At 49.8% G+C, this 139,621-nt stretch overlaps 6 protein-coding genes and 1 long non-coding RNA gene across 15 annotated transcripts in view; 4 read left to right on the forward strand and 3 right to left on the reverse strand.

Moving 5' to 3' along the window:
• The first annotated feature begins 2,078 nt into the window (after window positions 1–2,078).
• On the forward strand, window positions 2,079–11,123 carry LOC115650646 (pepsin A-like). Its single transcript, XM_030560890.1, has 9 exons — window positions 2,079–2,134; window positions 2,677–2,833; window positions 3,354–3,471; window positions 5,698–5,816; window positions 6,582–6,781; window positions 8,995–9,111; window positions 9,619–9,760; window positions 9,893–9,985; window positions 10,974–11,123. Exons 1-9 carry the CDS (start codon window positions 2,079–2,081, stop codon window positions 11,121–11,123), a joined length of 1,152 nt encoding a protein of 383 aa, XP_030416750.1.
• An 11,223-nt stretch (window positions 11,124–22,346) lies between these two features.
• On the forward strand, window positions 22,347–28,739 carry VPS37C (VPS37C subunit of ESCRT-I). Of its 2 annotated transcripts, none has more exons than XM_030560889.1 (5): window positions 22,347–22,539; window positions 24,908–25,022; window positions 25,122–25,293; window positions 26,186–26,268; window positions 26,549–28,739. In XM_030560889.1, the coding sequence occupies exons 2-5, from the start codon at window positions 24,930–24,932 to the stop codon at window positions 27,281–27,283; spliced, it is 1,083 nt and encodes a 360-aa protein (XP_030416749.1). In that variant the 5' UTR covers window positions 22,347–22,539; window positions 24,908–24,929; the 3' UTR covers window positions 27,284–28,739. The 2 variants fall into 2 exon arrangements, with proteins under 2 accessions (XP_030416749.1, XP_030416748.1); XM_030560888.1 differs by lacking the exon at window positions 22,347–22,539 and adding an exon at window positions 22,559–23,138.
• A 2,262-nt stretch (window positions 28,740–31,001) lies between these two features.
• On the reverse strand, window positions 31,002–57,595 carry CD5 (CD5 molecule). Of its 4 annotated transcripts, none has more exons than XM_030560886.1 (11): window positions 57,444–57,595; window positions 42,202–42,240; window positions 40,088–40,378; window positions 39,630–39,683; window positions 38,121–38,441; window positions 36,424–36,702; window positions 35,524–35,649; window positions 34,442–34,495; window positions 33,107–33,229; window positions 32,557–32,656; window positions 31,002–32,373 (listed from the first exon to the last, which is right to left on the reverse strand). In XM_030560886.1, the coding sequence occupies exons 1-10, from the start codon at window positions 57,493–57,495 to the stop codon at window positions 32,571–32,573; spliced, it is 1,425 nt and encodes a 474-aa protein (XP_030416746.1). In that variant the 5' UTR covers window positions 57,496–57,595; the 3' UTR covers window positions 31,002–32,373; window positions 32,557–32,570. The 4 variants fall into 4 exon arrangements, 3 of the variants coding, with proteins under 3 accessions (XP_030416746.1, XP_030416744.1, XP_030416747.1); XM_030560884.1 differs by having other exon boundaries at window positions 40,088–40,381; XR_004000148.1 differs by lacking the exon at window positions 31,002–32,373 and having other exon boundaries at window positions 32,571–32,656; window positions 35,520–35,649; window positions 40,088–40,381.
• Window positions 57,596–60,723: 3,128 nt separating this feature from the next.
• Window positions 60,724–72,078, forward strand: LOC115650647. Its single transcript, XR_004000149.1, has 3 exons — window positions 60,724–60,851; window positions 70,571–70,641; window positions 71,634–72,078. It is a non-coding gene; the product is annotated as an uncharacterized LOC115650647 (long non-coding RNA).
• A 10,922-nt stretch (window positions 72,079–83,000) lies between these two features.
• Window positions 83,001–110,477, reverse strand: CD6 (CD6 molecule). Of its 4 annotated transcripts, none has more exons than XM_030560894.1 (13): window positions 110,252–110,477; window positions 95,580–95,657; window positions 94,342–94,698; window positions 93,388–93,696; window positions 92,542–92,841; window positions 92,041–92,109; window positions 91,238–91,378; window positions 90,217–90,336; window positions 88,487–88,588; window positions 87,714–87,839; window positions 87,172–87,333; window positions 86,496–86,597; window positions 83,001–85,070 (listed from the first exon to the last, which is right to left on the reverse strand). In XM_030560894.1, the coding sequence occupies exons 1-13, from the start codon at window positions 110,472–110,474 to the stop codon at window positions 84,973–84,975; spliced, it is 2,187 nt and encodes a 728-aa protein (XP_030416754.1). In that variant the 5' UTR covers window positions 110,475–110,477; the 3' UTR covers window positions 83,001–84,972. The 4 variants fall into 4 exon arrangements, with proteins under 4 accessions (XP_030416754.1, XP_030416752.1, XP_030416751.1 ...); XM_030560892.1 differs by having other exon boundaries at window positions 86,496–86,594; window positions 88,487–88,591; XM_030560891.1 differs by having other exon boundaries at window positions 88,487–88,591.
• A 3,633-nt stretch (window positions 110,478–114,110) lies between these two features.
• On the forward strand, window positions 114,111–123,040 carry SLC15A3 (solute carrier family 15 member 3). Its single transcript, XM_030560896.1, has 8 exons — window positions 114,111–114,839; window positions 116,323–116,606; window positions 116,707–116,872; window positions 118,801–118,896; window positions 119,747–119,915; window positions 120,130–120,288; window positions 120,703–120,861; window positions 121,249–123,040. Exons 1-8 carry the CDS (start codon window positions 114,276–114,278, stop codon window positions 121,398–121,400), a joined length of 1,749 nt encoding a protein of 582 aa, XP_030416756.1. The 5' UTR covers window positions 114,111–114,275; the 3' UTR covers window positions 121,401–123,040.
• A 988-nt stretch (window positions 123,041–124,028) lies between these two features.
• The window catches only part of TMEM132A (transmembrane protein 132A), a 16,720-nt gene continuing 1,127 nt past the window's right edge, over window positions 124,029–139,621 (reverse strand). Inside the window, exons 2-11 of one of the 2 annotated variants that reach the window (XM_030560898.1) lie at window positions 134,813–135,027; window positions 134,502–134,720; window positions 133,627–134,024; window positions 133,158–133,307; window positions 132,497–132,689; window positions 132,270–132,413; window positions 131,011–131,216; window positions 129,131–129,410; window positions 128,090–128,281; window positions 124,029–127,598 (exon numbers count right to left, since the gene is read on the reverse strand). In XM_030560898.1, the coding sequence (XP_030416758.1) occupies window positions 126,402–127,598; window positions 128,090–128,281; window positions 129,131–129,410; window positions 131,011–131,216; window positions 132,270–132,413; window positions 132,497–132,689; window positions 133,158–133,307; window positions 133,627–134,024; window positions 134,502–134,720; window positions 134,813–135,027 (3,194 nt within the window). In that variant the 3' untranslated portion in view covers window positions 124,029–126,401. The remainder of the gene's footprint in view (window positions 127,599–128,089; window positions 128,282–129,130; window positions 129,411–131,010; window positions 131,217–132,269; window positions 132,414–132,496; window positions 132,690–133,157; window positions 133,308–133,626; window positions 134,025–134,501; window positions 134,721–134,812; window positions 135,028–139,621) is intronic. The other variant, XM_030560897.1, reaches the window with a different exon arrangement.

Raw genomic sequence — 139,621 nt, forward strand, 5'->3', positions numbered from 1 at the left:
TTCCTAAAACTTGTTCCATGCTGGAGCTTTGTCAGGTTTAACTTCTTGTAATGGAGACATTTTCTGCTGTTTCAGTCAGTGAGCTTATGCATATTCATCAAATATTTAGATCAGGGTATCGAATCACTGGAATAGGATCTCCATGATTTCCAAACCATCAGCCTTAACAGGGCCAGCAGTGGGAAGCGATATGGTACACGCAGCTTCACCCAGACAGCGAGTTGAAGGGAAGAGGCATGAGGGATAGAATTCTCACAGGGAATTCAGCACTGGGGAAAGGTCCCGGACACAAAACCCCAGTATCCCCAGGTCCCTCAATCTGCTTCAGCCCTTACAGGAAGGGTTACCTTGAAAGGTGGGGAAATGAAAGGTGATTGGTTTCTGTGACCCATTTGATCTCTGGCTTATCTACTGAGATAAAGAGGCCCAATTAGTGCCCCTTATGATTAATTTGTCTGGCAATGTGGGCACCTGTCCCACCAGGATCTGGGACTGAGACCTACCCCCACTCTCCACTCATCAGACATAGGGACTCCAAACATCCATCACTTGACTTGGGCTCAGACTAGACCTAGAGGCCTAGAAGTGGAAGGCTCTGTATGCTAATCCTGATGCTCCTGAGTCAAGGGGTTTCCCAGCTTGTGGCCAGATTGGACTGAGGCACAACGAGAAGCAAACAGCTCCCTTTTCTATTCCTGAACTTGTCAGACAGCCACTCACCTTGGTTGTAATGCTTCTTAAAAGGATCTTCATTTCAAGCCAGGAATTCTACCATACGGATTTGCAGGGGTTTATGATTATTAAGCCCTGATTAGTGGGTAGGGGAATGTGGCTCATGATGTGTTTGCTTATCAGGAGCCTGGCAGTACTAAATGGAAAGTAAATGTTGTTGTCTAATCTAATGGGATTCTTACTGTTATTTCAGGTAGAGCAGCTGCTCCTGGTGCATGGCCTGGATCCAACTCCTGTGGATATTCTTCTGCTTGGAACAGGATGGCTGCAGTGTCAGGCCACCCCTCCCATTCAGGCCATTTGGACTTGAACCTATCATCTGTTCCAGGGCCAGGAAATCAGACTCCAGGTTGGGGGTCATCCAGGATCTTCTCCTTTTCTCTCCCCTTAAAGTCTAAGGCATGGTGACCTCGCCCTCCGTGACATCTGCTTCCTTCATGCCCTTCAACAGTGGCCTCCATATCCCACCAATACCTTAGCCCTGCCATTCCAAAGCACAACTTACAATTTGCCCTCAGACACATTGAAGGTAGTCATGTCACACTCATCCACCATTGTGCTATCCACTCACTCCCAAATAAGTAATCACACCCCATCCTTCCCTACCCTCAACTGTCCCTCTAGGAGGTGGATGGCAACCACCAACATATTTCACCCAAGCACTGTCAGGCAACAAAAACTTTGGGTGAGCAAGAACCCTAGAGGTGAAAGGCTCCATATCGAATTCCCGAGTCAGACAGTTGCTCAGACTGTGAGCATGCCCTACACCCTATTTCCCAGTCCACAGACTTTAAATCTTTGTGCTGACCTGGGCTCAGATTCAGACCAAACTACCTAGAGGTGTAAAGCTCCATATCCCAGTTCCTATAAAGAAACCTGTTACTCTTTACATGGCTGTACTTTAACTAGTGTTCAAGGTGAGGAAGGCTCCAGTCCCATTGAGGTACCCTCTCTCACAACATGGGGCCAGACTGGAATGAAGAACCAAGCAGTGAATGTCTCATTATCCCATTGCAATTCTTCTGTGCCTCCTGTCCCATTCTTTAAAATAAACCCACAGGCATTGCTTTTCAAAGCTTAGACATCCCTGAACTCTCACACCTTCCTTCTAAACGATGCCCCATTTTCAGGTCACAGCCAAGTGAAGGTGGAAATCTATGGACTTTGAGTGTTCTCCAAAATTTCATTTAAGGACATTTTGGAGGATCTTATCGGGAAGATTTACATTTCTTATCAGGGCTATTAATGTGATAAGGAAAGCTCTGGATGCTGTGTTTATAAGAAGCAGCAGCCAGGCATTTCTCTACATTCACCACTCACCACTGGCTTGTGTGTCAGAAAACATCATGAAGTGGTTTCTGCTCCTGAGTTTGGTGGCGCTCTCTCAGTGCCGGGTGACCAAGTGAGTATTGGGGGAACACACCACTTTGGGCTGCTGAACTTGGCTTTCTACATAGCAATGTGTGATTATCAAGGGGAGTGTTTGCACCTCTCTCATTCTCTTCTCTACTCTCCATTCATGTATAGGCAGCAGCTAGGAATAACCTCTTAGCTTTGTGTTGTAGCAGAGGAATGAGGTCTTGCAGTTAAGGCACTGGAGTGACATTGGAGAGATCTGGGTTAACTGCATGGTCAACGGAGTCAAGGCAGCTCATAATACTTCCTTTGTCCATCTTGTCTTTTTCCGCTGGGTCATCTCTCTGTCATCTCTAGTACACGTGGGCTGGGATTTTCCAAGGGTCCTATGGGAATGATGTGCCCAACTCCCATTGACTTTCAGTGCACTGGGACCCCAACTCCTTTAAACTCTTTTGATAATCCCTAGGTGTACTAAGGGGCCTCAGTGCAATGTAAAAGCTGGATTGCACAGTATTCCCTGACCAAAAGGTTTGCCTACTGCTTATTTGTTATTGATTGGTCTCTCTCCCCACCTTTGTTGATTAGGGTCTCCCTGAAGAAGGGGAAATCTCTGAGGCAGAACCTTAAGGAACATGGCTTGCTGGAGGATTTCCTGAAGAAAAACCCTTACAACCTGGCCTCCAAGTATTTCCCCAGCCTGGCCAATGATGCTGCCAGTGAGCCCCTAACAAACTACATGGACGTGAGTATGGCAGGAGAGCAGGTCTTGTAGCCTCCCTCTCCTCATCAAAGCTTCCTACTCCTCTGCCAACAGCTGATCTCTCCTCCTCCCAAAAGTGCCCCAACCCCACTCCCTTACCCATGTGCTTTCAACCAAGCTTCCATCTTGCTGCTGCCAAGAACCTGTGCTGGGCCACTCAGCCCTGATTGGATAGGATTAAGAAGAGCACTGGGAACAGCATTCCCAGGGTCTGCTGGCTCCCCCCCTACTCATCGCCCCCCTCACACCCTCATATTTATAGGGATGAGGGCTAAATGACTCTGTGCCTCAGATGTGAGTAGGTGCTAGGAGCCATGCTTGGCAAAGTGATGGCAGAGGAACATCAGGTCAGGCTGAGCCTGTAGTGAGGGCACCATAGCCCAGACCATCAGTTGGTGTAAATCAGCTTGTGTAGCTATAAGGGTTTACACCGGCTACAGATCTAGCCCTTGGATGGCAATGGTTACCTCTCTTCACATCGTTCTTTGTCTTGTTTTGGCAGATCGAGTATTATGGAACCATCTCCATCGGCACTCCAGCCCAGGAGTTCTCCGTCCTCTTCGACACCGGCTCCTCCAACCTGTGGGTGCCCTCCGTGTACTGCTCTAGCACCGCCTGCAGTAGGTCACCTGTAACGCCTCTTGTCTTGGCATTCCAGCTGGGGGATTGATTGAAATCATAGAGATTTACATTAGCAAGGAGGAACCTTAATTGAAATAATTGATTTTACTCTTGCTTTGCATTTGTACTTTTTAGTTATTTTTTCTAAAGGAAGTTGATTCTCGCTGGTTTGTTACCACTACAAACGTTGATTTGCAACAAATATAGCCTTTACTTTATATTGGGTACTTTCTTTAGCTAATCAGAGGATACACTTAGGGTTGCCAACTGTCTAATCACACAAACCCAAACACCCTTGTCCCACCCCTGTCCCTTCCCAAAGGCCTCTCCCCAGTCCCATCCCTTCTTCAAGGCCCTGCCCCACTCACTCCATCCAACCTGCCTCTTTCGCTCACTCTCCCCAACCCTCACTCATTTTCACCGGCTGGGCCAGGGGTTGGGGTGCAGGCTCTGGGCTGGGGCCAAGGGGTTTGGAGTGTGGGAGGGGGCACTGGGCTGAGCCTGGCGCAGGGGATTGAGGTGCAGTAGGGGGTGAGGGTGTGGCCTTTGGGAAGGAGTTGAGTTACAGGATACAGGCTTTGGGATGGAGTTTGGGTGAGGGAGGGGGTTCAGGGCTAGGGATTGGAGTGGAGGAGGGGGTCTGGGCTCTGGGAGGGAGTTTGGTGGTGGGAGGTGGCTCAGGGCTGGGGCAGGGGTTTGAGGTGTAGGGTGCAGGCTTCGTCTGGGAGGCACTTACCTCGAGTGGCTCCAGGTTGGTGGCACTGCAGGGCTAAGGCAGGCTCCCTGCCTGCCCTGGCCCCACGCCACTCCTGGAAGTGGCCAGCCTGGCCCCGGGGGGGAGGGCTCCGTGCACTGCCCTTGCCTGCAGGCACCAACCCCACAGCTCCCATTGGCTGGAGTTCTCGGCCAATGGGAGCTGCGGAGTTGGTGCTGGAGGTTGGGGGAGCACATAGAGACCCCCTGCCCTCCTATCAGGGGCCGCAGAGGCGTGCTGGCTGCCTCTGGGAGCAGCATAGGGCCAGGGAAGGCAGGGAGCCTGCCTTAGCCCTGCTGCGCCACTGCACTTTTAGCAGACTAAAATCTCCTGGATTGACTTCAGTAGCCTCCAGGAGATAGGGCCTGATTCCAGGAGACTCCCAACGAAACAGGAGGGTTGGCAACCCTAGAGACACTATTTCAGTACACATTTATTTACACAATTATATAGCTTAATATACAATTATTCAGAAAAATAAGTTGTACGTTTAATTAGGTTAGAGAATGGTGAGGGATGCATTTCCTATTTACTATGTAATTACTTTTTGATTTGTGTCAAACTCAATTTGGATGGAAATTGGAATTCACTTTAAAATACAAAATCCAGCTTTTTAAAAAAAATTAGTTACAACTCCTTTGAATGGGCTGGATGCATAAGAAAGAAAAATTTATCAAAACATGTTTTGCATTTAAAAATAATGGATTTATGAAAAAAGGAAGTGTTATCTGTAGCTAGTGAATTGAACTGATTCTGATCAGCGTGTTGTTCAAGATTTTAGAACTTGTAGATCTCATCCTCTCGCACCTAGTTTTTACTCAGAGATTGGAAGAGGAAAACAAGCATTCTCACTTTTCAATTTCTAATTTCTTAAGTTGGAATGAACTAGTCTGTGAACTGAACTAGTTAATAAACAGATATAAAGAAAGTATTCTCTCTGCACTTGCAGAAGAGGCTACTGCTGTCAAAAGCTTGTTTAGCACTTGAAGAAATTCTGTTTCCAGATTATGAGAGCATTTAAATTCCACCAGTTCCACTGACTTTCTTTAAAGGCAGAAAACATGCGCTGCTTAGTAGTAAACTTTGTATGTAATTTAAATGATTTTAGTGAATTTTAGTAAGTTTAGACCTTAACATATGATGTCCTAATGTCAAGGTTAATTTTAAACAGGATTTTTTTTTAATCATCTATTTTTATCCATCTCAGAAGCCAGAGAGCAGTAGATCTCCCTCCATTGTCCCTCTATGTACTGCATGGTGTTAGAGAGGAAACAGGCCCTAGTCAGACCAGAAGCTAGATCCACAAAGGCTCTTAGGTGTGGCAATGCTGAGTGCTGCAATGCTTGATTCTTAGGCACCTTGCCCCCACTAAGGAATTCATAGCCTGTTTAGGCACCCAGGCTCTCTATACAACAATTGGGGAGAGTTACAAGTGTCAGTCTGTGACCATCTGACTCTTCTGTACTTGCAGCAAATCACAACAGATTCAACCCATCAGACTCCTCCACCTATGAGGCCACTAATGAGAGTCTCTCCATCGAGTATGGCAGTGGCAGCATGACTGGAATTCTGGCCTATGACACTGTCCGGGTAAATCACAAGAAAGGATCAAGATTAGGAGTTATAATGACAAGACGCATCTGGGAATATAAAGAGGAATTCCATGTGGAGTGAACCGGGAGAGGGAGATAGAGAAAGGGTAGAGAAGAGAGCAGATAAAACCAGAGAAAGAAGTGGGAAACACAGAGCAAGCCAGAGATCATCTGCATTTTTGTATCACGTTCATTTAGATTCTGTTTTCCCCACTTACATGCAGAATGCATCTCATAGGTTGACTCATATTGAAGAGGGTAGGGTGTACAGCACCTCTGCTCCCTACTGTATTGAACAGAGCTGCTCTGCTGTGTGCCATAGGTCCTATAGAGTCAGTGACTATAGGATTTTCGCCTTTGTATGGCAGGGAGGCTTTTAGAGCAGGAGGATCTCAGTTTTCCCTCTGCTTTTGGCATGAAGTGTGGAGTAAGTGTAGCATCCAGAATAGGAACAACCGCTAAATCCTAGGATTGTTAATACATATAATATCCATTGAAACTATTTTCAATGCTGGGGCTTCATTCTGATCTCATGCTCGTAACTCTGCCCACTTCAGCTGAATGACTCCACAAAGAACGAAATCAAAGTCAGACCCATTAGCGTCTATGCATGTAATCCAGTCATTCATAGGCTGTACCCATATGGGGGGAGAACAGAGTTCAGCCTTTGAGAACTCCCCACCCACGAAGTTCCCTCTGGTAGGACTTAGCAGCTTCTCCATGGATGTAGCATATGTCTGATTGTCCCCATCCTTCTGCCAAGGTTGGAGGCATTGTGGACACCAAACAGATGTTTGGCCTGAGTGAAACTGAGCCCGGCACAGCCTTTGAGTACTCTGAATTTGATGGGATCCTGGGTCTGGCCTTCCCAAGCATCTCTGCTTCTGGAGCTACCCCTGTCTTCGACAACATGATGAATGAGGGTTTGGTGTCCCAGGACCTCTTCTCTGTCTACCTGAGCTCGTAAGTCAGGGCTGGAAACAGCCCATCTGTTGCAGTGAGATTCACATTCCTATAGCGCCTCTCACACTGAGTGATCTTTGCAACGTTTGCATCAGAATTCTCCAAAAGCAGCTGTGATGGGTTTGGTCACAGAGACCCCCTTGGGACTGTCACCTGAGGTGCTGAAGTTACCTCTGAGCCTGTTTTCCCTACCAGCTTGGTAATCTAGAACCTCGCCCTGTTGAGTGAGACACGCTAGCCTGCTGCAACACAGACCCAGGTCTGGTAAACGCTCCAGAAGCTGCAGACTTTAACCAAAAACTGTTCAGCAGATCACCTATCTCCAGACACTCAGTTCCCAATGGGATCCAAACCCAAAATAAATCCATTTTACTCTGTACAAAGCTTATACAGGGTAAACTCATACATTGTCCGCCCTCTAGTAACACTGATAGAGAGATATGCACAACCGTTTGCTCCCTCAGGTATTGATCACTTACTCTGGGTTTACTAATAAACAAGAGTGATTTTATTAAGTATAAAAAGTAGGATTTAAGTGGTTCCAAGTAATAACAGACAGAACAAAGTAAGTCACCAAGCAAAATAGAGCAAAAACACACAAGTCTACGTCTAATACATTAAGAAACTGATTACAGGTAAAATCTCACCCTCAGAAATGTTCCAAAAACCTTCTTTCACAGACTAGAATCCTTCCTAGTCTGGGACCAATCCTTTCCACTGGTGCAATCTTCGTTAGTTCCAACAGCCATCTTAGATGGAAACTAGGCGTTACTCATGACTGGAAGCCTCCTTTGTTCCATTCCATCCCCTTTTATAGCTTTGGCAGAAGGCAGGAATCTTTTGTCTCTCTGAGTCCCTACATCTCCTTCTAAATGGAAAAGCCCCAGGTTTAAGATGGATTCCAGTTCCAGGTGACATGGTCACATGTCCTGTGAGACCCTAAACCGGTGGTCTCCAACCTTTTTGGCTGGTGGGTGCCAGCTGAAGGACCTGCAGCGGTGGAACACCTGCCAAAATGCTGCCAAATTTCAGCAGCATTTTGGCGGTGACGCCTCTCGGTGGCGCCGCTTGCCATCGACAAGCGTCATCATCGAGAGGCATCCCCGCCGAAATTCGGGAGCGACGCCTCTCGATGACATCACTTGTTGACGGCAAGGGCGTCAGCAACAGACGTCCCCGCCGAAATGCCGCTGAAATTCGGCGGCATTTCGGCAGGTGCTCTCCCGGGGGCCAGGATGCAGGTACATTAAGATGCCCCCGTGGGTGCTATGGCACCTGTGGGCACCATGTTGGGGACCACTGCCCTAAACCTTCATTCTTCCTGGCCTGGCTCACAGGAAGGCTTGCAAGTAAGCAGAGTCATTTACAACCAATTGTCCTAGTTGATGGGAGTCATCAAGATTCCAAACCACCATTAATGGCCCACACGTTGCATAATTACAATGGGAGCTCAGAGTTATATTTCATATTTCTAGTTTCAGATACAAGAAAGATACATTTATACAAATAGGATGAACGTACTCAGTAAATTATAAGCTTTGTAATGATGCCTTACAAGAGACCTTTTGCATGAAGCATATTCCAATTACATTATATTCACACTAATTAGCATATTTTCATAAAATCATATAGAGTGCAACTTCACACATTCTATGCCAGTGATGTAAGTTTTTGGGATCTGAAATGAACACTACGATCTCTAATGATTACATTAAAGCATCAGGCCCACATCAAGCACTGCCCAATGCCAAGGTAGGTCTTCTGTATTACACTGACTCCAGGGGGAAAAGTTCCCCCAAATGTGTCACCCACATGGTTCCCTCACTTAGCATCTTCTAGCACCAGATGGAATCATTTGCTCAATACTGACTCAGAGGGAAGAGCAGCACCTCCTGAGTAACTGACACTACTGCCTCAAACACCTGGGCCTTTCCTTGAACGTCTCCTATCCAGTTTTAGGGCAGGTTCAATCATGATTAGCTTTTGAAATCTAGCAAGAAATAAGGGAAAGTGATATTGAAGTAGGGGGTGAGACACAGCCCTCATCCAACCATCCTGTCCTTACTCTGCTACTAGATGCTGATGTGCCCAGCTCTGACTTTACCCCAGCACTCTCCAGCTGTGGTCCTTCTCTAACAGCTGGAGCATTTACTATTGTCTTCTTAGCCAACCATTCATGGATCTTCCTTGACTCTCCTTTCTCCTTTCTCCAGTGATGAGCAGAGTGGGAGCTTCGTGATGTTTGGCGGCATCGACTCATCTTACTACTCTGGGAGCCTGAACTGGATCCCTCTTTCTGCTGAGACTTACTGGGAAATCACCATGGACAGGTAACATCCACCCCTTGGCGTTTCCCCTTCATTGTGCCACCTTGAGGAGACAGGCAAAAGGAGATGTGGGGGAAGCTCAAATTACAGAATCTAGACAAGATGAGAGACCCAGGAGTCGGAATCACGCCTTCCTTGGAGCTATAGGAAAGGGGCTCACCCATGAGGAGGTTAGATCAGTGGTTCCCCACCTTGTTCACACCTGGAACTCTCATCTGGCCAGCTCGGCTTAGCAATAAAGGAAAGGACTTGGTGGTCACGACTCCTTGACATCTGTTTGTGACCCCCAGGCTAGATTGGTCACAGTCCCAGAAGGTTGTAGGAGGAGGAGTGATGGGCAAGAGCCAAGGAAGGTTGAGGCTGAAACATCAGGGAAAAGTTCTTGGCAGTTGTAGGAAGTGGGTGGTGAGACAGCTCCACCCTGCAGGCCTCTCACTGCTGGCTAGTGGGCTGAGTGGAAATGAGATTGGGAGTGTTTCTAGGGAGGTTCCCGGACTCTCTCTCTTGCAGCATCACCATTAACGGAGAGACCATCGCTTGCTCTGGTGGCTGCCAGGCTATCATTGACACTGGCACTTCTCTGCTGGCTGGGCCCTCTACTGGCATCTCCAACATTGAGTCCTACATCGGCGCCAGCGATGGCACGGTAAGGGCAGGGATCAGGGATGGACACTTCTAGAGGTGTCTCCTACACATGGATGTGATGCTCCATCTCTCTCATTGGAGACCCTAGTGGCCAAGACATGTCTAACCCTTTCTCCATGTGTTGCCTTCCTCCCTGCAGATCAGTTGCAGTGCCATAAGCAGCCTGCCCAACATCGTCTTCACCATCAACGACATTGAGTTCCCTGTGCCCCCCAGTGCCTACATTCTTGATGTGAGTGTTCTGCTCAGAAAGCCACCTTGGGGCCTCTTAGCGAGGGCTTGTGCCTGAGGCCATCATGCTGAGTGTGCTGGCAATTGCCCCCTGCACAGCTGGCATGAGCCTGCAGGAGCATCACAGAGACACAGCTAACTCTGTCCCCAGTATTAGAGTGGGGAGACAGAGAGCTCTTCCCCCAAAGGAATCCAAGGGGAGGGAAGGCCAAAATCAAGGCAGGCCCACAGTGAAAGTGACATACTGCAAGAGAAGCAAGGCAGCCTGTAGAGATGTCCACCATAGGAGATCACCAGGGCAGGGGCCTTACTGGGCTAGGAGAGAATTAAATGAGCAACTACCCAAGCTGGGAGGTTAGATCAAGAGAGATCACTGCCTCACGTTCTAGGGCCTGGGCATCAGAGCATCAGGAAGGAGTTTTTCTCCCCCATGATAAAAGTTTGCACCCATCTGGGGAGGAACAGGCAAGCTGCTTTACCAGCACACAGCAACACCAGCTGGTAACAGGCAGTGGGGAAGCCCAAATCCACTTATAATCACAGCAGGATTTCTGGTGGCAGAATGCAATTGCTCCCTTTGGAATCTGGCCTGGAGAGAGCACGCTTTGCCTCCTCAAGGGATGTGTCATGAACAGAAGTGGTTAGGACCTTGCTTCGCTTCCCAGTTGAAAGTTTGCACCCCTTAGGCTCAGGCTGAGGCACTGGGGCTGTTCTGAGGCTCAAATTCACAAAGATAGGCCACTGGGAGTTAGATATCTAAATAGCTCCAAACACTGGGGACCAAGTCACCAGTGCCACTCCTTGTGGCCCATAGAGGTCTCCCATCAAAGCCCTGATCCAGCCTAATGCTCCTTAACTTGGGAGCTTTGAGAGCCCAGATGAAGACGGTACAGGCACAGGCACAGGCATGTGCAAGCTCTACAGGATGATAACTCAAGGGATCATTGAAGTTCCTGCCCAATAATTAAGTCCTATTTTCCCTGGTGCAGTACTCTGGCTCTTGTAGCTCTGGCCTTGAAAGCATCGACCTCCCCACCTCCTCTGGAGAGCTCTGGATCCTCGGAGATGTCTTCATCAAACAGTACTACGTTGTCTTTGACAGGGCCAACAACCAGGTGGCCCTGGCCTCTGTGGCATGAACACAGCGCCGTTCCTAGGACACTACCATGGAACACTGACCTTGGAGAGTCTCTGTTTCTCCAGGGCCCCAACTCCACATATCAGTCTAGTAACCCCACCCTACACTCACCCTCTGTCCTGTAATCTTACCCATAGTAGAATAAAGGAATATAAGAGCATTCGAGTGAATTGTTTCTCTTTGATGGGGTGATGACTCAGATTCCACCACTGTGAAGAGGGAGATGTACCTTCTGCCAGCGCCCCTCATTCCTGATGGGGAGCCCCTATTGCTATTCCAGCCTTGCCCCTCCCCATCTCCTTCTGTGCCAACACATCTCATTCCTCATGTGTTTGATTTGTTTACTTCCAACTGTAACTTGTGAAATGGCTTTCTGGCTGTGAGCTATGCAATCAAATCCTAATGCCTTAAGGAGGGTAGTTCTGTTAATTGCTTATCACAGCAGGCCCCATCTATCCCCAGAGGTCTTGCTCTGTAGCCTAATAACCTGAGCTCTGTCCTCCCCTGCAGTTTCCTACTGAGTTATCTGCTCTGTAGCACTCCATCAGAGGGGCCCATAGGATGCTCATTGGCTGCAATGATTCACACCCACTCATTGGATGTGCCTATCCTGCCATCTAGCACCTTGGAGTTGGCAGGGAGCTGCCCTGTTGCCCAGCCGTTGGTGCTGTGCAGTCCCTGTTTTACCCCAAAAATTGGATTTTGGGGCACTTCTAGAATAGCCTATCGCCCCCTTAATCTGTTCTTCCCGAGGTAAAGGTTTCTGGGATAGTTAAGGTAACACTTAAAGGACATGGATACAAACTTTCAATAAAATGAGTGACACAGGCAGTATTCTTTCCCCAAACCCAATCTTTTTTATTAATGTAACTAGTAATCCCTATTGCAATATGATTTAAAATTAAAAATCAGACATGAATCCCCTATTGCAAGTTAAAGATAATTTAAAACACAAGAACATGCAGTTTAAATGATTCTAAGTGATGTGCTCTATTGCAGATGGCCAGTCTGCAATAGATGACTGACAGCAGTTCTTCAAATGTACTTTAAATTTTACATATGTAAACCACAATTAACACATTCATACATCCACATACTAATACTGTTACTCTATCACTATACTAGCTTATGCCATGCTATACAATCTAACAGGTTTATGGTGATTTAACTGTGTTGCCTCTGCCACTGCGGCTGCTTTGGCTGCTTCAACTTTTCTGCCTGGTTGCTTTTCTCCACTCTTCTCCCAACTTTTCTCTCTTACAGATGGTTCTTCCAATTGATCTTCTCTGTTCTATCTGTCTCTACTGTGTCATCATTTTATATGGTGAACAGGAGCTGCTAACAGGGAGTTTTGCAAGGGAGTTCTCCAGGTGAAGGAGGAGCACATACAGCATCTGTGGGGTAAGTGACTGTCTGCAGTGTTTGTGTTTGTGTTTGGGGGTTACTGGCTGTGTGCTGAGCTTGTGTTTGTCAGTCTGTTTGGTTTGTTTGTTTGAAGGACCGTGTGTTGTAGCTGGCAGTTGGAGGCAGAGCTACCAGGAAGGTTTGAAAGCTAGAAGCCTCTGGTAATTGGCTGAGCCTTAACCAGTGGGCAGGGCATTCACTCAGGCCAGGGCTGTATAAAGCTGCGCACAAGCGACCAGGAGCTGCTAACAGGGAGTTTTGCAAGGGAGTTTGGAAGGGGAGTAGGAAGGGAAGGGGGGGTCCCTTGTCGGTCTCATCTGTGACCCATTGGTCCCCTGAACCTATAAACTGAGCCACATCCAAAACCGTTTTGTTTACAGCAGAACAGAGCGGACAGGGAGCTGCAGATGGGAATTTGAGAGAGTTTGACAGAGGGAGGCTTACAATGGTGAGGAGGACCCGCAACACCTGTGCCAGCACTGCTTCTGTCTCCTCCACCTGCGCCTGTAGCCAGACAGAGCACCAAAGCATGGATGCTTTTACCCAGATTCTGGTGTGGGCTTGCAAAGACTGTAATTTGCAATTTCCACTTACTGATATCCAGGCTGGGGGTGGCATCCAATGTGAAAGGTGCCTACTGGTGGAATCTCTCAGGCAGCAGGTGGGAGAGCTACAGGAGGAGGTGGCTAGGCTGAGGAACATCCATATCCATGAGCAATTCCTGGACAGTATCCATGTGGAGACAGCTGACATAGCTGTCCCAGTTCACAGGACTACCGACACACCAGTGGAGGAGGAGATGCCTCAGGGTGTATCTGACACACCAGTGGAGGAGGAGGCTCAGGGTGGACACAGCCAGCTGGTTACTTCTAGCAGCAGGCAGTGCTCCACCGCTGCTGCGAACCCTCCTGCTGTGGTAAAAGATAACCGTTATGCTCTTCTTGATACAGGAGAGAAGGAATCACCCCCAACAGTTAAGGAAGTGAAGCCTCGTACCCATAAGGCTGGGAGGTCTGCTGCCACCACTGATAAGAAAGGTAGGGTAGTGGTGGTTGGAGACTCTCTGCTGAGGGGGACGGAGACACCCATCTGTCGCCCTGACTGTTCATCCCAGGACGTATGCTGCCTGCCAGGGGCCCGTATCTGCGTTCATCCCAGGAGGTATGCTGCCTGCCAGGGGCCCGTATCCGAGATGTTACAGAGGCGTTGTTGAGGATTATCCGGCCTTCTGACTACTACCCCATGCTACTCATCCATGTGGGCACAAATGATACTGCGAGGTGTGACACTGAGCAGATCAAGAGTGACTACAGGGCTCTGGGAGTACGGGTTAAGGAGTTTGGAGCGCAGGTGGTATTCTCTTCGATTCTTCCTGTTGAAGGTAGGGGTCCGGGCAGAGACAGATGCATCGTGGAGGTGAATGCCTGGCTGCGAAGATGGTGTCGCCAGGAGGGCTTTGGCTTCCTCGATCACGGGATGCTATTCGAGGAAGGACTGCTAGGAACAGATGGCGTTCACCTTTCAAAGAGGGGAAAGGCCTTATTTGCGCACAGACTGGCTAACCTAGTAAGGAGGGCTTTAAACTAGGTTCGACGGGGACAGGTGAGCAAAGCCCACAGGTAAGTGGGGAACAAGACCTGGGAGATGGGTTGGAAACAGGAGGGAGCACGGGCTATAATGGCAGAGAGAAAGGAGGGTCAAGGCAAAGCTGGGAGGCAAGATCAAACCAGTATCTTAGATGCCTATATACAAATGCAAGAAGTATGGGTAATAAGCAGGAAGAACTGGAAGTGCTAATAAATAAATACAACTATGACATTATTGGCATTACTGAAACTTGGTGGGATAATACACACGACTGCAATGTTGGTGTGGATGGGTATAGTTTGCTCAGGAAGGATAGACAGGGGAAAAAGGGAGGAGATGTTGCCTTATATATTAAAAATGTACACACTTGGACTGAGGTGGAGATGGACATAGGAGACGGAAGTGTGGAAAGTCTCTGGGTTAGGCTAAAAGGGGTAAAAAACACAGGTGATGTCATGCTGGGAGTCTACTACAGGCCACCTAATCAGGTGGAAGAGGTGGATGAGGCTTTTTTCAAACAACTAACAAAATCATCCAAAGCCCAAGATTTGGTGGTGGTGGGGGACTTCAACTATCCAGATATATGTTGGGAAAATAACACCGCGGGGCACAGACTATCTAATAAGTTCCTGGACTGCATTGCAGACAACTTTTTATTTCAGAAAGTTGAAAAAGCTACTGGGGGGAAGCTGTTCTAGACTTGATTTTAACAAATAGGGAGGAACTTGTTGAGAATTTGAAAGTAGAAGGAAGCTTGGGTGAAAGTGATCATGATATCATAGAATTTGCAATTCTAAGGAAGGGTAGAAGGGAGTACAGCAGAATAGAGACAATGGATTTCAGGAAGGCGGATTTTGGTAAGCTCAGAGAGCTGATAGGCAAGGTCCCATGGGAATTAAGACTGAGGGGAAAAACAACTGAAGAAAGTTGGCAGTTTTTCAAAGGGACACTATTAAGGGCCCAAAAGCAAGTTATTCCGATGGTTAGGAAAGATAGAAAATGTGGCAAAAGACCACCTTGGCTTAACCACGAGATCTTGCGTGTCCTACAAAATAAAAAGGCGTCATATAAAAAATGGAAACTAGGTCAGATTACAAAGGATGAATATAGGCAAATAACACAGGAATGCAGAGGCAAGATTAAAAAAGCAAAGGCACAAAATGAACTCAAACTAGCTATGGGAATAAAGGGAAATAAGAAGACTTTTTATCAATACATTAGAAGCAAGAGGAAGACCAAGGACAGGGTAGGCCCACTGCTCAGTGAGGAGGGGGAAACAGTAACGGGAGACTTGGAAATGGCAGAGATGCTTAATGACTTTGTTTCAGTCTTCACTGAGAAGTCTGAAGGAATGTCTAGTATAGTGAATGCTTACGGAAAGAGGGTAGGTTTAGAAGATAAAATAAAAAAAGAGCAAGTAAAAAATCACTTAGAAAAGTTAGATGCCTGCAAGTCACCAAGGCCTGATGACATGCATCCTAGAATACTCAAGGAGTTAATAGAAGAGGTATCTGAGCCTCTAGCTATATTATCTTTGGGAAATCATGGGAGATGGGGGAGATTCCAGAAGACTGGAAGGGGGCAACTATAGTGCCCATCTATAAAAAGGGAAATAAAAACAACCCAGGAAACTACAGACCAGTTAGTTTAACTTCTGTGCCAGGGAAGATAATGGAGCAGGTAATCAAAGAAATTATCTGCAAATACTTGGAAGGTGGTAAGGTGATAGGGAATAGCCAGCATGGATTTGTAAAGAACAAATCGTGTCAAACTAATCTGATAGCGTTCTTTGATAGGATAACGAGCCTTGTGGATAAGGGAGAAGCGGCGGATGTGATATACCTAGACTTTAGTAAGGCATTTGATACTGTCTCGCATGATATTCTTATAGATAAACTAGGAAAGTACAATTTAGATGGGGCTACTATAAGGTGGGTGCATAACTGGCTGGATAACCGTACTCAGAGAGTAGTTGTTAATGGCTCCCAATCCTGCTGGAAAGGTATAACAAGTGGGGTTCCGCAGGGGTCTGTTTTGGGACCAGTTCTGTTCAATATCTTCATCAACGATTTAGATGTTGGCATAGAAAGTACGCTTATTAAGTTTGCGGACGATACCAAACTGGGAGGGATTGCAACTGCTTTGGAGGACAGGGTCAACATTCAAAACAATCTGGACAAATTGGAGAAATGGTCTGAGGTAAACAGGATGAAGTTCAATAAAGATAAATGCAAAGTGCTCCACCTAGGAAGGAACAATCAGTTTCACACATACAGAATGGGAAGAGACTGTCTAGGAAGGAGTATGGCAGAAAGAGATCTAGGGGTCATAGTAGACCACAAGCTTAATATGAGTCAACAGTGTGATACTTTGCAAAAAAAGCAAACGTGATTCTGGGATGCATTAACAGGTGTGTTGTAAACAAGACACGAGAAGTCATTCTTCCGCTTTACTCTGCGCTGGTTAGGCCTCAACAGGAGTATTGTGTCCAGTTCTGGGCACCGCATTTCAAGAAAGATGTGGAGAAATTGGAGAGGGTCCAGAGAAGAGCAACAAGAATGATTAAAGGTCTTGAGAACATGACCTATGAAGGAAGGCTGAAGGAACTGGGTTTACTTAGTTTGGAAAAGAGAAGACTGAGAGGGGACATGATAGCAGTTTTCAGGTATCTAAAAGGGTGTCATCAGGAGGAGGGAGAAAACTTGTTCACCTTAGCCTCCAATGATAGAACAAGAAGCAATGGGCTTAAACTGCAGCAAGGGAGATTTAGGTTGGACATTAGGAAAAAGTTCCTAACTGTCAGGGTAGTTAAACACTGGAATAGATTGCCTAGGGAAGTTGTGGAATCTCCATCTCTGGAGATATTTAAGAGTAGGTTAGATAAATGTCTATTAGGGATGGTCTAGACAGTATTTGGTCCTGCCATGAGGGCAGGGGACTGGACTCGATGACCTCTCGAGGTCCCTTCCAGTCCTAGAGTCTATGAGTCTATGAGTCTATATTGTACTGTCTGAACTTTCTATATACTTGTTTTAACCTTACAACTTCATTCATTGCTTTTTTTTAACTACACATTCATTGCTGCTTACTGACACTTGTTTACTTCAGAGTTACTAGCTGCTGAGACATATCATGTGATCCTAAGCTTCCAATCATATGTGGTCTACAGCATCCCATTGAGGAGTGAGTTTTGCTTATTCAAAAATGTAGGTCAGAAATACAAAATGTAGTCTGGGGAATTTCTCTGGTATCTGTCACCTGCTCTGATTCGCTTTCGCTGACTGACAGACCAATTAAGGTCTGAGCCAGTGCCTAGTAAAGACTCCCATTGACTCCAGTGGGCTTTGTATCAGGCTGGTCTTTGCAAAGTCAAGTCCATTTTTTGCAACAACATTTCTTTGACCTGGTTACTGGCTATGCCAAAAATAAGTCTGTCTATGATTAGTCCATTAGGTACTTGTCCAAATTCACATGACCATGTGTTATATAATTGTCAGTGGTCTCAGATGGCCCCTTGTTCTTTGCTGAGAAAATGCACCTTTCTCAGTTGACATATTTGTATGAATCACAGTATTCCTAGAATGCCTGATGTGATGTTTCACTCCATAATCTCTTATGAAAATATGCTTATGAGTGTGAATATAATGTAACTGGAATATACTTGTCACACAAGGTCTCTTGTAAGGTATTATTATAAAGATATCTTACAAGATTATAAAGTTTATAATCTACTGAGTATGTTCATCCTATTTGTATATATGTATCATTCTTGTATCTGAAACTAGAAATATGAAATATAACTCTGAGCTCCCATTGTAATTATGCAATGTGTGGGCCATTAATGATGGTTTGGAATCTTGACGGCTCCCATCAACTAGGACAACTGGTTGTAAATGATTCTATTTACTTGCAAGCCTTCCTGTGAGTCAGGCCAGGAAGAATGAAGGCTTGGGGTCTCACAGGACATGTGACCATGTCACCTGATACTGGAATCCATCTTAAACCTAGTGCTTTTCCATTTAGAAGGAGGGGTGGGGACCTAGAGAGACAAGATTCCCGCCTTGTGCCAAAGCTATAAACAGAACAGAACAAAGGAAGCTTCCAGTCATTTGAAAACCCCTAGTTTCCACCTAAAATGGCTGTTGGAATTAACAAAAATCGCACCAGGGAAAGGATTGGGCCCAGACTAGGAAAGAGTCTAGTCTGTGAAAGAAGCTTTTTGGAACATATCTGAGGGGAAGCTTTTACCTGTAATCAGTTTCTTAATGTATTAGGCTTAGACTTGCACATTTTTGCTTTATTTTGCATGGTGACTTACTTTGTTCAGTCTGTTATTACTTAGAACCACTTAAATCCTACTTTTTATACTTAATAAAATCACTCTTGTTTATTAGTAAACCCAGAGTAAGTGATCAATACCTGGGGGAGCAAACAGCTGTGCATATATTTCTATCAGTGTTATAGAGGGTGGACAATGTATGAGTTTATCCTGTATAAGCTTTGTACAGAGTAAAACGGATTTATTTTGGGTTTGGATCCCATTGGGAACTGGGTGTCTAGGAGATAGGTGACCTATTGAGCAGTTTTTGGTTAAAATCTGCAGCTTTGGAGGCGTGGACCAGACCTTGGTTTGTGTTGCAGCAGGCTAGCATGTCTCACTCAACAAGGCAGGGTTCTGGAAGTCCAAGATGGTAGGGAAAATGGGCTCAGAGGTAACTTCAGCATGTTAGGTGACAATTCCAAGGGGAATTCTGTGACCGAACCCATCACACCTGAATAACTTTGTCAACAGTTTACAGTGTCCTTGGCGTTCTCATTTGGGAGATATTCAATGCCACTGGGCCTGCCATGTAGAGGATTTCACCCTTTCTTGTCAACACCCCTTGTTTTCATGAGAATTTGGGAGCACTTTTGTTACTACTGCCCATTTTCTCTTAAAGACAACAGAGTCAGGGGGCTTCATTCACTCCATTTTTGCCAAGGAGTTAACAAGGAGTTAATAGGGATCTAACATAGCGATTGTGGGAAGAGACTGATCTTTATTTCCAGGCTCATCCTATGATCTGCGTTAACCAAGGTTATACATACCATTGTCCCATGGTGGAGGTTGGTATTCAATACCTACAGTGTCTAATGTAATAATTTATTTATATTGCAAGAGCATCTAGATGCACCAGTCATGGATCAGGCTGCCAATCTTCTAGGCACTGTATACCTATCCCCCATCACATCTTTATCTAATTTCACCCCTCTAGTTCTGTGCCTTCTATATCTTTACTCTCCATCTGCATCTCCATGCTCATTGTGCTTATTTTGCCACAGGGCAGTCTCCTTTGCTGTTCTTCTTTGTTACTGACAGGACTGGACTTGGCAGGAACGTGTCTGATAGGAATTCGCTTTACTGAGCAGAGGTATGGAACAAAAATGGGTTAATCAGTGCAAGATGAGCTCTGTATTGGGAAGTCTAGCTTCATAGGGAGCCTTCTTGTTCTGTGGAAGGTCCCAGCATTGCGGGAAGTCATGCAGCTCTGAAGAGACACCAAAGACAAAACCCTTGCATACACTGGGGTTTTGGCTCAATTTCAGCCACCAGTGTAAAACCCTAGTGTAGACAAGCAAAACTGCTATTTGTACTGATGGAGCTGACCCTGGTTTTGAGCAGCTATAGGAGTGGCTGGGCCTGATAGCTGTACCCAGAGCAAATCCCTACACAGACACTGATGTAAAGAAGGGGAGTGAAGAGAGTGATAGGAAAGCACTGACTAGACATGCTATTGTTCAATTGTGCAGTGAGTCAGCTAACTGGGGAAGCAATTATATAGTGAATCAATTATGATCTGCAGTAATAAGACAAGGAATCAATAATGAAACAATTATGCTGGGAGTCCATTAATGAAAGAGTCAATTGTACACCAAATCAATTATGCAGAGGGCAGTCAAGGGAATGGGGACAACAGCCAGCTAGTCGGGAGCTGATACTACCAGGTCTAGACAATCAGGGATTAAGTGATGTCAATAGTCAAGTAAAGTTGTAAAGACATGACTACGACTCTGGTGTTGGTTGGGTGCCCAGTTCCTCCAGCCCAGCAGGAGACAGAGAGAAGATAGCACTGGCATGGTGATGCCTGGAAGAAGTGGTAGCGAGGGCCTACAGGTGTCTCATCAGCAACACCTTCATGACTGGGAGCAAAGGGGAAGGTTGGGAAGGATCTGGATCCCATGAAGGCTAAATCCACCAACTCTCTCCCCGCCTCCCTCCCAAACAAAAAATCCTAGATAAACATTAAATGAGATCTGAATCCCAGGGTCCCTGTTTCCCTCGATAGTTTCTAACCACATCTCCCAAAATCTAGATGAGGAGGTGGGGATGGAGGCAGAGGTATCGTTCCCAGCTCCCTTTGTTTCTGATGAGTAAACAGAAAAGGTCTGGGCCCAAGGGCCTGAAGCCTGTTAGCACTGCTGCTGCGTGATCACATCTGGTACCAAGTGTTTCCCAAATAGCCCCTGCTGGGCTAATCCATGTGCAGAAAATGCCTCGGCAGCAATACTGTCGAGTAGGGGTCCTGGCGGCAGCTTGGTGTTGTGTGTGCTGTGGTTATTTCAGCATGATGGTGCTTGCTCTAGGTGCCACGGCTGTCTTTGGGTTCACGCCTGCCCGCACCAGGCAGGGACTGTCTGGAAACGAATTAACTCTTCCTGTGCCAAAGCTACGCCGCATCCAGGAGTTAACGAAGCAGGGAGTCAGCTGGGGCCTGGGAGGGTTGTGGCATATGCAGGAACCATGGGCAGGGCCTAGTGCTTGGGGGAAGGGAATGGAGGTGTCTCCCTACCAAACATGCTAGGCCCCTCAGCTCCAGAACCCCGGTGCTCTGCGCCAGGGCCGGATTAACCTTTTGTGGGCCTGGCACCAAACATATTTGTGGGCCCCCATGGAGTCAATGGAGTGTGGCACAGAAGGAGTCGGTCCACGGAGCAAGGGGCCAGCCTGGGGCCTAGCATGGGCGGCCCTGCTCCGCCAAGCCCAGTGCAAAGGCACTATTTACAAACCAGCAGTTGCCATATGCACAGTGGCCCACCCAGCCCTGTGCTGCCACCATGCCCCTTCCCCTTAGGGATGGGCCCATGCCAAGCCACAGAGCCCCCCGCCCCTCCAACACTGGAACAGCCCTCTGATTCCCTATGGCCAGAGGGCCCCCCCGACCATGCCACAAATGCACAGTGCCCTGCACAACACACCTGCCCAGCACCCCCTGCTCACAGCCCCACTACAACTGCCTAGCACCCCACATAGAACCCCCATTCCCTAGTGCCCCAGCACACAGATCTTCCCCACCCCATCACAGCCCAGCAACCCCCACCACCCATACCCTCCAGACAACCTCTCCCCCACGCCCTGCCTCTCGGCCACATTCACCAGCCCTGCTGGGAGGTGACTATCTGCTGGGATGAATTGCCAGTGCAGGTCCCGAGGCAGGGAATAGTTCTGACCCCTCGGGAGAGGTGCGATCAGCCAGGCCACGGCCTGCCCCAGCCAGCCACCCTCAGGACCCACTTGCCTGGAGGGGCCCAACCAAGCGGCCCCAATGTCCCCCCCACCCCCAACTGGCTGAGACTGGCCAGGCTTCTGCACCAGTCCCAAGTGCCTCAGCTCCAGTGAAACAGGTGCGGCTCCAAAGGTGGTGGGAAGCAGAGATGGGAGCCCCAGGTGCACTGTTATCTGGCCAGGGGGCAGAGAGAAGCCAGCAGTTGGGGCCAAGGGCTGAAGAGAAGCTAGTGTTGGGTAGAGCCAGCAGCCTGGGGCGGGGGGGGGTCTAAGGATGCAGTCCATGGACCTGGCTCCATGGCGCCACTGGCATAGGGTAACCAGATGTCCTGTTTTTAAAGGGACAGTCCCACTTTTGGGAACTTCTTCTTATATAGGCGCTTATTATCCCCCACGCCCATCTGGTTTTTTCACAGTTGCTGTCTGGCCACCCAGCGCTGACACCATTGTAAACCCAGCACTGGCTCTGCCCCCACACGGCTGATCATGGCAGCTGAGCCCTGGAGGGTTTGGCCTGTTCTGTCCATGGGAGGATTAGCCCAGGTCAGAGCCGGGCCAGACCTAGGAATTACCCTCCCCCCATCCTGGGCACGCGCTCTCGGGGGAGGGGCGCTTAGTGACAGCAGCCTGAGGCCCAGCCCCGCCCCTTCCTGTGGGAGAGCGCTTGGCTGACTCCCGCCCCTCCCCCTCCGCAGCCTCGCTGTGGAACGAAGATGGCGCGCTGCAGAAAGCGCTGAACACCGGGCTAGCTGCGGAGCGTACCATTCTCCCAGGGGCGATCACCTTCTTCCCCCCTACCTCCACAGCAATGGTGAGGCTCACTTCCGGACGAGGACCGGAACCCGGAAGTGTATGGTACTGGAAGCTCCCTGTGTGCTCACAGGTGAGTTGTCTCTGATTATCGGCTCTTTATCGCTTAACCCCTTCCCGGCTAGGTCTCGCGAGAACAGGGGGGATTTGCTCTCTTCTTCCCCTGCTCTCAGCTGGCGACAGGGGCGGGAGGCTTGACGGACTGTGCGCGAGACGATGCGCTGACGTTCCATACGCCCCGCCTTCCTCTCTCGCGCGCCGATCTCTCTCCCCCTCTCCAGGTGGAGTGGCAGGTGCATTAGCCCCCAATGTCCAGCCCAGCGCGTGGTGCCCTTCGCCAGCGGTGGGAGGGGCTGTCTCGGCCCACACCCCACCCTGCTCTCGCACCAACACAGCCGGGACAGTGCCGTCAGGGTGGGTAACTCGGCCCCCGCACAGCCAGAGCGGATGGCTTGCTCCAATGTACCCAGCACTGGCCCTTCCTCATGTGGGTGACTTGCATCAGTGTCCAGTGTAGTCCTCGTGTGGGTGAATTGTGCCCGCACATCCAGCCGCACCCTATGTTCACGACTCACATTATGCTCTGCCGGCCTGGGAGTGGGCTGTACCCAATGGGCCTAACACCAACCTTAAGTGAATGACTCATGCCAACCCTCCTGTTGCTGCTGCCAGGTGAGTGACTTGTGCCATTGCAGCCAGGGCTGCCCCATGCACGTGACTTGCACCAACCCTTCCAGACCCAGCATATGTGGGTGACTTATGCCAACACGCTCAGTGGATCTGACCCCATAGGCCGCCTCATAAGCCACTTGCTTTCACTATTACTAATGAATGGCCCTCATCAGCTGAGAAATAACATTGCTGCTCATCAAACGACTTACTAAATAGGTCCCCCCGCCCCCATCCCCTTCACACTGGGCTTTCCAGGCTTCTGATTTTAGGGCCTCTTCAGCAGAAGCCAGTTCTACCAGTGAACATTCTCTGTTGAAATTATTCTAATATAGGTGTGGCCATGCCATTAGAATTGCTTTTGTTCTCTAGGAGATTATAGATACGCTGAAACGAGGTAGGGTTTCCAGCTGCCCAAGTTCTCACTGCCCTGTTTCATTCATCTTGTGAATGTGGCTCCTGGGACAGATAAGAGCCCGGAGTTTGTTTCTCAGTCTACAGTGTGATGACAAAATTTGCTGATGCACATATGCCTTCTGGTTTCATAACATGATTATTAGATGGGTTTGGTTGTGAGACTGATGCAACATCTCCAGAGGCAGAATCTATGAGATGCTTCACTTGAACCAGGGGCAGAACAGACAGCCGCAGTTACTACTAGGTTAAAATCTGCACTAGTTGTCTCATTGGTCCCTTTTCGCACCTCTGCAGAAATGTACCTCTTTTTTTTTTCCCCGTTTAGTTTTTATTTTGTTCACAGTTACTGTGTATAGCACTTTTCTGACAAAGTATGACCTTAACGTGTAACAAAGCTAAATGGCACAAGACAGCCAGAGCATATATAAATGATGGAAAAGAGTGCTGCAAAGGGTTTATTCCACTGACCTCAGTAGAGTTAATCCTGATTTACAAAGGTGTAAGAGCCCATTGCATGGAAAAGATTAAAGTATTTATTCATAAAGGGAAAAGAAAGGAAAGAGAAATTCAGGTGTGACATAGGCAAGAAGATAAAAACTTATTGTCAGACATAATTTGAAAAGGTAGGGAGATACAGGAAGGCTGTTCCAGGTGTCAGGAGTGCCAGAGTGGAAAGCATTTACATCAGGTGATGTGTAGAGGATTAGCATGAAAATATGCAGGGAAGTGTGTCCAGAGATAGACGATTGGTTTTAAAAACAAAGGGGGATCATATTGAGCATAATCCTGAAATAAATGGCCAGCTAGTGAAGTTGTTTAAGAATTGGGTTGATATAACCACACTATTTGGTATGTCTGAGAAGGTGTTTTTCTCCACTTTTAAATGCCTTTGTCCTGGCATAGTGTATGAATCACCTCCCTCTTTTGTCCCTGAAATGGAAATGCAATGTTGTTGTATCCATGTTTGTCTCAGGATATTAGAGAGACAAGGTAGATGGATAATATCTTTTATTGGACCAACTTCTCTTCATGAGAGTGACAAGCTTTTGAGCTTACCTCTATTGCCAGCAGATGTTGGTCCAAAAAAAGATATTACCTCACTCACCTTGTCTCCCTGAAATGGAAAGACAGTTGCCAAAATCAAAATGGCTAGATCTGCTGTGTTTTCTTTTTCTCTCTGTCCTCAGACTCTCCGTTGTCTGTAGTGTGACAGAATCCTCCCCACCACTGTTGGTTGACATCATTTATCAAAGCCTCTTGTTAAGTCTGTCATGGGATTTATATCTATATATTGTCAATGTGCAGCTTGCTTTGTGAAATCTAGTAGTTGTCCATTTACACTCCTCATCTCTTAGGAATTCACATTCCCCAGTGAAAATGGAGACATTAAGGGACCTATCTGTGAAGGAGCTCCAGGAGCTGCAGGGGAATTCTGAGGAGATCCAGCGTCTGGCACTGGAATCAACAGAGGTAAACATTACCATGCATGCTGCAGGGTGAGGAAAGTGTGTGGATGTAGATAGGAGGTACTGCTCCTCATTGGCTGTGGCTTTTGATCTCCCCTCTCAGGTCCAGGAACTACAGCTGGAAAGGGAGATGGCCTTGGCCACAAACCGAAGCCTGGCAGAGCAGAACCTGGAGTTCCAGACACCGCTGGAAACTGGCCGCACAAACCTTTCCGACAGATACCAGAAGCTGCAGAAGCTGGCAGAACAGTGCCAGGAGCAGAAGGCAAAACTGGGTACATGTCTCCCAAACCACCCACCCTCCCGAGTGCAGTCAGGTCATCTATAACCAGGGCTTCTTCCCCTCCTCCCTCCCGACCCACTTCCTGCCCAGCAGATTGAGGAGCTCCCTTTCCGTACAAGGGGTCTGTATTCTGAATCTGTCTTCTCCAGATTTCAGAGTAGCAGCCAAGTTAGTCTATATCCGCAAAAAGAACAGGAGTACTTGTGGCACCTTAGAGACTAACAAATTTATTTCAGCATGAGCTTTCGTGAGCTACAGCTCACTTCTTCGGATGCATAGAATGGAACACACAGACAGGAGATATTTATACATACAGAGAACATGAAAAGGTGGAAATATGCATACCAGCAGGAACAGTCTAATCAATTGAGATGACTCTTCCTGTTGGTATGCATATTTCCACCTTTTCATGTTCTCTGTATGTATAAATATCTCCTGTCTGTGTGTTCCATTCTATGCATCCGAAGAAGTGAGCTGTAGCTCACGAAAGCTCATGCTGAAATAAATTTGTTAGTCTCTAAGGTGCCACAAGTACTCCTGTCTTCTCCTGGTGTTTGTTCAGACTGACCTGGACAGAATAGAGGTGATGCCCTAGTCAAAAGAGACTGCACAATGTTGGTTTCTCCTTCTGTTTTCTTCCTATATTAAAACTTCCCAAGGCAGCGAAGGTTCCTGTTGTGATTGTGAGGGGTTTAACAGAGTTTTGGTGGCATGGGGCAGGAAGGTGACATAGTTTCTACTTCTTTACACTTTGCTGGGATCATGAGTCAGAGCATAGAGCTTTGGGATAGGTCCGTAATATTGTTTCTGAGAGATCTGGAGACATGGTTATTTTGCCTAGTTTCTGTATGTCACATTTTAGTCATCACATTTTTCCTCCCTAGAGAAATTCTCTGCGGCGATGCAGCCTGGGACCCTGTTAAATCTTCTGCAGGTGGAGGGCCAAAGGATCGAAGAGGAATCTGAGGTGATTCTAACTTTTAAGTCCAAATTGAAATAAAATTGCCATTAGTCAATCTCCCTGAAAACTTGAAATTATCCTCTCCAACCAACACCCTAAATTGGAGATTATCTCCCATTGATTGACACCATTGTCCTAAAGATTGGGATTATCACTCCTTTATGGTTGAGTGGTTTAACTGTTTCCATGTGATCTAGGCCATGTCTGAGAACATGGGGTCTGAGCTGGAGCTGGTAGAGAACATTAGAGGGGGCAGCAGTGGTATCAGTGGTGCCTTGTGTTTCAGACTATGGCCGAGAAGTTCCTGGAGGGCGAAGTGCCACTGGAGATATTTCTTGAGCAGTTTTCCTCCATGAGGAAGTTGTCCCACCTGCGACGGGTCAGAGTGGAAAAGCTCCAGGAGGTACTGAGGAAGTCTGAAGCTTCACAGGAACCAGCCAGTGACTCTCATTTTAACCACCAGCATCCTGCTCCTCACATAACTCCTGGGCCTGCTGATGAGCAGCAGCCACAGCCCTTCCAATCAGGAACACCATCCTTCCCTTTGCCCTATAGTCCAGCCCCAGGCATGCCTGTAGGCCCTACAGCCCATGGAGCTCTCCAACCTGCTCCTTTCTCTGGAGCACCAGTTATAATGGGGCCCCTCACCTCCTCTCAGCCAAGCACCCAACCCACATTTCCCTATAAACCAGCTTCTGGATACCCAGCTGGAGGCTCAACACCAGGATACTCCCAGCCTCAGACAAGAGGCTTATCTTCAGCTCCAGGGTACCTTGGGTCTCCATGCAGAGGTCCACCAGCTGCCTCAGGTAACCCTCAATCCCAGCCCAGAGCTCCATCTGGACTGGGGTACCCCCAGCCTCCATATTTCCCACCAGGAGGTGGAAGACCACAGTGTCCATACCCAACCCAGCCACCGCTACCTAGTTTCCCAATTTCATCCCAGCCTCCGTATCCCCCAGCTTCACATTCTCCCTTTGGATACCCACCACCTCAAGGCCCTGCTTGGCCTGGATACTAGTCAGTACTTCTGGAGAACTTTCTTCATCATCCTCTCCTGTGTCATGGTCTGAGATATCAATCCTTGCTGAGAAATAAGCGAAAGAAGAAAGAGATGCCAGTGTTGTCCTCAGATCCATACATGTATAAGCATTATGTATGATGAGAGGTGTGGTTCTGGCGTCATATACACACTAGCAGCATAAGGTGTAAGACAAAGGGACACCGTAACAGGACATCCGAGGATTGCACTATTTTAGGTTTTGGTTAATGAATAATACCGTGTGATGACTGCCGGCATTCTTCAGTGGCCACTTGTACTGGTTGGTCATTCGAAGCCGTGTTAGAAATACAAATAGTGGGCCAGATTCTCTGCTACTATAAATGGGCAAAACATGCACCAGCTGAGGACCTATGCATGAGATGCCTGTGTGTACATGGATATATACCAAAAGAATTCTAAACACACAGGTTTGTGAGAGATGGAGTGAGAATCTCAAACAATATTTGACCAGAAATGCTCATATTTCTTCCCAGGGAACTCACTTGGAAACTAGATTAGCAGAGTCAGCCAGATTCAGAATCAATGCATAATTTATCTTGTCAGTGTTAATTGACTAGCTAGTATGTTGGGATAGGTCAGTCCTTGATATGCCCCATGTCACTGTAGCATAACTCCAAAACCGGCTTCAGTCCTCCCACTGCCAGCACACTGCAGGGCCAGCGTTTCCTTACCACTACAATTTTACTGCAAAGCAAAGGTCTGTCCAGTGCTGCCACTGTCTATCCACTTCAGCTGTTTCCAGCCTACTCATGGGGAAAGGCCTCTTTAGCACTGGTCCCTTTTAGCTATGAGACAGGCTGTGAGCCCTCCTTTGCAGGATGTGGATTATCACAGAGAAGGCATCAGGGTCATGAAATATCCCTGGGATTCGATATGTGGAATATCAGTTCTGCCATGGAGATAAAATGGGTTGGCGTGATGCTTCTGGAGCTGCTAGCAATTTAGAGGCAAGGCAGCATGTGCCTTGACCTGTAGAAATCTGGGTGACTGAGCCTTATTTGCTGATTGATGGTGGAAACACTACTACTATCCAAACTTTGGTAATGGTTCAATGAAACACTGAGGCATGTAAGGCCTCCTGCAATGCCTCTTCCTTCTCTCTAGTGACCTGCGGTAGGGTTGAAGGTACACTGGATCACGAAGCATCCAGTATCCCTTGCATTACCCCGCCTCTGCCCCTTTCCTCCTATGTTGACCTGAGGAAACAATGGACCCAACAGAGAATGAAGGATTCTGAACATAAATGGTATTTTTGCTTTGCTCTGCACTTACCTACCAAATTCTGTTTGCTTGCCTGTAAGTTATTTATAAAGATAGATGACTAATGGACTAGACCAGGTTGAATGCTTTTGAATTTGGTGGAAACGGGTCCCTATCTGTGATTAATTAGAGTAATAAAACTTGATTAATTGCACACAGGGTTGCAGCTGTGATTGTTTTGGGACATGAAGTGGTGCCTGGTTGAAATTTTGTATTGATTTTGTGTTTTTGCCAACTCAGCATCCTTCCATTGATTTCCCTTTGATCATGTTCATATAATCTTTCCTCTTCTATCTCTTGCTGCCAAATTCTCTATACATCATCCTTCCAGCCTTTCAGTCTGCAACCTACCCTAGGCGCCCATTTATGCAATCCTCTTCTCCAGGGGCCAATTGATCTCATGCTTCAGCATCGTTTCTCCTTTACCTTCCTCTTCTGTGCACTGTAGTTTCTATCCTCCATTTTCCCATCCTGCGCCTCATTCCTTTGTCTCATTCCCTTTCAGTCTTGGTTTAATACTGACCTCCTCAACCCCCATTTCTGCAGCTTTGGGTGTCTCAAAGCTGACCTGAATGGACCCTCTCTCTCAGCTTGAATGAGAGGGTAATTCCCTCTCCATGGTTACACACACCCAGTCACAATTACAAACCCAGAAAAGGCTATTGTCAAAGTTTGTTTATTTTGTTTTTTTTAAAGGGCAGGTCCTGTCATCTCCATATTGTTTGGCCTGTTCCATCTACAGCACCAGCTGAGTAGTTCTTTAGTGCCCAGGATGCATGGTGACCTTCACTGAGAAGCAAATTCTGTGAAAGAGAACTAGTCATTGATCTTCTGGTATTGGTTTTGTAAACTTTTTCTAACTAGTTCCCTAAATTCATGGAAATATAAAAAGCAACAAAGAGTCCTGTGGTACCTTATAGACTAACAGACATATTGGAGCATAAGCTTTCGTGGGTGGATACCCACTTTGTCAGATGTAGTCTGTAAGGTGCCACAGGACTCTTTGTTGCTTTTTACAGATCCAGACTAACACAGCTACCCCTCTGATACATGGAAATATAAATTCTCTGGGTGTTCCCCCTTGCTCACTGTTTCTTTATCTACTGGAAACAGCAACAATAGCACAAACTCCTATGTTTCAAACAGTCTTGCTGCAGATGTAAGGAGTGAGTTTTTTCTTCATTTTGTCTGGGTGAGAAGAGCATAGCTGGGTTTTGTTGTTTATTTCACAAATAACATCATATGCCTGTCTGTGACATAACAGCTGTCTGCTGAGGAGATAATGAAATTACAGGACAGTGAGTTAAAACAAAGAATGGTTGGATTAACTCAGAATCAGATGTGATAATCTGTTTTCACACACATGTTCTTTAGTCATAGGGAAGGAGAAAGAAGCAGAAACCTAGCGTCATAGACTTTAAGGTCAGAAGGGACCATTATGATTGTCTAGTCTGACTTCCTGCAGAACACAGGCCAGATTGGTTTCGTAAATTTTCTGCATGGTGTCACCGTATACTTAATAGCACTATAGTTTGGGGTAGAGTGTGAAGTGTATTTCAGGAGTAGTCTAAGAGAAGGCTCTTAAAAATCTGCAAGTATCTATCTTATTTTTCTAGGAACTTATACTGCATTCATTACAGTTGTCTTTGGATGAGACTGAGTCTCCCTTTTAGATTTAATATATTAAAGTATAATTTTGCTGTGATAAGTGACTACATAAAAATGTTACTGCCTTACTCCACAGGCCTGCTCCCTGTGTGTAGTCAGAGTTGGATCTGTTGATTTCAGTGACAAATAAGGCTTTAGTATTTTTGACTCCTTAGCCCCCACGCAGCTTTGGAAAAGTTATGTAAATTCTCTTCTGAGTCTGGCATCATCAGCACACATGTCAGCCAAGTTCCAGCTGCTGAATCTTTATTATCAGCGTTATGCAAGCCAGTAAGATCCCAGCTTAACTGTCAGATAACAGGCTGAGCTTGTGGCACTTAGTAGAAACATCTTTTCTCATGTCATCTGAGAGAACTGATATGAAATTCACTGTGAGAAATAAGCATGGAGCTTGACCATGCCTTTTTGCCATGTTACTTCAGAACCAGGCTTTAGGAAAATCTTATTAATTTGTTTTACAATAGTGCCTGAATTGTGCTAGGCACTGGAGATGCACCAAGTAAGAGACAGCCTTGGCTCCAGAGGGCTTGCTTCTCTTGTCTATTTATAGAGTATTACCATCCCCATTTTACAGATGGGGAACTGAGGCCTAGAGAGAATAAGTGGCTTGCCCACGTTCACCCAGAGAATTTATGGCAGAACCATGATGAAGCCTAGTCTCCTTTGAACTCCAGTCTAGTGCCTCAGCTCCCCCCTCTCCTTCCGAAGGGTATTGCTCATTCTGTTGTATTGAAAAAAGAAGCATAACTACTATAAAAAAGTTTTATTACAACTGTTATTGCTTATTAAATATGTCATGTTTGTGTTAAACATTAGCTCCTCCCACTCTTATCACACATCCAGCTTGCCTCGATCTTACATATGCCTTCTCTTCACAAACTTAGGCACGCACACCCCCACACATACACACCAGCCCCACTCACATACACATTACCACAGGATATTGTACTCCTGAGGTACTTCAGCCGTCTGCTGAGCCAAACATGCATCATCACAGCTTCCTAAGTGACGTAAGAAGACAGTTTACTCATAATCTTTTCCATGGTACTTATTACCTTGGTATTCGAGCACCTCGCAGATATTAATGAAGTTGACGTTACAATATCCTTGGAAGATAGTGAAGTATTCGACTGATTTAAATTGCAAGAGCAGGCATGGAGACTCTACAGTCCACTCCTCCAGGGACTAAGGCCTGGTATACACTTAAAAATTAGATCAACCTAGCTACATTGCTCAGGGCTGAGAAAAATTTTGCACCCCAGACACCATAATTAGGTTGACCTAACCCCTACTGTAGATGTAGCCAGGTGGATGAAAGAATTCTTCTGTCGACCTAGCTATTGCCTCTCGGAGAGGTGGATTAACTGCATCAATGGAAAAAACCCTTCCATTAATGTTGGAAGGATCTACACTAAAGCTTATGTAGACATATCTTAAGTAAACAAACATCACCACTTCACAGCCCAAATGTAAAACGCAATTCTTACACTTGCTTGCCCTTCAACAACAACAAATCAACTTAAACATGCGCACAAATTTCCTCTGAGTGAGAGGAATGGAGAAGAAATCACAAGCGAGGAATGCTAGATGAATTTGTCATAGGAAGGTGCTCTCATACCATAGTGATGGGCATAATACAAGAACCCGAATAGAATAGAATACAGAGGTTAGTGACCAACATGTAAAAATTAAATCCACTGATCATGGGTGCCCCAAATTTTAGTTGCCTAGCATGAAACATACAAGCCCATTGACTTCAGCTGGAGCTGTGAGTGCTCAGTACGGCTGAAAATTAGGCCCGGTGGGTCTGAAGCTGTGCACCAAAAAATAGAGACCTGCACAATTATGAGTGCTTTTGACATGTTGGGCCTAAGTGACTTGCCAAAGGTCACTGGGGGGAAACAAAGGCAGACATCCTGATTCTCTTTGCCCCTATGCATGGAAAGGGATGTGTAATTTGGGGCTACACTGACTTCCCCATATTATGTCTCTGGCAGTGTGGGAAAAGCCTTTACAGCTGCATGTAGTAACATGGAAATGATTCCAGTGCAGGATTTTCTCAGGTAATTTTTTTTCTTCTCTTCTGTCAGTTTTTCCAGTTGCCAGATTCCCACCTCTGTCTGCAGGGCAAGAAAACAAACCACGTAGAAAATCACTTAACCTCTGCCAGAGTTTGAGAAGCGCAAATACAGCGATTGATTCAGCTCTCCTGTGTCTCCCCTCCCCTCCTTGGGTTTGGTGATGACGTGATTTGGGAATGGCTCAGCCTGGCAATACAGTGCCAAGGTTAGGGAATGGCTTACCTGGGGGAAAGAGGCTAAAGTCGCCGAGCAGAATGCAAGTCATAGTCACTGTCGGAGGAGTTGTCTGGAGGGTTAGAAGACCTGATGGCCCCTTCCAGAGCTGTAAAAGGAAGAAACCATCACTGTCTTCATTACGCAGCTAGAGATCAAGATGCTTATGACCTCTGTGAGGGGTTCCAGGGATGTAGGAATGAATATCAGGTCCTCCAGCCACAGTACCTCTTAAGTCATGCAGAAATCATAAGAGGTAACAACTACATGCATTCACATAAGTGCCTTTCAGCCAGCTATCACAACGGTGGTTATTCCCCCTCATTTACAGATGGGGAAACTGAGGCACAGACAGTTTAACTGATTTGCCTGAAGCTACAGAGTGGAAGAGCCAGAAGAAGAACCTCTATAGAGCAATTCCCACTCTATTCTAGGGAAACACTGTACTCCATCTCTGCAAAGCAGGCTTGACTGTCTCCCTTTCCTGCTATCTTGTTCTTGCCTGTCCGCTTCTTCGTTTGTGCCATTCCTGGTCACTGTACATGGTGCTGTCTCTTACCTGGATAAGCCGAAAGGTAGGAGTTCTTCTTAGGGGTCTGAGAATAGTCGTTGTCCTCACCCTGTGCACCTTGACCTTCCTGACGGGGCCTGAGAGTAACAGTGCTGTTGCGGTGGAATGAAACTAGATGGCAGCACAATGAAGAATTGTTAGTCACTGCATCTTTAAGGTAGAATCGTAGCAATGTAAGAATCTGGTCCAGTCCCCCCATGCAGAGGCAGGACAATGTGTACCTAGACCGTCCCTACTCCCTCTCCTTTTGAGTTGCAGAATTGTCTTATTGTTTAACCAACACATTGAGTCTTCTTTCAACATTTTCCCCCAAAGCCGTGGTTGAAACTCCTCACCCACATTCGCCAACTGCCGGTAGCACCTTCCAAACCCAAACAGGCCAGCGTTTGTGAGTCAGCGGGGCTGAGTAAGAACTGAACCAGTGTGGGAACACGGTGGAAGTGTGTACTGTGCCACTAGAATTGGAGTGTGACTCAACTATCCCATCTGAGTCACTAAAGAATCATTGAGTCAGCATGGGCCCAGGGTGGGATGCTGCACTACGCGAAGTGATAGCAGTGAGTCATGCGTGGTGCTAAGAATTATAGTCCTGCAAGAAGTGATCAATAGGGGGCGTTTTTTCCTTCTGAGCAAGTATGAAACTGGCCACTAGTCTGGTGAGGATGGGGTGTTGTGTTGCTGGAGGTGCTGCCTTTTGGTTGAGGTATAAAGTCCCAGTCCTGACCACTTGTGATCATTAACATCCCCATGTCATTTAAGCTAGGTGATGACATTCTCCCTGCCTAAAACTCCCAGCAGTTTCAATGGGAGAGATTATCCTTCACTGTGCCTCCTTAAAGCTGTTCAATGCTGCTGTGTTCCACCCCAGAGATGGCTGCATCTCAGAGGTGGGTGTACGATCCTTTTCTATACAGTGTTCTGGAATACTTAGTAACATTTCAAGGGCTTGGATAGGATCTTTTGTCCCAGAGTCCTGTCACACATGATGTACCTGAGGCCTCGGCCTTATTTTCCGCTTCAGACACATCTTGTACCTGTGCTGTTTTCTGGCCTTGCGAGCATTCAGACAGTCTGAATGAAGGTGGTGAAATGGTGGGACCAGAGGGAAACCTCAGCACCTGGGGTGGTTGTTGGCTGTAAACCACTTAACCCTCAGGCTGAACAATAGCCATCCTGTTGCTGAGCTGCGGAGCTCAGAGGGCCTGTGTGCCCGAGATCAAACTGACCGCAGCAGCACATCGGATGCTTCAGAGGAAGCTGAAGAGATGAGAGTGTTAGGGGTGACCTGCAGAGACCTGCCTCTGTCTTGTGCTTGCTCCTTACCGTTTTGCTGTAATCCAGTTGGGCCTATCCACTGGCGCTGCTGCTTCTTGGCGTCTGCAAGGAGAGGAAGAGGAAAGTAGGGTGGAGGAGGGAAGAGTGAAGTTAGATGGGCACAGACCTATCTGTCATTTTATACACATCACAGAATCACAGGCACTAGGAGCTGGAGAGCCCCATTAAATCAGCTTGTCCCAGGGTTGTCCCTACAGTGCATTTTCTAGTGCTTTGTCCGTTCGGATTTCACACACAGCTCCAGCAATGGGGGTTTCCTTGGAGACTGTTCCCCATCCTGATTGATCTCACTGTCAGGAGCAGAGTTTTCTGGATGTTCTGCCTTAATTTCCCTTTTGTCTCCTCCTAGCCCCATGAGCCACATCAAATAATCCCTCTGCTTCCTGGCTAAGCACTTGAGGTGCTAGAAATCATTTGGACAAGACAGGGCCTAGCTGATTCTTTGTGTCATTTCCATGTTTAAGCCTCTCAAGAGCCTGTGAAATACACAACACTGGGTGATTCAAGAGGCTTTTCCATTCTGAACACCTTTCTTATTTTGCCTGAATCGTGTGGACTAGACAATTATGGATCCCGAGGAGAGGCATTTGTGGTGTGTTTCAAAGAGTGGGAAAGGGACAGCTCCAAACCCCTCTGCCTTAGGAACTCACCTTCCAAAAACTGCTGTACAAGATCAACAGGAGAAATGTGCATGTCTCTCCTGACTCCTCAAAGGAACAACATATAAAACTCCTTTTGTTTAAGAGCAATGCATCAGCCAATGTAGCTCTGGGATGCCACCGCTCCAGAGGTGATGGAGTGGGAGAGAGGCCGAAGGAAGGAGAGGACATGGGAAGACAGCCAGCAGCAGAGCAGGAGGAAGAGAGAGTGAGACTAGGAGAAAAAGAGGGAGAGAAGAAGATGGGAAATAGACATAGGAGCTAGAGGCACAGTGACTCCCAGATGTGAGAGTGAGATGAGAACTTGCCCCAGACTCCTTGGAGGAGTGAAGCTGAGGGAGTCAGACATGTTATGGTATAAAGGCCAGAGGATCAGTGGTCTCACACTTACAGCAAGAGTTTGTCACATACATTTTTTCTGTAGTTTCTTGTAGGCGGGAGGTCCACAGATAATGATGAGAACTCCAAGGAGGATCAGAGCCAGGAGAATGCTCACAATGGTTCCTGCTCCCACCCCAGGTGGCTTGAAATTCTGGCCTGGGAAAAGGAGCTGCAGTTACTGATTAATTCCCATCTCTCCAGAAAAATGCCTGTGCTTTGGACAGGTTTGACAGTTTAGCCAGCCTCTGGTGATCCCTAGGAGAAGAGTCCCACCCTTAAACCCCAATCCCTCCACTTAGCCTCAAAGACTCAATTATAACCCAAAATCCCCATATCAAGCTGCTCCCAAGCTCACAATCTAGATCGCAAACCTCACTCAACTCACATCTTCTGCCCCCAAACACCACCTTCTACCCAATTTCCAACCCCAGCAATTTGCAAAGGTTGATTGTAGATCAGGCAAATTTTTCTTCCTCCCCATTTCCTTAGTACATCAGTCACATGTGGGTCTTAGCCCCTTTGAACAGGGCTGCCCGGGGGGGGGGAGGAGGGGACAAGTGGGGCAATTTGCCCCAGGCCCTACAGGGGCCCCCACAAGAATATAGTATTCTATAGTGTTGCAACTTTTTTTTTATGGAGGAGGGTCCCAAAATTGCTTTGCCCCAGGCCCTCTGAATCCTCTGGGCAGCCCTGCCTTTGAATGGCTTGTCCATGTAAAAGATTTATGAGTCTGCTACTGCTGCCAGGCTAATGGCATTAGTTCTTTAGCTTAAGAGTAGCAGCTCATGTGAGCTCCAGACATTCTGTGTTCCATCCCCATGGATGACCTAGCCAAAGTGTCATCACCGACCTGTTTCCTGATGTAAAATGGTCCCATCCTGTTAGGGATAAGCACCTCTCTAAAACACAAAAGAACCTGTGTTGGCTTACACGTGATTCTGGTTTTGGAGCAGGTTGCTGTTTTGAAAGTGGAACACTCCTGGAGGGCCTCTTGACTGCAGGACACTCCCCGCGTCTTGGCACCTGGGACTTGGACACTCAAGGAGAGCTTCCCGCACTGCAGCTCTTGGCACACCTGCTCCTCTCTAGATTTCTTCCATGAACTGGAATCGCACAGAATTTCCCATTTCCCCTTATGGAACACCTTCATGACCCCTTCGCAGGGGCTCTGGCTGTCCCCAAGCCCTCGGATCACCCTTGGCTGGAAACCTATGGTGGAGACAAGCAGGGATTGGTGAGACCACATGATGAGTGGATGTCTGAATGACCCAGCTGACTATAGGCAATGTGGACTAGTGGGTAGAACACTAGCCTGAGACTCAGGAAACCTGGATTCTGTTCCCATCCCTGCCACTAACCTCTTGGGTGACTGTGAACAAGGTACTTCACTTCTGTGTCCCCTCCCATCCTTTATCCTGTGCAGTGAGAATGGAAGCTCTTAGGGGTGGGAGCTCTCTCTCATGATGTGTCTATACAGCACCTAGCACAATGGGATCCTGATCTCCAATGAGACCTTCAGGTGCTGCTGTTATACAAAAAATTAATAACAATGGGCCGCCTGATGGGGTTCCAGTGCATTTGATATCTAATGTTGCTAGTTAATAGTGTTTTGTGTGATGTACGTGGCCATGGAAATCACCCCATTCACTGCTGCATTTCACAGCCCGTGGTACTGCACTAAATTCCTATCCATTCCAGTATGTCATGGTCAGTTGGTTAGACCCCAGGCTGGGGTAGCAGGTGCTCCGAGTTCTAATCTTGATTCACTGTGTGATCTGAGGCAAGTCTACGGTTTTGCCTCCTGTAAAATGGGGACAATAATCATGACTCATAGGGAAATTATAAGGGTTAATAATTAATGTGTGAACAGTGCTTTGAAATCATCTACAAGTGGCTAGAGAAGTTCAGAGTATTAGTAAAGCAGTATTGTACTGTATCATATGGGATATTAATTGCACTGTATTGTATCATATGGCCTTGCATTGCATTCGATGCCATCTATGGTACTGTGTTGCAATAGCATTGCATTGCCATGTGTTGTGCTGCAGAGTATTTATATTATATTTGCATTGTATTGCATTTTAACCTATAGCATTGCATTTGTACAGTGTTGCGTTGCATTGGTTTGCACTGTTCTCACCCCAAGAGTATGAAAATTCTCAGGGTCAGAAGTAGTTGTTACTAGAAATAAACTCAGTAATAATTTTGACTGACAGTTGGCATTTCTGAGGCTAATGCAGAGGATGCCGTTGTGCGGAAAAGTGATGCCAATCTTGACACTTTTAGATTTGCAGACTAAGGGATGAGGGAGGAAAAGAAGAGCTGAGGGTCAAAATAGCTGGTAGTTCCAGGCAGCAGAGGCCAGCAGGAGGCGTGGAGATAGAAGAGAGCGGGATATTTCTGAGGAGTTTCCTTGCTATTCTAGAAATGTTATATCACAATCTGACACTAGGTTTATGGCCATGCAGGCTGCCAATGGAGTGAGTCCCCTCTGCCCACCTCGTGCAACAACTGGGCTGCTGGGATGGATTGGCCTCTTTAGAGTGCACAGGAGTAAAGATGAAACGCGGTAGGAGAGGAAAGCGAAAAGGAACTTGATGTGGCTGTCCTAAGATGGACTCGCTCACCGGAACAGATGACATAGGCTGGGGGGTTGTTCTGAGAGTTCCTGGTTCTCTTGAAACAGTCTGGGATAGAGTCAGAGTCACTTCCACATGATGAGTCCATCTCCCAGTGGACAGGTAGATGCCTACTTTCATTTTTCATGAAGAAAGACCACTCCTTCTGGTCTAAGGCATCACCACAGCCCACCTTCAGGCAAACCCAGTGGGCCAGCTTTATCTTGTTTTCAGGACTTGACTGGACTGTTCCCGAGTGGCCTCCCATGTAGAGCTCCACAAACCCTGAGCAGTGGAATCTCCCATCTACCAGCTGCAACCTGGGAGGGCCTGGGAGAAGGACAAAGAGAAGGGGATTGTTACATACAGTGACACCATCTCTACCCCATGGTACATAACTTACCAACATTGCTTGCGATAAAGGCCCTGGGATGCCTTTCTGTTGCTTTTTTTAGTCACATTAACCAGGGGAATATTTTGGTGTTTTCTCTCCCTAGTCATTTGATAGGCGTACTCTGGTAGAGTCCAGCTGTGGGTAATTGTTAGGGGATAGCTCGGGCCCAGTGGGTAAGTGAAATCCCACTGGGGGCATGTACCTGCATTGATAGCACATCCCCCCCCACCCCCTTCCTTGTTCCAGCTTCTCATCTACACCTGACACAATGGGAACAGCTGTTGGGGGTGTTTTCCAGCCCACATCTGCTCAGCCCTAGGGGGCTGCTGTGACCCTGTGGGGTAGTTCAGTTCCTGAGCAGAGATTTCATCAGTAATTGAAATTAAATCACCCAAATGCCCATTACATTGAAAAGGTAATGGAACTATCTATCATCACCATACAGATCTATCTGTGTAATAATCAGAGTAACATAGGATTTGTCATATGAGATCTAATTACTACTCCCTTTCCTGCTTTACTATAAAGGCCATTGGCCCATTTTGTCTCATATCTCACCCCCTGCCCATGCCATACTAGATTAGACCCTTGATCCATGGAGTTCAGTATCCAGCCTCCTGCTGCACCAGTTCAGGCAGCTGTGCACCTAGTCCAGTACTGTGTTTCCACTAACAGCCTGTACCTGATGCTTCAAAGACAGGTGAAACCCCCATAATCCATCTTGCCCAATGTGCAGTGCTGTTCATTGGGGTGGGAAAGGGGAATTATATTCCAGCCCCAGGAGGGATCTGTTTATGCCCCTGAAGCATGAGATATAATTGCCACGTTTTAGCTGGCCTCCCTACAAATGTTATTATCCATCATAAGATCATCTAGCTCTCTTAAAAACCCATACACAGATGGCCTTCTGCAGCAGTGAGTTCCACAGGTAGATGTCTCACTGTGCAAAGAAGCATTTGCTTTGATTTTCTAGATGTTAATTTCAACAAAGGACTCCTTTCATTTCTTGCATCATCTCTGCTAATGATCACCTATAACTATGGTAACTTGCAACCATTTCTATCAGAAGAGTGAATGTGGATCTGAATGGATTTGGTGAACCTGGATGTGCAAAGTTTCCTTACCAGTGGGTTCTGGTGTAGTTGTTGGTGGTGGCGCAGTGGTGGTTTTTTCCGGTTCTGAAATGATAAGGATTTCCAAAATGTTTTAGTAGGGTGCAGACCCAGCCCCAGGAAAAAGTCCTAAGCGAGGCAGTCAGGAAGGGTGTTATGTTCACTGAATAGACACAGAAAGAAATTAAATAAAAAAGATAAATTCCCTTGCTGGAAGGTTGCAGTGTAATTCTACTTTATTTCTTAGAATTCAGAACAGTAGTACATGAAAACTCAAAAACAGACAGCGAGAACACAGGCTACTCCCTAAGGCAGGGAGACACAACTCACCCACCTTGCTTTAAGCTGGCTCTTTCCTGCCTGACTCCGACTGCAAGCAGGACCAAGAACATCTGTTCCCCTGCTCTAAGTGGTAGCTTGTAATTCCAATACAGTCCTCAATACACCACAAAGGGGAAGATGAGACCTACCTTTGCAAACCACGGTGATATCCCGCGTGCAATTGGATTTGTCCCAGCGGCAGTTCCTCAGGGTAGTCCCATTCCCCTGGCAGTTCGTAATCATCCTTTCCATGAATTTCTGCTCTGAGTCTAGTCTGAGAACCTCATAGGAGGGGGAGCCACAGCCTAGCTCTGCACAGACTATTTTTGTCATCTTCTGGTTCCAACCACTGCTACAAACTCTTGCCCAGCTGCCCTTATGTTTAACCTCCAGCAGGCCCGAACATCTGCAGCCAGAGCCTGTGAGTCTCATGCCCCACACTGCTGAGAAAGTAAAACAGCATGTTAGAAAGAAGAGCAGTGTTTAGGAAATCTCTCCTCTCTGTCCTCTTGTGCCTATCTCCCTCTCTTTAGCTTTGTCTTCTCTGCCACAAAAAAGTGTGTGTTTTGTGGCAGGATAACTAGTACATGTTAGCTCCCCTGCTGTACAATTCCAGTGGAGACAGGGCACTGTAGTTTTTAAATATGCAAGACTGACTGAAGGTGAGCAAATAATTGATTTTTCAGTCTGTGGTCTGAACTGAAACATTCAGGAAAAAAATCAGTTTGGTTTGAACTGAAACCAAATTTTGCTGTTTTTTCTTGCTGAAACGAAACAGCAACAAATCTTTTCAGGTCATTTGAAACATTTTGTTTGACCCTAAATGACATTTCTTTTAGTTTTTGTTTCATTTCAGGTTAAACTAAATGTTTCATTCGATCCCAAATGATTTTTTTTTAATTTTCCTTTTTGAGTGTTTTTCACCCTTTGTTTTAGCTAAACTTTGAAATGCAACAAGGTGGGGGAGGTAATATCTTTTCTTGGACCATCTTCTGTTGGTGAGAGAGAGAGAGAAGCTTTTGAGCTTACATAGACCTTCAGACTTGAAGAAGAGCTCTGTGTGAGCTCGAATGCTTGTCTCTTTCACCAACACAAGTGGATCCAATAAAAGCTATTACCTCCCCCACCTTGTATCTCTAATATCCTGGAACCAACACGGCTACAACACCACCGTAAACCATTTGAAATGAAACATAATTTTGAAATGACTAAAATGGACTTTTTTCAAAAAAAAAATCATTTTTTCCAGACAACGCTATTTACCAAATGTGACCCAATTGTGTGAATAGTTCTGGTGCCTCGAAAAATGCACTTTTCTGCAAATTGACTATTCACAAAAAAAAAAAAGAAATTCACGGAGCTCTAGTGCTGACCTGAGTCTTGTAAAAGCTACAGGTGCCTTGTCCCGACTAGGATTTTACAGTAGTCTAGTGAATACATGTTAATTATCCCCATATAAACCCCGACCTTTTCTGCACTGAAGTCAGCCTTCAGCTCACTCTGTCTCCTGTTAGTTCCCTTTGCTCCAGTGCTGTCTGAAACGTCAGCAGGTGTTTTGCGAAGCAGAGCAGGAAGGAAATGGTGCTCGTTCGTTTGTGTGACTCTCAGATGTGTAGAAGTGTGTGTGTGTGTGTGTGTGTTTCTGTGTGTGTAGACACACTAGCATGCATGGGGAGACAGTCTGCCTGGCTAGCTGGTCTATACTAGAGCAATGTTGCCGATGCTGTTGCAGCTCCATGATGTTAAAACACTGGGAGCCTTGGGATAGATGGGCTGCCAGGTGGATTAGCCTGGGGCTGATCAGCGATAGAAGACATGTTGCTAAAAGCCCTGTGGCAGTTAGCAGTATGTCTTCATTCAAGCTACCAACATCGCTGGCCTCAGTGAAGCTGTTTGCAATGATGGGAAATTTTTGGAAAACTTCCCTTCTGTAGCTGAGGCTTCTGTGCCCCTGAGGTGTTTAGGGTAAGTATAGTCATCGGAGCCCAGGTTCCTTCACTCAATCCTCCTGCAAAGATTTCTCAGGGTCTGAGGTGTCCCAGGGCTACGAGGGGGTAGCTGTGCCTGGTTGGCTAACCCTTGCTGCAATGACATCCTGGGGAATGTCCACACCAGGGCTGGGAACCCAGCATGTTTTTCTCATGGTGCCGTAGAACACTAAGCCGGTTGCTGACAAGCTAAGTAACTGACGGCTACTTGATTGGATTTTATTTTATATCCAAGATCAATGTGGCTTGAAAGAGGCTTCAACAGATGCACTGACCTGCAGGGTTCTGGCCTTCCCCACTGAGGCAGGAGGTCGCTGCAAAGAGAAGAGACTGTCAGGAGAAGTGAGGTGGGCAGGGCAGCAATTACTTCAGTTCAAACCTACTTCTCAAACCTGGTTCTAAACTATACTCCCACTGAGGCACATTTCCTGCTAGAAGTATCTTCTGTCCTTTCCTGCAATATTTTTGGAAGAGCCTTCGCTATCTTTCGATAAAACCATCACACCACAAACTATACCCTCTAGCAACAGAGCTAAGCACAGACTATCAGGCCTCAGCGAAGGATTTCTTAGGGCCCAATGAGGCCAGTACAGAATCGTTCCCTATCTCAAGCCTGTTTTAAATGTCCTGAGTGATAGAGCTGTTGCTGCTTCCATGTCTGGGGCCTTTTCTGATCCACTGTTTAATTATTATTTATTTATATTACAAAAGCACTTCCAGCCCCAGTGGAGACTGGTGCCCTGTGGTGCATGGTACAGACACATTGTGAAAGACAGTCTCTGCCCCCAAAATGCTTACAGTCTAGAGAGACAAGACAGACAAAGGGTGAGAGGGGAAACTGAGGCACGAGAGGGGAAAGGACTTGCCCAAGGTCACGCAGCAGGTCAGAGCTGGGGATAGAAGCCAAGTGTGAGGCAGCAACCTCTTGATGCCCACTGGGAATGGGCACAGAGGTGCATGAGGGCTCCAGGAATCCCCTGGGTCTGGTGTCTACATAATAGTTCCTCAAAGAGCATCACATAAAGGCTCTGCTGAAAGCTTGTGTCATGCTGATCAGCATCACCACTGTGAAATGTTGGTGTGGATAATACATAAGGCGCTGTGTATATATTCTGAAAATTATGCTCTTCAGGTTTGTGAGTTGGGGCCAGTCACCAAAAGGTGACAAACAATCTTCTTTCCAGCAGGAGACACTTATCTACCTTCTCTATGTGAATTGGGTATTGTTTGCTTCACAATGAATAACTATTTGCAGTCTGAGCCGAATGCTAATCAAGAGATAGCCAAGTCTCCAGGGTTGATTCTAGACAGGAAATAAGCAGCAGGGGGGTACCCCATTTACAAGCGAAGACACTGGATTGTTGGAACTCTCTCTGGGGGTACAGAGGTATCCCCGTTATCCATCACCTAGGGGACAAGCCACCAGCATGCTTGTTTAGCTGGCCTGGCTGTTAGGTGCTGGGAGAAAGACTTTGGGTGAACTAATCTTCGTGAGCCAGAAAAGTGTCTTGTTAGTAAAGTCTAGGCCTGGACAGCAGGAGATGGTTTTATTTGACAGGTAACCAATTGTTTCCAATATTTGTACTTACTTGCTATGACTTGAACCTCTGTACCTTGTTAAATACACTTATCCTTGATTCCCCTATAAACGTATCGACGTGCTGTGAGTTCAGCCGAGCAGTGATCTGAGGCGTAACTGGGAAGCTACTGGGTACTGTTCCTTTGGGAACAGCGGCTGTGTGAATTCTGTGAGTGTCCAGTGGACCGAGGTCTGGGCACTCCAGGGAGATGCTCACAGGGACTTGGGGGGGTGGATTATGCCAATTGCTAACCTGCAGAGGGACAGTGGGTATGTAGACTGAGAGGGCAGTGCTTGTGTTGCCTGTGGGCGGTGGAGTCAAGGGGCTGATCCCCGGCAGCCACAGACAAGGCTCCCTCATGCTAAGGGCAGGTGGAGGAGAGGTGCCTCACAACCCTGGAAACCCCCGGGAAGTGTCACATCACGTCTCCTGAGTCCCCGTCTGGGGCCCTATCCACTAGCCCAACCTGCCTCTCAGTGTATGTCACATGCCCTGCCAATGCCTGGCCTACAGACCTTTATGAGTCTGGTCCTGCTTCTAGAGGGAGGATTCACTCCTGCAGCTCATGTCCTTAGTGCTGAAGGCCCTGGGCCTGGGCGCAAGCCCTGCCAGCATCCCAGTGGGATCATATTCATGTCTGTAAACCCCATTTTAAAGGAACTTTGGCCCAGCTTGCTTGAAAGCATTTGGAGTGAGATGGAAGCAGCTCCAGCACCTTCAGCGATCACCAATGGCTGGGGGGGAGGAGGAGCTGAAAGAAGGATGGTGTGGCTCCAGCAAAACAAAATGCATTCTCTGCCTCACTGTGTGCTACTGAAGCTGGTGGGAAGCTGTGCTGTGCAGGCAGTTCCTACCCCAAGGACTCTTTCCCGAAAAGCACCAGGAAGCCCTCACCAGCCGTGATCTTGAGGAGGGCATGGGCAGGGAAGTAAGGACATCTGCACAGCACATAGACTTTGCTGGGTTAGTACAGCTGGTGGTGGTGCAACAGGAGCTCATGGAAGTGGGGGAGGTCTAATGTAAGACAATGCATGCCTGAAAGAATGGTCAGAATGTCTCACACGCGCGGATGGGCTCCGGTCTCATGGGCTACTTAGGGGAAAAGGACATAGGGCCAGAGAAAGGCTGTGGAATAAGAAGATAGTAGTCCATTACTGAGATCAGTAGGGTGATCTACATCAGCTGGGAATTGGGTGCATTGATTTGTTAATTCCCATTGAGCTATGGCCAATTTACACCAGCTGGGGATCTGGCTTACTGGCTCCAATAGACTCATGCTGATTTACACCAGGTGGGGATCTGGTCCATTATATCTATATGGTCACTTTTCAGAGTAAACCTGTGCTTTTAAACCCTTATCAAAACCAGCTCTGTAATCTGCAATAAAGGCCTGACAGTGCCACTGTAACACCAGCATAAGCTGTAGCTGTTGGACCTAGCACGGTAGAATATTGTCATGTATTTTTATAAGCAAATATCATCAAGCTCCTGGCTCTTGTGAAATTGTTGTTGTTATTATGATCCTTGTATACAATTTAGAATTATAACACGATGCAATCGGTGGATTGACAAATAGGGGAGAGATTGTGTAGAGGACAAGGTATCAGAAAAAGATGGATCCATGATACAGAATGGCTCTTTGTACCTGATCCACAGCTGGTGTAAATTCGCATTAATATTTAGGACCGATCAACTGGTTGAATTCACAGGTAATTTCTGTTTGGATGCACACTAAAAAATCACTACCAGACCTCACTCCGAACTGCTGTGAGCTAGTCTGTTAGCATTTCAGATTTCTGGAGGAAGGATATGCTTTGATCTCTTGTGCATCCTAGCCTTGTTTTCCCTGGCTTGACTGTTGCTCAAGATTTTTACTATTAATATGAAGACTCAAGGCCAAAGCCCTAGATGGTGTAAATCAATGTAACTCTATTTCATGTTAATGCAGCTACATCAATTTACACCAGCTGAGCATCTGGCCTTCAGTTTAATTAAATGTGTAAGATGCTTAACGGCTTTTCCTGTTGGCACATCAATTAGTCACTCCCCCTTCCGTTGGGTGATGCTAAGTTAAAGCCCCAGTGGAAGACATTGCTGCTAGTATTTAAACTGTGGTTCTAGTCAGTCTGCTCCAAAGAGATCACAGGGCTCCACACTGATTCCCAACCATGAGTCTAGATATGACGTGCTCAACTGGCAAATCCACAGCGGATTTTTCTAACCACTGTAAGCACCACAAACTTCCTGCGGGATCTGGAAATCCAGCTTAGCCTTTCCTGCCTCCTGGACCATTGTCATTGCCAGGAATACAGAGTCCAGCGCAGGCGAGCCTGCTGATGTTACCCCCACCCTTGCTCACTCTCACACAGCTGTGCAATGCTCACTGGACTGGTGCAAGGACAATCTGCGGTGATTCAAAGACACCTGAGGAAGGGGCCATGTTTCCATGCACTTTCCTGCTGATGTCTCACCTGAATATTGAATTTTGCGATATTTTTAAATACTTGGACCCAGATCTCCAGCTGGTGCAAATCAGCACAACTCCATTGGAATCAATGGGCCAGATCCCCAGCTGGTAGAAATCAGCGTTACTCCAATGGAATCAATGGGTGAGATCCCCAGCTGGCGTAAATAGGCCCTAGCTCCATTAGAGTCAATGAGGCTACATCATTTTACCTCAGCTGAAGATCTGGCCAATAGTATCCTTAACTCAGAATGTAAATAGGACACGGGGTCTTGGGCAGGCCATCCGCTTTAGCGTGACTTTATAGATTCACTGGTGATGGCTTGTCTGACCTCCTGTACAACACAGGCCTTAGAAAATAATTCCTAGAACAGATCTGTTAGAAAAACATCCAGTCTTGATTTAAAAACTGTCAGCAATGGAGAAATCCACCACAACCCATTGGTAAGTTGTTCCACTGGCTAACTCCCCTCACCATTAAAAATTGACACCTTGTTTCCAGTCTGAATTTGTCTAGCTTCAACTTCCAGCCATTGGATCGTGTTCTACCTTTCTCTGCTAGACTGAAGAGCCCATTGTGATGCTGGCAGACCAGGTGCCAGTGCTTGCCAAAGCCCCAGGCTTTACTGAACACTTACAAATGCAGAGCAGGAAGCTAGGCCGACTCACTTGTGTATTAATATAGATCAAAGTGATTGTTAAATGTATGAGAATGTCTTTGGCATTTGAACATCATGAAAACGAATGGGATGCTGCCTGCATTGTTATCGCTTGTCTGTATCCTGTTATAATGCAATGGCAAACATTTACATTTTGTGCATCCCTGTAACTAAGTACCTAGAGCTGTCAAGCGATTAAAAAAATTAATCACGATTTATCGAGTGATTTAAAAAATAAATCACAATTAATAGCACAGTTAAACAATAATAGAATACCATTTATTTAAATATTTTGGACGTTTTCTACATTTTCAAATATATTGATTTCAATTACAGCACAGTATACAGTGCTCGCTTAATATCTGTTTTTGATTACGAATATTTGCACTGTAAAAAACCAAAAGACATAGTATTTTGCAATTCACTTAATTCAAGTACTGTAGTGCAATCTCTTTATCATGAAAGTTGAACTTGCAAATATAGAAATATGTGCAAAATAAACTGCATTCAAAAATAAAATAATGTAAAATTTGAGAGTCTGCAAATCCACTCAGTCCTACTTGTTCAGCCAGTCGCTCAGACAAACAAGTTTGTTTACATATGCAGGAGATAATGCTGCCCACTTCTTCTTTACAATGTCACCTGAGAGTGAGAACAGACATTCTCATGGCACTGTCATAGCCAGCGTCGCAACATATTTACATGCCAGATACGCTGAAGATTCATATGTCCCTTCATGCTTCAACCACCATTCTAGGCCCCATGATGATGAGGGGTTCTACTCAGGGCCGGCACTATCATTTAGGCAGCCTAGGCAATCGCCTAGGGTGCCAGGATTATTCGAGGGGGCGGCATTTTGCCGGGGGGACGGCAGGCGGCTCCGGTGGAGCTGCCGCAGTCATGCCTGTGGCAGCTCCACCAGAACCACGGACCAAAGGACCCTCCGCAGGAATGACTGCGGCAGGTCCACCGGAGCCACGGGACCAGCGCTGGGGCGGCGAAATGACCGTGCGCCTAGGGCGCGAGAAACCCTAGCACTGGTCCTGGTTCTACTCAATAAGAATCCAAAGCAGTGTGGGCTGATGCACGTTCATTTTCATTATCTGAGTCAGATGCCACCAGCAGAAGGCTGATTTTCTGTTTGGTGGTTCAGGTTCTATAGTTTCTGCATCGGAGTGTTGCTCTTTTAAGACTTCTGAAAGCATGCTCCACAACTTGTCCTGATCAGATTTTGGAAGGCACTTGAGATACTTAAATCTTGGGTTGAGTGCTGTAGGTATCTTTAGAAATCTCACATTGGTACCTTCTCTGTGTTTTGTCAAATCTGCAGTGAAAGTGTTCTTAAAACAAACCACATGTGCTGGGTCATCATCTGAGACTGCTATAATATATGGCAGAATGCGGGTAAAGTAGAGCAGGGGACATACAATTTTCCCCCAAGGAGTTCAGTCACAAATTTAATTAACACATTATTTTTTTAATGAGCGTCATCAGCATGGAAGCATGTCCTCTGGAATGGTGGCTGAAGCACAAAGGCGCAAACGAATGTTTAGCATAGCTGGCATGTAACGACCTTGCAATGCCAACTACAAAAATAGGGGTGTTGCCAGCAGATCAAGGGAAGTGATTATTCCCCTCTATTTGGCACTGGTGGGGCCACACCTAGAGTATTGTGTCCAGTTTCGGTCCCTCCCCTACAGAAGGGATGTGGATAAATTGGAGAGAGTCCAGTGGAGGGCAATGAAAATGATTAGGGACCTGGAGTACATGTCTTACGAGGAGAGGCTGAGGAAACTGGACCTATTTAGTCTGCAGAAGAGAAGAGTGAGGGGAGGATTTGATAGCAGCCTTCAACTACCTGAAGGGTTTTTTTAAAGAGGATGGAGCTAGGCTGTTCTCAGTGGCGGCAGATGACAGAACAAGGAGCAATGGTCTCAAGTTGCAGTGGGGGATGTCTAGGTTGGATATTAGAAAAAACTATTTCACTAGAATGGTGGTGAAGTACTGGAATGGGTTACCTAGGGAGGTGGTGAAATCTCCATCTTTAGAGGTTTTTAAGGCCTGGCTTGACAAAGCCCTGGCTGGGATGATTTAGTTGGGGTTGGTCCTGCTTTGAGCAGGGGGTTGGACTAGATGACCTCCTGAGGTCTCTTCCAACCCAAATCTTCTATGATTCTAAGAAGAGGGCAGCATTATCTCCTGTAAATGTAAACAAACTTGTTTATCTTAGCGATTGGCTGAACAAGAAGAAGTGAGTGGACTTGTAAGCTCTGAAGTTTTACATTGTTTTGTTTTTGCACACTTTTTGATTTCAGTTACAACACAGAATACAATCTATATGAAAATGTAGAAAAACATCCAAAATATTTAATACATTTCAATTGGTATTCTATTGTTTAACAGTGCGATTAAAACTGTGATTAAACATGATTAATTTTTTTGAGGTAATCGTGTGAATTAACTATGATTAATTGACAATCTTATGAATAACCCTTCAAATGAGAAAGAAACCGTGTGGAATGCAAATGAAGAACTTTAACAGGAAAGTGCTAATTTCAAAGCAAGTGCTCACTGAGTGTGATGATTGGAGATCAAAGACTCTTAAGTGTGCTCCTCACTCTCTGGCATCAAAGAAAGAGCCCAAGTGTCAGCTTGGTTTCTGTGAGAAGCTATAAGTATGGACACAAGGAAAAATTCTTCATCTCTGGACTGTTTAGATTCTAACAGGGCAGAATAACTGAACAAGAAGATGGAGATCCCCAGAGTTATTCTGGGTAGCCCTGAGAAACTTTTGGGAAACTGACAGACTACTACATCTCCGTAGTAATAGACAACCGATATTTTCATCTGCTTTAACTTCTCAGTAACTGTCATTCCTTTTTCTTAGCTAATAAACCTTTAGTTACTATAGAACTGGCCACGAGCCTATTCTTTACTATAGAATTGGCCACGAGCGCTCTCTTTGATGTGAGATCTAGGACACAAATTGATCTGGGTGAGTGATTGGTCTCTTGGGACCAGAGGTAACATGAATATTTTGTAATTTATTTATTTATTTATTTATTTGTTTATTTATATTTTGGTGTAAGTGACCATTTTCCACATATTCCAGCTTGTCTGGGTGGCAAGACAGACTGGAGAGTCTAAGAGGTTTGTCTGTGAATCCATTATAAGACTATTGTAGTACTCTGGTACTGGGTTGGTGAAATCTAATGATAGAACGTATCACCAGTGTGGGGTGTCTGCCCCGTTTTTGGCAGTCTGCCCCAAACTGGGCAGTCATAATCATGAGCTACCCCAGACAACATAACACCCATTATTAAATATTTGTCCTTCATGTAGGGACTGTAATCAACTCACCCTTTAACCTTCTCTTGTTAAGTGAAATAGATTGAGCTCTTTGAGTCTATCACTATAAGGCCTGGGTTCTAATTCTTAATCATTCTTGAGGCTTCTCTCTGAACCCTCTCCAATTTATGAACATCTTTCTTGAATGATGGACACCAGAACTGGACACAGGATTCCAGCAGCGATCATGCCAGTGCCAAATACAGGGGTAAAAATAATCTCTCTACTCCTATTTGAGATTCCCAGCTAAGCATCTCAGGATAGCATTACCCTTCTGGCAACAGCATCGCATGGGAGCTCCTGTTCAGCTGATTATCCACCATAACCCCCAAATGTGTTTCAGAGTCACTGCTTCCCAGGATAGAGTCCCCCATTCTGTAAGGATGGCCTTCTACCTTTGTTCCCAGGTGTATACATTTACATTTAGCCATATTAAAACACATATTGTCTGTTTGCCCCCAGTTTACCAAGTGATCCAGATTGCTCTGCATCATTATTTACCACTCCTGGATTTTTATGTCATCTGCAAATGTTATCAGTGATGATTCTACATTTTCTTCCAGGTCATTCATAAAAATGTTGGTAGCATAGGGCCAAGAACTGATCCTGTGGGACCCCACTAGAAACACATCCATTGGATGATGATTCCCTGTTTGCAGTTACATTTTGAGACCTGTAAAAAGCAACAAAGAGTCCTGTGGCACCTTACAGACTAACAGATGTATTGGAGCATGGGCTTTCATGGGTGAATACCCACTTCGTCAGACGCATGTATTTTGAGACCTCTCATTTGCCAGCTTTTAATCCATTTAATGCGTGCCATGTTAATTTGACCTCTTTCTAGATTTTTAATCAAAATGTCATGCGATACCAAGCAGGGCCAGCTCCAGGTTTTTTGCAGCCCCAAGCAAAAAAAATAATAAAATAAAATAAAAAATAAATTAAAAACAGGGGCCGGAGTGCCACTGCCAAACAAACAAACGAAAAAGCCAGAGTACGGCCCCTTGAAAAGTGCCGCCCCAAGCACATGCTTGGAATGTTGGTGCCTAGAGCCAAGTCAAATGCCTTACAGAAGTCTAAGTATATTATATCAACCCTATTACCTTTATCAACCAAACTTGTAATCTCATCAAAAAAAAAAAAGATATCCAGCTAGTTTGACAAGATCCGTTTTCCATAAACCCATGTTGATTGGTATTAATTATATCACCTCCTTTTAATTCTTTATTAACTGAGTCCTGTATCAGCCCCTCCATTATCTTACTTGGGATCGATGTCATGCTGACAGGCCTATAATTACATGGTTCCCGCTTATCTTTTAAAATGTTAACACAACATTAGCTTTCTTCTAGTCTTCTCGAACCGTCCCTGTATTCTAAGACATACTGAAAAATCAGCATTAATCACCAGCAAACTCCTCAGCCAGCTCTTTTAAACTCCTGGATGCAAGTTATCTGGACCTGCTGATTTTAAAATGTCTAACTTTAGGAATTGTAACCTGAAGAGCTCTGTGAATGGGACTATTTCAATGAAGGGCAGCTCTGAAATGATTTACTGTTTTTAACTTGATGGCCAAGATTTTCATGAACGACTAATGATTTTGAGTGGCCAATCTGAGATATCTTAAAGGAACTGATTTTTGGAAAGGGCTGAACACCCATCCTCTTGCAATCAGATCCCTTTTCTGGTGTCTCAAGTTGGTCAGCCAAAAATCACGGCATCCAAAAATCACTTTGCAAATTTTGTCCAACAAGTTAAATTCCTCTCTGGGAAGCTCTAAGTCAGTGAGGTTCCCCCTCCACCCCGCACTTTCTGCTATCTGATGCCAACATCACACTGGTTTGACTTTATGATCCCTCACTTGATACTTTGTTAATGTCAAGAAAACCCACGGATACAACGTTTAAGAATAGGAGGCACAGCAAAGAAGACTGAACATGTTTCATAGACAGTATTGCAGTCATCTGGGAATAGTGTCCAGCTTTGGCTGCCTCATTGTAAGAAAGGCAAAGATGAGGCGGAAAAAGTCCAGAGAAGGCAAAAAAGATGAACTAGTTTGCGCAGTCCTTTGGAAATGCAGAATGCTCTGTAAGTACTATGTGATAATAGCAATCTCTAGCTCCTATCTAGTGCTTTTTTATCTGTAGAGCTCAAAGTGCTTCACAAAGGAGGTCAGTATCATTATCCCCATTTTACAGGTGGGGAAACTGAGGCACGGAGCAGTGACGTGCCCTGTGTCACTCAGCAGACCAGTGGTAGAACTGGGACTAGAACCCAGGTATTTTAATTGCAGCACTATTTATTATTATTTGATTCTATTTATTTATTTCATCATTATCATGAATTTTGCCATTATAATCATCCAATATAACAGAGACCATGGGATTCACCCAGTGATTCCTGCATCAAGCCCATATCTTGTGGTTGAGGTAGAATGTAGTTTTAAGGCATCTAATTTTGATTTATTATTGTGTGTGGCTGCTATAGCACTTCCAGATCCCAGTCAGGGATCAAGACCCCATTGTTCTAGGCTCAGTATAAACAATACAAAAGCAGCCGTTGCCCCAGAATGCTCACAGTCTAGGATTTAGATAATATTTAACCTTGTCTACACTAGAAAGTTGTATCACTTTAACAATACCAATGTAATTAAAAGGGACACAATTCCTCTATTGTGGACATAGTTATATTGGCATAACTGTGCTTTTACCGGCATACCTTATTCCCTTATGAGAAGGGGAATAAAGTACAAACTGCTAAGATAACTTGATATTGGTATAGCTGTCAAGTATCAGAGGGGTAGCCGTGTTAGTCTGGATCTGTAAAAAGCGACAGGGTCCTATGGCACCTTATAGACTAACAGACATATTGGAGCATGAGCTGATGAAGTGAGTATTCACCCATGAAAGCTCATGCTCCAATACATCTGTTAGTCTATAAGGTGCCACAGGACTCGTTGTTGCTTGGTATAGCTGTGTCCACACTGGGGGTTGTGCTGGTAAAAATCACACCTCTAAATGAAATAGATAGACCAGTACAGAAGCTGTCTGTAGTCCAGGCCTTTAGGCAGGGGCTATTTGTTTGTCATGCAACATCTGTACAATGCCTAGCACAGTGGCGCCCTGATCCATGACACACAGCAGGAGCGTGAACAGACAACTGGTGGAGAGGACAAAGTGGCCTCCAATGGCCAGGACTGTGTTTTATTAATGCAGCCTCACAGATTTCAACTCTCCCGGTGCCAACAATTGTGGGTTTTATTTTATTTTTCTGAGGAGTGAGTCCGACAGAGTTAGAGTTCTCTTTCTCATCGCTCAGGGCCATGAGCAGATTTTGTGTTTGGGTTGGCAAATGTGCCTGATGTTTTTTTGCAAGGCTGGCTTAGCTACTCGACAAGCTTTGGAACCCAAATTGGCTTGCATCACTGGCACACGCAGAGCCCCACTGACCCCTTTGGGCACCTCTAGGGAGAGTAAAGCAGGCAACGTATGGTCCCATGTGAAGAGATTGCTGCCTCCAGGGTAGTTGAGCACCAGTGGGAGACAAATTTGAGGGGGAGGGGCCTAAGGTATATCAGATAAATGGGGGCAAGGGGTAAAATGGACTGAGCCGTAGGCTTACTTGGTCCTGCCACAGTACAGAAGCAACAAAGAGTCCTGTGACACCCTATAGACTAACAGAAATTTTGGAGCATAAGTTTTCGTGGGTGAATACCCACTTCGTCAGATGCATGTCATCTGATAAAGTGAGTATTCACCCACAAAAGCTTATGCTCCAAAACTTCTGTTAGTCTATAAGGTGCCACAGGACTCTCTGTCGCTTTTCACAGATCCAGACTAACACAGCTACATCTCTGATACAGTACAGGAACCTAGAGTCAATGATGTCTCAATGTCCCTTCCAGCCCTACAGTTCTATGATTCTAACATCCCTCCTTCATCATAGAATCATAGAATATCAGGGTTGGAAGGGACCTCAGGAGGTCATCTAGTCCAACCCCCTGCTCAAAGCAGGACCAACCCCAACTAAACCATCCCAGCCAGGGCTTTTTCAAGCTGGGCCTTAAAAACCTCTAAGGATGGAGATTCCATCACCTCCCTAGGTAACCAATTCCAGTGCTTCACCACCATTCTAGTGAAATAGTTTTTCCTAATATCCAACCTAGATCTCCCCCACTGCAACTTGAGACCATTGCTCTTTGTTCTGTCATCTGCCGCCACTGAGAACAGCCTAGCTCCATCCTCTTTAAAAAACCCCTTCAGGTAGTTGAAGGCTGCTATCAAATCCCTCCCTCACTCTTCTCTTCTGCAGACTAAATAAGCCCAGTTCCCTCAGCCTCTCCTCATAAGACATGTGCTCCAGCTCCATTATCGTTTTCATTGCCCTCCGCTGGACTCTCTCCAATTTGTCCCCATCATTTCTGCAGTGGGGGGCCCAAAGCTGGACACAGTACTCCATATGTGGCCTCACCAGTGCCAAATAGAGGAGAATAATGACTTTTCTTGGCCTGCTGGCAGTGCTCCTACTAATGCATGCCTTTGTCTGGGTGGGTTTGGCCCCTGTTTCTGGCACAGCCCTTCTTGAGCCAGGCTGAGGCCTTTAGTTCTTGTATTTCGTGCCTAGATGCCATGGTGATTGGCAGACAGATGCGTTCTGTAGGGGAAAACAGTTTGCCTTCCTCCCAGGCATCGAGTCTCAGCTGCAGACTGGCTGGACTGAGAAGCTGGTTCAGTACAGCAGTCTAATTTACCAAATCCTGTGTCTCCCCGCTTCCCTTGCTCTTCCAGAGTCCCTCCTCTGTTTCTTCATTGGTTGGTGTTCAGGGGTGGGGAGGGGGGCTTATTACAGGTCTTAAATTACTATTCAGGCCAAACGCCCATTGAAGTTGATGGACTACATCCTGACTGGTTCTGTACTAGCCCAGCACAAATTTCGCCCTAACAGGGACTGAATAAAGACCTAGAGCCAGGTTGTCCCAGAGAGAGAAGAGATGGAAAAGAAGTAGACATTTACCTCTTCTCGAGTCACCTCTGGGTCCCCCAGCCTGGGCCAGGATAGGATTAGTCCCCCAGGTGTTGTTATCAATGAGGTTTGTAATGCATTTGCTTAGCACTGACAGCACAGCAGGCTCTGCGCAATGCCTCCAGAATATGCGCTCCTCACCCTAAGGTGCTTACGACTTCAGTTAGACCAAGCATGCAATCTGGACCCAAGCCATGGACTGTCTGGGGAACGGGAGGGCTGGTTTCCCAGTGGCACTGTGACGAATATGGCGTACCCTGTAGTGATTATATATTAGCCTGGTTATTGGGATGGTGTTTTCTGCATGGACATTTTGATCTGAGCGTTTCTCGCACGGGTCAGGCAGGAAGGAGGAGGTGGCTTGTGATGGTCACTATCACTCCCACTTAAGAGTCATTATGGGACAATGCCGAGCGATTAGCTCCAGTTGCTCTTGCTTGATCTCCTTTGAGCCTTCAGGACTAGTTTAGCCAGGAGAGGCCAAAACCCACCAACCCTGGAATAAACCTTCTGAGGAGCAGAAAACCTTGGCATGGTTTAAAAAGGGGTGCGCGAGGGAACCAGATTGAGCCTGTGGGGTGTTTGAGGAAATAGGACCTGCTTTGGTCACCCATGGTGGGATGGCAGAACTTAGATAAGGGCTTGTGCACACATGAGAGTTATTCTGGATTAATAAGGTAGGGTGTGAATTTGAGGTGGAATTCCTGAATAGCTCCTTGTAAGCCCTAAATTAGACATGCACGAAGGCTGGCTGTTGATTTCAAATCCCTTTTTCTCTCATGCTTTGTTCCAGCTGCTAAATAAAAAATCCTATGTTTAAGGTGGCTGTTGGCCGCTATACCTGGTCATAGGTTCCCCAAGCCCAGTGGGGCCTGCAGGATGGGAAGTGGTTTGTGTAAGCAGGACAGTGTTCCTAGCTCCTGACCTAAGAGTGGAAGAATTGCAAGATCCCACCCTGAGATGAGGGCAAGAGGTCCAAAACCTGCTGTAGGTGCACTCAGAGAGACCAGTCATGGAGACAGAGGGGCAACCATCCAGCCCATCTTGTGTTTGGGACACGTGCATCAGTATGTGCTTAACAGAGCTGGGCGGGAAATGGTTTTCCTGTCCTGCAACAGTGTTTGAGATTTCAAAAAAAGCTCCTGTGATGCACTGGGACAAAGCTGAGGTCTTTTCAAATTTTTTCAGAAAATATACAGGGAGAGAGACCTCAGAATAAGCCAGTGGTTAGGGTGTTCAGCAAGTGTATGAGAGGCACTGGTTTAAATCCCTGCTCTACCTCATTCAGATAAAGGAGTTGAAATCAGTTGTATTGCATTGCAGGGAAGTGCCCAAACCAGAAGGCTATTGGCTACGCCCTGGTGGGGCCCTGTCTCTCACTTTGACAAACATTCCATCCTGGACCTGAGCAACCATCTCAAAGAATGTTTCCTTTCCCACGTAAATATTCAGTTCTGACGAATCAGCATTCTCCGGTGAAGCACCGCTTCGGCGAAAATCTCCTGACCATCTGGAGCTCGGCCCATCCCGTTTGAAATGACTCAAGAGAAACTGATGCTGCTTTCCCTTAGTTCGAGTCCTTGCTCGCACCCTCTTTACAGGGCTCACAAAATTACCACTCTGCATGTTGTTATGCTTCTTATTTGTATTGCCGAAGGGGCTACAGGGCCCAGTCAGTGACTAAAGCCTGTTGTATTCAATGCTGAACAAACAAACGGAGAGAGAGACTAGTTCCTGCCCCAGAGAGCTCCTGATCTAGGATTACAACAAGATGCAACTGGTGGATAAATAGACAAATGGGAGGGATGGAGGATCCAGCAGTTGCACAAGATGGAGCCATGGCATAACTACTTTTTGCACCTGATTCTCAGGCGGTGTAACTTTGCATAGCTCCATTGCGGTCAATGGGCCAGATCCCCAGGTAGTGCACATCGACTGGAACCCCATTGAAGCCAATGTCCTTTATACCTGCTGAGGCTCGGCCTCACATTTCTTCCTGGTTTAGAGCCCTGCTTTAGAGCCCTGCTTTATTCAAAAGGTGCAGTGCTAAATAGCAGGCTGATTTCATTTATGGGGCTCTGCCAATGGAGCAAAGCCGATTTATACCGGTTAGGGATTGGGCCCATTGACACCAATGGAGTGATGCCAGTTTAACACAGTTGGAGCTCTAGCCCGTTGTTTTAAATTCCTGAAAACTAAAGCTAGGACAGGGTGAAATCTACCACACCACCTAGGAGATCTCTGCATCTCTGCACCAATTCAGTAGGGCCTCATCTATCCTGCCCTGGTTCCCCTGGCTGGACACCTGCAGCGGCAAGAAGATGTGTGATTGCCGCATGCCCTGACTGCAGAGGGAAAGGCGCTCACACACACTGGGACCCCTCTGTAGATCAGGGCAGCCATGCTGAGTCCCTGAATGGCAGAGGCCAGTTCTGAGTACTCACCCCACATCCCCACCAAGATCAACGAGGTGAATGCTGGTTGCTGGAGTCCCATCGGGCCGGGTCTCTCCCTCCTCCACCCCGTCTGAATCTGCGAGCTCGAGGCTGAGCAAGCGGGCGTTTGCACCCCAACCGGCTCTGCTACCTGGCACGGGGAAGGGGAGGGGGCCGGGAGGAAGAGGCTGCTTTTCCTCCCTCTGTGGTTCTCTGCGTCACGGCTCGCTGAGTTGAAGCCCAGCCTGCCAGCTTCCTTAACAGAGCCTATCGAGCACAAGAGAGGCTCAGAGGTCTCGCAGTAAGGTTCATGCTCATGCCTCCTCAGAGCCGGTATCCCCAAGGCCCGAGCACATGAATTCCCAGGGCAGGGGGAGCACTGTGTGTGTCACGAGTGTAGACTGGGTATCTGTGGAGCCCACACGCCCCTCTGAGCATCAGGGAACAGTCCCACAATAAGAGGCTGGGCTCCCATTGGAGGGGAGCAGGGCACAACACAGTCCAGGGCTGAATATACCTAGGGTCAGAATCCTCCTCTCACTCTAGGAGATGGGGACTCTGTCCGAGGTCAGGGACTGGGGTCCCACTGGAGTGATCAGTGTAGGAGCCTCGAGCCCCCCCAGCTGAATCACCATGGAGATTGAATTCCTCTCAGAACTGAGGGACAGTGGTGGGATTCCACTGAGCAGGGAATGCAGAGGGGGACACCCAGATATGGGGGTGAGGAAGGGGCTATGGGTGCCAGGGGAGACTAAAGATTTAAAAGTGCCAGATCCCTAGCGGGCGTCAATCAGCTATAGCTCCATTGGAATCAAAGGGCCAGATCCCCATTGGGTGTAAATCAGTGTTACTCTATCGGAGTCAGTAAGCCAGCTCCTCAGCTGGTGTAAATCAGCCTTGCACTCTCAGAGTCAAAGGGGCCAGCTGGTGTACATCAGTGTCGCTCTATTGGAGTCTATGCTCCACATCTTGCAAAAGTGTATACCAGCATCACCCCTGTTAAGGATCTGGCCCTTGTTGTCAGTGGAAGAGCCATGGCTGAGGAGATACTGACGTGGTTTTTACATAACGCCCAGCCCCGACAGAAATAACCCTATCCATTTCAATAATAAACTCCCCTTGTCCCTGAGGCGGTGTGTTTTTTTCTCCCTGCTATATTTACTCTCTTATCTCCGCCTGTGGTCGCCGTTTGAGGTGAGAAAGTTTTCTGCTCAGTGACAGGAAATTTGCAGCCAAACGCGCGGTGCAGCAAAAGTCCCAGAGCGGGGAGTGAATGGTGCCCTCACTGCTCAGGGCCGGCTCGCTGCTATCTGCACAGCGGAGACACTCGGCGGGGACAGGACCCTGCAGGCACATGCATGAAAACCAGCACCGTTATCTGCACAGGGCCACTGCAGCAACTGACGCACGGCGGCAGTTTAGCTTCATCTTGATGATTGCGCACCAGTCCCCTCCCCTGTGCACTGCCAAAGGTCACTGAGGCGTTGCTTACCTGCGCCGCCTCGACTGGCACCAGGAACTGGCTTTCAAATGGCAGCTTCTGAGAAACGGGCATGAAGAATTCCTACCCTGTGTTAAATGAGAAGTGAACCCCAGCGGGGCAAGTCGGGCAGTTCCTGGAGACGTCCGAGACTCACACGGAATCCGGTTCATGTGTCCATGATTTCTATAGCCTGGGGCTAAACACAGGGGCCAGGTCCTTGCTGGTGTAAATCAGCATTGACACAAATTGAGCAATGTTGATTTATGCCAGCTGAGGCTCTGGCCGTGGACTCCAGTGGAGCTATGGCTGATTTACCCCACTGCAGATCTGGCCCATTGATTCAATGTAGAGGTGTTTTTTTACACGCAGCTGGGGATCTGGCCCATTGACACCAATGAGGCTATGGCTGATTTACCCCAGCTGGGATCTGGCCCTTTGACTCCAATGAGCCTATGGCTGATTTACACCAGCTGAGGATGTGACCTATTGACTCCAATGAGGCTATGGCTGATTTACACCAGCTGGCAACCATGCTGCCAAGGCCCCCAGGACTGAGACAGAAGCTCAGTCTCCAGGGCCTGTTCAGCCCTTGACTTCCCTGAGAAGGTTGCTAACAGCTGGCTTTGGGCTTGATCAAAGGCCGTTGGGGCCAGTGGGATTCTGTCCATTGACTCTGGCCCGGCCTGCCCGCCATGGACCTGCACTGGGTCTCCCGGTTAATTTCACATGGGGTCATTGGGGGAATGCACCCTGCAGGTACAAACCTCGGTCTCCCATTCACACTGCAATCCCAGGGGCAGCTCTTCTGACTCAAGCTGTGACATGGGCATTGGGCCGATCCATTCTACCACACACTCCCCAGGGCACAGATCACCCCAGAGACACCCCCCCCCCGCACCCTGAGAAGGGCACAGATTGCTATTGCCTGTAAGGGGAGTGGAGTTGGGGGAGGGCGATCAATCATCCCCTAATTAATTTTCTGGAATTCAGCTCAAGTACGTTAATAAAGGAGGTCATTTCCCATCCACCAGCCGGCACTTCCACTGCAGGGAGAATTGCCCATCCATTCCTGGGTGCTAAGGCCACTGGGGTGTGTTCCAGGTTCTCAGAGGACACCCCTCATCAACTGGCGTGGGCATTGTGCCCTGGCTGGAGTGAGCAGGATATGACCCCAGGCAGTGTCTGTTTTAATTGTCTCCTCTCCTAGCTCCTTTGCCTTCACACCTCTTGCCCCACTTCCCTCTGCCCTGATCCTGCTTCCAGTGCAGGCTCCAATTCCTTCGCCCCCATGATACAGAGATCTAGGCATGCTGAGCAGGGCTGAAATCAATGCCCTTACCACAGGGAAGGAGTGGGCCCAATGGGCCCGATTCTGATCTTGTATGCACAGATAGGGCATGATTCTGATTGCACAGCAGCTTTTCTCATGTGCAGGGGACTGGATTTTCAATGGTAAACGTGGGATTAAGAATCAAGCATATGGGACCAGATCCTCATCGGGTATAAATGGGCATAACCCCCCCTCCCCCAAGCTTCAATGGAGCGACAGTAATTTACACCAGCTGCAGATCTGACCCCTTGAAGGGCACAAGGGTGTACCCACAATCCCCCACCCCCGTGACATCCTGGTGGCAGTGCTCCAATACGTGTCCCAGATGCCCTGCTCTCACCACATGCTCCATCCCTTTCGGGCATTTCCTGCAGTCACAACTATTGACAGGCTAAAGCTTTTCCATGACACAAGAGGAAGTTTGCTTGCACGGGCTGGGTGTGCAGTACATGCCTGTCAGCCAGCAAGGTCACAAGCTGGGGTTTGGAGGAGGAGGACAGAGAGAGCTTGATATGGAGCTGCAGGAGGCACAGCCCTGCTCAGTGCCTCCGGCTCCTGGGGCCAGAGCAGATGTGAAGTGGCACCTTGGAGAGGTTCCAGCGAGGTAAATAACATTTTGAGCTTATGCCTCTCTGCTCCTTTTGCTTCTCTCCCCTACCCAGAACTCCTCAGATAGCAGAGCCAGGCCCTGCCACCCCACGGCCTGGGAAAAACCTGCTGGGGTGGGGACAGGGAGGAGATTGTCCAGCCTGGCAGCTATGTAGGCCCAGAAACATCCTGTTCCAAGGAATGGTAGGGAGTGCTGGCTTGCGGTGTGACCCAGGCTCTCCAGCCCCACCGGCGTCAGAAGCGTCACGGGGGAAATCCCTCATGGTTTGATTCTGGGGCCATCTGCATAGAGGGCTGGGACACCGGCGCCGAGGGGCTCTCCCGGTCTAGCACTGCCCCTGCCCAGTCCCAAGTAGAATGGCTGCAGAGCACCTAAGCCGGATGTTGCTGGCTACATCCGCTGCTTCATGACTGCGGGGCGATTCCGGTCTCCCCACCCCACCCGTCCTGCGGCTGGGTTGCTCCGCTCCAGCATGGAAGGTGTGGCTGAGGTGCAGCTGTGCTCGGGCTATTCCCAGCTTCAGCAATGGGCATCTGAACATACATTAGAGCAGCCATACTGAGGGCCAGATTGGTGCCAGCCTACAAAAGACTGAAATATAAAATCTGAGGGGTAATTTCACATGTAGTGGAAGATCACAGAGAAAAGCCTGTTGCCTTTGTGTCTAGCTCTATGCAGAATGTAGCTTTGCTCAGGTTGACATGGATGCTCTTAGTTTAGTCTGGGGAGCTAAAAAGTGTAACCGCTCTGTGGATAGGAAGCGATTTCCTTTGGTCACAGACCTTCAGCCTCCAGTTTCAATGAACAACCCGCAGAGTGCAGCTCGGACGATGGCTGCAGCTTGGTTACAGATGGGCAGGGTTCTTGGGTGCTCACTGGTCGGAGATCAAGTTTGAAAGCACCAGCTGCCAGCCCAGCACTGCAGAACAGGCTGCTGCTGGAGCTAGTGGATGGAAGGCCAGCTTTCCCAAGCAATTTAGGCCCCTAAAGATGCAGCTGGATGCCTGTGGGATTGCCAAAAGCCCCAAAGCAGGGTAGGCACCTAAGTCCCATTAAAACCCTTTGTAGGGTTCACCAATTGTGCACTTTAAATCCACCTTTGGCCCCCAGGCTGGGCCTGGACTGAGGGCAGTTGGACCGGAGCAGAGAGTCTAGGCTAGGCCATATTGCAATGCCATAGAAGCACGAGGCAGAAAGGTGAAGGTTACCAGTGCAGCCTGACCATGCTTTGACTGCAGTTGTTATTGCTACATGGGACAGACGAGATAAAAAGCAGGAGCTTCCCTCCCTAGGGCTCTGCAGACCGGGCCATCGCACAGGGCAATTCTATAGCCTAGACACGACGACCTGTGCCCATCTACCTTAGCAGAGCCCCTCCCTTCTCCAAGTCTTAGAAGCTGCAGAGCTCCCTCCCTCCCGTGAAACCTCCTGGGTATATTGGGAGCAATCCCCATCCCTTTCTGACCCTCCGCCAGCCCGCCTGTCCCGTCTGTGCATGGCTCGTTCTACACGGGCATCGAATATCAGAGGGGTAGCCATGTTAGTCTGGATCTGTAAAAGCAGTAAAGAGTCTTGTGGCACCTTATAGACTAACAGATGTATTGGAGCATGAGCTTTCGTGGGTGAATACCCACTTCATCTATAAGGTGCCACAGGACTCTTTGCTGCTTCTGCATGGGCAGGTGCGACCTGGGCCTCCGGTGCTATCTGAGCTGGAGTTGAGTGAAAAAACCTGTGCCAAACACACTGGGTATGAGCAGCATGGAGAGAGAAGGGAGCAGTCGGGAGGTCTGATCCCAGGCTGGGAGCCCGGGGCTTCCTGCAGTGTGAATGAGGGGACAAGATAGATCTACCCCTGCCGCCCTCGGACAAGTCAGTTAGCGCTGGCAGTTAGCAGGTAACCCCCAGTCCAGGAAGAAGTTAAAGCAGACTGGAGTGGGAGAGGGAGTTCCTGCCCCATCAGCCCAAGGAGGAGGGGAGAGTGGAGGCCTAGGGAGAGGACAGGGAGCCGTGTTCCCCTTCACCCCTGTATTTAGGGATCTAAATAAGTGGCCATGTGGTCAGAGGTGCTACAGCCCCAACCGCCCCCACTGGCTTCTGTAACTGATTGCACACTCAGCACTGGCGTTCGTTCGAGTCCATCCCCACCAGAATAAAAGCCCAGAGGCCATGCACATGTGAGATGGTGTAAGGCAGACCCCCTGCACTCCACAGTGTCCCCTCAGACCTGATTGAGATTGTGTGTGAGGGCGCAGCACTTCCACGCCAAGGAAACAGACAAAAGTGCAACTGAAAGCAGGGAGCGGGTCGCTCGGCCTTGCCCCCACATGGGAGAGGCTTCCCCTGGCTGGGGCACTCCTCTGTCCCAGTTCTTCAGCACCAGCAAGCCCCTGGACTGGGGAAGATTGTGTTAGAGGGGATGAATCTAAGTGGGATAGGACCAAATCCATTCCTCGGGGTAACTTCCCTGAAGTCAGTGGAGTTACCCTGGGCAGAGTTTTGTCTCAGGGAGTCTAATAACATGATTAGCGATTGTTATTATTTCCTGTAGTGCCAAAAAAGCCCATGAGAAATCCGGGGCCTGTTGTCCTAGGCGCTGCGCGCACACATACACACTAAGAGACGGTCCCTGCCCTGAAGCGCCGAGACGCTAACTGGACAAGATAAAGGAAGCGTTGTTATCCCCACATGGGAAATGGAGGCCCAGAGAGACTTAGTGATTTACCCTGGGTCACACAGAGAGTCTGGGGCAGAGCCAGGAACTGAACCCCAAGTCCGAAGGGAAGGTGTGTGTGTCACCCATTGTCACGCCTTCTAGACTGACCTGAGACTTTCTCAAACTTGCTCTTGGTTTACACCAGGGCAACCAAGAACATGATCCACTCTCTCCCGCTTCCATGTCTAGCTCCCTGGAGCTCAGGGCCTTGTTTGAAGTTAAGAGAAAGTCTCAAAACACGTCTAACTCTGTGGAGTCCTACTAAGGTTTGTCTACACTACAAGTGCTATGGTGGCACTGCTGTACTTAGAGACACTTGCTTAGAAGGGGATTTTCCATCGCTGTAGTAAATCCAGCCCCCTTGAGAGGCAGTAGCTAGACTAGCAGAAGAAACCTCTCAGTGTTTAGACAGGGATTTAGGTCGGCTTAACTATGTTGCTCAGGGTGTGAATTTTTCAAATCCCTGAGCAACGTAGCTAGGTTGCCCTAACTTTTAGGTGTAGCCCAGGCCCTAGAGATGGAAACAATCTGTTATCTTCAATGCAATCCCTTGGGGTCTGGTGCGGGCTTGTCTCCCACACTGGGCCAGATTCTTGGGGTCAATGGGTGAAGCTCCATGAAGCCACTGTAATGGGCCGTGGAGACCCAACTCCCCTCTGGCTCCTTATCTGTGGCCCTCCAGAATAGGGCTGAGACCTATGCCTTACTCCCCGAGTGGCCTTGGGAAATCATTTCACCTCCCTGCCTGTCTGTTTGCCATCATTATATATGAAGACAGAGGCCCTGCCCCTAAGAGTGTACATGCTAAATAGCCAGCAACAGATGAAGGGAGAGAGGAAGGGGATGTAACGTTCAAGCAAAGTGATTGCGGTCTTGTGAAATCGAGCTATCTGTGTTTGTACGTATGCCCATCCATCACCATCATAGCTGTACGACAGATGTTGTAATCCATCTTTCTTTCTTCCCTCCTAAGGGACAACACACACCAGAGTGGAAGAATGGTAAAACAATGACACAGCACCCATGGGCCAAACTCAGATCTGGTGGAAGTAGCTTCAGTGGAGTTTGCATGTAAAGGACAGCAGAATTTGCCTCTGTGGGACAGATACTGAGCTAGTGTAAATCAGTGTCACCCTATTGATGTCAGTCAATTTGGATCAACTGGGGATCTGGCCCATTGATCCCAATGGAGCTGTGGCCAATTTAAACCATTTGGGGATCCATCCCTGTAAAATTAGTGCCACGTTCCAATGGGATGCAGTGTTAGTTCCTTCGAGGGAAGGCAGAGGCTGTTTTCTGCCCTAATGTTCTCACTGCATTGCTGCTATCTCTATCTGATCTGTTGCTGAACTGCCTTTTATGAAGAAACAGAAAACCGTCACAATTGGGCTCAAACCCTTTGATCTCTGCAATGCATGAAGCATCTTAGCCTGCCTGCTGTGTCATTCTTGTCCTTCTCACACACCCCTTTTCCTAATAAATGAAATAGTTAATGACAGCTGCAGAAATCTCCAAACAAATCTTTCGCTCCCACTTCCTTGGCTGGGTCTAAATATAGCAGCAGCTGCAGCCACTCTAATGAAATCCAGTGGGGTTGCTGGGGTGACGGCTGCTCACAAATCATCCTACCAACAAATCAAATCAGCAAAAATCCAAGACAGCACAACACAGGGCTCGGTGCCACAGCCTGAAGCCCACTGACTTCAGTGGGAAAGGCTGCAGGATTGGGACCCTTTATTCCGCTCTTTTGAAGTTGGGATCTGGCAGTTTCTACACAGCCACAGTTCCAAATTTGGCTCTTAAGACCTTTGGCTGGCTGCAAGGAGACCAGGGAGCACAGTTAAAACATGGGCTGGTCCAATCGGATGCACATCACATTGTTAGTTGTTGCCAAATCCCTTGACACAGTGGAAATGACCTTGGTAAGCTGGGCTTTAGCCTCAGTAAATGGGGTGGAGGTGAAAGTTCTAGCTCTGGGGAATATGAATGGATTAATTCTATTAGTCCAGAAAATCAGGGCCGAAGGAAACTCCAAGAGCTGATGCTAAAAGTTGATCCTCACAGGACATGGAGGAGATGCTTTTTTATTTGGGTCATAGAATCATGGAAGATTAGGGTTGGAAGAGACCTCAGGAGGCCATCTAGTCCAGCCCCCTGCTGGTTTGTTGGATACAATGACTGATGCGGCAGCTGCAATGAACGGAAGATCAGACCCAGTACCATGGAGGAAGGAGGTGATGGGGATACTCACTCAGCGCAAGCACTCCATCAACGTGATACCAGACACCTCTGTGTTCTTGCGGAACCAGCGTGCAGTATCCAGCCTAACTCATGAAAGACACCCACCTCCCCAGCCTCTGCTTAAACCAAAACCCATCAGAGGAAAAAAATAAAAAAGGCCTTGTGGAGAGCAGTGAAAAGCATTGGGAAACACCCGTAGACCCCTCCTGACAAGGGTGACAAGATTAAGACATCTCCATTAGCATGGAGAGCAAAGACAACTCCCCTAGCCTCATCTGCCTGAGAGATGGGACAGGGAGACATCTCAATTTACATACAGAATGGAGAACTGAGAACCACACTGAACTCTGGGACTAGAAAAAGCAGGGAAACACTGCATCCTGGGAATCTCTGCTCCAGATGCTAATGAACCTATGCCTGCACACACCCAGCTTAGCAGTTATCAGACCAATTCTAGTAATAAATCCTTTATTAATGACCAACACCAACTAAATCATCCCAGCCAGGGCTTTGTCAAGCCGGGCCTTAACAACCTCTAAGGACGGAGATTCCACCACCTCTCTAGGTAACCCATTCCAGTGCTTCACCACCCTCCTAGTGAAAAAGTTTTTCCTAATATCCAACCTAGACCTCCCCCACTGCAACTTGAGACCATTGCTCCTTGTTCTGCCATCTGCCACCACTGAGAATAAGCCGAGCTCCATCCTGACTTGTTTTTCATGTGTTCAGTAGAAACGGATTCATGGGGAGGATCCCTGACTGGTGTAAATCAACATTGAAGTCAAGGGTTTGTACACCAGCCTGACCTATTAGAAGCGAAATGAGAGAAAACCTCCCACCTTCGTATCAGGACCGTATAGAACACTGAAGTTAGGGCCCGATCCTGAGAGAGTCAGGGCTTCCTTGACTTTAAAGGCAGGTGCCGGTGATCGACACGTGTTGGGATCGGGCCCTTCGAGTATTAAACAGAGAGGAGTTGTTACTGCACAGTCATGCCTAAGCTATTCACATAATGACTGACGGGTGTTAGTAACGCCGCTGACCCCAAAGGAGTTTGCAGCAGCAGTGTGCTTCGGGGATGCTGCTGTTTTTGCACGCCTGTGGGGGGTGGGCATGCGGGGATTGATTCTTTGCAGCAGCAACTGCTTTGCCGCAGGAAGTGGCTCATGACAAACCCAAGCTGCAAGAGGTTTTTAACGATGCAAAGCCTGCAGAATTGGGGACAGATTTCCCCCCACCCACGCTTGCTCCCCTTTCCCCTCAGCTCTTTCTTCAAGCCTGGCTGAGTGACAGAGTCACCGAACTTAGAAAGTATCAGAGGGGTAGCCATGTTAGTCTGGATCTGTAAAAGCAGCAAAGAATCCTGTGGCACCTTATAGACTAACAGACGTTTTGGAGCATGAGCTTTCGTGGGTGAATGCATCTGAAGAAGTGGGTATTCACCCACGAAAGCTCATGCTCCAATATGTCTGTTAGTCTATAAGGTGCCACAGGATTCTTTGCTGCTTTTACGAACTTAGAAAGACAGGGAGTAGATCCTCTGGGGTGAGTTTGTCTACCCACCAGAATCAATGGGTTTGTTCCCGCGCTTGTCCAGTGCTTTGGCGGTTCTAGAGTTAAATTACTCTGAAGGGGAAAGTGTTTGCTGGAGAAAGAAAAAAAATTAGATCCTCAGCAGGTGTAAACTGACACAGCTCTGTGGAAATCCATAGGTGTTATGGGGTAGATATATATACAGCCAGGCTGGTTTGATCCTGTGTACTTCAGTTGTACACCTGGTAATGCCACCAAAATTGGTGGACCTGCACCCATTTATGCTAGCCAAGGATCTGGCCCACTGACTCCAATGGATTTATGATAATTTGAACCAGCCAGGGATCTGGCCCTAAATCTATCAGGGGTTTTGTAAGAAGACAGGTCAGTTCCAGAAATGCTGATGTATCCAAGTGCTCCTCAGAGCGTGATCCAACAACAAAACGGACAGACACCTAATCACGATGGCCCTAATTCTCCTCTTGCCTATTTTGGTGTAAAATGGGAGTAACTGGTGTAAAGCCAGAGTAATTTGCACAAATGTGAAGCTGGTGCAAGTGAGTGAACGTCCAGGGCCTGATTTTGCCCTGTGGTCCACCACTTTTACATTGGGGTAACACCATGGAATCCAGTGTAAAACTGGAGTCATACAATAGACTGCCAGACTCACACTGTATCTAGCTGCTCTCTGAGAGGCTCGGCTGGCAGCCCTTACTCATGTGAGCAAGCTCAATAAGTTGGACTTTGCTCTCACTTACACCAATGCAGGACAGGAGGGCCTGATTCTGAGCTTAGTTGGTGTAAAGCCAGATTGGCATGACTGGGTCAACTCCCCAGCTGGTGTAAATCGGCAGAGCCCCATTTAAATCAACAGAGCGACATGCAACAATGACATACATCAGCTGGGGATCTGGCCCACTGATGCCAACAGCCTTACTCCAGATTTATACTAGTATAACTGAGCTCACACATTGGACTCATTGACTTCAGTTGGACTGAGTCCAGAATAAGAGTCCTTATTCTTATTTTGATAACAGGCTGCATGGGTGATTGATTCACAAATGCTGTTCTCTGAATTTTTACTAGGTTTAGTGAAAGCCTAATCTCAAACTTGGAAGCTTAAATTCATAATTTTGCTGGACACTAAAAATTACAGACACACTCAAGATACTGGATTTATGGCTCATTATAACAATCTGTAACCTCCTAACCCTGCTTTGTCCTGAAACTGCAGAGGTCACCTTGAATGGTCTCTTACAAGGTGTTAACTACTTGTGCTAAACAATCTGTCCCACCTGGTATTTAGCTGTGACACTCTGAGTACCTTTCCCAGCCCTGAAGAAGAACTCAGCATAAAAGCATGTCCTTTTCACCAGTAAAAAATATAAGCTCACTCTCCTTGTCTCTGTACTGTGTTTAGATCATTTGATCATCTTACTCTGATAGAGCTGTTACCCTCCGAATTTTGTACTGATTTGGGTACCAGCCCATCAAAGCCAGTGGGTCTTTTGCCTGAGTAAGGACTGCACAACTATATCTCGTTTACAATTCCTTTGTTTATTTATGCATTGAGCCTCTTGGTCCATATTAGAGCTGGATAAATAATTTGTAACAACTTCTTCAATGATTTTTGCCTATTTTCCTGTTCACAGTTTTTCTGCAGATAGATGGTGAAATTCTCAGAGGTGCTTATTAGCTGCAATCTCATTCATGAGTGTCTTCAGCAAACAAGCCTCAGCCTGCAGACTGCAGGTGAAATGAGCATTGCAAAGATTCAAAAGGAGTAAAACTTACACCCACCTATGTGAGGGATAATTAACCCTTTAGCACCAGGCTTATACATCGATATCTCACTTCAGCCCTGCACAGAGTTTCATACATTTAGATGCCTATATAAACACCTGATCAACATTTTTCAGCTGAGTTTATCCCTCTTCCCCCATCAGAAAATATGGTTGTGTTGAAATTAATGTCTTCCATGGGAAGATGTCAGTTCAGATGTGATTTTTTTGATTTTCTGATAGGGAAAATCAAAATGAAAGAATTGATTTTGAATCACCATTTCAAGATTAAATGAATTTTTCATTTTTGATATGTTGATTCAAACTGAAAAAAATTCATTTTGAAAGGTGGATTTGACTCAAATTTAGCTGCAACTTAATATGTAGTTTTGCTTCAGTTTTTGGAAACAAAATTTTTGGGGAGCGTTATTTCCAATTGTGGGGTTTTCAGGGTTATTCCCCCCTTTTGACCCTCTATTTTATCCCAACTTCACCCCTGTAATAAGGAGTAAAGGGTAAGAATGTGTGTGAAAATGGGGGAAAGTCAATTTTTCACACCTTTTCTTTTTTACTATTTTCCACCTGGAAAAAATTGGCAAACACTAAGAAAGTAGGTTTCCCGCTACTTTTCATGCTCTTACTATTTCAAATTTTTCCAGTGGAAAAAAGAGTGAAAAATAAAAAAGGAAAAGAAAGTGGGAAAATATACCCCCAAATCCTCAAATATGAAATGGAAATAAAAATCTTTCTATTTCCATAAACAGTAGTTTTGAGTCTAAATGTAAATTCCTGTGGAAAACCCAAAATGTTTTCATTTGAAACAAATTTGAATGGTGATTTTTCCTGAAGAAAATTGTTTCATTTTCTAGTTACATAGTCAAACCATGTTTATCCTTTCTGGTCCCTTATTGGTTAGTTCAGAGTATATTACTAACCACAAAATCCTAAGTAATTCCCAATTTCTCTGTTATTGGATAGTTATATACACTTGGGGTGGATACTTGAAAATTCAAGTGAAACACTCGTTCGGTAACTATTCAAGCTAGCAAAGCTCTAACATTTTAATGTTGTTCCTACTTTATAATAAGGAAACATTCATAAATAGTTTATACAATTAAATACTTAATAGATCCCATAAGCATATTAGAGATATGAGTAGCATGTGTTAGAGATGGCTGTAAGTATATCAGTCACTCTATATTACAAGCAATCGATAGAGCTAGAGTGAGCAAATGTTTGTACTAAAAGGTCAAACCGAAATGTCCTTTCAAAGTCATTAATAATTTTCAGTGCTAGTCACATGGAGCATGCCCAGACCAAAAGAATTGCTTGCTTTTTTTCTTGTGCTCCACTCTGCGTCAGTGACGCCTGAATTATTGGTTTGCCCTAATTATCATCTAGAAATGCTGGAAACACATATTTTCTGTATTTATACCCTGTAGGTATGGCATTGCCTTTTTATGGACCGTCTGAAAGCTGGATCTGTTACAGTTTTCAAGTCAACACTGAAAAGGTTTGTGTTCAGTTGTGCAGTTCAAGTAGTTTAAGACCAAAATTCAGCTTTGGTTCAGAATAAGTGTTTTGCAAACCCCTGTATTAATAGCAATGTTCTCACAAGGCAAAAAGAACCAAAACAAACCACTTCATTGAAAACAGGATATTTTTGCCTTAACTTTCCCCAGCAGTGTTTTCAACCAGCCTAAACGGCGTGATATACTAGCTATGCCAAATGCACAGTGAAATCAATGAAAAACTGATGTCCTCTTTTCATGGTAAACAGAGTGAAAAGCAAAAATTAAACCAACAGACTAAAAGGTGAATAATGAACTGAATATTTTAAATGTCTGTAGTTGGAATAATGCAAGATCCTAGTAAGGAAATGGGCCAGATTTTCAGATGGTGTAACAAACCAGCTCCATTGATTTCCATAAAGGTATGTCAGTTTACACCAGTTGGGGCTCTGGCCCCAGAAATATTTAAACAACTCATTCTGTAAATGTCTGAGGGGACCTCTGAAACCTGGAATATTTGGAGTTCCACAAACCACTGGAAGTTAGGAGCTTGAATACCTTTGTGGATCCGGGCCCAGGTGAACAAAATTCACTTTGGATATGAATTTCAGAGTTGGAGAGTTAATACAAACGTTAGGTGAGCTGAAATCCAGTTAACCAGGGTTTGGATAAGGTTTTACCTTATATGGGTTTGAATGTTACAGTGTCCCTTTCAACTGGGTTTGAAATGCAGATCAGCGTAGCCTTTTATTTCTTCGGGTGAATGGTGTACTTATGCATTATGTGATATTATTGTTATATCTTTGTTGAGCCTGATCCTCATTTACACGAAGGCAACTTTATACTGCTCTTGCCACATAAAGAGGCCTTAAAGTGAGTGAAGAGCAACCTTAGTGTAAATAGGAATGAGGCCCATTAGTTGTGATCACTACATTTCTCCTGGTGCCTGGGAGCAACGGTAAAATAGATTTTGGTCTTGATGTCTCTCTTTCAGAACCTGAACCCGACCTGGGCTCGAAGAGCTACGTAGACTAGGGAGCTGGCGAGTTGATTCCAGTCACACCGGAATTTGGATCCCCTCTTCAAAGAGCAGTCTGAGACCAGATCTTCAGCTAGTATAAATTAGTGCAGCTCTATTAAAGTCAATGGAGATATATGGGTTTACCCCAGCTGGGGATCTGGCCTGAGATTTAGGTTTGATGATGCTTTCAGTGCTTCTCTGAAATGGGGACGTAATGATGTTGGTGCTAACAAATGTGTGTGTTGATTTTATGATTGGAAAAATTTGACTTTTATTGGTAAAAGTCAGTAAACACTGATTTCACTGCACACACACACACCAATGAAAAAATATTTTAATTGATAATAACAAACGGGCAGACAAGCAAAGTAAAGAAAATGCTGCTTGAAAACTTATTGGGGCATATTTCATTTGTAAATGGTGACAGAGAAACAAGGTGGGAGAGGTAATATTTTTTATTAGACTAACTTCTGTTGGTGAAAGAGACAAATATTTGCACTGTAAAAAAAGAAGAAATAGTATTTTTCAATTCACTTCCTACAAGTACCATAGTGCAATCTCCATTGTGAAAGTGTGACTTATAAATGTAGAATTATTTTTTGTTACATAACTGCACTCAAAAGCAAAAAATGTAAAACTTCAGAGCCTACGAGTCCACTCAGTCATACTTCTTGTTCAGCCAATTTCTAAGACAAACAAGTTTGTTTACATTTACAGGAGATAATGCTGCCCACTTCGTATTTACAATGTTACCTAAAAGTGAGAACAGGCATTTGCATGGCACTGTTGTAATATAAATTCAGCACTGTACACTATGTATTCTGTGTTGTAATTGAAATCAATGTAGAAAAACATCCAAAAATATTTATAATAAATATGAACTGGTATTCTATTATTAGTAGTGCTATTAATTGTGACTATTTTTTAAGCTAGTTAATTTGTTTTGCATTAATCATGAGTTAACTGTGATTAATTGACAACCCTATTATAAACCTTTAGCTTTTTGAATCTAAACATCTACTGTCATAAATAATTATGTGACCCCCCCATTGTCTGAATCCCCCATTATTTTCTGCAAGTGTGAAAATTTTAAACTGATAAGTCAGAAAAAAATCTTAGAAATGAGCATCGATGTTATCTGTCAAAATTATAAACAAAAAAAGGAATTCTGCCACAGCTAAATATTGAGTGGTGTTAGTATTTTTTATTATTTGTATATCCATCTGATTCAGCATTTAACTCCCGATTTACATCACTGTGAATGAGAGGAGAATCAGCCCCATGATCAAAGTTTGGGTTGGGGTTAAGGTTAGGATTACAGTTAGATGACTGTTATGCAGATAGCAAGGCAAACATTACCTGACTGTGTTGGTGTCTGTATGGGATCAACGGCTATTAAATCATCATCCAATAAAATGTACTAACAGGTACAGGAGAAAGCTCAGAGCACGGCCTGGGGAGGGAGAGTTTGCCTCCTTTGTCACCAACAAGGTCTCAGCCTCGGTCCTCTAAGCACCTGACAGACTGGGATCTTTCTAAATCTTTGCCACAAATAAGCACCACAATTTCAAGGGTTTGAGGAGAATTTTGCCATCCATCCATCCCATCTCATCCACCCATCCCACTCCATCCCATCTATCCCATTTCATGAGACAAGGTGGGGGAGGTAGGTCTTCTTGTAAGCTCAAAAGCTTGTTTCTCTCAGCTACAGAAGTTGCTCCAATGAAAGGTATTACCTCATCCACCTTATCTCTCTAATATCTTGGGACCAGCACGGCTACAACATCACTGCATATCCCATTTAATCTCATCTATCCTTCCCCCCACCCTCAGCCTATCCAGCAATTCATCCATCCATCTGTTCCACCCCATGTCATTTCATCCACCCATCCCTTCCCAGTCCAGCTGATCATTCCATTTGATCTCATCTGTCCATCCATCCATCCTACCTATTCACCCCATCCACCCTGCCATTCTTTCTTTCTTTTTCTTTTTCTTCACTGCAGGCTGCTTCAGCTTTGTTGCTATTCTGGTGCTTCCTCTAGCTTTGCGGTGTAGGGCAAAATCTCCTTTGTTCTGGGGCTGCCAGACCCTCTTTGCATTGGTAAACAGCTGAAGGATGTGGCAGAGAGTGAATTTTCCACTACGGCTGGTTTGAACTGGTCCCGTCAAGGTAGGTCTCCCTCGCTTACCCTCCACATCGCCTCTTCCCATCCCCCTCCGCTCCCGCCCTGCAGAGCAACCCCAGTGAGTGTCAGTGCTTCAAAATAGCTTGACGGGGAGAAGGGTCTAAGCAAGAGGAAATGAACTCCTCTCCCAGCACACGCAACAGGGGGATGGTACCACCGGGGACGGAAATGGAAACCCACAGATGGCGCTGATAAAAGAGCTGAGGGCATGGAGAGGGGAGATCCATATCAGGGCTTAGGTTTCCAGTGGAAACAGCTCCCTTGGCCTGCTGCACTGTGATGTATTCTGTTGGGTGTGTAGTGTCATGTGCTCAGGTGCCATGGTGATGGGGTTGGTGGAGAATCCTGGACAGAGAGCGAGCTGGTCACTGATTCTAATGCACTGCATGGTACTTTGCTGTATTGCACTTGACTGCAGTGCACTAACATGCACCGCCTTAAGGCGAATATGGTGTTGCTATCAAGGGACATTGCGTGCCACCTGTCATAGTTAAGGCTGCAGAACAGTTTACATTCTAACCCCTAATTAATCCTAACTACTCCTGTACAGTAGATGTCTTCAGTGAGGGCCCCACAGGTGTCAAGGGACGTTAACTTATATGCTTATAAAGGGAGCAGCAAGTGACACCCGTCCCCCCTAATAGCAGGGAACAGAGAAAGATAGAACATGATCCACTATTTGGAAGGTGAAGCTAGACAAATTCAGATTGCGATTAAGGAATTCATTTTAAAGTGAGAGTAATTAGCCACTGGAACAATTCGCTAAGGGTCGGGGTGGATTCTCCATCACTGACAATTTGTAAATGAAAATTGGATGTTTGTCTATAAGATCTGCTCTAGGGATTATTTTGGGGGAATGTCTGTTATACGGGAGGTCAGTGCAGAGGGGTGGGATAAGGCAGGCTGCCTGCCTGTCCTAGCACCATGCTGTGCATGCCCTGGAAGCAGCAAGCAGGTCTGGTTCCTAGGCAGGGGGGTCAGGAGGCTCCACGTGCTGCTCTTGTCCACAGGCATCCTAACCCTACACAATGTGAGAACTAGTCTGTGATTCTGGAAATACAGGCCATGCTCTAATGTGGCAGATGCATGGGAGGAGGGGTGAAGGTGGTCAGAGTTAAGGTTACACACTGAACCTTCATGTTGGTAAAGCTTTGCCATGTAATGCAGTTTTCTGTACTGGATCCTGTATTACAGGGCACTGTCTTGTAGATCAGTGCGTTTGATGGTATATATGGGAAAACATATTCACCCTCTGCCCTGGATTAGAACACTAGAATGTGGTGCAATAGAACACATTACTGTGCAACATAACTTTTCAGTTCATTGGCTTGCACTATGCTGCAGTGTATTGCGATGCTTTTGATCATAATCCATTATAATGCAGTACACTAGGTGCTTTTAACGTGTATTGTGGCAGGCTGTAGTGCACTGCATTGTATTGCAATTCTGCTTGCTTCCCCGGCCAATAAAGTTTGGAAAGGAATGAGATTAGGTTTCTACATGTGGACTGGAAGGATTTTAAACAGCATGGCTACAAGCAAAGGGCTGAGGCTGCACTGGCATATTTCTTACAGGCTCTGCAAGTATCAGGTCAACTGCTGGCCTTTTTGCCATGTCCTTCTACCCTGCTTGGGGCAGATAGACACCGTGGGGTTAAAGCACCGACGGATAGGGGAGGGGAACGGAGCTCACACCTGGCAGAACAGCAGTGATAGGAGGTTAAGGGTACAATGCCAATCCAGGCTCAGCCTTAGTGTGTGAAAGCAGAAAAGGGATGTTGCTTTTTCTTAGCTTGGCCTGTAGATGGCAGGAACAGCTGAGGGAATTTCTGACTTTCATGCTTCTTCTGAGAGGCCTTGATCCTATCCCTTTGAAGTTGATTGGATAGACTCCCACTGAGTTCAATGGGCTTTAGATCAGCCCCTAAGTTGCAAACCCCAGGAATGTGCAGCGAGATCACCTAGGAGCTGGGGAGGAGGGGACCCCTCCAGGGCAGGGTTAGTTCTGTAGACTCATGGTAGAGCCAGAGCAATGCCAACCAGGGGGTTAACCCTTTGAAGTGTTGAGTGCCCTCAATTCCCATGGGTCCCAGAGAGAGATGAGAGGGCTCAGCAGCCCACGCACCTTGCTAGTTTGGACCCTGGAGGTGCTAAGATGATCCATCCGCTGATCAACATGAGAGTCTGGGTCTCCTTATTGTCCCTAGTCAGGCACAGAATCGACCAAGCTTCTGCATGGCACAGCACAGCACAGCACAGCACACGATTATACACGCTGGCCGGCGGGCGACAGTGAAAGGGGAAACCGCATCCTGTGACGGTTACACAATGACTGGGGGGGGGGGCTTTGTGTGTCTATGTGGAGGGGGATAGAGACAAGGTAAAAACCAGCAGTGCACATTTCATTGTCTCCTAAATTTTCAGTGCATCGCTGGTAAAGGTGACTCTGCTCTCTGATGACCTATGTTTTCCCCTGTAATACTGCACCTATGCTTTGCATTTAATAAAGGGAAAGGCTAGAAATGGATCTGTGTGTTGGCAACAAGTCCTTGTTTGTTGAATTGGGACCCATCTTCTGGTTCCTTGTCATTTAACACTCATTTTGGTATTTCATTTCCGTGGGGTGAGGGGGATGGAATTTGAGGAAAAAGAAAACCATGGTTAAATGCTTGGGAACAACCTGAGCGCTATCAATCAATTTAGTAACAGTCCACCATGAACAAAGTCCTTCTGTCCTTAACCATGGTATTCTTAACTCAGGCAACCTTTGCTGTGCACATCCTAGGCCAGATATCTGGTGATGGCTGAGCTATGCACAGCACTATTGGGTGGAGGGATGAGAAAAGGTGGCTCTAAGCCATCTTTCCGCTCCAGTGATCCTGGGACCAGCTGCTGGTTGTGGGGGGTTGTTTAAGCCCCTTGTGTAGCTTGGAGCAGCATAAGGGCTGCTCTAAATGACATCAGTAAGCAGGGCTGTCCCTATGGGGCTGCGGGGCCCAGGATATAGGCGCTGAGGTTCTATCTGCTGAGGGGTGCTCCCCCTGGCTCCACCCAGGCCCTGCCCCCCCTCCATCCCTTCCCCCAAGTCTCCACCCCTGCCATGCCTCTTCCCACCTAGTTCCACCCCCTCCCTTGAGTGGACTGTGCCCTTGCTCATCTCCCACCCCTAGCACCTCCAGTTGCCACAAAACAGCTGATAGGTGGTAGGCGCTGGGAGGGAGAGGAGGTGCTGATTGATGGGTCCCGCAGGCGGGCAGGAGGCACTAGGAGGAAGGGGAGGCTGGTAGAGAGGCTCCTCCTCACTCTCCCCCCTCACCTGCCTGTCTCCCACCTCACCTCCCTGCCCACCTCCTTACAAAGCACGGGCCCCCACAAAGCATGGGGCCCAGGGCTGTTCCCCTGATTTTCCATATCCTAGGGACGGCTCTGCCAGTAAAAATGGTCCTCTACAGAGGCTACTGGTCCTACTGTCTTCTATTCCTATCAAGACCGCTCCGTACCTCTAACATGGGGATCAGGTGGAGAGGAGCTGGCATGGTTGATACTTTGCCACCTGGGGTTTTCCTTATAGTACATGTATCCCTAGCTCCTCCTTTAAGGCAGTTTCTGGCTTCTTTGCCTTGTCTGAGCAGCGCAAATGGCCAGCAATCTGGCTCATAGCATTCCAAACTGCTTTGGATAATGGTGCCACCATAAACCAAAAATGTCCAATAGGAGTAGTGAGGTTATTTCACTTCTGTAGTTGGCATTGTCCAACTGTTGCTGGAATAATGGATCCAGTTCTGGTGCCCACAATTCAAGATAGATATTGATAAATTGGAGAAGGTGCAGAGACAAGCCACAAGGATGATTAAAGAATTAGAAAACCTGTCTTATAGTGATTGAGCTCCTTGAGTCAATCTATTTAGCTTAACAAAGAGTTAAGGAGTGACTTGATTACAGACTACAAGTATCTACATGTGGAACTAATATTTAATAATGGCCTATTCAGTCTAGCAGATAAAAGTATAACATGATCTGATGGCTGGAAGCTGAAGCTGAATAAATTCAAACTGGAAATAAGATGTAAATTTTTAACAATTAGAAATTAACCACTGGAACAATTTAGCAAGGGCTGGGGTGGATTCTCCATCACTGACAATTTTTAAATCAAGGTGGTATGTTTTTCTAATAGATCTTCTCTAGAAATCATTTTGGAGAACTTCTATAGCCTGTGTTATTCAGGAGGTCAGACTAGATTATCACAGTGGTCCTTCCTGACCTTGGAATCTATGAAAAAGAAAAAGTCCCAAGCAGTTCATCTCAGAACTTTAAAGCTGCTGATTTCCTTCCAACTTGGATTGTTTTCCTTTCTCCATGAGATCCCTAAGGCAAGACAAGTTTGAAGCTAGAATAAGTCATTTTTTATTTTTCTAGTAGGAACATCTGGGGAAAGTGAATACCTCCCTTCCTCCCCATCCAATAATTTAATAATAGCACACTATTTTTTCCAATAGCCTCAAAGAAAATGTCAGCCCCAAGGAAATCAGAGTGTGAATGTTTACAAGCAACTCACTGCTTCCTCTGGGGCAGGGGGCACAGGGGAAGGGGAATCCAGCCCTGTCCAGCTTCATTTGCATCTATGATATCATCTTACCCATAATTCCACCTGCTGAATATTGTTGTTTTTGTTGGAATTCGTCTAGGGTTTGATGTGTAAATGTGATAATACATTACTATCAGTATTGTGCTCTTACCTTCTCCCTGCTTGTCAGTATCTCTTGCAGGCTGCAGGCTCCTGCCCTGGAGCTGTCTCCTCACACAGCTTCTTCCCAACCAGCTGCTGAGGAGTATCTTCAAGTCCACTCCCAGCCTCTCCAGCAGCTGGGCTGCACTTCATGCAGATATGAGCTCTCTCCTTAGATCAAAGTCCCTCCAACCCTCCTGCTAGAGCTGGATTCTCACTGAGGCCAGATGCAAGCCCTCAGCCAGCTTCTCCTCCAGCTGGCCCTTTCATTGGCCCTTTCCCCTTCAGGCTTGTGAGGTCCAGCACACCACCCATCTCCTGCCAGTGTCTCCCCTGCTGTATAAGGGAAGAGGCAGCATACATGTTGGTCCCTTTCCCAAAGCTCATTCCAATTGGCTGGGAGAGAGGGGTGCTATGCCCCACCCACTCTGAAAGGTCCTGGACCCTTAAAGAAATAGTAACAGGATTTCCTGCTAAAAGGGGTGCCACCTGGCCAGTTTTTGACCAGCTTGGATGTTTTTTAACTGCTTTGATGGTTTCTGGTTGTGAGAGAATGTATCCCTGTGTCCCCACCCTACACACTATTGTAACAATATTCGTACAAAGTATGCCTTATGAGGTATCATTTGAAAACTCACAATTTGCTGTGATTATTGTCCTCATAAAATGTATAGGGCAACATTGTACATGAAATTATAGTATTCCACTCGATGATGCTCTTAACACATGTTCCAAACTGAGATTGGCAAACAAGCCTGTCTCAAACAGTGTGCTCTGCTTAATTTGTATTTAAGCAATACACAGAATAATCAAGCAGGAATGGAAACAAGATGCTCCAACAGGTGAGGAAAAGCAGCAGGGAACATCCTTCCCTATAGACTCTTTGTCTCCTGAAACTCAGCTGGAAATGTTTTTTAAAACTCGACAGACACTATAAAAAGGAGGGACAAACACCACAAGACATCCCTTATCTCTCTTCCTGTCCATTGCATTCATGGCACGAGAAGTGGCAAAGAAAGCAGCCATTGAATTGAGCAAGGAGTCCTGAGAAGTTCCTAAGAAGTTTGGTCAGTAAGACAGCTCAGAGCATGTGGTAAGAAAACTTTACTTTGACTTTAACATAATTTGTTACATTTCATCTTTATTTTTCATGTAACCATTTCTGACTTTGATGCCTGATTACTTGTATTCACTTAAAATCTCTCTTTGTAGTTAATAAACTTGTTTTATTGTTTTAGCTAATCCAGTGTGTTTAAACTGAAGTGTCTGGGAAATTCTATTTGCTGTAACAAGATGTAATCTTATATAAACTTGTATTGTCCAGGAGAGGGTTGGGCAGTGCAGGACATACAACTGGGGGGAAATCTAAGACCGGGAATGAGTTGGAGGTCACCCTGCAGTATAACCCAGGCTGGTAAGAGCCAAGGTGTGACTGGTTGGCTGTAGCACACACACAGCCATAGCTGGCGTGACTTGCATGAAGGAGGCTGTTTGTGAGCAGTCCAAGATGGAGGCTACTGCAGCAAAGCATTGTAAAGGGCACTCCAGGCTAGAGGGTAAGTGTAACGCCGCAATTTATTAGTCTGGATTGCATCCTGGTATGTCACACTAGTCAAAAGATATAATGCGCTGGTTTTCTTGCTGAGTGCATGTGGGCATGTGCTCAGTGGTCTTAACCATTGGCTATGCATGTCATGGCTGGGGGCATGCCCTGGCCCAGCCAGCACCTGGGTCTCATTCTGCGTATGTCAGGGCTGCCTAAAGGCCCGTGGGGGGGGAAAGTGGGGCAATTTGTCCCAGGCACCACAGGGGCCCCCAGGAGAATATAGTATTCTATAGTATTGCAAACTTTTTTTTATGGAAGGGGCCCCCAAAATTGCTTTGCCCCAGGCCCCCTGAATCCTCTGGGTGGCCCATGTGTGCAGCATGCCAGGCCTCTCGGCATTGGGGATCAGTTGGGAAATGGGACCCAAAGGGCAAGGCTCTCCCTGCTGGCGGAGAGTGTTGTAGAACACAGGGGGTCCTGAGAAGGGATGGTAGGGGGGTTTCCTCAAGGACTGAGTCTGAGATAGGGATGGGTGTAGGGGTTCATGGGCAAGAATGGTCAGACTGCTGGGGGGCAGACCCTGAGAGGTCAGGCTGGGGAAGTGGGGCAGACCCAGTGGCCAGTTTTTCTGTGCCTCAGAGGCAGCAACCCTGCCTTTCAAACACTACTTTCTCTCTATCAATAGCTCTTAGGTCCTTGTCTACCTTAAACCTCCCAAAATCTTAAAGGGCCACTCTCTATCATGGGGGTGGAGCAACCCCTAGGCCCCATTACCCATATCACAAGATGTTTGTCAGCCTTTCTGAGTTTTATTTTTTTAAACTGGCTGACTGTACACTGGAAATGCCGTTTCAACACAAAAAGAGTGAAACAAAACATTTCAACGCATTCAAAAAGAAACTTCCCCAGTCGAAACTTTTAGTTGAATTTGAAGAATAGTTTTGGACCCTGAAAAATGTGTGTTTTTGCAGAAAAAAAGCCTGTAAAAAACCCCACACCCAATTCTAATTGTGTGGCTCATTGTTGCACACATATTGCTGTACTTCATTCTGAATAGGAGAGATTCAGATCCTGCCCACACATCAGCTGAACATACTCAACTGATGGACAGCCCCTTTGGCTGACATTCAGCACAAGTCCTACAAGCGAGAGATGTACTGTACGATATCAGTCTGGCCCCATGTAGACACTCCCCTGGAGCCTGGGCTTTCTCTGCTAGGTGACTTGATTTGCAGTTCTGTTGTGAAGCGATGATGTAAAAACGGCACGTTCATATTGATGAGATCTACGCCCCATGTGGCAGGATAGCCCATGTTTGTTAAAACCCCTTTCTCTGGGTCCCCATGTCACATCATTTATACCTGAGGTGAAGTCTCTTCTTACATTTATTTTGCAGAGGCTCAACATTGAGAGGAAGGGAGATGGGAGTGAGCTCTGCAAACTGGGTTTCTATCTTGCTTGCAAACTTTCCCTGTTCTAGCAGACTTCTAAAGCTGCACGTCTGGTAGCCTGGATATTGCCTGTGAAGGGATCATTCTTCCCTGAGGATGCTAAAGCAGCAGATCAAATCAGAGAGCTTAGGAAAGGACTTGAATATTTGGCCTCTTTCTCTCTCTCTCTTTAGGGAGAGTTGGCTATACACCCAGGAGGAGTTCAACTGCTGTAGCTCAAACCACTAGGGAGAAATTAACAAGGCAGAGCTGTAATTACCTGAATCGGCATCTGGCCACCTCTAAGTAAGAGCTAGCAGATGTTCCCAAGTGGATATCTCTACAATGTGTATAATGATGAGCAGGACTATTTAATCCTTAACTTTGATAAGCCAAGATCTCCCTCTGGCAGAGACAGCATGGCCAACTCCAAGTGTTCAGCACATCATGAGGCAGGCTCCAAAAATAATCACAAGATTGGCTTAAAAATCATGAAATCTAAAAGAAAATCTATTAAATGTTGGCTTCTTTTTCTTTGCCTTCTGCTTTCTGAGCCTGTGGGATTCCTCTAAGGTTTTCCCCACACCAATGAGGGCCAGATACCTACTTTTATTTGTAAAGAAAAGCTGGGACTCTCCCCCAAATCCTTTATCCACGAGGAGCTTGGAGGAAAACACACATATTGTGAGACTGAGGCTGAAGTCCTGAGAGCTGGTGATGCTAGTGGGACCACCGATGCCTCCATTAGCAGAGAGAAGCTGTGGGATCTGGTGTTTATTCTAAGCTCAGTATTAATCGATGCACTTCAGAATGACCTCATTGGTATTAGTCACTGCTGGATTTGCTGTCAGGCAGGGGGTGATAAGGGAGTTGCTTCTTGGGTGAGCTGAAGGGCCTCTTTTAGGATAACAGTCCCTCCTTTCTGTTACTCCCTACAGGCTATTTTTACAGATCAAGCCCTGTTCCCAATGGGATGTGGATTTAGCCTGGAGTGATTGGATGGCAAACAAGAGCATCTTCCCTGAGGCAGAGCTTACCCAGTCCCAGTCCTGCTCAGACAGGGTGCAGCTCAGGAATGAAAGTTACATTCTGCGACCCCGATCCCTGGTGCAATGATCTAACAGCCCAATGCTAAAGTGACACAGGCCCAGGGGGCTGACCCAGAGTGAATCTGGGAGGAGCTTCAGGGTCTGGTGCAGAGTGAGGATCCTGGGGTATCACAGGCTGACAGGCAGCCTGGCTACAAATTAGGCTTCTCTCTCTCACAAACACACTAAGGGCCAGATCCTCCACTGGTGGCAATTAACACTGCCCATGTGGGGATCTGGCCCCATGGATTCCAATGGAGAGACCCCAGTTTACACTAGCTGGGATCTAGCCTGGAATTTTACTCTGACTCCACAGCCACCATTCTTAAAAGCTTAAATAAAGAGATTCTCCTTCCAGCCCCTCTAGTCAAAGCCTTTTAATCTCATAATGGTGCCACCGCATGGGAGAGCAAGGGAACAGCCCTATGCGGCAGACACATGCTGCTCCACTATTTACACAGTGCTTGTGCTCCCAGATCCTGGAAATACATTCATTATTGCCATCCTTCCATGCAGCCCTCCTCTCCCCCCACCCTGCCCCGCCCCCGCTCCAAGACCGAAGGGGAAGGTTCCAATTCAGGGTCCTAGGTCCATGTTGTAGGGAATCGTTAGCTAAATAAAATGCCCCCTGAGCAAGCCACAGGAGCAGTGTCCCAGGGGGCTGGAGGAACAAGCATAGGGCTAGGAGCTGCAACTGACTTGGTGGGTGGCCTTGATCAAGTTATTTCATTTAGCTGTGCCTCAATTTCCCCACGTGTAGAATGGAGATCGGAATCCTCAGCCACCTGGCAGGGCCGTGGGGAGGATCAATGAGTGACTGTGGGGAAACTTTACAGTTCCGGCCGCTCGGGGTTCCCCAGTGAAAGCATCCCAGGGCCTCTCATTCTCACTCTTACAACTGCTCAGAAGTCTCCTGTCAGCTTGTTTCTTTTGGTGCAAAAAAGGCTTTACCCCAGCAGAGGCCACTTCTGTTGAAAGGTTTTGGGGTTTTGTGGGGGGAAAGATAATGATTCTGTTCAATGAAACCCCAGGAAGATCTCAGGGAAAAATGTCAATGAAATATTTTTTTTTTCCGTTTTCACCTACACTTTCCAAGGGAAAAAAAATCCCTAAAAGCCTTAGCCTTCCATAGAAGGTTGGAGCCAGCCTTTTCTCTCCAGTGACAGCTTTGCAGGTGGGTACAGCATGGGCAGCAGCTATGAATCCGCTGGCACTGCAAGCAGCCCCTTGTTTGGGGGAGAGGGAAGAACCATCTTCCATGGCCTCATCCATCACCCACAGTTCTTCAGATCTCAGGATCTCAACGCCGTTCCATTAATGCAGACTTGCACGGGGTACCATGATACCCATCTCCAACAGGGAAACTGAGGGACAGGGGAGGTGACTTGGCCGCACTCCAATAGTGAGGTAGCAGCAAGGCCGGGAATGCAAACCAGCCCTCCTGAGTGTCAGGCACTGCCTCAACCACAGGCTGACCTTCCCCTCAAAGTCAGGGGCTTGGATCTCATAGGCAGCTTGGCCTGTGATGTACAGACCCTCTCCCAACAGGAGATAGCCATTGCTGGAACCCAGCTATGGAATATCCCCTCCTAGCTGCTTCTGCCCAGTGGGGATGAAGCCAAAGGCCTGAGGGAGGAGCTACCTCCTGTGCATTGAATCTGAGCACCCTAGTTCCTGTCTGCAGGCTAATCACTGGGGACTGGTTATTGCCATGGGGAATCTACATACCGAGGATTGAACCCAGCCCCCTAAGTCACTGTTGGAAAGGGAGCCAAGCAGTCTGGCTGCTTCCCTAGGACTTCTGACCTCCAGCTTACCATCCCTAGGGCTCCAGTTAAGTCTCTGTGCTGCTCCCATCATCATGTGTCCAAGCACCTTTCCCGGCTGGGAATAGAGCCTATGGCCCTGGCAGCCATCCTGGAAAGCTTGGCCTGTATCCTGAGCACTGAGGATGGAGTCCCAGACACACCCCAAACACTGGGGGTTCACTTATGGACCTGAGTGGTCAGGGCTATCTGGGCATTAGCGGAGAACATGGGCTGGGAAGGGGATGTTCTTGGGAAGTCTCAGTGGATTTCTCAGGGTCAGAGCTGTCAGTTGGTAGAGGAGTGCAGCCCCTTCCAGAGCCACAGGGTCTGCACTGGGAAATACTGGTTAGTCCAGGGCTGGTTCTGGGACCTGCTGACAAATCTTCCCCCCATGCTTGACCTTGTGCTAATCAAACACATTCAGGGCAACGACGTGAGTGGTCAGGTATCACCCACTGATTTGCTGTCACTGTGTTGAAGGCAGGAGGGCAGGTTGGAAGCACAGACTTGCAGTGACGCCCCTGCCCTAGTACGCCAGGCCTTGGACATCATCGTAATCGCTGCCCTCCGAGTCGTTTCTCCCAGGCTCACAGCTCCCCAACGGCTGGGAGAGAGCCGGCCACTCTGAAATAACGGATCCCGTCAACTCCCATAGTTCATCCCTGCCTCCTTCCATTCCCACAGCCACCTCTCATCCTTCCCTCCCTCCCTCCCCACAGACACCTCTCATCCCTCCCTTCTACCTCCCCACAGCCACCTCTCATCCCTCCCTCCTACCTCCCCACAGCTACATTTCATCCCTCCCTCCTTCTATCCCCATAGCTACCTCTCATTCCTCCCTCCCTCCACACTCACAGCCACCTCTCATCCCTCCCTGCCTCCCTCCCTCCCTCCCCAAAGCCACCTCTCATTCCTCCCTCCTCCCTCCCCACAGCTACCTCTCATCCCTCCCTCCTCCATCCCCACAGCCACTTCTCATCCCTCCCTCCCTGCATTCCCACTGCCACCTCTCATCCCCCCCTCCTCCATCCCCACAGCCACCTCCCATCCTTCCCTTCCTGCATCCCCACATCCACCTCTCATTCCTCCCTCCCTCCCTCCCTCCTCACAGCCACCTCTCATCCCTCCATCCCTGCATCCCCAGAGCCATCACTCATCCCTCCCTCCCCACAGCCACCTCTCATCCCTGCCTCCTCCATCCCCACAGCCATCTCTCACCCCTCCCTCCCTTCACTCCGAGTCACCTCTCATCCTTCCCTCCCTCTATCCCCACAGCCACCTTACATCCCTCCCTCCATCCATCCCCACAGCCACCTCTCATCCTTCCCTACCTCCCCACAGCCACCTCTCATCCTTCCCTCCTCCATTCCCACAGCTTCCTCTCAACCCTCTCTCCCTCCGTCCCTCCCCACAGCCACCTCTCGTCCCTCCTTCCCTCCATCCCCACAGCCACCTCTCATCCCTCCTTCCCTCCACCCCCACTTCTCCTCCCTCCCTCTATCCCCACAGCCCCCTCTCAGCCCTCCTTCCCTCCACCCCCACAACCACCTCTCATCCCTTCTTCCCTCCACCCCCACAGCCACCTCTCCTTCCTCCCTCTGTCCCCACAGCCACCTCTCATCCTTCCTTCCCTTCATCTCCACAGCCACCTCTCCTCCCTCCCTCTATCCCCACAGCCACCTCTCATTCCTCCCTCCCTCCACTCACACAACCACCTCTCATCCTCCCTCCTTCCCTCCCTCCCCACAACCACCTCTCACCCCTCCCTCCATCCCCACAGTCATCCATCTCTCCCTCCCTTGGTTACTCACTCTCTCTCTTTTTCTCCATCTCCCATCCCCCATTGATCTCTAGCCATTCCCTTTCCCCTTTTGCAGTCTCTTTCTCTGTCTTTCTGAGTGGACTGTAACCTGATCTGAATCAGTTTATCTCCCATGAGCCCCCATAATTAGGCTCAGCACTGTTGGGAACACAGGGCCACTGCCTGCTCCCCAAGCAGTAGGTCTGCAGCTCCCTCCCCATGCTCCCTCCATTCTCTGCTCTTCTCACCCGGCATGTTCCCCGGCTGGTCTCCCTGGTGTGCTGTGCTGTGGAAGTTTTCATACCATTCTCCGGATGAGGTGCTGGAACTGTCGGCTCCATCGGGCCCTGCTGGAGACAACCCCGGACATGCTCACCCTTCTGGTGCAGAAGGTGAGGAGCATTTCCAGGCTCCTGTTAGGGGAGATGGAGTGACTATCCATACTGGGAATCCATCAGAAAGGGGACAAAGGTTGCCTCCCATCAGCTATCTCAGTCCAGACCAGGTCATCAGCCCTGATATCCCCAGAGACGAGGTTCCCCGCCCCGCAGGTCAGGGCGTTGTCAGAGACTTAATGGCCCATGGATGACCTTTCCCTGTCCCACCGATGCACAGAGAAAGGACTGGAGGGTCCACGGAGGCCTTACTCTGTGGAGATTGTGAGGGATGGCCAGAGCCCAGCGCACTTGGAGGCCTTGCTGGGCAGGTTGGGGCAGAATCATTGCTCCTGGGATGATTTTCCCTTCCAAAATCACAAGGGGTTGGATTCTCCAGCCTTGAACCTTGGGTCCAGCCCAGACTTCCCTCCTCTTCCCTCTCCTGGGGCAGGAGAGGACATGCCTGGAGGTTGCTCCTCAAGGGCCAATGCTCAGAGATGGTCCCACCGGCCATCAGAGCCAGCGGGTGCTGGTCCATCTTGCTAACCTTGGAAGGAGAGCTGGGAGCCGCTGTTGCCATGGGCAGGAGGTGCTGGCATTAAGAAGCAGCTGGTGGGAGGAGGGGCTGGGTTGCCCCACTGTTGCTGCCTGGTGTTGCCGCTATTGTAGTAGTTGTCCTCTGAGGATGAGCTGGACTCAGCGGGGGGCTCTGCAAGAGAAGTGGCCTCTCTGTCAGTGCAGCCTTCTACCAGCCAGTGCTGGCAATGCCCGAGCCTGCCCCACCCAGAAGGGCTACAAATCTACAGAGAAGCCCTTGGCTAGATGGAGGGTTTGCAGCACTGCCTGATCTAGCCCCAGTGCTGGGGGTGTGGGGAGAGCTGGGAAATGGCCTACCCTTGCTCTGCCCCAGCGAGGGCCTATCAGCACAAACTCTGCTCCACCCCATGTGCTGGAATAGACAGACAGATGGGGACTGAGGACAGACAGACAGATAGGCGAACACCAGGGGAGCTGGGGCTTTGGGCCCCCATTCCTGGTACTGTGCTTTCCATCTCTATCAATCGCCCAGTCAGCAGCACCAGCTCTCACCCTCGTAGGGCCTTTGCTCTGGCTGGCCCCAGGGCTGCGGGCCCTCATTCAGCACCTCCTGGCCAGGTGCTGGGGGGAAGCCGCCCGCGGGGAGGGTCTCATCCGCTGCTCGGTGCCGAAGCGAATCTGCAACCAGAGGCAAAGGGTTCCAGCAAACCTTGCCTGGCCCAGCATCACAGCAGGGTGAGCTAGCAGATCACCACTAACAGTACTCCTTGACCTGACCTCCCCCAGTTCCCCTCGACCCCAGCCAACCCCATACCCCCTGATCCCTGGATCTCCTCTGAGCCCAATCAGCCCCTGTACCTACTGACCCCGTGATCCTCCTGACTCCAACCAACCCCTGTGACCGCTACCCACCCACCCCCGGATCCCTCTCTGACCCCACCCCCATACATCCGTGTCCCCAATCCTTGTTAGTCAGGATTGAGGGGCTCTGGGGGAGCTGTGGGGTGGAGAGCCCAAGGCTGGGGCAGAAGGGCTGTGGATCAAGATGGAGGGGCACTGGCAGAGCTGTGGAGTAGGTATCTCAGGGCTGGGACAGCAGGGGCTGCAGGTCAGGATGGGGAAGCATTGGCAGATCTGGGGGGTGGGGGAAAGCCCAGGGCTGGAGCAGCGGTGCCTGCGGGTTGGGATGGGGGGCATTGGCAGAGCTTTGTGTGCGGGGGCAGCCCGTCTAGTACAGGGCAGTGTGAGGGAAGGCAGGGCCCCATGGGGAGGCAGAAGCCCCAGGCTGTGAAGAGCCCTCATGGTGCGGGGGGGGTGTTGCTCACTGTAGAAGGTGGAGAGTGCCACAGGCGGCTTGCTGCTGAAATCATAGTGTTCATAGTCGGAATCGGAGTCCTCGGAGCCAGGAGCAGGCACGGCCAGCGGCTCTGCTAGGGGGCATGAAAGGAATGGTTACCAGGGGACCTGTCTGGACCAGGGCTTGCCAAGTGTGAGGCAGTGCCTGCCTGCCCTCCCAGAACCCCCTGGGGCCACATAGCCATGGCTCCCAGCGCAGAGCCCTCAGTGCCTTCGGGTGTAATGGAGCAACTGGGAACAGTGCTGGGGTGGGGCCGGTGCCATGTAAGCAGTCGGCTCTCCTGGCCCACCAGCAAGTGCCCCATGGACCAAGGATCGGGAGCCTCTGGGTCGAATACTCAGCCAGGATGGGAGACGGTGGCCAGGAAATAGGGTGACCAGATGTCTGATTTTCAACCAGGTGACCTTGGTGGCTCTGGTCAGCACTGCCAACTGGGCAGTTAAAAACCTGGTTGGCAGTGCTAAGGCAGACTAGTCCCTACCTGTTCTGGGGCACTCTGCTGTGTCCCGGAAGCAGCCAGCAGGTCCGGCTCCTAAGCGGGGTGGCTACAGGGCTCCACGCACTGCCCGAGCACCGGCTCCGCACTCCCATTGGCTGGGAACAGGCCAATGGAAGTTGTAGGGGCGGTGCCTGTGGATGAGAGCAGCGCGAGCTGTGAAGCCTCCTGCTCCGCCCACCTGAGACGTGGATCTGCTGGTTGCTTCCAGGGCACAATGCAGTGCCCTAAGACAGGTAGGGACTAGCCTGCCTTAGCCTTGCTGTGCCCTGACCAGGAGCTGCCTGAGGTAAGCCCATGCCGCAATCCTGACCCCTCCCAAACCCGGAGCCCCCTGCTGCACCCGAGAGCCTGAACCCCCAACCCAAAGCCCTCATCCACCCCCACACTCCAACCCTCTGCCCCAGCCCAGAGCCCCCCCTCACCCTGAACCCCCTCATCCCTGGCCCCACCACATAGCCCTCATCCTCTCCTGCACCCCAAACCCCTGCCTCAACCCGCAGCCCCCTCCCACACTCCAAATCCCTCGGCCCCACCCTCCCAGCCTGGAGCCCCCTCCTGCAACCAAACTCCTCATCCTCTGCCCAACCCCAGAGCCAGCACCGCCCAGCACAGAGCCCTCACCCTCCCACATCCCAACTCCCTGCCCCATCCTGGAGCCCCATCCCATACCCTGAACCCCTCATTTCTGGCTCCACCCCAGAGCCCACGTCCCCATTAAGAGCCCTCACCCCCTCCTTCACCCCAATCCCCTGCCCCAGCCCAGTGAAAGTGACTGAGGGTGGGGGAAGCCACCAAGCGAGGGGGAAATGTAATGCATGGGGGAGGGGCCTCAGGGAAGGGGCGGGGCTAGGGTGTTCAATTTTGTGCAATTAGAAAGTTGACAACCCTACCGGGAAGGGTTGAGAGGCAGGGAGCAGAGAGAGGTGTGGTGTAGGGGAGGGGCAGAGAAAGTCAGGTTGTAGGGGAGAATCAGGATGTGGGGTAGGCAGGGAGGGGTGTTGGGAGAGGAGCAGGGAGTATGGGAGGGGAAGGGGAGGCAGGCAGAGAAGCAGAGGGAGAGGGGCAGAGTGTATGGGAGGGTCTGCGAGGAGAGGGGAAGGTGGGGTGGGGGCAGAGAAGTAGGGTATGGAGGAGGTGGGGGGCAAAGAGGTTGGGTGTGGAGGACGGGCAGTGGGGGCAGGCCAAGCAACAGCTGATACCTTCTGCTTTGGGAGGGGCTTTCCTGTAGTCATTGGCACCCCCTGCAGGCGTCTCTGGGCCCTGCGCACTATGATTCACCAGGACTGGGGTGGCTAATGAGGAAGAGGACACAGCGTGGGCTGCAAACAGAGAGGGAGAGAAAGGAGACGGGTTGCTCTGTGAGGCCATACAGGGCCTGGCACAGCCAGGCCAGGGCCCACCCTAGGCTGGGAGGCGATCCGCACTAGTCCTGCATGCCCCGCAGGTCCCATCTAGCCCTATGCTCTGGTGCTGGGCTCCAGGGCCGGCTCTAGCCATTTCACCGCCCCAAGCACGGCGGCACGCTGTGGGGAGCGCTCTGCCACTCGCCGGTCCCGCGGCTCCAGTGGACCTCCCGCAGGCGTGCCTGCAGATGCTCCACCGGAGCTGCAGGACCAGTGGACTCTCCACAGGCACGCCTATGGGAGGTCCACCGGAGCCGCCTGCCGCCCTCCCGGCAACCGGCAGAGCGCCCCCTGTGGCATGCTGCTCCAAGCACGCGTTTGGCACGCTGGGGCCTGGAGCCGGCCCTGCTGGGCTCGCTCCCCCTTTCATGCTGCAGGCTGCCATTGCTCTGGGGAACTGTTCTGCAGAGCATGCCTGGCACCTTGTGAGCTGCCTGTGCATTCAGGGACAGGACAGCAACCACAGCGAACCAATCCTGAGCCCCTGAGTGGGTAACCGAGGCCAGATCCTGGTGTAGATCAGAGCAGCTCCACTGATTCCAATGGAGCTACTGCCAATTGACACCAGTGCATGGACACCAATGGAGTTATGACCGATTGACACCAACGAGGGATCTGGCCCTGTTTCTGTCACCCCATTGCTAGGTACTGCCAATGGCCCCACCCTGGACCCGTGTTTTGGCCCACTGCAGCCCCCGTGATGTCACTCCCCCATGCAGAAGGGCCTGTCTGATGGCTCTTCACAGCAGGCCATGGCTCTGCCTGGCCCCGCAAGTGCCCAATCTCACTCTGACAAAGCCCCAAGCAGCAAAGATACCGTGTTTCCTCCTCATCCTCAGAAGGGCGGCGGTGAAGGCCAGCACGGTGGCCAAGAGGAGAAGGCCCAGGACGACACAGAGGAGGAGGAGAGTCCAGTTCGAGAGAGCCTTGGCTTCCCAGCACAGTGGCTCAGCTGTGTCTGGCAATGGGGTGGGGGGAGAGAGGGAGGGACAGACAGATGGACAGACAGACAGACAGACAGTCAGAGAGGCACACGACACAGGGGAACTGTCACTAGGGCCTGGCATAGGGCTCCATCCCTGCTGATGTCAGGGGTGTTCCCAGCATCGTGCAGGCCCCTAGCTCGGAAGCACTCTGAGGCAGGCCATGGGCTGACTCATGAGCCCTTTCCTGGCTCCCCAAACTTGGCATGGGGGAGGTCACAGGAGGGTGGAAGGGCCAGCTCCTTGAAGCTCTCCCTGCAGCCCTGATCTTGCTGGCTGTGCCGTAGCGGGGGGAGGTCTCAGAGTGCATGCCGTGTAGGGCTCTGCCTGGGGTGGGGGTGCTGGGTGGGGCAGAATGCCTGGTGCCCTGACAGTAGGAACACAGGAGGAGCTCAAAGCCAAGTTCCCGGCTCTTGGGGGGGATCCTGCTGAGGGGACGGAGGCCTCTTTAGCTGTCCCCTCTGGGGAATGGGTGCCGCCAGAAGAAAGCTGCCCATGGTGCAATGATCCTGCAGAGGTTTGCACTACAGGCAGGGCTGGCAAACATCCCCTCCTGCTCCAGTGGGGGAGAGCTTGCCTCAGATCCGGAGAGAGGCACTGCAGGAGGGCGGGGAGGGTCTGCCCCCCAGACACTCACTTCTCCTGGAGTCTGGAGTCGTCATCTGCGTGGGGAGCACGTCAGACATGTTCAGCAAGCCCAGTGAGCCTGGGGGCACCACAGACAGAGGGAGAAGAACAGTCAGCAAGCTGGAGGGCCAGACCCATTCTGGGGTGGAGACCCTCCCCTCTCTCATCACCTCACCCGTACCCTGGATCGCCTCCTTCCCTCCCCTCTCCTACCACCCTGCTCATGTCCCCTGGATCACCCCCCACATCCATCTCTTTTGCCCCGTCCTACTGCCCCATCCATCCCGTCTATCGCCCCTCATGTCTGCTTTCTTCTCCCTTTCCTGCTGTGCCGCTGGCATATGTATGGACATGTCTCCCTCTCGGTCTCAAAGATTACAATGCAATGCGACTCCCTTCTCTCTAGCTCAAGCCTTAGCAGTGTGTGTTTTTTTTCTCCTGAGAGTTGCTGGTTCGATCCCTGCTTGGGCCTGTCTGGGTGGGAGTTCAGTATGTGATGAGGCAGCATTACCGTTGCAGATCACGCCGGCAGCCTGGGACTGGTGGCACAGATTCGAGTTGTTGTAGTGCCATTGGCACCAGGACAGTGAGGCCTCGGTCCCTGAGCATAGGTAGCTCATCCTGCCCTCTTGCGTGTAGTTGAAGCTCAGCTTCTTGCCAGAGGGGCTGCACCCCAACCACCGGCACAGCACGCCCATCTCCTCCTCATACCAGATCCCGTCGCACACTGTGTTCCACACGCCCCGGTAATAAACTTCTACACGGCCGGCGCAGGCATCCTTGCCCCCAGACAGGCGCCACTTCTGGTGCTCTGTGCGGGAATGGGGAGGGGCAGCAGGTGAGCAAAGAGGGAACAGCCTGGGGTCCCCACTCTGATGCAACACAGACATTAAGTTGCTGCCCACGATGGAAGTTTAGACCCTGCTACATCTGAAGCCTGCTGGAGGCAGGAGGGATTTACCTCTTCCCCAAGCTGCCAGAGTCTAATTTCACTGCCCATCCCAGACAGAGAGAGACAGGAACAATCCACCAGACAGATGGACATACAGGAGTGCTGTAGTGGGCAGACAGAGAGGCCCTCTCCACTGGATGGACAAACACACAAGAGTATTCTGACAGACAGACAGGAGCTCTCCAATGGACACACAGATAGACAGGAGCATTCTACCATACAGACAGACAGATGAGCTCTCCAGTGGATTGACAGACAGACGGGAGCACTCCTTCAGATGGACATGTGGACAGACTGATGCTCTCCATCAGACAGACAGGAATCCTCCACTGGACAGAGATGGACAGTAATGTTCCACCAGACAGACAGAAGGACAAGTGCACTCTTCCGGATAGAGGAACAGACCTGAGCACACCACACCAGCATCTTCCTTGTGGCCGCAGTCATGGCTCCTCTCAGCTGGACAGTCCCACAGTTGGGATTCGTTCCCAGCACAGCTCACCTCATCCAGGTGGATGGGTCCCGTCCCTTTGTGGAAGGAGGAGGCAACTGGAGCCTGGATGGCCCAGCCGCATTTCAGCTGCTGACATACCACCCCGGCATCATCCAGGTCCCAGGCATCGTCACACACTGTGCCCCATACACCGTCCGCCTCGACTTCCACACGGCCCTCACAGCAACTGCCCCCGCCAACCAGGCGCACAGAATGGGAACCTGGCAGAGAGGGCAAAGGGGGAGTGAGCACAGCTCAGAGAGGGGCTCTGGGAATGGCAGAGAGAGAGATAGGCACAGAGAAGGAGAAAGAGAAAGGATGGATGGATGGATGGATGAAGAGGTGTGTATAGGGGATGGATCTGCTCTCAGTGGATCATAGGTTATGTATGGGATGGATGGATGGAGCTGGTGTCAATAGATGGGTGCATGGAGCTGGTGTCAATGAATGCGGAGGTGGATGGATGGATCCATAGAGCTGGTTTCAGTGAATGGGTGGATGGATCTGGTCTCAGCTCCATCAGCCATTTAATTATATATCAGGAGCGTAGCATTCAGGGGCACTCACCTGGGATGCTGCAATGGAGCTCACAGGCGGAAGGACCTGCTGGCCCCCTCAATTTTCTAACCTGCAAGGTGTGGAGGGGCAAGACTCCCTCATGGGCCAGAAACCGGCAGTTAGGAGGGCTGGGGTTTGGCCAATGGGCAGGGAGAGATGGACTGGCCTCACCATGGAGTATGGATGGCTGATGGGGATAGGGCAGCAGCAGTGAGGGGAGAGCAGCCAGCATGCATGGATCGTTTCCCATTGGAAGCTGCTGATGGCTAACCGGGCTCTGCCAGACCCGGGATGGATCTGTTTCTTACCTGTGCAAGTGATGCTGGCCAGCTTCCCTTTACAGCACAGCTCTGACACATTGCACTGCTTCCAAGTGCTCTCCAGACCCGCACAGTGGATGTGCAGGGAAGGGCAGAGGTTCTGAAAGGACAGGGTGGCTTCCTTTGTGGGTGTTGACCTGGGCGGGCACACAGGGCTGGGGGTGGGTTCAGCTGCTGTCTCCTTTGCCTCCCCACAGTGCAGCTGTCTGCAGACCACGTGGGAGGCCTCCTTGTCCCACATTTCCTGGCAGACTGGCATCCACCGCCCACGATGATGGACCTCCACGGCACCACTGCAGCGGCTGCTGCCATTCACCAAACGGACGGATCCCTCTCCTGAGGGGCCTGCAGGGTAGCACATGTTATTTCAGAGATAATCCATGGGATGGGCAAGATGGGTCAGAGCCATATGGGATCCTGCGTAGCGGGGTGGCTGCCTATAATGGGGGGGGGGACAGAGGGCTGGCTGCCCATAAAGGCATGGGGCAGCGCTCGGGGGGGCATAAAGGCTGGGTGTGAGGCAGTGCAGGGGGGGAGCCCATAAGGGCTGGGCGTGGGGCCCATAAGGGCCTGGTATGGGGCAGCGCTGTGGAAGCTGGTGCAAAAATCCCCAGCTCCGGCAGAGGGTGTTGGCTGGACTAAGCCACATGACTAACCCCGCACCCTTTACAAGCGATACTGAATTCTTTACAGGTGGGATAGGTGCACCACACGCTGCCGCCCACGCTGCTTCCTTCCTCTTCAACCCAAATGTCACAGATGAGTGCGTGAGCGCCCCACGGTGACCTCAAAAAAACAATTCTGAGCTACGCCTACAGGCCAGCTGGTCTCAGCAATGAGGAGACCCACCGAGGCACAAGGAGTGCTGGGCGGCTGTCATGCATAACCTGGGTACCCTCACCTCCCCGCTTTCCCTTAATATCAGGGGGGTCACTGTGCTACTGCATGTCCTAACCTGGGCACCCCCATCTCCCAGTGCTGCTGAAGCTGCTCACCCATCACAGCTTTTGCTCCATCTCCTCGCTATGATGGAGTCAGCAATCTCTCCTTTGGCAGACCCAGCCTGGGTGCTAGAGATCCAGGAGACTACAGAATCTTTGTGTCTATCACCTTGAGTAAGGACCCTGCCCCTTGTTGTCTGCTGCCCCAAGTCCTGTCCTTTCCATATGGAGAGGGACACACTGAACAAAAGGAGGCTTCCCCCAGCCTGCCCGCTGTGTCCTCACCTGGCTCTGCAGACGTGTTTCCATGTCCACTATGCGTGATGTTCCAGGGGACGGCAGAAGACATTGCATTTGCCTGGACTGGAACAAACATGGAAACTATTAGAATGGGCTGGACAGACAGAATCAAGTGCGATAGAGTAGATTGCTGCAAATGTGGAGCCAGTCTGAGGGTATACACAACCATAGTGCTTTAGCATAAACACTCACTACACCAGTGGGAGGGTTCTCCCGTCGCTATAGTTAATCCACCTACCGGAGAGGTGATAGCTGGGTTGATGGAAGAATTCTTCCATTGATCTAACGCTGTCTTAGCTATGTTGATGTATGTTTTCAGAGGCTGGTCGTTTCTTTCTTGTTAGATGGGAAGGTCCCACAAAACCAAACACATCAAGATCCAATAATACTGTGGCGGAATCCATCAGTCTGATGAGTCCCCTTTAGCTGAAGGTCTTGGAGGACATCTGAAGCCGTCAGATGAACATGGGGATCAGATCACCTGAGGAACTCCTAAACTCCATAGTACTATGGATAAGCTCCCAAGCTCCACTAGAGCAGAGCTCTCTGAAGCTAATGAAGTCAGTCCTGGGCTATCCTTTAGCTTGGTAACGGGAGTTAGCTTGGTTAGGGCTCACCTCTGTGCATGTGTTGTAGGGAGTTGGTGAAAAAAACAACAAAGCCCAGCTTAGGCTCTGAGCTGCTGGGAAAGTCACGGCAGTCGAATGGCACAGGCCGGGGTACAGGGGTAGTGACATGGCAACCAGCTCCCGGAAAAGACTCAGTCACTAAACATCGGTCGATGTGGCTTCCCTGAGAAATGCTACAGCGAGCCCTGTGCTGACACAGCCCACACATCTACACCTCTGCCCTTGCGCTCCGATGGTACCAAGCCAGTGTAAATCAACGTAGTGCCATGGACTTCACTAGAGCAGTCATGATTCACACCAGACGAGGACTTGGCATGGCATCCCTTTCCCCTTATAGCTCCCTCCAGCTGGGACAGCCTCCTCCTTTCCAACGCACCCAGAAGCCAAGGTCTCCTTCAAATCCCCCTTCCCAGTCCTCTCCCTTTGGCCCCATCCCTCACTCACCATCCTCCTCACTCCTCTCATCACCCTTTGACTGAGCTCCCGGTGTGATCTCACCATAAACAAACCTGTTCATGTGAATGGACAATGGGATTCCTCCCTATATCAGCTCTAGCAAACCTCCTGTCAACCCCCACATCTCAGACCAGGCTGTGGTACCCTTTATTCTCACTGAGCCATACCTTGGATGGCCCATTGACAACGTGTAGAACCAAGAGTGTCCCAGTGGGAGTAAGGGCATCAGGACCCAATCCTTTGCTTTGATATTCCATCCCTTCATTCCTCCATCCACTCCAACCATTTGAATTTTGTCCATTTCAGTTGTAAGCTTTCTGGAGTTGGGAGCATGCCATGTCTGCAAAGGGCCTTGCACAGCAAGAAAGCAACATGAGGAATAACTGCAACTGTCAATATCTCATCAGCATAACAGCCCACTTTATGACGACGCAATGACAGACAATCTGGTAGAGTCTCTCCTTTTCAGACTATTTCCTGATCTGCAGAGCATCTCCTTGTATCTGTTTTTGCTGCCCCACCTCTGATAGTGTCCACCTGCTCCTGTTTGTACTGCACCTACCACAATGGGCACCTGGTCTATGAGTAGGGCCCCTATGTACTAGGGTAACACAAATAATAATCAAAATAACAATAATTATAGCATGGAGGGAGGGGCCTTCTTAATCAGATGTGGGCAAATAATGGATTTTTTGATTTGCTGGAAATTCTGAATAATTGGGTGCAGGGGGTGGCAGGAAGGGAGTTAATTCAATCGGAACCAAAAATAAAAATATTCTGCAAATCAAAGTGTTCATACAGAATTATTTTTCATAGATTCATAGATTCCAAGGCCAGAGGAGACCACAATGATTATCTAGTCTGACCTCCTGTGTAATGCAGGCCAGAGAACTGCCCTAAAATAATTCCTAGAGCGTTTAAAATAAAATAATTATAATTATAATTATAATCCAATCTTGATTTACACAATGCCAGTTTGGGGTAGAATGAAATGTCTGCATCATTTACAAATGGTTTTGATGTTTTTTCAAAAACATAAAATTAAAGGAAAGTTGGAAGAAAAAGTCATTTTGAACCACAAAATTGAAATGTTTCAATTTTCTCTGAATTTTTAAAATGTATTTTTTTCCTGACTGAAAACAATTCGGTGAAAATAACATGAACTCATGAAAGGTTTTGGAGTTACTGAATTTTCATTGTATGCCAGAAAAAGTTGCTGATGAATAATTTCACCCAGTTGTGTTCCTGACCCCTGCTGGTCACCAGTGTGTGCCCTGGAGCATGAGAATGGAGACCCACTCCTCAAATCATTTCATCCTAGCAAGCAGCGCTGCAGATGCTGTTCCGCCTCAGACAATCCTTCTGACAAACTGGGTTTAGACTTTAAAGGATGCAAAAGTACAAGGGAGATGAAGTAGTGGGTGAGCTCTGGGGTTTATGGGAAATAACCCATCTTCACACTGACTGGAAATCCAGTCCGTGCCTTCCTGTTTGGCATCTATTGCTATTACCCTCAGTTTCCTGTGAAGGACTTCTCCCTGATTTCTAGCATTTTAATTATGTTCCTCTACCTTTCTCCCATCTCAATGCTCTGGCACTCTGTTTAAAAGTCGGGGCCAAAGTTATCTTCCTTATTTCTAAATTGCATCCACATTCTGTAGCTTCATTTCCCTGCTTGTTCTCTCTGTTCAGGATGCCTCATTTTCTTTCCCACAATCTCAGAGTGAGAGCCTTCTCCTTTGCATCTGCTGCCAGCTTTCTTGTAACTCTCCACTGCATCATCTCTTAGCTGAAAGCACTTCCTTCCCCCACCATACTAACGATAAAGGGTCTGGGAAACCAGCGCTCAGGACACTGAAAACCATTCTAAGGAACACTGTTATTAGAGAAGAAAGGATGGAATACGAGGATAAAAACCTTCCTTTCCCCATCTAGTCTGTCAGTTCTTCAGGGCAGGAACACAATGGTGATACAGAACACAAAAACTAACAGCAAAGTATTATACAGCTTCCTGGCATCACACAGTGAGTTTCCTGGCTGCAAGGCATGAACTGCATTCACTCAACAGCCCTGTATAGAACAAGAATCGTTCCTGCACAAGCGACCCAGGCGGAAATGATCATCTCTGAATCTTTGAGATTCCCGACCTCTCTGAGTTGACTCTGCAGCACGGAACAGAATCTGCTCCTGCCTCCAGGGAAAGGCTCTGCACTCAACAGGGGGTTGCGTGCACACACGGCAAAGGGGAGTGAGCACCAATACATCTTTGAGAATTAAAACAAAAGCAGGGCTCTCCTAGTGCCTCACCTCGGGGGGAGAGGAGGACAAAGACGGCAGCGACTCGGGAAATTGTTCTGATTCTGCTGATGAGGAACCGAGACCTTGCATTGGCTTCGTCTGTCTGTGTCCCTTTGGGCAGAATTTGGAAATAGAGGGCACAACTATTCTTGGCCTTCTTTTCCTCCGCATGCCAGGCCTGACGATTCATTGCAAACACAAGAATTTCCTGAATCTTCATAGCTGGGGACGACTGATCTCTCTTTTCAGCTCCACTTAGCTTATTCTGGGGGTACTGGGTCTTTCATTTTCTTTCCCTCCTTGTTATTCCCACCCGTAACAAGACTTTCCCTTGCTAGGACTTTTGTCACTCAGAGATCTTTAAGAACGCAAATGCATAAAGTCCTTCCACACGCTAAGATGAGTGTCATTATCCCCAGGCAGGAGGCCAGGCACAAGAACATAAACTCACTAATTAACTAACTGGTTAATAATTAAGAGAAGCCAAGACTGAGTGGTTAAGGCGCTTGATTACAACCCTGAAGGATGTGGGTTCGAGTCTCGCTTGATCTCACTCCAAGAGGCCACCTCCAGTTCACCGAGCAGCAAAATGGGTAGTTGGCCCATTGGGTTAAGGCAGCCAAAGGCAATTGGATGTGATCACTCCTTTGTGTGTGAAATTGACATGCTTTAACTGGGTCAGGCTGATGAGCCATTGGCTCAGGGGAACTTTGACTGTGCCGTGAAGACAAGCGTGGAGAGGTTAAAGGCCTGTTCCAAAGCTCACTACAGTCAGTGGGAGCCTTTCCATTGACTCCAGTGAGCATAGGACCATCATCCCAAGGCCTGACTGCAAGCGAGCCTGACTCCCAAGCCTGGGCTTTCATTCAGACCATTCTGCTTCTCCTTGTGCTGAATGGCGTCTCAGCAGAGTCTGAGGACTGAAGGAGCATTTGCACCAGCTGGGATCTGGCCCACTGACTCCCATGGAATGACACAGCTTTGCATCAGCTGGGGATCTGGCCCACGGGACTGCAGACAGGTGCTACACAGCATGAGTAAGTCTATGAGACGCTACCTGTTTTCTGTAGCTTAGCAGCACAGCCCAGAGTGGATCCTATTTCCTGCTGACTTCCCTGCCCTCCCCCATATCACCTCAGTTCTCCAAAGCCTTCATCTCTCTGCACCTGCATCTCTGCATAACGGCCCCTCGAGCTCTGTGTGACAGATCAGCTAGGCACAGACAGTGGTTCCCTTTTGAGAGGAATCTACAGGAGCTGGAGCAGGGCCAGGCATAGAAAAACCACGGCTTGGCTTTGACCCATGATCAGAAGTGGGAGGCGGGATGTGGACTAAACCGAGGTCCAGGGAATGGAAAAAAAGAGATCTTAATTCATTAATGTTCATGATGTGCTTGGATCTGATGACTGCCAGAGAAAAGTCAGCGAAATAGACACACGCAGACGAACATCTGCAGGGGTGGACGTGTTTACAGCATATGCCCCATGGAGCTAACAGATCATTATCATCATTAGCCTCACATCTATAACCCTTTTCACTTAAGGCTAGTGTATTGCTTTGAGATTTTTGTATTATTATTATGATAATTTATTATTATTATTGCAGACGATTGAAAATTTTCCACCGAAATGTTTTTCAAATGGAAATCTTGGTTTCTGACTGATTAATTTGTGTGTGCGTGGAAAGTCTCTGCTTTCCTTTTTTTTTAAAAAAAAATATTTTTTCATCAGAAAACTGTAATTTTTTGGCCGAAACCCATTTTTCTATTTTTTGACAAAAATCAAAGTTTTCCATGGGAAAATTTCATAGATTCGTAGACTCCAAGGCCAGAAGGGACCAATATGATGGTCTAGTCCGACCTCCTGTGTAACACAGGCCATAGAACTTCCCCAAAATCATTCCTAGAGCAGAGTTTTTAGCAAAACAACCAACCTAGACTAAAGAATTGTCAGTGCTGGAGAATCCACCACGACCCTTGGTAAATTGTTCCAATGGTTTATTACTCTCACTGTTAAAAATGTACATCTTAGTCCTAGTCTCAATTTGCCAAGCTTCAAATTCCAGCCATTGGACCATGTTCTAGCTTTCTCTGCTAGACTGAAGAGTCTGTTATTAAATATTTGTTGTTATAGACTATGATCAAGTCACCTGTTAACCTTCTCTTTGTTAAGTTAAATAGATTGAGCTCCTTGAATGTATCACTGTAAGGCATGTTTTTTAATCCTTAAATCATTCTCGTGGCTCTTCCCTGAACTGTCTCCAATTTTTCAACATCCTTCTCGAATTGTGGATACATGAACAGCACAGCATTCCAGCAGTGGTCACACCAGTATTAAGTACAAAGGTAAAATAACCTCTCCACTCTTCCTCATGATTTTTGGCTTATGGTGGCACTATCATCTCAAGCAGTTTAGAACGCTGTGAGCCAGATCCCTGGCCTTTTCTCTACACTGTTCAGACAAGGCAAAGAAGCCAGAACTTGCCCTAAAGGAGAAGCTAGGAGAGTTATCTAGTGTGCTGAAACCCCCAGTGGCAAAGAATCACCTGCTCCCCAAGTCAGGGGCAAATAGGGGTCTTACTTAGGGTGGGAGGGAGTAGGGCCAGGAGCATCTGTAGAAGTTGACTCTTGTGGGTGAGCACACAGAGGTTCAGAGATTAAATGACTTGCTCAAGGACTCATAGAGATTAGTGACAGAGTTCAGAATCAAGAACTCTGGATATCCAGTCCCTGTTTGATATGCCAGACCAGCAACTCTAAATTAATTTTTTTTTTGGGAGGTCAGCGTTTGTGACCCACCAAACAGCTGAAAATTAATCCGTTTTTCAAAAGTGATTGTGACTTAGATTTTAACCAAACCATAGGTGCAGCATGGCCAATGCAAGTGTTCAAAAATTAACACCTCCCCACACACATCATGAAATTGGCATAAAAATCATGAGATTCAAAAAAAAATCCATTTTAGGTTCTTTAGATTTGCTATCTCATTTATTAATTTTTGGTCACATTTTCAAGCTTTTCTCCTCAACTGTGAGCATTAGCAACTTATTTTGGAATGAAAGCTGAGATTCTCCCCAAATAACATGACTCTAGGAGCTCAGAGTTGAAGAAAAACAACTAATTTTGCAAGACTGGCAATCAAATCATGAGAATTGACAACCTCACTAGAACCATAGAGTTTAAGGCCAGAAGGGAGCACCAGATTATCTAGTCTGGCCTCCTGTGGATCACAAGCCACCATCACCCCTACCACTTGCACATTAAACCCAGCAACTGGAATTGGACCAAAGTCTTACAGCTCACCGGAGACTAGACTGTTATGTGCCACAGGCAGAGAATAGGAAGGACCAAGGTGCCCCAGTGTCCAAGGCCCCCGCAGTGGCAGGGAAATGATTACGTGAGATACTCCCAGATAATCCTGGCAAGTGACCCCCACCCACGTGTTGCAGAAGAAGTTGAAATCTCCACATCACTGCCAATCTGACCTGGAGGAAGACTCATTCCCAAACCCACAGGTGGTGATCAGTCAGACCCTGAGTACATGAGCAAGCACGAGCCAGCCATGCACTTGAGAGAGAGAATGGTAGGTGCCACAGCTCATATCTCTCTGAACCCAATGTTCCATCTCCAGCTATGACCATCCCAAATGCTTCAGAGGAAGGAGATACAAAACCTTCCAGAACACACTGTGGTGGGATCCTTTCTGTCCCCTGTAGGTGGCTGGCTGAAACCCTGAAGCATGAGTTTTAGTAGGAAAAGACATAAACTGAAGTGAGAGCCAGAGCTCTGGAGCCCAGTCCCCCCAACCACAGGCAACCCTGTCAAACAATCACACTCATACATTAGGCCATCTCTCTCTTAAAATGAATTAAGAGGTTTGCCCCCACAACTCCAACGGGGAGGCTGTTCCGAACAATACCCCTCTGATGGTCAGAAACCTTCTAAATTCTGGCCTGAATTTATTCGTGTCGACGAGGCACATTGGGTCAGATCCTCTGTTGTGGTGTTGATATGCATAGCTCTGTTGAAGTTGGTGAAAACCATCTGAGGATCTGACCTTACATATATTCGTTAGGTTGTCAATTCCTTTCACTTAAATGCCACTAGAGATGTTGGAGAAGGGGGAATCCATGGATGACTTTCTTCCGTCTTTCATCGAACTGTTGAAAATTTCCAAGCAGGGACAGTGTCTCCATTTTCCGACCAGCACTCATCCATCTTTTGTCAAAATCAGAATTTTCCACCCAGTTCTAGCCCCAACCCAGTTAGGATGGACCATGACCCACTTCCGGAGGGTGTCTCACAGGCGGAGAACCTCTGCATATGGTGGTAAGCTGCCCTGGCATGCAGATAGCTACACTTGGACCATCACTATATAGACTAGGTGTTGGGGTTCCTTGCATTTTCTCTGCTCTACTGCCCTGTGTAATCAAAGTGATCAAATAACTGACACGCCACAGGCCCTGATCCCACAAACATTTAGGTATGGGCTTCACATTAAACATGGGACAATTCACAAGCTTAAAGTTAAGCGAGTGCCTAAGTGTTTGCAGAACTGGTGCCTGGTTCGTTGTGACTGAATTGCCCTTCATGCTCAGAGTGTGTTTGCCAGGGGGAGGACAAAGAAAACAGGTATTTAGGTTCCTAATTCCCATCAACCTAACTCCCAAGGTATTTAGGGGCCTCATCTTCCGCTGGTGTGCATCAGCTTTCTTTGGTTTACACCAGCTGCAGCTCTGGCCCACGCAGGCAAAGCCACATGGAGGGGCTCCAATAACCCAGCATGGGGGCTGCATGGATTGCATCCACACAAGGCAATTTGTGCACCAGGCTACAGACACATTCTGGAACCACACTGGAGCCCCTGCTGGGAAGCAGAGTGAGATTCTCCAGTGGGTTCAGTTTAGTCCTCCTCCTCGGGGAATCACAAACACTAACCCAGTGAGTCACTCATCAGGGAGAGTGGCTACAATAACCCAGTGACACAAACATGCCAGTAAGCGATGCAAGCTCCTCGTGCCACCGCAGCCAGGGCTGAAGAGTGAACTGGGCAGCCAGGCGCCCCTCATTTAAAACGCCCTCGGGTGACAGTCCCAAATAGGGTAGTGGCACAGTCCTGTGTAGCCTGGCCCCCCTGTTCAGGGACATTGTCTTAGATATGGGCTAATGACGCGATAAGAGTTTGGAAGGATGGACAAGGGGTCCCGTGGATGGGAGATGAGGGAGTGGGAGAGATTGCTTCCAGAAGTCAGCTGTGCTAAGACAAGGAGTTACAGCCTGCCATTGAGAAAGGAGACATTGCAGCTACGGCTATAAAAGCAAAACAGACTTTAGAATGGTGAGGTCAGCTGGGCAGTGCAACTAACCAGCTGACCAAGCACAGAGGGGTTTACCCCAGTGGCCCACATCAGTCAGAGACTGCCTAGGTTATCCACTCCCTCCTCTGACTCCCGTCCTACCCAGCATCAGGTGCAAAGACCCAGCTCTGTCTGCCGACGGGTTTCCAGGAGGAGAGGAATTTCAGACATGGATCCAGGGGGGTATAAGCAGTGTCACATTTGCTCCTCACACAAAAGGACCAGAACCTGTGGCAACAACCTCTGTGCCCTGCAGCAATATTAATGTAGTCGACCACCATGGGACACCCGGGGTTCCCATTCCCTGCCCCCACACAGAGAGACATCATGGTCTCTGACCTATACTTCTGGCTGCCACTCTCCCTGGCTACTCCTGGACTCTGGATCTCTGATCCCCTACTGCTTGGCTCCATGGATCCCGTCTTGTCACCCAGTTAATTCCCCCTTGTTGGGAGAGCTGCCGAGCAACAGGTAGCTGCTGGCAGGTCCCAGCTGGTCAGGGAGCCAGAAAACAAAATGCCGGGTGCATGGCTGCAGCAAAATGGCTGACAGCACAGAGGAAATGCTGAACTCCAGAATCCCCAAGGCCTGGCTGAGAAGGACAGGGCAGCTCACACCTCGCAGAGCTATTTTTTCAGGCTCTCGGTACACTCAGGTAAAGCCTTCATATGCCGTTTCTTTTCTCCAGAGCCATCCAGTCTTTAGTTCTGACTTAAGCTGTTGCCAGTAGCCTCAGATGACAGAGCAGTGGAGGGGATCAATCACCAGCCATAGAGAATCCCAAGAGATACTGTCAAGCAAGGAAACTGACTGGCAAAAGCAGACTGACTAGAAGAACTAAAAGGATACCAGACAGTAATGTCCATCTGTGCAGTAACTGTAGTGAGTACGTCACACTGCAAAAAACCCCAGCAGCCACAAGTCTCAGAGCTCAGGTCAACTGAGTTGGTCTCACGTTAGGGGGCTAAAAATTGCAGTGTAAATGTTCCACTTCGGGTTGCATCCCAGGCTTTGAGAACCTCCCTCCTCTCTGGGTTTCAGAGCCTGGATTCCAGCCCAAGCGGGAATGTCCACATGCCAATTTTTAGCCCTGAAGCATAATTCCAAATCAGTTGACCATGTAGTGTTGAGCCCTGTGAGCCTGAGTCAGTTGCCTCGGGTCTTTTTTTGCAGTGTAGACGTACCCTCAGGCAGGAATTTCTGCACTGGTGACACTCAGTTCCCATCGCTGGTGTTATTCTCATGACTTGAAGGGTTAGAAACCCTCTTCTTTTTAAATGCCAGCTGTGATTCTGGAGCAATGGGGTGAATGCCGGGACAGCGGAACCCTGGGATGCAAGCAGGGGCTTTGGTTGTAACCAGGTGAGACGGGACCAAACACAGCAAAGCAAAAGGTAGGCTAGCGAGCAGGAAATCGCCTGCTGCAGGTGAGATCTGTTCAACTTTGCAGTTACCCCTCGAGCAAAGTTCAGTTCATACCAGCTGAGGATCTGGCCCATAGACACAAATTTTCAAAAGCAGCCACTGACACTGAGTGCCCAGTGTAAGGCTGTGTCTTAGCCGCCATAGCTCCAAGGGTCGTCTGGGCTCCACAGTTCCAAACAACAGGCCGAAGAGGCGCCCAGCTGGGTGCCCAAAAACAGAGTATGTAGCAGCCACTTCTGCAGCTGTCAGAATCAGAGATGGAAGAGCCCTTGCGCACCTAATTATTAAATACACCGATGCCGACAGACTGTGCCCTTAGAAAATGGCAGGAGGATGCCCAGTTGCCTTTTGGTTTGCAGGCAGCTGCTCTAATTCGTGCCTGCAACTGATGGTGCATGAAAAACTGACAGCGCCACCAGCAAGGCTGGTTTTAAAAAATCAGGTCACTTCATCCATTTCTAGACAGCACAGGGCTAGCCTCTGCTTCCCTGAGTGCTCTGTTCACTCCAATTATTCCAAGCAACAGGACTTCCCCCTGGGAGGCAATGCCACAGCTTAATAGATCTCATTGTTAACATCGCTTTATTTTAGGCTAAACACTCTTATCTCATTCCCTCTGGGTAAGCTATGCCCCTGGGGCCTTGTATCATTTCAGTTTTGTTTCCTTCACTCTAACCTTGCTGGCTTTCCCAGGATCTTTGTTGATATAACATATACCAACCGAGCATTTTATGGAGGGTTTTTAGCAGGGAGTAGACAGTCTGGCTGAGCTGCAGACTCTCTGCCTGTGAATGCTTTGATGTTTATCACTAGAAATTCTACGCTGTCTGAATTAATTATTCTACTTCCTCACTGCAGGGGATGTAGGCTGATGGCTAAAGTCAGGGTAATTCCACTGCGATGGGGAATGAAAGGGTTTTCTTTGGCCAGGGAAAGAACACAACGCAGAAGAATTGCCTGCCCATGCCCAGTGTCTAAAATGGAATGCACACAGCAAATCTGATCTGATACTTATCCCCTTATTACCATTCCATGTTACCCATGTCAGGATGGCCCAGGGCTTAGGCTACTAGCCTGTGACTTAAGAAACACTGGTTCAATTTTTTATTCTGCCACAAGCTCTCTCAATAACCTGGAATAGGTCACTTTGACTCTCCATTCCCCTCTGCAAAATGGGTACAATAGCACATCCCTACTTCCTGAGGTGTCTGTGGGAATAAATATATTAATGATAGTGAAGTATCCAGATGCTATGGTGATGAGAGCCATATATACATATTTAATCAACCTTCCCCGTAACTGTCATTAGGCTAACCAAACAGCAAATGTCAAAAATCAGGACAGGGGTGGGGGGTAATAGGAGCCTATATAAGAAAAAGACTCAAAAATTGGGACTGTCCCTATAAAATCTGGACATCTGGTCACCCTAACTGTCAGCCAGAGGAACACATTCAGCATTCAGCACCTTCTGTATAATATGGTGACATATTTCTGCTCTCGTGCTAAGATGGCACCAATGGACGGATCAGAGGGAACGTTTTCTTAACGAAATCGTCAAGAACAGCAAGCTATTGCATGTAAAGATCAAAAACTGGATCCCTGGTACAACTGTTGACTTCAAGATGTTTCTATAACCTGCTGTTAATTTGAGAGATTGTACAGAAAATGCATTATGTACTAGCCGTATTCCAGAATGCAAGAGTCTTTCCATATAGACCAATATATATTGAAATATAGCTACATAGTATTGTTTTATAATATATTTGTTATTAGTCATTGTTTCTAAGCACTTTGAAGAGGATGTAATAAGGCTAAGGTCCATGGGAATTAGGTGCTTAAACACCATAAAAACCTATCCCTGTGTGTTACTAAGTGTATGTTGTAAACACTTTACAACATACACTTGGTAACACGCAGGGATAGGTTTTTAAAATGCATTTAAAAGATAGAATTAATCCTTCTCTTGCCAAACATAATACCCACTCAACAACATCAATTACACAGAAACAGGAGAGGGTAGGTGATTTTTCTACAAATGACTAAAATGGACATCACGCCTGGCGTTAATCTCACGGTGTCATATTTAGTTTAATAATGATTTGAGGAAAGAGAGCAAGTATTATTGCTGCTAATCTTTTCCACAGCGCAGGAGTTTTATATGACGAATATTCCTGCCCCGAAGCGCTTATTAATCCCATTGTTGATGTATTGATTTTGTTAAATGAGTGATGCCATGTTTACATCGGGATACCTTCATCGAGTGCACCAAAGTCAATAGGTCAGACATGGCCAGCAGGTTCTTACTCTGAGATGATTTCATGGAAACGGATGATCAGAAGAAAATAATGAGGGAAGTGTTGCCAGAACTGAGTCCTATTATTAGTTCTTAAATATCCGATCATAGCTTTGCTGAGACAGTATAACGAGCTTGATCCTTAGCAGGTGTAAATCAACACACTCAATGGAGTGAGATCAATTTACACCATAAGAGGATTTGGTCCCTTGAGACTTTACTGCATCAATAAAGCCATTGCAGGATAGTTAAGAAATAACAATAGGACTGGATTCTAGCAACAATTTCTCGCATTGTTTTCTTCTGAATGGTCTCCAGTGATTAAGTGATTAAGAATAAAGGACAGAACTCAACAGGCACATGGTGGTCTGGGGCGGGGGTTAAAGTTGGGCTATTAATAATAATTAATTAATTGTGAATTCAGTGCTGGGAAAAGGCTCTAAATGGACAGTCCTGGAGACTGAATTTGTCTAGTTATGGAGGTTCAGGAAGGATGGCTGTAGAGACCAGCAATAGGGCTCAGTGCTGATCTTTAGGGTTATGGAAGTCCAGGCTTCTTTCCATCCTAAGTCTCTCCCTACTGAGCGAGGGGGACAACCAGCAGCAGTTGTGATGGGGCAAGAGGGGAGTAGGTTGTGAAATGGAAACCGTCTCACTGAGAAGTCAGATGAGACTCTCCCTCTGCCCCCCGTCCAAAAAAAATAAATAAATTCATTTCACATAAAATCATCATCAACATTCATTTCCCAGGGCCCTGCCTGCAGATCACTTTAAGAGGAGACTGCTCTAAGAAAAGGCACCATGCCCCCAATTACACACAGGGCTGCAGCGAGCAGCCAAGAAACCGATTAAGAAATAAACAGGCCGTGGCAGCTGGCACAGTTACACAGGAAACAAACGGTACCACAATAATAGGTCAGTCAATAATAACAGTCAGAACAAGCAGATTTATATGCTGGTTGGGCGGAGATCTGTTTTGTATAAAGTGCCACACGCATTTGTGGGGTTGGGTGAACAATAAATGATGACGCTGGTGCTGTATGGTGCTTTGATTAATTTAATTAGGGGCCAGATCCCCAGCTAGCGTAAATGGTCGTGGTGCCAGCTCTTTGATAGAGCTATGCTGATTTACATCAGCTGCGTGCCTGGCCCTTCATCTGGAAAACCCTTCATCCTCTCGGCCTGAAGGATGCCCAAAGGGACTGCAATGTGTGGGAGCAGGAAGGGCTTCCCTGAAGCAATCAGCTCTGCACTGGGGCCCCCAGTAGAAATCGCTCAGGTGCCTTGTCCTCACTGGATTGCGCTACGGGGAAGGGGGGGGGGCGCTGCTGTTCTAAGCTTAGGTGGTGTCTGGAGAAGAAAGGGCGATGGCTGTTCCCGGGGCTGCTCTGATATTGATAGGGAGACCCCCACAGCAGAGCATAGCACTAACGTAACACCTCTGCACCTTGCCCGAGTCCTCTGGAAAGTGTCCCTCTGCATAAGAACGGCCATTTCTAGAGCCACATCTCTCTGGCAATCCCCACTCCAAGCCTGTCCCTCTGCCCGGGTAACCATGCCCGGGCTCCTAGCCTCTCTGGCATGGCTCTACATTCAGTCTCACCTCTCTCTGTGCCAGACAGATCCCCCCCGTTTCACCTCAGGACCCCATGGCCACTCTTCCCTATCCCAGCTCTGTCTCCAGGAATGGGGGCGGGACAGGAGCTTATCTGGACTGGCTGCCCTACACGGGTCAGGGTTAAGTAACACGCTAAGCTGGTCTGGACAGCATTTCTGCAGGCGGGAGAGAACAGGACGTCCCCGACCAGGTCTCTTCCCTCCCACCAGCCCTTGCTGGGGTGTTTGCTGGGAAGGAATGAGAGGGCTGGCTCTGCAGCATGCCATGTGTCCTGGGAGGGGGCGGAGGGGATGAGGAAGTGGGTGAAGAAGAGGAGATGGGGCCTCGCATCTTGCCCACCTGACGGCAGCTTAGAGACCTTCTCCCCGCTGTGCCCATGATGTGGGAGAAGGGAAGACTTCAGTCCCCAGACCTAACCCAGCTGAGGGCCTGGTCCAGAGAATGTGCAGTGCAGAAGGCTGAGAGGAAGGGCCGGATCCTACAACAGTGCTTTGACTGGAGAGCTCGGCCGAGAGGCTCAACCCACGGGGATCCTGGCCCAGAGAGAAGGGAATGAAGGGGGGATGGAGAGAGGGCTGGGTACCTTGTCTGGGCGCCATCAGGAAAAGAGCCAACAGGGATACCCACAGCATGTCCATCGCTGTCACTGGCACAGGCTGCAGCGTGATTGCATTGTAAGCTGGGAAGGGAGGGCCAAAACCAGACTCCTTCGCTCTCTCTCTATCTGCTGTGTGGCTCCCACACATGAGTCTCTTGCTCTTGTTTTCTGGCTTGTGGTTGCAGTCTCCAGGAAGCCAACTCAGCATCTCAGGGGTGGGGAAGGAGCCCCCAGCCTGGTGCTGAAAGGCAGCAGCGGCGGCCGACACCTCTGCAAAGTACAGCAAGCCTGAAAGCAATCGGGCCGGGCAAAAGCAAAACTAGCTAGTGGAAATGGGTTGCAGGCCGCGTGTCAGGAGCTGACCCCAGGATTTGCAGGGACCTAATACCCAGACCACATGTCAGGATCAATCTGGATCCCCAGGGATTCCCCACACAGGCTGTGCACCAAGATTCGCACCAGCATCCCCAAAGACCCATGCCCAGAATTTGAACTAGGATTCCCAAAGACCCTGCGCCCAGATTATGTGTCTGGATTGGCCCCGGGATGCCCAGGGACTCCCTTACAGGCTGCTTGTCAGGATTCACCCCAGGATACCCCGGGACCCCGTGTCCAGGCTGCACCTCCGGATTTGTCCCAGGATGCCCAGGGACCCCGTACTCAGGCCACGTGTCCAGATTGGCCCTAGGATGCCCAGGGACCCCGCATCCAGGCCACATGTCCAGATTTGCCTCAGGATGCTCAGGGACCCCGCACCCAGGCCACATGTCCAGATTTGCCTCAGGATGTCCAGGGTCTCCATTCCCAGACTGTGCATTAGGATTCGCTCCACGTCCCCACCTGCAGGCTGCGTATCAGGATTCACCTCGGGATCCCCAGGAATCCCACGCCCATGTTGTGCATCAGGATGTGCCCCGTGATTCCCAGGGACTCCATGTGCAGGCCATGTGTCAGGATTTGCACTTGGATCCCCAGGGACTCTGTGACCAGACTGCATGTCCACATTCACACTGGGATCCCCAAGGACCCGATGACCTGGAGCAATGACTTTCTGGTCACATGCCCTATCTTGTCTCAAAGCAGTTCCATCTGCCATGGCCCATTCAGCCTCTAGGGGGATCCTTCCCCGGCACTTGTGTTTGCTGCTCATGCTATTTCACCACATCAGTGGCTGGGTGGGCATATCGCTCATGCTGGCGAGGTTCTGGGCGTCCTTCAAGAAGCAGAGCCAGTGCCCTCCTAGGATTGCTGGTCCTGTGGGATTGACCCGAAGGGGTGCTTCTGACAGCTCTTTGGTGTGGGCGGCCCAGCAGTGAGCCTAGCAGGAGCCCTGTTTGAAACCTGACTTTCTCCCGCTGGCATTCCTGGCATAGCATTCCTCCTGTTCGAGCTTCGGGCATTCAGCACCATTATAGCCACTTCTTGGCCTGCCATCCACCAAGCTGGGCAGAGATTGACTCTAGGGCTTCTGAGCCAGAGATCCCAGGGGAGCATCGCAAGATGCACTGTGCTATTTTGACAATGCTAAGCACGGCTCCTTCCACTCCCCCGGGGCTTTCTGCTATCGAGTTTGTTGCTATTCGCTCTGACGTTCCTGCTCACCCACACCTGACTGTGGCTAGCCAGGGCTTGATGTGGGGCAGGGAAGCATCTGTCAAAGGGAGCTGCTGAAATGTCACACTCATGACACCTGGGGCATTGGCGACCCCTCACCCCGCTGTGCCTCAGATAGCATCAAAACACGCGCTCTGTTGAGCTTTACCGGGCTGCCCTCTCAAGGAGGCTCACCGACATGGCACAGAGATGCCCTTCACAGCTGGGAGAGGCATGGTGCAAGGGAGATGGGGGTTCCCCATGGGCTATTTACCACTGCCCTGTGAAATAAGGAACTCCACCACAGAAAACAGACATAGGAAGATAAAGTTAGGTCATATTTTGGCCTACTAATCTTGATGATAGTATGTCTCAAAGTCTGGGTGTAACACTCTCTTCTAGTGGGTTTTTATACCTCTGTGCCAAAGGAGTTCTTCTCAATTTTGAGACATAAGCTGCGTGGCTGTGGTATCAATGTCTATTAACTCTGAGTGTTGTCACATGAGCATTGAGTGTTTTTTCAGTATTTTTTTCCCCTCCCCTGGAAATATTCCTGTTGGTTTCTGTCCCCCATTACCCCTTGTTAATTGAGAGGAAGAATTTGGTTTCTTCAGCTTTCACCTCAGAATGGATGGATAACTTTGCTGGCATTTTGCTGGCGAGAGAGGGTACCTGCTGCACTATTTACCCATGGGGGGAGGGGGAAATCAGGCAGGATGGGAGAGGTTAGAGTTGGAAAGACTTTAAAAAAAACAGAAGGGTCTGATCCTCAACTGGTGTCAATAAATGTCGCAACACTGTCTTCAGTGTAGCCATGCTGATGTGAAGCCACGGAAGGTCTGGTCCTAGGCTTGCTGCTTCAGGGCATAAGCCAACCTCTAATGGGGGCTGGGAAGATGGTGGTCCTACAACTATCAGCAGTGAGAGTCTTGGACCTTCTGAAACAGCTGGCACTAGCTGGAGGCAGCACAGATGGCTCCCCGCCCTGATCCAGTATGGCGATTTCGGTCCTCCTAGGGAGTCTCCTGTCTGTTGGCAGAGGAGTTTGGAATGGTGGAGTGCATTGGACTTCCATGAGACGAAGGAGGTAGGAAAGGCCCTTTCTGAAGAGCCAAAGCTAGGGGCACTGGAGAAACATACAATCTGCAAACCCCATGCGGGCAGAAGGGAGGAAAAGGGCTTTATGGGAGCTGGAAGGCCAGGCTACATACTGCCAGGCTTTTGGCAACGACACCTACCCTGTGTTCTCACACCAGGATGGGGCCGTGCAGCATTCAGGGTGGAAGCCCCACTGCAAAAGGCTCATCTGCAGCTCCATCGCCACCTAGGTGTAATGGACCTGCGGATGGAGCTGGAGGTCCCCTCTGAGCTGAAAATCTATGGATCGGCTTGTCAACTATTCTCTGGCCCCTCCCCCAGGGCTCTCCAGAACTCCTAGGAGACAACTGGGAGTGATTCAGGATGGTTATTAGTTAGATGTCTCTCATCAGGAGTCCATTGTTTGCACATAACTCAGTCTTGGGCAGGAGCTATTAGAACGAACTATTGCTTCCTGTGTGCCAGCATTTCCTTTGCTACAGGAAAGTTTCTTTGTTTTTTTGTAAAAGGAGTTTAACATCTCCGCCGCGATAAGCTATTCATTTCAAGTTTGGGATGGGAGACCCCGTCCTCTGACAGTCTCCCACCAGCGCTTCCACCCCTCTTGGCTTTAAGCAAGCCAGCTGTTCTTGGGGGTAGTGGGGCCTAGTGGAAAAAGCACTGGACTGGGACTCATGAAAGATGGGGTCTATTCCCAGCTCTGCCAGTAGCCTGTAGGGTGACCTTGTGCAAGTCACTTTGACCATATGTGCCTCAGTTTCCCTCTCTGGTGCTAATGATAGTGAGTGCCTTTGTAAAGAACGTTGAGATTCCTTGATTGAAAGTGCTAAGTATGCTTATTAGGCAGAGGGAATCATCTTGGGAGAAGACTGGAGCGGGGGAAAGGAGAGTGAAGGGAAAGTTTGGGGAAGGGTTGGAAAAGCATGAAAAAGGGTGTCACTCATGGGGAGAGGGCGGGGCACCGATTCCCTGAGAAAGGGGAACCCATGGAATGGAAGTTTCATTTCTGGGAAGGAAGATGTCATATGATGTCTCCATTCAGCAGAGAAATGGGGAAGTGGGAGCTGGCCTGAGAGATCAGAGAAAACACGCCCAGGAAGGGTGAGACAGAGTCTGCGAGAGCAAGAGACAGAGAAGGGAAGGCAGAGGCAGCCAGAGCTACAGGCAGCCAGAGATTGAGAGGGGAGGACGGCCAGACGGAGCGTGGGAGGGGAAGGCTCAGGACAGACGGAGCAGCAAGGGCAGACAGACAGAACACAGGTTGAGAAGGCCAGGGGGAGCAGGAAGGTACCCGTGCAGTGCCCAGGCAGGGCAGTGCATGGCCCGGGATGGTACCAGAGGGGAGCACCGGCCCCTGCTGGGGCAGGAAGAGGCCCTGGCCGGGGGCTTATGGAATGCCTTCGAGGGCCGGAAGGCAGCCTGTGCAGCCGTGCTGCTGGTGGAGATCCTGGAACGGGTGGCTTTCTTCGGCATTGTCTCCAATCTTGTCCTCTACCTCAACAGCAGCAACTTCAATTGGGGGGGGTCGCAGGCCTCGCAGGCTGCCCTGCTCTTCCTCGGTGCCTCCTACCTGCTCTCGCCCATCGGGGGCTGGCTGGCTGACGTCTACCTGGGCCGCTACTGGACCATCACGCTAAGCTTCCTGCTCTACCTGGTGTCGGCCTGCCTGCTGCCCGCCACGGCCTCGTCAGATGGGCGACTCTTTCTGTGTGGGGACATGCCGGTCTACCAGCTGCAGCATCCCTGCCAGAACCAGAGTGGGGAGTGCCAGCAGTCAGCACCCGGCCACTACTGCGCCCCTCTGATGTACACTGGCCTGCTGCTGCTGGCACTGGGCATCAGCTCCGTCAAGGCTAACCTCACCCCCTTCGGCGCCGACCAGGTAACAGGCACACCTTTCCCCTCCATCTCCTCAGGGTCAGCAACCTGAAGAGCAATACATCCAGTACACCAAGGGTTACACACACACATACACCTCCCCCCAAAGAGATTCCCCTGGGCAGGACCCTCGCCCCAGCTGGTGCCAAAGGGTTAACGTTGCACACACATGCATGAGCACGCATGTGCATACACATAGGCAATGCATATAATGTGCATGCACAATCACCCACAATGCATGAAATGCACACCTGTGCATACACAGGCAATTCATGCAACATGCACATGCACATAGAGGCAGAGGCAATGCATGCAGCATGTGCATGCGCACACACACAATGCATGCAGACACACACAAGTTTGCACACGCGAATACCCATGCACACAGGCACACACATGCAAATACATCTGGCACACTCCTGCAAACACACAGAAGCAAAAGTATATCCATGCAAGCAGCCATGCAGACAAGGGCACACGTCCCACCCACGAGCTTGCACACATGTGAGAACACATTTACATGAACATGCACAAGCACACACATATGGAAATGCAGGCACAAACAGGTCCACCTGTGTGCATGCACAGATTAATGCTTGCACACGTGCACAGAGGGTTGGGGGGGGCTTTCCCTATCATGTTGTGGGAGAGGGGGCTGTTTCTTTTCCCTCCCAGCAGATGTTGGGGTAAAGTCTCCTCTCTACCATCCCAGACCCCAGGAACAAGCCAGAGTTTCCAGGCTTGGCTGGGGGCAGGGAGAACGTCCCTGAGTCAGGATAATCTCATTTCCCAGACCACAAGGGGTTAATCCTCCCTGTCTCCCCCCACCCACTATAATGGGAGATGAAGGGTCTAACTAGGGGAAGGGGATTGTTTCTCAGATCCATAGGAAACGGGGGTGAGGAGTTAACCTCTTATGGGCTGTAGGGGGGAGACTGTCTAGCCTTCTTTAGGGGGCTGCCTCCCAGCTCTCCTTCCCTTTGGGGAGCCAGCCAGAGTCTCGACCAGGCAGGGAGGCCCAGGGGGTGCTGTTGCAAAGGGGCACCCTGATTGGGTTGGTAGGAGAGAGGATGGGAAGGGCTGGGGAAGGAGGGAGCAGGAGGTAAGGAAAGGGAGACAGGATAGGAAGGGGGAGGCTGGGCCTAGGTTAAGGAGTGGGAGGGAGGGGAGATGAGTCCCTACCTCTGTGTTTGTGGCTTAGTTTTGGCCTGGCGCTCCCTGCAGGTGAAAGTCCCTGGGGTGGGCAGGGTGATGGTAAGAATCCCCTGCCTGGCCGAAGGTCTGCCTGGCTCCCCAAAGGGCAGGAGAAATGGGAGGCAGCCCCCGCCAGGGATCTAGAAATTCTCTTTCCACAGCCCATAAAGGGTTAACCCCCCTCTTTTCCTTTGGGACCTCCTCTTCCCACAGTGGGGACAGGGGACGAGGCCCTGACATGACGCAGCGGAGCACAGCCTGGCTCACGCCATCCTGCCTTGCGCTCCCTGCAGGTGACGGACCGTGGCCGCGATGCCACACGGCGCTTCTTCAACTGGTTCTACTGGAGCATTAACATTGGGGCGGTGATCTCACTGCTCGTGGTGGCCTTCATCCAGCAAAATGTCAACTTCCTCGTCGGCTACACCATCCCTGTGGCCTGCGTGACCCTGGCCCTACTTGTCTTCCTCCTGGCTGCCCCCACCTTCGTCACCAAGCCCCCCGTGGGCAGCCAGGTCTCTGCCATGCTCAGGCTGGCCTTCCGGGGCAGCTGCTGCAGCCGAGTGCGCCGTATCAGGTAGGGTCGGTGCTGGTGGAGCCCAGCTGCCCCCATCCCCTTTGGGGCCATGCCCATGCTGGCCTCCTCATGCCATCTGTGCTCTCCCCTTTCATTGCAGGCCGGGCGCTCTCCAATCAGAAGCTCAGGGCGCAGATCCTCTCCCTGATGGCAAATCTCAGCCCCGGATTCCTTCACCCAAGGAGGATCTTGCCAACTTCCAGGTGATGGCCAAGATCCTGCCGGTGCTACTGACCTTCATTCCCTACTGGATGGTCTATTTCCAGGTAGGGAGCTGGTGGAGCAGCAGCACCGGGCATGCTGTTGCATAGAAAGGGTTGGCAGTGGGGTCAGCATCGAGCCATCCTCATGAAGCTTGGAGCTGAGGATCAATACCATCAATGCTTTTGAGACCCTCAGATCCTAGGGTGGTGAGGGCTGCAAACAGGAGTGCTGCCTCCAGAGTGCCCCCTCGTGGCCAGGAGCAGCTCTGCCTCAGTGCCCCTGAAATAATTAACAAAGGCTTCCTCCAAGCTTTTACCCCCCCCCCCTCCCCCCCACCACGCGTCTGGCTTCATCACATGAGCAGCGCAGAACAATCAATCAAGTCCATCTGCACAAGAGCTCCTCAGCTCTGGCATCTGCTGCCAATCCCATTGGTCCGAGTCTTCAGCCAGCAGCTATTCCCACCCCTCCCAAGCCCAGGATCGGCGCCAGGACTCTCCCTCAGTTGTCCCCTCTCGGACTCCGAGAGGCCAGCAGCTCATCCGCTTATCTCAGGAGTGGGCAGATTACGGCTTGGGGGCTGCATCCGGCTCTTCAGATGTTTTAATCCAGTCCTCGAGCTCCCGCTGGGGAGCAGGGTCCAGGGCTTGCCCCACTCTGGTGCTCCAGCCAGGAGCGAGGTTGGGGGCTTGCCCCACTGTGCGTGTGCTGTGGCTCCACACACCTCCCATAAGTAGTGGCATGTCCCCTCTCCAGTTCTGACACGTGGGGCAGCCAGGGAGCTCTGCACGCTGCTCTTGTCCCAAGCGACACCCCCACATCTCCCATTGGTTGGGAACCAAGGCCAATGGGAGCTGCAGAGGCGGTGCCTGCAGACTGGGCAGCGCACAGAGCTGCTTGGCCATGTCTCCATAGGAGCCAGAGGGGGAACAAGCCCCTGCTTCCAGGAGCTGCTTGAGATAAGCATTGCCAAAGCCTGCACCTCTGACCCCATCCCATGCCCCAACCACCTGCCCCAACCACCTGCCCCAGCCCTGATCCCCCTCCCACCCTCTGAACACCTCGATCCCAGCCTCCTGCATTCCCAACCCCTCATACTCAGCCCCATCCCAGATCCCACACCCCCAGCCGGAGCCCTCACCTGCCCCCGCACCCCAACCCCCTACTTCAGCCTGGAGCCCCCTCCTGCACCCTGAACTCCTCATTTCTGGCCCCACCCCAGAGCCTGCACCCCCAGCTGGAACCCTCATCCCCTCCCGCACCCCAACCCCAATTTTGTGAGCATTCATGGCCCTCCACACTATTTCCATACCCAGATGTGGCCCTCGGGCCAAAAAGTTTGCCCCCTCTGCCCTATCTTCTGCTCTCCTGGCCCGCCCCTGTTAGCTCAGCAGCCTTCTCCCTCCGCTCACCTCCCAAGTCCTCATCTTGTGAGTCCCAGAGGAGTCACATGGCCCAGCTTCACTCTCCCCACCTGAACCATGTTCCAGGTGGGGCTGAGACCCATTTCTCCTTAAAGGGCCAGCCACCTGGAACAGGGAACATGTCCATTCCTTTGAAAGATTTCTTCCTCATTTCCTTCCTCTTTGGTTCACCAATTCTAAAGAACAACAGTCACTGGCAGCTGGTAGGACCCATTAACCCTCTCTTGGGGGCCACCCTCACATTGCTCCGCCAGTCCTGGCATGGCAGAGTTTCCTGGGGTAGGGTGCTGGGGGTGTGTGTCAGCCCATCCCCTCCTGCTGGGTGTGTCTGTCCTACCTCAGTGGGATAGGAGCAGGGTTCAGTTCCCATGGGGGCCAGGGCACGCAGTGGGGATGGCAGACAATGACCCCAACTCAAGGGGGCAGAGGAGGGACAATGCCACTGGCGGAGTGGAGCAAGGCTGAGTGACATCACTGGAGTGGATGATGATGTCCCAAGAGGGGTGACGGGGGGAGGGATGGCCCATGGATCTGAGCCTCAAATTGATCTCCCTGTTACATTCCAGATGCAGTCAACCTACTATCTGCAAGGCCTGCACCTTTTCATCCCCAACATCTTCCAGCACAACAGCACAGGCAGTGGCGTGGGCAGCAGCTACACGGTGAGGGGTTGTGGCATGCAATGGAGATGGCAAGCAAAGGCATCAACTCAGGGTCTGAGTGACATTGCTGGGGTTGCTGATGACACCCCAAGAGGGGGTGATGGGGAGAGGGCTGGCGCCAGGCCAAGGGAAGAGACCATCTTGAGCAGCATGGGTGAATCTTGCTGCCCATTTGAGTAGGGTGACATCCCCAGCCTAGGCAGGGAAGCGGATCCAGGATATCACCTGCCTCTGACAGCACAATCCCTCCTTTGTGAGTGGCCCAGCGTGAGCGGCATGTGATGCTGGTTGTGGTCACCAGCAGGCTGGAGATAGAACAGAAACTGTCCCAGCTGCTTCTGCTTTTCCACAGGCCCCAGGCAGCTGGAGGGGAGCAGGGTACCAGGAACAATTTGTGTAGTGGGGGTGCAGAGAGCCATTGAACCAAACTGTAAACCCTGTATATGATGGAAACCTTTTCCAGCCAGAGGACGCAGCAGCATCCTCAGCACCCCTAGTTCCAGCACCTATGGCGGGGAGGGGATGGGGAAGCAGGGCGGGAGAGTCAGGGCTGGGGGAGGTAGGAGATGCAGAATAAGGATTTTCAGTTGCTGTAGAGTTATTTCTCAAGGGGATGCCTGGTCCTGTTAGCCCAAGGACTGGTTCTGACCCACTTCTCTCTCCTTAGATCCCCAGTGCCTGGTTCTGTTAGCCCAATGACTGGTTCTGAACCAGTTCTCTCTCCTTAGATCCCCAGTGCCTGGTTCTGTTAGCCCAGGCACTGGTTCTGACCCAGTTCTCTCACCTTAGATCCCCAGTGCCTGGTTCTGTTAGCCCAAGGGCTAGTTCCGACCCAGTTCTCTCTCCCTAGTTCCCTGATGCCTGGCTCCTGTTAGCCAATGTGGTGGTCCTGCTGGTTCTGGTCCCGCTGAAGGATCGAGTCATTGACCCATTCCTGGTGAGACGGAAGCTGCTGCCCTCAGCGCTGAAGAGGATGGCTCTGGGCATGTTCTTTGGCCTCGCCTCTATCATTGTGGCAGGTAATGCCTGATGGCCAGGGCTGGTGGGTGGGAGGCTACTGCCCAACGCCAGGGCTGGAGCTGACCAGCATTGCGGGGGGATCCCAGAGGATGGCCGATAGACTCTCCCTGCCCTGAAATCAGGGGCCGATGGGGCCTTGCTCAGGTGGGGCTGACCCCTTCTGAGCGTGTGTGGGGGAGTGCCACGTTGATCCATCCTGCCCCTCCTCGGCAGGCACCCTGGAGACCAAGAGGCTGCAGTATGTGAAGAACAACCAAACCATCTTGCAGCACATCGGAGAGGATGTGTACTCTGCCGCCACACTGCCCATCTGGTGGCAGATTCCGCAGTACCTTCTCATCGGCATCAGTGAAATCTTTGCCAGCATTCCAGGTAACTGTGCTGGGTTTGTGCAGCGCCTAGCGCGTTGGGGTCCAATAACAATAAGGTAGCACGGGTGAGATGTGAAGCGCCAGGTGCTGGGGCTAGACTGAGCACATGGAACGGGTCTGACTAATAGCCCCTAGCACCATGCTGGGTGGGGCCGAAGAACAGCAAATACAGCTGTATCTAGGAAGGTGGTGATTGCCTCTGATTTCATGAAGCTAAGCAATGCAAGGGTTGGTCTGTAGGTAAATGGTGACTGATAGGTTCAAGGCAAGTGCTTGGGTTAGGGCTGCCAGCTCATCAATCAGCGGGGATGGTAGCAAACAGCGTGTTGTTTGATCCCATCCCCTGGTGGCTAGAAGCAATGTTTGTTTGCCCTAGTATTATTGAGGTCCCTCAGAGCTCTCTGCTCTTCCCTAGGACTGGAATTTGCCTACTCAGAGGCCCCCAAGTCCATGCAGGGAGCCATCATGGGGCTCTTTTTCTTTATTTCTGGCGTGGGCTCGCTCCTGGGCTCTGGGCTGCTGACTCTTCTCTCAGTGCCGGAGCATGGCTGGATGCACTGCCCCAAGGACTATGGTGAGTGCGGGGCCCAGGGGCGTATACAAAGCAGAAGGGAGAGATGCAGCCCCTCAGCAGAGCTGGGGGTGGGAAATGTCTCCCTGGGGCCGACAGGGGCTGCTCGAGGCAGGTTGGAAGATAGATCTGTTCTCCACTCTCAGGCCTCATCATCCCACTGCCAGCAGGGGGAGCTCTCCATGGAGGGGATTCTCCTGAGAGTGCCAAGGGGGAAAGGTCCATGGGGCTGGGAATGTGGTGGAAGATGGTGTCTACTTGGTGCTGGGTTAAGCTAACTGTGTAGGGAGAAACGTGCCCTGGGCTAGGGTTGCTGCAGGGTTTAGAGGTGGAGGGGCCTGCCTGGTACCAGCAGGGGGTGCTCTGACAGCTCACCCCTTGTTTCCCCAGGGAATATTAACAATTGCCACATGGACTATTACTTTTTCCTCCTGGCTGGGATCCAGACTGTGACCTGCATGCTCTTCTTCTGGATCTCTGGCCGCTATGAGAGGCAGAAGCAGCCCAACTGCTGTGTCTGCGTTAGCCGCGAAGGGGACTGAGGAGACCGCGCCCCCCTCCAGCTGCCCCTTTCTGCTCAGTGATTTGCGTGGCTTGGGCTGGTGGATGGAACTGCTCCCATGCAGGACAGTTGGGTCAGCAAACCTCCCCGGAGAAGTGGGAGGAGGGATGCCCCTAGTAGGGCACTAGGGACTCTCACCCATAAGGCACCCACAGGAGGCAGGGACAGACTCAAGGGAGAGGGGGACGCCCTAAGGGGCAGAGCATCCTCATGGCTCACTTGGGGGCTTACTCTTTCTCCTTGTCAGAGACCCTTGGGAAACATTGTCCTGCCTCCTTGGCTACCCCCAGGCTCTAAGATCCACCCTCCAGTGCCCAGAATTCCTAAGGATGCCTTCTCTTGCCCGGGTTTTGCTATTCAGCAGGGTCCTGACATGGCTGATATCCTGGGACGGGCACCAGTAAGGAGTTAAATCAACAGGCAGAAGGCACTGGAAATGAGGGGTTGGGGGGCTGATTCCCAGAGCCCAGGAGAGGGTGGAAGATTTGCCCCATCCTATGCAAGGGAAAAATCTCCTTCTCAACCCCTGCTAATGTCAGGGCTCAACTGGGCAAAGGCTGGATACAATCTCAGAGTGGCAAACCTGCTGGCACCACTGGCGGATGAGACCTCAGAACTGACATGATCCGTGTTACTCTGCATAATGCTAAATGGGCTCTGATGGGGAGAGGCCAGCGGTGGTGGCTTGTGCCTGGCTGTTCTCTGGGGGTTGGGCCAAGTGGAGGTGTTTGTAAAGATGGAATTTTAGAGCGGGGGGGCTTTAATTTATTCGGGGGAGGGGTTGTTGGCTAAAGGTGCTCCAAGCCACCAGCATGCAGTAGAAAAGACAGAGGGATGAATGCAGTGGCCCTTAAGTGCCCAGCCGGCATCTATGATTTTATGACAAGTGAAAATAATGCAGGGAAAAGCACGGCAGATCTCAAAGCAAAAACGTGTTCCTGTAAAAAACAATACTCCAATGAAAAGAGATTTCTGTAAACGAACAAGACTTGCCCCTGGAGCCTTTGCAACCCAAACACTGCGGGAGAATCTGAAATGGAATGGACTGTTATCAATGATGAGGATTGCATTTCTCGGCAAGGGTCCATTTCCAAACAGTCTATAAAGGGTTGATATGTGATGGCTGGCTATTCTAAGCAGGTTAAAGACATGACCAGTGTGTGCCAGAGCTGCTCACGAGCACATCAGCAGAAGATACTACAGCTGGTTAAGTGGTTAGTAAGATTATTATGAGTACTGTTGGGTGCCTCCTCACCTCACCTTCATCCAACTCAAAGACAACAGATAGCTGGAGGAACACCAGGAAACAATGAGGCAATATTGCTCAGTGGTCTCAGTGCACCGGTTGGCAAGTTTGTGGCAGGCATCCTGGCAAAGCAGAGTTTGAAAGGAGGATAATGCAGATGGTTATAACAAGTAGCAGCCTGGGAGAGAGCACAAAGGTGCTTGTTTGAAAATTGACCAACTGGGCGCTTTCTGCTGGCACCACTGGCAGAGAAGTGCGGGCCAGAATGGACGAATGATCTATAACAGATTAATAGGGCGGTCAATTAATTGCAATTAACTCAAAACAAATTAACTCAATTTAAGAAAATGTGATTCATCACAATTTTAAATCATATTTTTAAACAATAACAGAATACCTGTTTAAATTATAAATATTTTGGGATGTTTTTCTACATTTTTAAATATATTGATTTCAGTTACAACACAGAATACAAAGTGTACAGTGCTCTCTTTAGATTTTTTTGATTTTTTTTACTGTGCAAATATTTTTAAACAAATAGTATTTTTCAATTCACCTCATACAAGTACTGTAGCTCAATCTCTTCATTGTGAAAGTGCAATTTACAAATATAGATTTTTTGTTACATAACTACATTCAAAAACAAAACAATGTAAAACTTTAACGCCTACAAGTCCACTCAGTCCTACTTCTTGTTCAGCCAGTTGTTCAAACAAGTGTGTTTACATTTATGGGAGATAATGCTGCCCTCTTCTTATTTACAGTGTCACCTGAAAATGAGAACAGATGTTCACATGGCATTTTGTACTGACATTGCAAGATATTTATGTGCCAGATCTGCTAAACATTTGTATGCCCTTTCATGCTTTAGCCACCATTCCAGAGAACATGCTTCCAAGACTGACTGGACTTGTAGGCTCTAAAGTTTCACATTGTTTTATTTTTGAGTGCAGTTATGTACAAAAAATAAATAATTCTACATTTGTAAGTTGCACTTTCAAAGAGATTGCACTATAGTACTTGTATGAGGTGAACTGAAATACAATTTCTTTTATCTTTTTTACTGTGCAGATGTATGTAATCAAAAATAATAATCTAAAGTGAGCACTGCACACTTTGTATTCTGTGTCCACTGGCACCTTAAAGACTAACAGATGTATTTGGGCATAAGCTTTCATGGGTAAAAAACCCACTTCTTCAGATGCATGGAGTGAAAATGCATCACTCCATTCATCTGAAGAAGTGGGGTGGGATAGCTCAGTGGTTTGAGCATTAGCCTGCTAAACCCAGGATTGTGAGTTCAATCTTTGAGGGGGCCATTTAGGGATTTGAGGCAAAAAATCGGTCTGGGGATTGGTCCTGCTTTGAGCAGGGGGTGGGACTAGATGACCTCCTGAGGTCTCTTCCAATCCTAATATTCCATGATTCGGAGATGCTGCCCTTGAGGTGCTTGTCATCAAAGGCCTCTGCTATGGCAGGGAATTGAAGTGAGGTCTATATATCCAGCTAATCCTGCCCACAGACCCTACCAGGAACTGAAACTGCTAGATTTCAAACAACTCTACTTTCCACCTCACTGACAAACCTTCTGCTTTCCAAGGGAACCTAAGGTCTCGACAACTTAACTTCTCAGCAGAGTCAAGCTGAGGGGTTACAGGAAGAGGAAGGCGAAAAGCTCCCAAGATCTCTGCCAAGCTGAGTGGGGAGCAAATTCCTGTCCGTGAAGAGAAGTTTTCAGATCCCCATTTTACAGATGGTGATCTGGGGCACAGAAATTAAACTCCCCCCCCCCGAACATTTATGCATAGGGTGCACAAAGTTAAGCATGGGTATTTGCATGATTAGGACTTTCCCAAGGTCAACGCCGGAGCCTGTGGCTAGGCTAGGAGCTAAACTCATCTCTGAGTCCCAACTCCTAGCCCATCCTTCTTCCTTGTCTAGTTTCGCTGTCCAAGCTGAAATGCAAACAGACAAGCAGCAACGGGGAACAAAAGAATCCATCTGATCGTCCAAATTCTTTCAGCATCCTAAAACCACAGCAAGTCAAAAGGTGACAGCCTCCCTTTAAGCCAAACTCCCAGCCCACAGCAACACTGGGCTGGGCGCACTCTGGAACCAACTGGCCATCTCTCCCATTTGGGATCCCCCGCATTTGCAGGTTTAAAAGCATAGACGATTCCCGCGCGAGATGCCTCTTCTGCAGGCCCAGTGAGGGAGCCATGCGGCTGCTTTCCTTGGCAATGGAAAATCTAATTCTAATCGCTCTGATGGTCTGTGGGCCGGGCTGTCAAACAGGCTGAAGCTGCTGGCAGTGGGGAGGGCAGGCTGGGACAGCAGGGAGAGGGGAGCCCTGCTGCCTGGCTCAGGCCTGAAGGGAAACTTTCCCTTTTAGATAAGGCTGTTTTTAAGAGGCCCGTTCTCACTGTGCGGCTGTGTGGGCTATGAATCAAGTGCGCGCACGTTCCTGCTGACCTCACACGCAGCATGTTTCTCTTCATGGAGACACCTCTTTGAGCCTCCAGCATGGGGCTGGTGTTAAGCCACTGTCATGCTCCCTGTACTCTTGGGCTGTGCCTAGCCCCAGGATAGGTTAGAGCAGCCCCAGGGCAGCTCTGATTCATGAGCTTCTTCCTGTGGCAAGCAGTAACAGCCACAGTGAATGCAATTCAGCTATACACCCCCGATCCACCTCATTTGCTGGGGGCTGGTAGCTAGGCCTTTCTCCCAATTCTTTACCAGTTGGTAAGGCCCCTCCGTGCAGGGGGTATTCCCAAGGGGCCATCCCCCATTCCCCTCTACAGTCCAGTGGAAGAATGGCCTACGGTGGCAGATGGGGGCTGAGAATGAGGCTGAGAGACTGGAGAAGTTCGACAGCGGCGGGAGCCTGCAGCTGCTCATCTCCTCCTTCCACCCAAGGGGTGCTCTGAGTATAAAGGCAGGGAAAGATGGAAAGGTTCCTCCCCCCACATTCACACAGGGGCTGGGTATTTGTTTTTAAATACTTTATTTTTGTAACAACATAAGAATTAAAAATCTTCCATAAATAAAGGACCCATCATGGCAGCCTCCTGACGCTACAGGTATAAAATGCCAGAGATCGTACAAAACGAACGCACAGCCGGGGTGAAGGGGGCCGGCCAGCACCCCCAGGGAGGGGGCCCACCTTTGCAAGGTGGGTTGGGGGGAAGAGAATATCCCGAGGGTCAGACCACAGGAAGGACATTTGCCATTAAAACCATCACAATCAACACAATGTTGCAATGAGAGCCAAAGCAAAATGGGAATCCGGCACTAGCTTGCCCCTCGGTGGGTTGGAGACCAGTGGGGAAAGCACCCCCAGATCCTGGGCGACAACCAGGATGCCTGGGTTCCAAATCCAGAAGGTCAAACTCCCTCCAGTGAGAGGGAAAGAGGGACCTCAGCTGGGATCAAGGTAGAAACAGGGCACCCAGGCTGGATCTCTGGGACAGAGACAGAGTCAATATAGAACGCAGCCCTACGTCCCAGCGATCCAGGGGCGTACGACTCGTCCCTAGTGGGTAGAGCCCTGACCCCTGGCAGCAACCCCAGGGGGCAGTACTCTCCTCCGAACACAGACTGGGAGGGAGCAGGTTTGGACAAAGAATGCCCAGTGGATCCCAGTGAAGATCCCTGGGAGGGTGGCCAATGGGAGCGGAGGCTGGTCCCTTGCTGCTTTGCCCTGCACGGTATCAGTGGGGTGCGGGAAGGCCAAGGTCAGGAGCTGCCCCGGATCCTCTCCATGTAGCTCCTTAGCTCGTCAGGGTCCCGCAGCCCCATGTCCTCGCAGACCCAACGGATGTCGTCCTCGCTGGCCACCAGGATGGACTGGACAGTGGGAGCGGAGGAGGGCGGGGGGCATGCGGCGCCTTCAGGGGCCCGGGGCGAGGCAAAGGTCACAAACTCCACTCGCTTACGCCTGCCCCCCGGTGCAGCCAATTCTTTCCGGGACAAGGTGCTGGGGGGGGGCGGGCTCCCCAGAACCGCAGGGAGGAAAGTGCTGGTGGAGACCCCCCCGTCAGGCTCCGTGACCTCAGGGGCCCCAGCCTCCCTCCTGCCTCCCTCCGTGCCCGGGGGAGTCCCACAGCAGCAGCATCCACCATCTTTGGCAGCGGCGGAGGGGTCGGGGGTGGGATTGGGGCTGAGCTCTTGGTGCTGGCTGCAGCGATCCATCTGGCGGCTCAGCTCCTCCTGGTCGGTGCCCAGCCACACCCAGTTGTGGGGCTGCTGGGTGGAGGGGGCCAGGCCTGGGCCGGCATCAGGGGGCTCCTTGCGCTGATAGCGCAGCACAAAGACAATGCAATTGATGAGGAAGATGAAGATGGCCAGGCAGAAGACGCCCAGGAGAACGTACATCCCGATCTCCAGGTCTGTCACCTGCTCGGGGGCCTTCACGATCTCCTCCTCCTCCTCCTCCCCAGGCCCTTCATCATCGGAAGAGGTGCCGCCCTGGGGCCCCTCAAACTTGGTCAGGTCGGGTCCCACCCCAGCTGGGGCCCATTTCTGGGGCCCCACCATGGACTCTGTAGCTGCTGCTGTCATCGCCTCCCCCGACATGGCCCCCTCGGCCCGCTGGAAGGGGGACTCCGGGCGGGGATTGCGGGGCCGTGGGCCACCAGGAGTTGGGAGCCGCCGGCTGATGCCCACCTCCAGCCAGGCGGTGCCAGCGGCCAGCGGTGCCCGGTGCTTGCCTTTGCGGCAGGAGTCCGCGGCATGCAGGCCCAGCTGCAGGAGGGGCCCCCGGCCCGGCCCTTTGGCCACGATCAGCGGGCGAGCCAGCTCCTCGTCTGGCCGCACCCAGGCCACGCCAGGGTCCAGGGAGGAGACGGAGAGCGCCACATCCCGCCAGCCATAGAGCTCCATGGGGGCCAGCGTGTGGTCGGTGAATGCCAGCCAGACACTGAGTGCTGCTTCCTGGAGGGGGGATCAGGCAACAGGCGTGTAACGTTGGGGGAGAGGGACGAAACACAGACAGGCAGGGGGTGGGGCCAATGGAAGGTGTGGGAAGAGAGACACCCGTGAGCCCTGTGCTGCTGCCCTCCCCCACTTTGTGTGGGGGCCAGAGCTGCACCAGGCCCCACTCCACAACTCCCCACAGCAACATGCACTTAACTATCTCCTCCCACCCCTGCTGCAGCAGGGAGAGACTTTGTGCAAGGCCCAACCTCATGGGTTCTAGGGCCCTGCCGAACGCCGGGGTCCCCCCCCTCACTTGCTACCAGAAAGGTCTGGATCACATGTCAAGGCCCAGCACTGGAAGCGCAGAAGCTGCAGCTCTAAAGGGCCAGTACGGCCAAGTTCACTGAGCCCCAGGGGCCTGGGACATTCCCAGGAATCACTTGGCTAAACCCTGTGTCCCCAGCCCTATGCTCTGCCTCCCAGGCCCCACGGAGCTCCCCTCTCACCTGCTTTGGGGAGTGCAGGGCTGAGAGTGCCTGGCAGGTGGCGGTGAGGACGTCGGGGTGTCCCGGCTCCGTGCTCAGCACCAGCGAGAGGCCTGACACCAACTGGGCCTGCAGCTCCAACACGGCCACCTTCTCGTCCGATACCACCAGGGTCTGCTCGCCCAGGATGGAGTCTGAGACGGGGGAGCGCACCTGCACCGAGGAGAGAGCCGGGGGATGCAGGCACTTGCCCAGAGCCTCCCCTCATCTCTCACGCTTCCCTCTGTGCACCCCCAGTCTCCACATTCCCCCCCTTGTCCCCATCTCACATGCTTTCCCCTTTGCCCCCCAGCCTTTCCCCCATGTCGCCCATCTCCCACTCCCTCCCAGCCACCCCCCATCCCCACGCTTCTCCCTGTGCCCCCCCAGCCTCCACACTCCCCCCATGTTCCCCATCTCCCATGCTTCCCCCTGTGCCCCCAGCCTCCCCCCATGTCACCCATCTCCCACACTTCCCCCTCCCCCAGCCACCCCCTATCTCCCATGCTTTCCTGTCCTCTCCAGCCTCCACACTCCCCCCTTGTCCCCCATCTCACACGCTTCCCTCAGTGCCCCCAGCCTCCCCTCCATGTTGTCCATCTCCCATGCTTCTCCCTCCTCTCCATGTTCCCCATCTCCCATGTGTCCCCCATGCCATTGCAGCCCCCACACTCCCCCTGTACCCTCATCTTCCATGCATCCCCGTGCCCCCCAAGCCTCCTACCATCTCCCATGCTTTCTCCTCCCCCTAGCGACCTCCACACCCACCCTCTGTGCCTCCCCCTCAACCTGCCTGGTGTCCCCTACTCCATCCCTCTGCTCAGCTGTCCCCCTACACCATTTCCTGCTACTACATGCAGCCTCCAGCTCACCCCACCCCACCCCCATGCCCTTCCCCCTGCTCACCCTCCTGGCTTCCACCTCCCAGGCACCCCCCACTCACACCATGCCTTGTGCTCCTCCTCCTGCTCACCCCCCTGGCTCCCACCTCCCTGGGTACCCCCCAGTCACCCCAGCCCCTACCTCCACTGACGTCACTCCCGGTTCGTGGCCAATCACCACGCTCCCACCCTCCAGCGTGGCCACGCGGGGGTCCTGCACCTTGGCTTGCCTGCCCACTAGGTGGGAGACATCCAGGAGCCAGTCGGGGCTTGGCATGTAGGTCAGGTGCCGTCCACCGTCCAGCGGGTGAGCCACAAAGTGCGCCAGGAAGCGGACGCCGGCACGCTGGTACTGGAGCCGGCAGCTGCGAGCTTGCCTCTCTGCCTCCTCCCCAGCCTCCTCGGGCTCCGCTAGGCCACTGCTTGCAGAGGAGAGCGCCACGGTCTCAGCAGGGAATGCCCAGGCATGGGGCTCTAACCCCACGTGGTGCAGGTGGCCGAGAGCCATCCCATCCTGGTGCTATGGCCTCCAGGACTCTGCACTCACATGGAGAGCCTGTCCTCCGTTCATTTGCCCTAGAGACACTGGGACCCCCCAATCCAGTTTCTGCCCCATCAGAGACTCTAGGACCCCATATCTGGCCTCTGCCCCATCGGAGACTCTGGGTCCTCTGCCCCCTCTGGCTTCTGCCCTATCAGAGACTCTGGGTTCCTGGTCCCCTCCAGCGTCTGCCCCATCAGAGACTCTGGGACTCCCTGTTATGAAGTGGGAATTTTTTGTGTGAAGACTGGGTTTGCCTCAATTTTCGCCGTGTTATCTCGGGAGTGGAAAAGGGCTGTTTGCTCTCAAGGCAGGTGAAGAGACATAGATATGGGTGTCGCCTAGCTGTCTGGATCTTGATCCCCATATCAGTGGAGCCTCTGAGGGTATGCCCACACTGCAATCAGACGCCCATGTCTGGCCCACGCCAGCTGACTTGGGTTTGTGGGGCTGTTTAATTGCAGTGTGGACAGTTGGGCTCAGGCTGCAGCCCGGGCTCTGGGACCCTCCCACCTCATAGGGTCCTAGTGCCCAGCCGAAGGAGGCCAGATGGACGAGACACAGAGCTTGAACCCCGGGGGTCACTACAGCTTAGCTGGGCTACCCAGAATGGACACTGCTTTAACCTTCATTCCTCTGTGCTAACATAAGGCCTCCCTATGCTGCGTTCCCACTGACTAATAAACCCAGCTGTTCTGACAACACCGTCTGGTGTAACAGCAAATGCTGGGTGAGGTGCATTAATCCCTGAAGGTGGACAAGTCTCCGCCAGGAGTTTGTCTGTATGGGACTCGCTGAACAGAGCTCACGGTGTGAAGCAGGAGTCCAGAAAGCCCAGAGGTTCAGTCTGAGGAGGCAGTGATGCTGTGTGGCTTGCCCTGGAGGAAAGCGAGACCCTTCGGGGGTCTGGCCCACTGAGGGGTTCCTCCTAAAGACTGTTCAAAAGCTGACGCAAAGCACTGATCCTGTGGATCTGTGACACCCCTCCACTGGTCACTGACCCATCAGAGAGTCTAGGTCCTCCTTCCCCATCACAGACACTCCAGCTCCTCCCCTCCAGTGTCTGGCCCCCCACCTCCCCAAATGCCTGTGCCTCGAGTGCAGAACCTTTCACTCAACCAGCCACTAGAGACTCTGGGCTCCTCACTCAATCGACCTCCTGCTCCAAGGGGACGTCTCCCCTGGGCCCTCTCTCCATTGTAGTTCCATCACTGTGGCATCTGAGCTGCTCCAAAGCATACACTGGAGTCTGGACATGGCCCCGGTGCCAGCCCTGCCTGCTTCCTTCATGCCCCCACCTCCCCATCTCCAACACATCCTTCCCATGCACCAGGCCCCAATGCCCTCTCTGCCTGCCAGGCCCTGCCCACCCTCCCAGTGGACAGGCCCTGGCATCCTCCCAACACACCATGCCCTGGCACTCTGCCTGCCCTCCCAGCAGCCCCGATCCCTGCTCCAGGGAGGGAGCCAGAGGGACTGACCTGTCTGGAGTGGCGTCGGGCACCCTCCAGCCGCGCACCTGCTCCAGCGTGGTGTCGGTCAGCTCGACGCGCAGTGGCAGCAGCGGCACCCAGACGGTGAAGAGCAGCGAGGCATGGAGCCGGCGGAACCAGAAGTCTACCCGTGCCCCACGGGCGCCCCGGCTCTCCTTGCCCCCCACATAGACGGAGTCGCACGCGTCTGTCACCTGGGGGCCAGGAGGGTGTGAAGGACAACACATGTGGACAAATGTCCAGACACCTTCAACCCTGTCCCACTCCCCAAGCCTGCCACTCGGGATACTCCACGGACCCAGGGAAAGTGTATGGGGAGTAGCTTGAAAAGAGGAAACAGAGTAGAAGGGAACCAGTGCCCCCTGGCTACTGAGTGAGAGGCAGTGAAGATGGGGACCAAATAGGGGCTGAGCCCCAAGTGGTAGGAGGGGGCCAAGGATATGTGGCTATGTAGCCAGAGGTGGAGCCATTGGCGATGGGGTGGGGGGTTCGCACAGGAGGTGGATGTCAGAGATATTGAGTTGTGAAATGGGGGTGAGGTGAACTGGGGTGGAGGGGAGAGAGCCTGAAGGGGGAGCAGTGGGGAAGCCCAGACCTTCCAGATGGAAGAGGAGGTCCCAGTACTGCCCCACTGGCTGACTGGGCTGAACTATGACCCGAGGAGTGGTCATACCGGATCTCCTCCCATGTAAATTCTGCTCCTGCCCCAGCCTGAGGGGTCAGGGGAGACTTGGCCTTGCAGAGGGTAAGGACAGGGGTGATGCTGAAGGAGGGCACCTGAGAATGGTGAGAGAGGAGCTGGTATCTCAGAGGATGAGGACAGGGGTTGATGGCCCAGGAGGGCACCTGAGGATGGTGAGAGGGGAGCTGGTGTCTCAGAGGGCGAGGACAAGGGGTTGATGGCCCAGGAGAGCACCTGAGGGTGGTGAGAGGGGAGCTGGGCATCTCACAGGGCAAGGACAGGGGATTGATGGCCCAGGAGGGCACCTGAGGGTAGTGAGAGGGGAGCTGGCATCTCTGAGGGTAAGGACGGGGGTGACACTGCAGGAAGGCACCTGAGAGTGGTGGTGGGGGAGTTGGTGTCTCAGAGGGCAGAGCTAGGGGATGATGCTCTGGGAGGCATCTGACAGTGAGAGGGGAGAGATCTGAGAGGGGAGAGATCTGGGTCTCAAGAGGGCCAGGATGGGGGATTATGGTCCTGGAGGGCACCTCTCTGTGGGTCAGTGGGTGGTTCGTTTGTTTCTCACCTTCAGGACCTGTTTATTGGCAGACTCACACCCCATCTGCTCGGTTACCTCGAACACAGCTCCCCCCATCTCCACAGCAACCAGCTTCACCGGCACCGCCTGGGGGATCCCTGTCAGGGGGGCAGTGTTCACGATCTCTTGCTCCTGGGGAGACCAAGAGGGGACACAGATTGAGACCCTGCCTCTGGGGAACCGCCCGACGCAGGGACAGAACTGCAAGGCCTTACCTTCACCAGCGGGACCAGCGCCCTGACGTCACGCTCCGACACCTGGATCTCCCACACCATCTTGTCCTTCTCGGCTTCAGGGTCCTGGCCAGGGTACTCAACCTGCCAGGTGACAGGGCGCGTGGATGCCAGGCCCCTTGTGCCGTTCTCCACCGCCAAATCCAGGTAGAGGAACTCGGGGAAATCCGCTGCCCTAGATGGAGGCAGGAGGGAGCCAGGGGCAGTGAAGTAGAGGACGGATACAGCACCCGCAGGGGCTGTGGCATCTAACCCCTGCTCCACTGCGAACCACACAAATTCCACAGCCAAGCACAACCCGGAGGTGACCAGAAACAGGAACCATCCTGTTCAATGGCCCATGGCTCCCTCCCTCCAATCTGATTAGTCAATATGTGGGGGAGTAGCAACAGCCATCCCATCCCCAGGCCAATGGCATCAGACCTACAGTCTGATTGGCTGGGTCCTGGGAGAACAGCTACCTCATCACTGCTCTCTCGAGTCACATGGCCTCCGGTCCCCCCTGGCTGATGCCCAGGAGAATACAGGTATCAGCCCAGTGCCTGCAGGAGTCACATGGTTCCCTACATCCTGCCCAACTGGCCGATGCCCCGGAGAATAAGCGTGTCAGCCCTATCCCCTCCAGGAGTTAAGTGGTTCCTACCTCCAGTCCAACTGGCCAGCATCCAGCCGGCGACAGGTGACCAGAGCGGTGTGATGCTTGGAACCCTTGAACTTGTCCAGCTTGGCCGTCCAGGCCTCAGGAACGGCGGGACGGGCCGCTAGAACCTGCAGCCCCTTCTTCACCTTGATCCTGAAAGCACGGCTCAGAATCAGAGCATGGACTCCAGAGGAGACGTCACCAAAAGCAGAGACCCTCTGAACCCGAGAGAGTCCTTGGCTGGGTTCCTGGGTCCCTCTGAATCTCACTTGAGGGTCAGCAGCCTGGAGCAAGGTCCCTGTGTCTCAGGGTGGATCCCTGGGTCTCCTTGGATATCACCTGAGGGTCACAGCAGGTTGGGGTAGGGTCCCCCATGTCTCAGGATGGGCCCCTGGATCTCACCTGAGGGTCAGCAGGTCAGGGTAGGGTCCCTGTGCCTCAGGCTGTGTCTCTGGTTCCCCCTGGATCTCACCTCAGAGTCAGCAGGTCAGCGGTGAAGTTCTGCTGGAGAATCAGGGTGGCCGTGAAGAGCTGCCCTGGCCGCAGTGCCATGTCAGGGACCCGGATGAGCACGTTGTCATCCAGCCGCACTTCCTGGCGCCGAGGCGGATCTGTGGCTCGCAGCTCCACAGCGCCGACATAGTGCAGTCTCTCCTTGGTGCCCTCAGTGCCTGGCCGGGGCCTCTCCTGGGGCCCCGCATGGCTACACTCTGCAGACGTTTCCCCCGTCCCCAGGCTGTAGTACAGCTCAGCTCGCTCAGGGTGCTTGGCGGGCTCCGCAGCTCTGCTCCGGCTGTGTGAGGAGGGGTGTGTGGCGGAGAACCAGTGTGGGGGGAACTCCAGCTCCACCACGCACACTCCCAGGGGTGCCTGAGTAGGAAGAGCAGGGAGTGGGCTCAGGGAGAATGGGTCTAGCCCCAACTTCATTGACCTCCCACCTCTAGGGTGGGCCCTGAAGTCTCCATCACCCACCACAAGGGGAAACCAACTCCTGCTGCAGCTTGACCAACACTGCACTGGCTGTCCCCACCCAGAACAGAGCACCCTTCTTTCCCCCAGTCCAGGATCACTTAGACCTCCAAGCTCACCCCCTGGAGAAGAGCTAGCCTTGTCCCGCGGAGCTCCCCAACCTCAGCTGCCCCTGCAGCCTTGCTATGGGAGACATGCAATCTTCATCTTCTCCATGGCAACCCCTGACACACCACAATCTTGTGTTAGGAAGGGGCACAGCATACCCAACCAGAGGGACTTTCAGCTCCCACTGGCCCCACCCCTCCTCCAAGCATGTCTGGGTGCTGGGCCCTCCATCTCCTGGGAGGACAGGTCGGGGTGGGGTCACGTACTGACCTGGAAGTGGCAGGCTCCATGCGCAGCCTGCGTCTGGTGGAAAGCATGCAGGGAGACACAGGGCAGGTCGTGCCGTCCCGGCAGCCAGTCCTGCCCCTTGAGGTGGAAGAGGACCCTGGCATACGGTTCAGCTGGAGAAACTGTGCCCTCAATGGACACGGCTCGGACGTCCCAGGCCACGGAGCCGTACCTGTGGTGGGGATCGGCTGCCGGCACTGCCTAGAGACAGAGAGACAGGTTGAGACCGGGAGAGGTGGGTCAGATGGGACCGAGAGCCCAGAGCAGAGGCACCGCTGGATGGGCAGGGTTACCTGTTGGGCAGTGAAGGGCAGGTAAGTGGCTTGGACAAGAGGCTTTGCCATGGGCTGGCGATGGAGGAGGAGGTAAGTCTCAGAGCGGGAGCCCAGGGAAGCATTTCCCGGCAGGTACCGATCCACCCGCTGCAGCCGGAAATGGTCTGGAATGTCCAGCACTTTGAGTTCGGCTGGCAGGTACACAAGGTCGGGGGGGTCCAATTCTCTGCTCACTGCGGGGAGAAGAATAACCAGGTCTGCTGCCAGTAGTCAGGTGTCCTCTATCCCACACACTTACCAGGGCACGTGTCCTCCCCCACACCCAACCCCTCCTGAGAGGAGGAGATGCCAGGGCAGGATGTCAGCTGGAGTGAAGTGTCACTGTTCCTGAGCTATTCAAGGGGGTGAATCAAGCCTGCCCCCATTGGAGAAAAGGGAGCTAAATTGTTTGTATTACAGCAGCATCTAGAGGTTCCGGCTGAGATCAGGGCCCCATTGTGCCAAGCGCTGCCCAAACATACAGTGAGAGACAGGCCCTGCCCTGGCTGAGATCAGGGCCCCATAGTGCCACACCTGCCTAGACACACAGTGATAATGGCCCAACCACACAGAGTTCACAGTCTACATAAAATTATTATTACTCACATTTTACAGGTAGGAAACTGAGACACAGATTTTTTAAGTGACTCCTCAGGGAGTCTGTGGCACAAGTGGGGTTTGAACCCAGAGCTCCAGAGTCTCTGTCCAGTGCTTTAATCAAAAGACCAGCCTTTCTCACAACCAAGGTTCAAAAAAAAAAAAGGGGCGGGGGCACACAAAAAAAACAACCCAATAACCTGTCAGGGGCAGTACTTGGTCCTGCTAGTGAAGGCAGGGGGCTGGACTCAATGACCTTTCAAGGTCCCTTCCAGTTCTATGAGATAGGTATATCTCCATATATTTATTGATTGAGTTGGGAATTGGTCCTGCTCTGAGCAGGGGGTTGGACTAGATGACCTCCTGAGGTCCCTTCCAACCCTGATATTCTATGATTCTCTGATGCAGATCTGATAGGACGAGAACAATGGGCCCGTCTGGAGGTACAGTCTGGGTGAAATCCTGGCCTCACTGAAGTCAGTGGAAAATATAACATGGGCTTCAGCAGGGTCAGGATTTCACCCTTTGAATCTAAGCAAGTCACTTATGGCCAGATTGTCTACGGCTCAGCAACAAAGCTTATGTTCAATCTGCCAGAGTTGAGCTCTCATTCAGCAACCAAAAAAGAGTTGGGTTATCAAAAGTGCTCAGCAGAGGGTTGAGCTCTTGAAAACACTGGCCTAAGCAACCTGTTCCTCAGTTCTCCATTAGGCAAATGCTTCCCCCCTCCCCCCTGGCCTTTGTCTATTGAGCTTGCTCGCTCTGCCAGGCAGGGACTGTCTCCTCCGTGAACAGGTGCAACACCGTTCAGCACCAGGAACAACGGAGTCCCACTATTTCCATTGCGGGGAGTAGGTGCAATTGTAATACAAACAGGCTTGTGCTCGCTTGCTTCTTTGTGATGTGCAGAGCTAGTGGAAATTCAGATGTTGTTTCCCCAGGGTTTCCACAGACACGGAGATTCAGTGGGACTTTGACACGACAAGAGGCTGAGACACTGAGAGAGAAAGAGGCCATTAGCCTGACTGTTAATCATGTGCTGGTCTTTGCTTCTGCTAACATCTGAACTTAGTAGGTTCAAAGCGTCTGAGATTGTTGCTCTCTGGGGCATGGGCTGTTTTTGTTCTGGGTCTGTATGGAACCTAGGCACACCAATGCCACAACTGAATACACAACATCATGCCAGTCGAGTGCAGCTGATTCATTTTTTCTTTTTATAAAAAAGAAAAAAAAAAGATTCCCCTCACCACAAAAAATACCCTCTAAACCCCACAAAAATTATGAAATTCTTTCAGATTTTTCACCCATTGGATTTCCGATAACAAAAAAAGGTCAATACCATTTTCAATTAAAAAAACACCAATTTCCCTCCCGCATAATTAAAAAACAATAGAAAACCGATTCCAACATGGTTTGCAAAAATGGTTATTTTATTCTTCACTCAGCCCTAGAGTTGACACAGTTTGTCAAAGAGCCAATACTTTGATGAAAATGGAACCAGCCACTTGGGAGATCTCAGAAATCAGTTGATTTCCACGTTTTTAAGAGTCTTGGGTGAGCTGGTAACTTGACTCTAGAATTTCCCTGCCTCTCAGAGAGCAGTTCAGAAAATAATAACACAACCTGTTCCGATGGCAGAAATGGGGTGATCTTTACTTAACAACCGCAACTCAATGTTAGCACCATCTCAACCTGCAAATAGGCTGCAGAGGGGGTCACTGCATGGAGCTTGAAAGCCACTTCCCCTACTCGGCCAGGACTAGCAGGAATGCCGTCTGGGCTAGCACCTTTCAGCTTGCACAGAAGCCATTTTCCAAAATGAGGAGTCTTTAGCCCTCAAAGGAGACTCTGGAGTTGACTCGCACAGCACCAACGCTGTAATGTCTGCTCGAGTCTGCAGAGAGACGACTGCAGTGCTGAGCCCAGTGCAGAGAGAGGAGGGATGGCTACTAAAAAGGTGCGGGTGAGGGGGGGGGTTGAGCGGCGAGGCTGCCACTGTTAAGGGAAGGGGGCTTTGAGTGTGAGGGCCACAACCCCCACCTCCTGAAGAAGGGGTGTGTGTGTGTGTGGGGGGAGGGTAAGCCATCCAGCAGACAGGTTTGTGTGTGCAGGGGGCTCCCGTGATGCTATCCCATGAGCCCTGAAGAAGTTTCCTGCCATCTCAGCAGAGGATTATGGGACCGTGCCCCCATTGTCCTGCCAGCCCAGTGTGGGGACCTCCCCCTGCCCCCAGCCTGCTGCTTAATGGGTTCTCATTGGCCTTCCTTGAAGACTCCTCAGCTGGGGTACCAGCCTGGGGGCCCAGTCACCACCTCCCTGCTCCTTGTTGTGTGATGGCCTGGGGTCTGGTCCAGCAGGGAGGAAGCCTCAGCCCCATGATGTTCCAGCAGAAGGTGCTGTGTGTAGAGCCAGCACAATTCAATTAACGGGGAGGAAAGAGGCTGCCTTGCACTGATTGGTGTGAAGTGTATGGCGGAGGGAGGACTCAGAGTCCGTCCCTTTGGACCCAGCAGTGAGGCAACCCCACCAGCAGGAGGGGCTGTGGATCAAGGCCCTGGTATATTTTGGCCTAGGTTTGTGTCTCAAGCCATGCTGCTATGTACGTTAGCCCACGGGCAGATGTATGGTGCAAGTTCCCCATCTGTGCCCAATCTACAGAGGATTTGCATCTGTTACAGCCTCAGTAGTAGCAGCTCCTGCTTTTTAGCTCTGGAGGTCCCGGGTTCAATCCCCAGTGTCACCCAAGATCAGAGCAGGGGCCTAAGCAGACTACACAATTGCTTAAGGCCCCAAGCAGCTGAAGGGGGCCCCCATTAATTACTAGTACGTGCTGGGTAGGGGCAAAAATATTCCTGTTTAGGGTTCTAATGGGCTAGTATCAGCACTGGCCAAGATGGTACCCATGACAGACCGTGGGAGTGGGGAAGCCACACATATGGGGTAAGACGCTCTACGACGATTCTTCAAGACAAGCCAGCTCCTTCCACACAGAGGGGTGGAAATCACCAAACCTTCCTCCCCAGCATGTCCAGGGCTATGAACCCCTTCCTAGCCCCATCAGCCAGCCCATTAAATGCTGCTTTCCCCACTGCTGTGATCCCTTATCATGCCTGCCCCAGTCCCTGTCCCCCAGGGAGGGAGCAGATGGCTGAGAGATACTGTGACATCCCCCTCTACCCTCCAGGTCTCTACATCCCAAGATCCAAGGGGTGGGAGTTAGGGGGAAGAAACAAGTGGGTTTTTCACAAGCCTGGTATCTGCCTCCCACAGGCAGTGACCTCTGCCATCTCCCTTCCCCCTGCTTGGTTGGCCAGATAATTACATTGCACTCTCATCTATTTCCCCTCATCATACTGACAGCTCCAGCCTAGCTCCCTGCCTCTCATATCGCCCCCTCTCCTGCTGTGGGTCTGGCTCTCTGCCTTCCTTCCCAGTCCCCTCTCAAAACCCTCCTGCTCAGCCCAGGGACCCTTCTCTCTCATATGGCCCAAGCCTTTCCCCGTTTGTCCCCGCCGAGGTCAGGATTCACAATGAAATGTCACAAACTCACCACAGGCACCAGCCCCATGGAACGGAACGCCCCTCCCTCCCAAGATAGCTTGTTTTGAACCACAACTCCGGTGGTGCCTGGGGACCCCAGAAGCTCCCCATTGCGTGTGAGACCTGGAGGACCCAGGAATGGACCCGGATGGGGAAACTGACACACTTGTTCCACCAGGTCCAACCCATCCCATCCCAGCATGTGGGGCCACCAAGCCCTGCACAGTTCAGCTCCCATTGCACCTAGAGCACTGGGGGCTAAACATCTCAGAGCAGGAAATATTTTGGGCGGAGGTGGCAGAAAGAATAGGGTTGGGGAATGGGAGGGAGTGACTACAGGTGAGAACAGTCAGCATACCCAGGAGGGAGAAGGCCCCTTCAGGCTAACAGACAGCAGCTGGGACAGAAGGGGTAAGGACTGGCAGCAGAGCTGGGAGCGTTTGCTAACAGAGATGCTTTAACCTGGGGAGCAGCTTCCCAAGGGATGGGGGTCCGCCCCATGGCTTGAGCCCTTCACAACTAGACTGCCCTGGGGAGTGCCTGCGAGGGCCCGACCTGCCCTGCACTCAGAGCTAGCTGCATCAGACGCATTGCACACTCCAGGGAAGATTGATTGGCCTCTTTCTAGGGGGAATCCTGCTGTCTGGGGAG

This window comes from Gopherus evgoodei, chromosome 4 (genome assembly GCF_007399415.2).
Source record: "Gopherus evgoodei ecotype Sinaloan lineage chromosome 4, rGopEvg1_v1.p, whole genome shotgun sequence".
Lineage (NCBI taxonomy): Eukaryota > Metazoa > Chordata > Testudines > Testudinidae > Gopherus > Gopherus evgoodei.

Bases quoted from the DNA above. Each gene is read 5' to 3' on its own strand.
- CD6 (XM_030560891.1), bottom strand. From the start codon at position 110,474: ATGCTGAGTTGGCTTCCTGGAGACTGCAACCACAAGCCAGAAAACAAG. The intron at 92,110-92,541 runs GTAATGCTGCCT...TGGTGCCCCCAG, and splicing joins TGCCGGCGTGATCTGCAACG to GCTCACTGGGCTTGCTGAAC. The intron at 88,592-90,216 runs GTATCAGCTGTT...CATGCCCCCTAG, and splicing joins AGCCCCTCCCAAAGCAGAAG to CAGAGCCGCTGGCCGTGCCT.
- CD5 (XM_030560884.1), bottom strand. From the start codon at position 57,495: ATGGGACTCCAGCAACCAGCATTCACCTCGTTGATCTTGGTGGGGATG. The intron at 39,684-40,087 runs GTAGGTCTCATC...TTATCATTTCAG, and splicing joins TATCACCGTGGTTTGCAAAG to AACCGGAAAAAACCACCACT. The intron at 32,657-33,106 runs GTAAGAGACAGC...TTCCTTTTACAG, and splicing joins CTACCTTTCGGCTTATCCAG to CTCTGGAAGGGGCCATCAGG.
- SLC15A3 (XM_030560896.1), top strand. From the start codon at position 114,276: ATGGCCCGGGATGGTACCAGAGGGGAGCACCGGCCCCTGCTGGGGCAG. The intron at 114,840-116,322 runs GTAACAGGCACA...CGCTCCCTGCAG, and splicing joins CCCCCTTCGGCGCCGACCAG to GTGACGGACCGTGGCCGCGA. The intron at 120,289-120,702 runs GTAACTGTGCTG...GCTCTTCCCTAG, and splicing joins AATCTTTGCCAGCATTCCAG to GACTGGAATTTGCCTACTCA.
- VPS37C (XM_030560888.1), top strand. From the start codon at position 23,104: ATGACTCATGCCAACCCTCCTGTTGCTGCTGCCAG. The intron at 25,294-26,185 runs GTACATGTCTCC...TTTCCTCCCTAG, and splicing joins GGAGCAGAAGGCAAAACTGG to AGAAATTCTCTGCGGCGATG. The intron at 26,269-26,548 runs GTGATTCTAACT...CTTGTGTTTCAG, and splicing joins GGATCGAAGAGGAATCTGAG to ACTATGGCCGAGAAGTTCCT.
- LOC115650646 (XM_030560890.1), top strand. From the start codon at position 2,079: ATGAAGTGGTTTCTGCTCCTGAGTTTGGTGGCGCTCTCTCAGTGCCGG. The intron at 9,112-9,618 runs GTAACATCCACC...TCTCTCTTGCAG, and splicing joins TGGGAAATCACCATGGACAG to CATCACCATTAACGGAGAGA. The intron at 9,986-10,973 runs GTGAGTGTTCTG...TCCCTGGTGCAG, and splicing joins CCAGTGCCTACATTCTTGAT to TACTCTGGCTCTTGTAGCTC.